The 116,684-nt window shown below is 39.7% G+C and overlaps 7 protein-coding genes, 2 non-coding genes and 1 pseudogene across 15 annotated transcripts; 2 read left to right on the top strand and 8 right to left on the bottom strand.

Annotated features, from left to right (window-relative positions):
* Nucleotides 1-31,417: 31,417 nt before the first annotated feature.
* On the top strand, nt 31,418-34,035 carry LOC137128215 (uncharacterized). Of its 4 annotated transcripts, none has more exons than XM_067506042.1 (5): nt 31,418-31,549; nt 31,669-31,763; nt 31,850-31,900; nt 32,464-32,658; nt 32,850-34,035. In XM_067506042.1, the coding sequence occupies exons 2-5, from the start codon at nt 31,700-31,702 to the stop codon at nt 33,275-33,277; spliced, it is 738 nt and encodes a 245-aa protein (XP_067362143.1). In that variant the 5' UTR covers nt 31,418-31,549; nt 31,669-31,699; the 3' UTR covers nt 33,278-34,035. The 4 variants fall into 4 exon arrangements, with proteins under 4 accessions (XP_067362143.1, XP_067362144.1, XP_067362145.1 ...); XM_067506043.1 differs by having other exon boundaries at nt 31,444-31,549; nt 31,672-31,763; XM_067506044.1 differs by having other exon boundaries at nt 31,452-31,549; nt 31,699-31,763.
* A 6,708-nt stretch (nt 34,036-40,743) lies between these two features.
* LOC137127979 (inter-alpha-trypsin inhibitor heavy chain H3-like) lies at nt 40,744-53,125 on the bottom strand. 2 transcript variants are annotated; one of them, XM_067505580.1, is made up of 18 exons: nt 52,940-53,123; nt 51,272-51,307; nt 51,162-51,185; nt 48,796-48,953; nt 48,608-48,712; nt 48,359-48,521; nt 47,644-47,748; nt 47,426-47,554; nt 47,224-47,340; nt 46,976-47,144; nt 46,607-46,732; nt 46,266-46,447; nt 45,945-46,127; nt 44,690-44,826; nt 44,384-44,541; nt 43,029-43,064; nt 42,906-42,941; nt 40,744-42,195 (listed from the first exon to the last, which is right to left on the bottom strand). In XM_067505580.1, the coding sequence occupies exons 1-18, from the start codon at nt 53,090-53,092 to the stop codon at nt 42,047-42,049; spliced, it is 2,166 nt and encodes a 721-aa protein (XP_067361681.1). In that variant the 5' UTR covers nt 53,093-53,123; the 3' UTR covers nt 40,744-42,046. The 2 variants fall into 2 exon arrangements, 1 of the variants encoding a protein (XP_067361681.1); XR_010914489.1 differs by lacking the exon at nt 44,690-44,826 and having other exon boundaries at nt 42,129-42,195; nt 52,940-53,125.
* A 514-nt stretch (nt 53,126-53,639) lies between these two features.
* LOC137126997 (inter-alpha-trypsin inhibitor heavy chain H3-like) lies at nt 53,640-58,996 on the bottom strand. Its single transcript, XM_067503243.1, is given in 13 exon segments — nt 53,640-55,555; nt 55,642-55,755; nt 56,009-56,065; nt 56,366-56,787; nt 56,888-57,027; nt 57,110-57,311; nt 57,463-57,553; nt 57,556-57,606; nt 57,698-57,823; nt 57,928-58,096; nt 58,200-58,316; nt 58,465-58,704; nt 58,835-58,996. Coding segments are annotated over 10 exon segments (1,464 nt in total). The 5' UTR covers nt 58,982-58,996; the 3' UTR covers nt 53,640-55,555; nt 55,642-55,755; nt 56,009-56,065; nt 56,366-56,606.
* Nucleotides 58,997-60,085: 1,089 nt separating this feature from the next.
* LOC137126994 (inter-alpha-trypsin inhibitor heavy chain H3-like) lies at nt 60,086-70,557 on the bottom strand (annotated as a pseudogene).
* Nucleotides 70,558-71,106: 549 nt separating this feature from the next.
* Nucleotides 71,107-78,383, bottom strand: LOC137126992 (inter-alpha-trypsin inhibitor heavy chain H3-like). 2 transcript variants are annotated; one of them, XM_067503237.1, is made up of 20 exons: nt 78,174-78,383; nt 77,901-77,927; nt 76,971-77,125; nt 76,408-76,512; nt 76,162-76,324; nt 75,806-76,045; nt 75,541-75,657; nt 75,269-75,437; nt 75,039-75,164; nt 74,766-74,947; nt 74,498-74,683; nt 74,276-74,415; nt 74,015-74,175; nt 73,754-73,780; nt 73,594-73,650; nt 73,227-73,340; nt 72,940-73,141; nt 72,654-72,826; nt 71,516-71,627; nt 71,107-71,366 (listed from the first exon to the last, which is right to left on the bottom strand). In XM_067503237.1, exons 1-20 carry the CDS (start codon nt 78,285-78,287, stop codon nt 71,228-71,230), a joined length of 2,709 nt encoding a protein of 902 aa, XP_067359338.1. In that variant the 5' UTR covers nt 78,288-78,383; the 3' UTR covers nt 71,107-71,227. The 2 variants fall into 2 exon arrangements, with proteins under 2 accessions (XP_067359338.1, XP_067359337.1); XM_067503236.1 differs by having other exon boundaries at nt 77,901-77,930.
* Nucleotides 78,384-80,095: 1,712 nt separating this feature from the next.
* Nucleotides 80,096-82,257, bottom strand: mustn1b (musculoskeletal, embryonic nuclear protein 1b). Its single transcript, XM_067503241.1, has 3 exons — nt 82,142-82,257; nt 81,902-82,025; nt 80,096-80,579 (listed from the first exon to the last, which is right to left on the bottom strand). The coding sequence occupies exons 1-3, from the start codon at nt 82,148-82,150 to the stop codon at nt 80,464-80,466; spliced, it is 249 nt and encodes an 82-aa protein (XP_067359342.1). The 5' UTR covers nt 82,151-82,257; the 3' UTR covers nt 80,096-80,463.
* On the top strand, nt 81,252-81,323 carry trnae-cuc (transfer RNA glutamic acid (anticodon CUC)). The gene has a single exon. It is a non-coding gene; the product is annotated as a tRNA-Glu (tRNA).
* A 1,455-nt stretch (nt 82,258-83,712) lies between the features above and the next one.
* On the bottom strand, nt 83,713-95,405 carry stimate (STIM activating enhance). The gene is made up of 8 exons (XM_067503240.1): nt 94,433-95,405; nt 92,524-92,572; nt 92,278-92,373; nt 91,969-92,090; nt 91,307-91,419; nt 90,279-90,356; nt 89,402-89,545; nt 83,713-85,626 (listed from the first exon to the last, which is right to left on the bottom strand). The coding sequence occupies exons 1-8, from the start codon at nt 94,632-94,634 to the stop codon at nt 85,513-85,515; spliced, it is 918 nt and encodes a 305-aa protein (XP_067359341.1). The 5' UTR covers nt 94,635-95,405; the 3' UTR covers nt 83,713-85,512.
* On the bottom strand, nt 87,666-87,738 carry trnar-acg (transfer RNA arginine (anticodon ACG)). Its single transcript has one exon. It is a non-coding gene; the product is annotated as a tRNA-Arg (tRNA).
* Nucleotides 95,406-95,495: 90 nt separating the features above from the next.
* sfmbt1 (Scm like with four mbt domains 1) lies at nt 95,496-115,060 on the bottom strand. 2 transcript variants are annotated; one of them, XM_067503239.1, is made up of 21 exons: nt 114,908-115,060; nt 111,136-111,192; nt 110,943-111,037; nt 110,287-110,530; nt 108,748-108,836; nt 107,714-107,966; nt 106,685-106,782; nt 106,396-106,497; nt 105,898-106,057; nt 105,660-105,742; nt 104,754-104,880; nt 101,728-101,841; nt 101,341-101,383; nt 101,158-101,225; nt 100,920-101,059; nt 100,595-100,704; nt 100,047-100,222; nt 98,091-98,269; nt 97,763-97,987; nt 97,379-97,507; nt 95,496-97,220 (listed from the first exon to the last, which is right to left on the bottom strand). In XM_067503239.1, the coding sequence occupies exons 2-21, from the start codon at nt 111,158-111,160 to the stop codon at nt 97,080-97,082; spliced, it is 2,601 nt and encodes an 866-aa protein (XP_067359340.1). In that variant the 5' UTR covers nt 111,161-111,192; nt 114,908-115,060; the 3' UTR covers nt 95,496-97,079. The 2 variants fall into 2 exon arrangements, with proteins under 2 accessions (XP_067359340.1, XP_067359339.1); XM_067503238.1 differs by having other exon boundaries at nt 101,158-101,222; nt 114,908-115,058.
* Nucleotides 115,061-116,684: the final 1,624 nt, after the last annotated feature.

The following is a 116,684-nucleotide window of genomic DNA, read 5'->3' on the forward strand; positions in this document are numbered from 1 at the left end:
CCCCAGTTGATCAGAGGTTTTTTCTTATAAGGGTGGGACTGTGGGAACCATACTGTCACTTCCTGTGCCTGCGGGCATCAGCCAATCGTCATCAGATAAGAGCCACTGTTCTGCCAATCAGAGCTGGTCTCCTGCTTCACATGGTGGGACAGGGGATGTGATAAGGACATAACTTGCCAGGGAAACGTCTTGATCTCGATTGTGCCCCTCTCAATCCAACCCTCTCCCCCCTTCCCACCAAAACAGTTGTTTGTAGACAAGGTTTCTTTTTGTCTTTCGCCCATAATTACGTTCCCTTTCATCTGCCCCCACTGTTCCCCTTGACCTCTACTCTGGGGTCAGTGGCCAGGATATCCCACTCTCTTTGGGCCAATAATGTGCCTTTTAGGGTGGATGAAGAGGGGCATTCATGCCAGGACAGACACGGGAGCAGCGAGGAGAGTAATCACTCCATCAAACTCTGCCCCCGTCTGTCCCAGCTCCTGCCCAAACACCCAAACAGCTCGCCTCGCTCCTTACATCAAAGACCTGGATGCGGACTGCACCCTCAGTGTCAGCACTGCCCTGCACAGAGAGGGACTGTGCAACCAGCCAGGGAAACGTTCACAGTGGTGCACCGAAGTACTGAAGCTGTGATCACTTTGGAAACCCCCCTGATAATTTTCACCATTACATTTGGTGATACGGAGAAGGAGACTACTGAGATTCATAGAAGCACACTGGGGAAGCACACTTATTGCACGCACATACTGAAAGACACACACACCCACCATGTCATCAAACAGACCTGCAAGCAGGGTCTGAACAGCACAATGACTCATAAAGGAAGTGTGTGAATATTTGGGAATTTTCCATTTGTTAGGCCTGGGGCAGGCACACAGACCTTAGATACATTAGCATTGTTCCTGAGCAGCTCTCACAGGTGGTGGTCTGGCTTATGATCCGTTCTCTGAACAATGTCTGAGCTACACTAATCGTAGTCAGGTTATGTCAACATTGTGAATGTATTTTAAAGTAGATTGTGGCAGAGGAGTGTCACAGCATATCTACAACACCTCTGTGTGTGTATCTGTCTGGTTTTACTTTACAGTAAAATGCTAGAGGGCCTCTCTTGACCCTGCATGCAAAGAACAATAATCAAAGTGTGGGGCAGTATCTTAAAACATTCCTCAAAAAAAGCTGAGGAATGACTGGAATTCGGCCAAAATCATCTACTCTGTCAAAAGCCCATGAGGACAAAAGGTACTGCAGTACAAACAACTCAAGACCTCAGATCTCAGCTTACTGCATGTAAGTGAAAGAAAATAATTCTTGATTTTCAGAATTACATAGAAAATGGACATTTTCAATTTAGGAGCTTTATTTTTAAACACTATCAAAAGCTTGGGGTGGCAATAATGGTTAAGAAAGACATTTCGGTTCATCAGCAGGCACCGGCCTCAATAGACTTCAACCAGTTTGCCTGCAGCCTCCCAGCCTTTAGAGTTTCACTGTGATCAATAGCTGGATTAATTGCTGAAAGCCAGTGGGTAGGAGGAGGAGGCCGAGGAGAGAGGAGGTCGCCAGAGCCTCAGGCAGGGGAGGGTTTCAGAAGGTGGGGGTTAAGATGGTGCTGACAGGCAAGGAACGCTGAAGGGATTTAAAAGGCGAATGGAGAGCTAGAGTTGGAAGGATAGGAGCTGGAGAGGGAGCTTCTATTCCTCCCTCCCTTTCCCCTATACCCCACCCCAGGTCACCTGGCAGTGCGCAGGGCGGCGGGCCGTCAGATTAAGATCTGAAAGGGGGAGATAACGAGTTTATTGCCCCCTGGACGGAGCTGTTGGAGCCAGGGAAGGAGGAGGGCAGGCCAAGATGGCTGGAATGGGAGGCTGAATGGTAATGGTGGGCGTTTGTGTTTGTTTTAACCTGGGGAGATAGCAGCATCCAGGCAGAGTCTTTACGAAAGAGCACCCCAGCATGGCAGTAAAACCAACAGGCATGGTTAGACAACCACTCAAATAACAGTTACTGCAGCTCATCCATCACAGCCACGACAAATATTCATACATTTGCATGTGCTAAGACACACACACACACACACACACACACACACACACCCTTATAATCTCTGTGCATGTGTCCTTGTTTTCTGTATGTTAGAAAGTAGCCGCTCAAATTGATTGTAGCACTCAGCGAATACCTGATACTGCGAATAACTATAACGGTTGCCACCTCCACCCTTCTCCTAATTTGTGTGGGCTGAATAAATTCATGTTGGGAAATCTACTTTCTCATTGATCAACAATGTGCACCTTCATGTTATCTAGTAAATTATTGGAAATGGGATAAGCCTCATGCTACTACAAGCATGTGCAAAATAACATAAAATCTATATGTACTTCACAGCGCTGTGATCGTTGCTCACTAAATTCTGTGCACGTATTGGGAGCCTGTATTAGCTTTGCGTGTCTGGCCCAGGCGCTAGTACAGAGATAAGGAGAGCGGATATGAGAAATATGAAAAATAGCACTGTGATAGGATGATCAGTGAGAATGAGCAATACAGGCTGCTGTGACAAATGGGACAGGGAGCCAAAGAGGAGAGCAATGCAAAGCGGCATTAGAGTCAAGGACAGAATGATTTTCCAAGAGAGGACATGTAACATACTTTCTATGAACAAACAGGTCAATAGTCACCTCCTGATAGCAGTCTTTTAGTCATCTTTTGTACTTCACATTTTTCAGTTTTGAGTCACCTATGAGGTGCTGATTAAGAGTGAAACAGTGAAATACGCCTGGTAGCATTTTTTTGGAATGGGTTACGCTGTAATACTTCAGATTTCATGAGTCCACATTGTAATGAAGATGTCAACTTTAAAAAGACAAATTGGCTAAAATGCTGGAAGTAACAGAAAAGCTGTAACTTTTGCTACTCACTCTACTTATACAGATAACTAAATTACTTAAAATGTTTGGGTTGTTTTAGTGAATAATCCAACTTGACAATTGACAATGTCTACGGACATCCGCACTTTCAGGAGAAATAGCATGAATAGCACAGATCCTCCTCAACCACACAAACCCCCACGTTCTCCTTAACACTCACACACTTGTACACACACTCAAAGGGATTTTGGGGCCCTGTGGAGTGGCACGTGAGCAGCCCTCTGTCAGCTGTGTTTGCAGTGAAGCAGGCGAGGGGCGCCCTGCACCTCTAAAAGAGAGTGGCGACCCAGGGAAACGGGAAGAAGGAGGGGTGCTGTGTGGAAAGGCCAAGGCCCAGAGAGGAGAGAATAGAGCAGCCACAAAACAGCTTTCCTCTGGTGAGAGAGAGAGAAAGAGAGAGAGAGAGACTGGCAGAGAGGGAGAGAGAGGAGGGACTGTTGGAACAATGCCCCTTCAGCTGCAGGTGCAATGGCTAAGGCCGTGTGTTCGTCCGACTGTGTGTGTGGAGCGAGCACTTTCTTTTTTGTGTTAATTGAGCTGATCTGTTGTCTTTTCTCTGCTGCAACTTTAACTCACAGCTGATTAACATGTGGCCTTTTGGAGCTTCTGTGTGTGCAGAGTGTGTGTATATATGTGTGTGCGCAGAATCACAGAATGAGCTCTGTTGCCAGAGTGAGCAGAGTAATGACATAGGGACAGAGAGTGTGTAGACACAGGCTAACAGAGAGTGTTAACTCGATTTGCACTTGTATGGAGCACAGAGCATGGTTAACACATCTGAAAAAAGCCTTTATGTGTTACATGTCGTACAATTGGAAGTGCACAGAGGCGTCACTCAGCCACTAGATTAAATGCCATACTCAGAGGATTAAAGGCTTTATACCTATGAACAGTAATGCAGTATAACAAGCAGACATTCGGCTCACCTAGACTGTATTACTACCGAAGAAAACTATATCCCCGAATCACCCTCTATACATCCATAATGATTTTTAACTTTTGTTTTTACACAACTTCACAAACATAACAACATATCAGGTGACAGTTATTATGTCCCCAGTAGGTTAAACAAAGAACGCTTTAATATCATTGAGTTTGACATGAAAACATCTTGGCGACTAAACTTAATGAGTTGTGGGGTCCTGACGCCGGCACACTGTCCCTGATAGCTGCCCCATGGTGAGAGATTCTGATATTCAGACCCCACCAGACTGGATGACCCTGTTTGGACAACTGGTTCTTATCCCGCACTAACATGAGGCATTGCAGGCACAGAATGACGGCCCCACTGCCTGAGGGCGCACCAGCGTCGGGCCTCAATGCTAACACACCGTTAGAAAGGTGCCCATGTACCACCCACCGGCTTCAGGAGGTGATCTTAACCTACACAGGAGCAGAGTTTGTGTGTTTAAACAGTGGATACATGCATATGGGCTTGCTCTTCCACACATAGGCACTTTAAGGACCTCAAAATAAGAGCCCCGGGGCCATCGGTGGGGTGCTCAAAAGCACCAGTGAGGCAGAAACACAGAAACATGTGTAAGGCCTTAAAGAAGACACTCGCTTCACATAGGAGTGTGTCCCTTGTTCCTACCCCATCCCACACCTCAGCCCAACCCTTTCATAGGAGATTATTGGGAGAGAGAGAGGAGCAGAGGGTAAAGATGGGGACCCGTGATATGGAAAAGGGTGAGCGAGGAAGATGAAGACAGAAACAGAGAGATTTTGCTCTCCACCCCTCTCTGCAGATATTACTGCTTAATTAAAAGGGCAGCATGTGCTAAGTATTATTCCAGCTGAGATCTCTATCTTCAGACTATGTAATAAGATCTTCAGCAGGCTTACAGCTAAATTTTCGAGCAAATTTCCTTCCTATTCTTTGCACTTATTTCCTTCTGGCCTCCGTCTGTTTTGTGCTGCCGCTGCAGTCTTTTTTTGTGCCTGCATTGTGAGTGTGCAAGTGTGTGCATGTGTCTGACTGTTTTGCATGTTAATTAATGTAATATTTTGTGCACCACTTGGGAGCACGTAAGTGTTCTCTTGAATATGTTCCAATTAAGAAACATCCCTCAGGCACAAATTGGTTTGGACACACTGACAATGTTGCCATATTTATATATATTTGGGGAACCACAAAGAACGTGAACAACATACCGAGTTTACACCATACAACTGTTGATAAGATGTTTAGTTTCTGTGAAGTCTTATGGAGTTACCCCCTTCTCCCTCTCTGTTAGTCCCTGTCTCCATCTGCTCTATATCCCGATGATGATTCACGTCTGCTGCTAATGCTGCAAATCCAGAGATGGCGGCTAGGATGGGTGTCAGCCTGCCTACTTTTAAATGAACGTCTCAGAAACCTTAACACTGCAACAGCATTTTGAAGTACTATTAAAAATATCTGCCCAACACTACAGAACCACAATTTGCTGGAGAATGCAAAGAATTGTACCTGTACAGAAATCACCTTTATATCATTCCATCTTATAAGTGAGGAGAAAGCTCAGATTTACATCACAACACACACCCAAATGTACACACATAGTAAGCATGATTGCCAAGCCATTCATGTATCATGGCTACTGGAGGGGTGGCCATGATCCCCCTTTGCATTTTTTCCAAAGAGTGGCTTTGACTCACATTCAATCATCTGGTAAATTAGTTTAATCCCGCAGCAAATCTGTCCCTCTCCTGGGACGTTTCCAGAGGTGTCAATCGGAGATAAGGCCAGTGTGACAATAAAGCCACTAAACCGCAGGAGGGATACGCTGTTCTTTAACTCTCCCATACATTTAAAGCTATTTGATTTATGGAGCAGAAAGACAGCCATTTGCTTTTCCTTTAAGCTATTAAAGAAAAGAGAGTGAGGAGAGTCAGTGTGCTGGACAGAAGTGTTTAACAAATTATATAAAGTTGTGTAACTTCCAAATGTAAGTTGTCAGAGAAAAATCAGTGCAGTACTACGGTAAACACTTTCATTAGAATTTAAGTAACACTGCACAAATTTGCCTAAAGATATTTTTTTAATAACGATTACGCATTAATTTCTTTGCACAGACGTTGTGGTAATTAAATCTTTGATGGTGTAGTATAGTATTCACTTTTCAGTGTGTTGCTGTTGTATTTGTAATGATGTCAGTGAGGGTTAATTTTTTTGGATGTTAAAACTTGGTGCGCAAACAACCACACCAGTGATAAACAGACATTAATCCGTGGCTAAAACAAGTATACATATAAAAAAACTAAACATGCAGGCAGCTGAGGTAATGCACACTGACATGGTTGCACATGCTCACATTTGTATACACACTATTTAAACAGTCTGCCTCTGTCTCCCTTCATATGCAGACAAGCCTTTACAGACCACTTCTGCCCTCTATTGAACATGTATATGATTGCAGCTGCAGAAACATGGAGTTACATGGTGGAATTAAGATAAAAGAAATCGAATTTCTGTTTAGTGTGGAAGAACATATCATATTCAGAAAGTCACAGTACAAAGTGGTTGGCTGTTTAATCAGCCATGAGAGACTGGTGGTGGGAGCATCGCAAAGGGGAACAGGAAGCGAAAATTAGAAACATTCTGAGTCACATCGACCACTTCCAGCATTTAATCTATTAAAAGAAATCATGCAAAATAATTTGTCATCGATATGATTTGAATTTCAAGATTTTCATATTATGACTAATATGACTTCACAGAAGTCAAGGGAGAAGATGAAATAACATACAAAGATAAAAACTATTATAAAATAACTGTAATGTTGTTCTAAAATTAAAATCACAAATTCTGTATTTAAACCTTTAAATCTAAAATCCACAAGGTACTACATTTGTTTTTATTTGTGGATTGGAATCACAAGACTTTTAAATAATATTTACACAAGAAACACAGCAAGATTCACATGTAGTATGAACAGAATGCTGGAAAACAGCCACAGCATTTTTGTCTGTTGTATTAAAAATACATTTTAATTAATGTGCTTATTTTTATTTTTGTTTTACTAGTGCTGACAAATAAAATGTGAATATCATTTCATGGCATAGTGTTGTTTTTTATACTTTACACAAACACGTCAAAACAATAAGATTTCTCTTATTCAGACACAATCTCTAAACCTTTAAAGAGAGCGAGCAAACAGTGAGCAGAGAGCTAATGCACTGCAGAATGGCATAACGGGGTGGGGGAGACCCGGGTGACTTAATGTAAGTCATTTTGACATTAAAAAAGTGGAGGACGGAGGAAACAAAAACAGCAAAAGAGGAAAGAAACTTCAAAATGTTCTTTGAGAGAAATGAGATCACAGGCTGCAATTATATAATTCCTGTCAAGTGATGGTAGCGATAAGAGGAGTGTATACACACACACACACACATACATAGAGACAAACTCCAATGGGAGAATAGCCTCATTGACTGCATTTTTTAAATGTTGGAAAGTTATGGGGGTCACACAGGGGTTACATACAGGACAAGTACATGTGTGCATGCGTCTGTGTGTACTTGTGTGTCAGGCCCTGATACACACTGGGCCCCTGATAAAAGCACTTCTTCTGATTTCCTACTTTGGTGTTTGTTATTGTCCATTTGGTTCCTCTCTTTCTAGTTATGATGAAAGTCAAAAGTCAAGCGTTCCCAAGTGTTCCCTGATGCCAAATGTAGATTTGAAGTGGGAGCATGACTTTCGAAGTGTTAGTGCTCTCCCTATGTGTGTGTGCATTTCTGCATGAGTGTGTTTTCGGCTCTCGGGGCTTTAAGAAAAGTCAGTCTCAACATGGCTTCCTCACATGGACTGCAAAACGACCCCAAGAATACAAACATGTATAATGAATCGTAAGTCAGAGTATGCTGTACTGCCTCCAAAGGAATACTCCAGAATAAACCAGGCATTCATGCTGTAGCCTGCATATTATAGATGCTACACATATCTGTGCGCACACACACACACACACACACACACACACACACACACACACACACACACACACACACACAGAGTGGTGGTGGGGCCAGGGGGTCTGCTGCTAAGTTCCCAGGGAGCCTCACAGTTCTGATGGAGGCACTTTGTCTGAAGCTGGGGCAGACTACAGAAGACTCCAGAGGAGATGCCTATCAGCTACTGGCTATGGCCTGGTAAAAAGAGGGAGGGAGAGAGAGGACTCCAACCCTAGATGCCGAATGAAAAAAAAACAGTCGGTATCAACAATGAAGCCAGAAAAAAGTAATTGCACACTAAAGACAAAAAGAAAAAGAAAAAAACTTTCTTTTTGAAGGCTGTTTCACAGAATAACTCACAGGAAATAAACATTTCATGCTACTTGTGTGTGCCAGATTCAGACAACAGTGTTTTACTGTGACGGTCAAAAGACAATAAATCCCTCAACAGGCGAATCAAGTTAAAGAGCCTAACTGCTCTCCAGTGACAAAAACTTTCCTTCTGTCATGTGACGTGTGGTTGATAACGGTAGCAGTGGAGACCATATGTGGGTGTTGACAGGGAGAGTGATGTGTAGTGAAACTGAAGGAAAGTCAGATCGGCAACACACTAAGGTCAACAAGGAGCGTGACCCCTCCAGGTGTGGCCTCCTCTCTCAGCTCTTAACAGCAGACACCGTTCCACACTTTCTCCATCCCCTTTATGTCTTTCTATATGATCTCAGACAGGTTTTAAATTATATGCAATAGAAAGTTCATCTTTCATTCAGAGACAACTATTGTAAGGTGCAGAGCAATGATAGCAACAGCAAAAAGTGGATACCGAGAAAACGGCAAGTCCTTTCTGTCGTGTCTTTCTCTAATCTGTCTCTCGGATTACTGAGGCAGTGCGTAGTTATGACTCAGGTGGGTTAGCAGGCACAGAGGTACACAGCTCTGACGTGTGCTGTCCTTCACATGGCGACTTTTTAGTTAGTGTGAGGGCGCAGGATAGGGCGAGGGGTGGCGCACCGTGACCCAAGGATATCCACGGCCTCCGTCAGCGGAAAATTAGATTACAACAGTCAGAACAGGGGGTGACTGAGGAGTGGGCGTCAAGAAGTCTAAATATGGAGGGCTCAGTATGTCCATAATCACTTTATACAAGTTAGATGAACAGAAAGACTTATCTCCTACTCGCTGTCCAGATTGCATATGCTGGTGTGAGATGTATGTGTGTGTGCTGCGCAACCTCTCTTGACACAAATCCGCTATAATCATTGTGCCTCTGTGGGGTCTTTGTCTGCGAAATGAACAAGGGAAAATGACCAGTAGAGCATAAATGTCATTTATATTTTCTAAAGGTCTGGATTTAACTCAGTTGTATCCAAAACAGCCAATTCCGATGGTGCCATTAAAAAAAAACAGCAAATCCGAGAAACAAGCACAAATACATGAAGCAGTATCTTTTAACATAAGGCGGGGAAAAAATTACCTCAGCCATCTGAAACACATCATAGGGTCATAACACAAGACACATACAATAATGTGGCTATTTATATTAAGAAAGATGATCAAGTTTGGATTGATATGAATGAGTTAGATGTGCAGTCAGTCTGGGCTTTTAAAGACACAGAGAGGGAAAAAAATGGTGGAAAGACACTGGGAGCGACTTTGGATGAATGGTGGCAGTAGACAGCCATGGTGACGAGAGGGGAAGGAAAAGAGTCCGGTGGGGGGGGGTGATAAACACAGACAGAGCAGAAAATTGAAGTACATGTAACATGACACAAATGGACAAAAAGTATTTAGCTAATGATTTATTATTAAACAGAGCAGGCAGCCTTCACCAGCCCAATCCCCCAGCCTAGCCCAGGCCCCGGCCCTATTGTAGGGAGATGGAGAGGGAGATAAGCTGGGCTGTAATGGTAGTCAGATGGCAGGTGGGCTGGCCGAATCCGGGGTTAATCACTGCTAAGTGCTGTGGAGAGGGGAGGACAGAGGGCCTGGCTGAAACACTGTACCCTGGGGGGCATTGGAAGAGCAGGTAAGTCAGTCCAGGTAACTCACCTCTGTGGCTCAGGGAGACAGCTGGACTCTTGCATTGGTTGGCTAATAGTGTTAACTCCGGAGAGTCGCCACAATGATAGGTTACATCAACACACTCCCCTCTGTCGCACTCTCTGTGTTGCTCTTTCAAATGATGTTAGGTTCTTTTGTACATGCTCCATCCTGCCTTATTGCTTGGAGCATTTCCGAGTAACACAAGTGATTTAATCTGTCTGAGAGGAAGGAGAAGACTGTGTAACAGAGTCTCAAAATGGAGAGGCCGGAAGACCTTTAAATAGAGCTCTTCTGTGGCAAGGTACAGTTATTTTTTTACTTCACATTAGATTAAACATCCATATAACAATTTTACAACATGATGATGATAAAGACCTACAAAAAAAAAAAAAAAAAACTACAGAGAGACCAAGCTTAACTATCATGTTTCTTTTTCAATTTATTTACGTCTCCACTTGGAGTGCCCCCTATTGGTGATTGTTTCCACGCTCTGCTGCGTTAGCCTCCAGCAGATATCATACTACATGAATAAAAACAACAAGCTGCCTCTGCTGCCACAGCATGAAATGCAGGCCGCCGTGCGTCTAAACAGAGGATGACAAACCCATAATGAAGGCGGTAATTGAAACAACATTTCAGTTCCACCGTGCACGTCTCGCTCTGGTATCCCCTGCCGCCATCAGGCTTTTCTCCCAAATCATTTCCAAACGTCAGGCAAATCAAAACAAAACACGGGGAAAGAAACCGAACTTTACAGAGCAGTGACTTCTGATGGGCCATTTCTGCTGGAGACTCCAGTCTACATGGAGGTGAGCCTTACTTAGCCCTAACATGAAACAGGCTGATTTTCTGGGGAACACTGAGGTGGAGCCACTGATGGCACTGTTACCCCAACACACATGAGCTATTTTTTTGAGAGAAGCTGCACAAAGGGAGTGTGGACTGCATGCAATCTGCCCTGCGATAACAAATCTGAAAAAAAAAAGAACACACCAATGGACCTCCTCCATTTCCACATAAAGACACTCAAAAACAGCTCCATCTTAAAACACATACACACTGTACACCATCAAGCATATAGCTATACTGTATTCTTCTGCCTGCTCCCATAAAATAGAGTTGTCGTAAACAACAGATGAAGTCATCTTCTGTTAGAAGAAGAGAAGAGGTCAAGTTGAGCAGAAAGCTTTAGTTAAATCATCTGCTTGTAGTAAACAGTTGAGAGGAACATCTATCAGCCAGGCACGTGCTGACAGTATAATAATAAGGTAGCGAGAACTGGAGCGTGCGCTGAAAACAGATGAAGAGAGCCACTACCATCCTGAAACAGAGGGAGTGAGAGAGCGAGCAAGGAAAGAGAGGACAAAATCGAAAGAGAGAAGTAGCTCATCACCTTCTCCATCAGCATGGCGGGTGATGCTGGTGTAACTGAACAGAGCAACACTGCGGACCCTGTTCATAATCACAAGGTTACTGTTCATTGTTCAATGTGACCCAGCGGACATGAGTGACAAGGTGGGCAGCTGGGCTCCTTGCTACTGTGCAGATAATTACCCCATGACGACAAAGTGAACTTTGATGTACAGTCGGCTGCTCTAAAGCTTTAATGACCTTATAGAGCTGGTATTCGTACACAGCTCTCTATACGTTTGTGTAGAAAATGCTTAACACACTCCTCGCATGTGCACTGACGATCATAAATGAGCTCTCACTCTCTGTCTCACTTATACACACACACACACACACACACACACACACACACACACACACACACACACACACACACACACACACACACGCGGCTTCAGCCAGCTAGTAGGCTTGATGTCAATCAAGTGGGTGTCTAATTAAAAGTAACAGGAGGAAGCTGCTGGGGACAGCAATCGCTATCTGACTCCAATTTTCATATGAATGGCCTTTTTTAATTAAACTCAACAGCTAATAAGCCTCAGTATCCAGACCATGTAGCAGTTTAACAGACAAAGAACCACAAAGAAAACACACACACACACGCGTAGAAGAGAATAGGGGATGAGAGGTAAAGACAGAAGGATGAATAATGAAGAGTCAGAAGCAGAGTGATGCATTGCCTTTGAACCTGTTGGCTCTCCTTTGTTTGTGGAGGCACTTTGCCAGTAGCTATTGTTTAACAAAAGTTTATTTAGCGTTGATGATATTAAAGAACACAGTCTGACAGAATTTGCCTTAGCCATGAGACAGGAAGGAATGAAAGAGAGGTAAAAGAAAGAGAAATGAAAAGGAGAGTCTACAAACCAGCTAAAGGCTAATTATACATTTACTTGAGTTGGGATGACTGGATCAAATGTAAAATAGCATTAAAACAAAACCAGCTGTCTTTGTTTAGGATAAGAAAAGCAAAGAGTATTAGAACTGTGTTTATCCTCGATCATTTGGGATATCATTAAATTAAATTATACAAAAAGAAAATGTCACTGTAAAACTGAATCTTATTTCCATTAGTGGGTTTAGCAACTACTGTAATAAAATGAAAAAGCATGACAGCATAATTTAGTGACACCAATTTAATGCTTCACAGCATGGTTATGTGATGTTCAGACTTGTAGCACCAAGCTCCAACTATGACATTTAGCAGCTAGTGCTTTGTTCTCGAGCCAGCTATAATTAATGTGCTGATCCTCTTTAATTTGAAATTAGCAAACCACTCAAATGCAGCATTTCTACAAAAAAAAAAATTCTACTTTTTCACTATCCCTCCTTTCTCAAACCAACAGCATGTCAATAAACATACATAATCACACCAGGCTGCCAAGGTGTGTATGGAGAGAGAATGGGGACAAAAAGCTAAATAAATTAGGCATATGATCCCCGTACTGCTAAGATTTCTTTGTGAAAGAGATTATGGTTTCGTTCTAACAAACACGACAAATCGCCATTTTCCCAACCTTTTACAACAGATAAAAGGTCCTTGGATTCATTTTCCACACTAAATCCCAGATCAACTTTTCCTTAGCTGTTCAAACCACCCAGCAGGTTGTTTCTCAAAGGCTTGGAAGCGAGCACAGAGATAGCCAGCTCCGGCATCTCAAATGTGCTCAGCGCACCGCCGTGACGTACCCTCGACTCGCCAATTCTCCGTCTTTCTTACTTCTTCAGAAACTTTTAACATCATGACCCCGAGAAACGTTTGCAAACTATAACAATAAAATTAACTTGTAATGAGCAAAATAATTGCACATCAAACACTGCTCGATGGTGGAGCACAAGCTTGGAAGAAAGGGCCCAATTTAATGATTACATGCCTCATGACAACCAAAGTTCAAAACACAGAGAAATTGGTTGTGAAGTGAGAAAAAAGGGCCCTTCCAAAACGACTCCGAAGCATTCTTTAAACTTGTGTAATGGATACGCTGCGGGCAACTGGGCGAATTTACCATGCAAAGAATCTCCATTCTGCACGCAGCACTTCAAAGGCAAAAGGAACTGAGTTTCAGGGAGCCAGTGGGCACAGGGAGAGGGGGGATTGAACTGAGTGCTGCACATTTGTCTCCCAGAGTGACAGAAATTGGTGGGGGGTGTTCAAAATGAGAGATGTAGCTGATCTAGGGCAGAGTAGTAGTTCAGTCAACACCACAGTGCTTCCTCAATCTTCAAAAACAGAGGAATATCATAATACAGAGAGGAGAATTGCTGAGAAAGTTAAAATGGAAGCCAAGGCGCACATCAAAACTCAGAGGGAACCAAAGACATTTTTCTCTCCAATGCTGAGAAATAAAAGAAAGTGAGCTGAAGAAAGATAGAGAGATAGAAGATATGGAGATAGATGGCTCGAGCAGCTAGGCCAAGTTGTTATGTTCTATTTTTTTCTATGGGGCAGCGGTCTTTTATGTTGTGTTGGTAGAGGAAGTAGGAGGGAGCTAGAGATTACATTAGCAATGATAAAGTGACCAGCGCCATGCTGTGTCTTACCATCAGATACACACACAGCACAGCAGATTACGCCAAAAAACACTAAAACCTAGATACACTCTGGACTGCAGTGGACAGCTGATATTACAGCTCCATGTGCAGGGAAAAGTCGGATTTTACCCAAATAAAAACAAGCATGAAGGGCTACAGTCAATGTTTTTTCCGTACAGGAACCAAAATTGGGTTCTTTGTGCTGACATGCTTTTATACGTGTAAAATGTCTCTAAAGTTGTTGCTAGAGTTGCATCAGCTGTAGCAAAAATACTAAACAAGCTCAGAGAAATTTTATTCTGAAATGTTACAAGGGCAAACAAAAAAGTTGCTCAAATGTGCTGCTATTTATTTAGCTGTCTGAAAATGTTCAAAAGAATTTTTTTTTCGTGGGGAAAAGGTTTTGTGCTCATTTCTCACATTGCCTTGGCTTTAACCCCCGTGCTCATTCTGTGTCTCCTCCACCCTTCTCCACCTCACAAGACTGTCTCCTTCTTCTGTTCTGGAGCCTTATCTGATGGGAGCTCTGCCACTGTTTGCATAAAACACTGTTTGTAAGGGGTTGTATATGTTAAAACATTAAAACACACATTAGAGCATATGCACACACTCACACACACAACTTGGGCTGTTTTGACCTTGCTAAAAAGCTCGAGATGCAAAGATGTTATTTTAATGAGGCTTCTTCTTCTTTAATATCATCATGAAACAAAACAGACTAAACGCATGTACACGTGTAACATTTAGGCTATTTAACTATGGTTTAATAACATGACATAGACATTTATAACATGATTTATTAAGCTTTCACTCTAATATTTTAATTGACTTACACATTTCTTATAAAAAGAATAATTACACCTCCTAATATTTAACTTTCCCTTAAATACAAAGGGTTGTTATTAAAGTAAACATGATATAATGTGCAATGACAAGGCATGGGAAAGAGCAAATTAACTGTTATTACAATTACAAAGAGACACCTAGTCAGGTCAGCTGAATACTGAGGATTATAATGAGGATTCATTATAATAATGTCTGTATAAACAATCATGTAGCAGTGGGGGACGGGCTGGAGACTAACAGTACCTGTCATAACTGATTGTAAAAAAGTGAAAAATGCTATTCCCTTGTTAACACATCCAAATTTTTATAATTTTAAAATTAGAAAAGTACATAAACATTTTTCTGATAAATTAACCATCAAATAATAAACATAAACCAAAATGTTACTTGATCTTCTGCTAATATACTGATCAATCACTTGACTTATTGTTTTAGTAATAAGTGGGATCAGCCTCAGAAATTATTAAATAGAATATAGAATATATAAGGTTCAAAAGATGGGGCTTGTGTTTGAGCTGAAAAGTTTAACTGATTTGTTTGTGCCAAACACAAAGACCCAAGTTTGGAAGTGGAATTCAATGTGGAAGGAGTTGACCAGGCCATCAACTGATAATAATCTTTGGTGGAGAATATCCTCCAATACCTCGTGAAAGTCCTTGGCAAAATCCACAGCATGAAATGATGATCTCGGACATGACAAAGTGACACTGATTGTTGATTAGCATCTGTCACTCAGAATTGGGCTTAAGGAGACCCTGTAAAAACCGTATCCAGCTGAGCAAAGACACATAGTGTAGTAGTGTCACATTGCATCATTTCAGATTGCTTTTGCGACTACAATTAAAAATATGTCAAATAAAAAAATCCCCCCGCCAAAGTGAGTGTGTTACCTGCTACTGCCAAAATCCTCTTGAAAGCTTTTCACTAGAAGTGTAAATTTAATAAAGTTTTTGTTTTTGTAAATATGAGTTAATCATTAATAATAATGAATAGCTAATTAATGATCAAATATACAGATCAGAGTTTCTTTTACAAAGTTCATCACAGCTTAAGAGTAAGGCGTTCTAACCGGTGTAGTTCTCTAACCAAAGTTCGTGTGCCATCATTCGGGCTTTTATTTGAGTACACAACCACAGATTTCATTGGAAATAAAAGAAAAAAATGGGGCACTGCATTCTTTTTCGTGATCCCCACTTCACAAGACCACTTTGCTGAGTTTACTCTGCCCTCTCTAACAAAGTAGAGGCCAGTGATAATTGCTGTGGCAGCAGCCTACACAAACCATTAGTCTTTCCATCAGTCTCACTTCATTTTCCCCCCATTCTGCCATGTGAGTTGACTGCTATTGTGCTCAATTAAAATTCCGCCATTTGTTTTCTCTGAAAATTAGGTTACTTCTGCAAATTTACACTAATTTACTTAACTTGTGCAAATCTCTGGCTCCAGCCATTCAAAAGTCCATGTTGTTTGTTTAACATGCAACTTGAACTCTGTGACTTTTACATCAACCCTTCCTCCACCCATTGCCCTCCCTTCTTTATCCCTCTCTATTCTTAAAACTTCAAACACTGATCAGTTGGCTCCATGTGGTCACAAAGCATGGACACCTTCCCCTGGTTGTGTTAAAATTGTAAATCCGGGTTTGATCAGTGACATACAGCAAGATTTGGTTTTGATTAGTCCACCACAGCACTTCTTGGGGGCATTTTCTCTCAGCTCTCACCTTTTGCCTGGCTCCTAACTGCCAACAATATCCCAACTGCCAACAATGGCTCTCTATGCTTTTGGTCAGTCATATCAACATGTCTCTTCCTGTGTGGACAGAGCGCATTAAACTGAGCAGCAAGGGAGTACAGTTCCCAGGAGGTTGAGGAGTGAGAGTTGTGTATAGATTGGAAAGGTTGCTGTCAACAGAGACGAGCCTTTTGCCCCAACACGTGACCTGACCACTTCCGGGTCAAGTCATGATACCCCTCCTGAACGTTAATCAGAGTGCCAGTGGTGGTTCACATGACCTCCAACACATCACATTCCTTAGCACTAATATCATGAAGCCCTTTTCCTTTGGCTCTTTTTCTTTCTTTAACACACGCACACACACACACACACACACACACACACACACACACACACACACACACACACACAGACAGACTTGCCTACTCACAGTCTGTTAATGTCACATCCGATCACGTCTGTCCAAGCTCACAGACTGAGAGTGTCGATTATGGCTGTTTGATGTGTGAACATTAGACTGGGGTGTGTTAGTGTCAACAGCTGACTCATGGGGGTTAATGGGACTATGGTAAGTGCAGGGGTCTCTTTATGTGGCCACGCATGACTAAAGATCATCATCATTTGAGTGAGGATACGCAGCTATGAGCTCATCATGAATAGACGATAGTGCTCATTTGTCAAGTCTATGAGTAGAGCTATGCCATTCACTTAAGAAAAGTGAGGTTGGTAAATTTTAAACTCTTAGCCTATTAAATTCTGTTTAAATTAAATTATTTTTTTTAAAAAACAATTTTTTACACATGAAAAAAAAAGGACATTATTAATAAATTATTCAACCATGTAATTTATGGCATAAGTTGTCTGTATCATAATCATATTATCAGTCGAGCATTTTGTGGAAAGTAAACCTAAAAAGTGTTTATACTGTAATTGGAATTAACATGTGGTACTTTACAGCTTTTGAATGCTTATGTTAAAACAATAAGACAAATACATTTCTCAACAAATTCATCTGCAGATTAACAGTTAATGAAAATAATTTTCCAACCACAACCTAACCAACCACAAATGATTCACAGGCATAGTGAATATACCAGAAAACAAGGAGCACTGTAGAATAAAAAAATAAATAAAACCAAGAAATATACAGTAGACTACAAAAAAATTGAATGATTTAGGAATTTGAAAAATGCACATAGAAATTTAAATGAAATGTCAGAGGCCTTCAGACAAATCTTTCCTTCTTTTCATTTTCTTTTAAGATAAATTGTTGTCACAAACAGTCACATGACATTCTGTTATATTACCCCACACACAATTATGGCATTTCATATACATCTGCAGAGCTGTTTCTGAAAACATGTAACCGCCATCAAGTCACAGATTTCCCATAATTTTAACCATTTTGTACTGAAGTCCTGTTCTAGACTCACTGAGTGCCTTTAAACCTCTGGATGAACCCAGACTCAGAGCTCAACTCTCAGCGGATACACGGGCAGTTGTTTCTGGGCCCATTAGGGCAGACTGGGGGTCTTCAAAGGGTGGACCAGGGTCACGTGACAGGTTCCTGCAGCTCAGAAACTCTACTTCCCTAAAGCTACAACAGGAAGCAGAGTTTAGGGACAGACTAATGGACAATCATTATGCTTTCTGGCTCTGTTCACTCTCATTTGTTCTACTAGTGTGAGAACATAGAGCCTCTAGCCCCCCGGCACAGAAAGACAGTGATATCTGCACTTTGTTCATTATGTTGCACAAGTGATAGCCAATTTTCCCATTTCTTGCCTTTTATTCATTTTAATTCTTCCTCTTTTTGAGCCATTTCCCGGCCATCGTATTCTGCCCAGTCTCCAGCTCTCTACTCTATTTCTTAATTCCTCTCTGATTGGTGGAACTGAATAAGGTAACAATGAAATTCAAAGTGCATTTACAGTTTTCTCTGCATCAAACCATCAGGAAATTGTCCCTGTCTTTGAAACTAAACGATGTCTTTCACTCTGTACTGCTATGCTGTATTTAAAGTGTGGCGAGTATGGAGAGTTGGTCCTGATAAAAGCAGCAAATCGAAGCACATTCTTCTTCAAACACGACAACTTTCACTTCCTCTGTTCTCTTTCTTTGAAAGTTAGATAACCCAATATTGTTTGTTACAATAGCTGACAGCATTCTGTCTTCCTGTCTCAGCACCTGTCCAGTCAGGCTCAAATGGCCCAGAATGGATAGAAGAAAGGATGAGGCGCAGGGAATATGGCTGCAATTGTTAAAGTATGCTTGAGAGACAGCCAAAAGAGACAGACCGAACAAACTGGGCCAAAACAGAGCTTGCTGAATGGTGTGCACATGGTGTGTGTGTATTTAGGGGGCAGCATGGATGGGAGATGTCAACATTTTTTCTTCAGTGGCCCATCTCCATTTGCATAATTTCCATTCCTTGCGAGCAACAAAGAAAGGAAGGAGATGCTCATACAAAACTGAAATTGATGAGGAAACAATAGTGGCCTGAAGGGTCATTTTGTGAGGGCTAAAATTTCCTAAATCACAGTTTAATATTTTGTCAGGCCAGGTTTGGGAAATGTTATTTTGCCAAAGCTCAGGCAGACCCCGGCTTTGTCTGATTTGACGAGTAAAACACATCAAACAAGAATAGTTCTCACATAATCAGGGACGAAAACAACAACAATGGCTTTCATTTCACGTGTCAGTGCTGGAAGCTAAAAGTGAGTAGCAGCAGTGGACATATCAGTGATTAATGCTCTTCTCTGAAAGTTGACTTTCTGATGCATAATTCACTAAAGAGCGCATCCCCCAATGTAACATCAGAAGAGTGGACAAAACAGTTCTCAGTCCAAAAAACTACAAATGGACAGTGACATTAAAAGCTCATGTGTTCACCACATTAACTGGAAGAGTTCACATACTGGGGAAAATTACAATGAGAAATAATAGAAACTAGAAGACCAAAGTTTTGTTGAAGGTCTGATGGTAACGGGGCACACACAGCTGGCAGAGGGGCAGGTGTGGGGAGGGAGATGGCTGATGTGCGGGCGGGCAGGCAGGCAAAGATGGATGATGGATGGTGTTGATACAGGAGGCAGCAGCCCTGCTTTATCTAGGCAGCACAAGGCAGACCTGCCGGGGTGATGGGTGGGCTGTCAGTCCTTTGTTTATGGACCACCACCCATCTCACATCTCCTTTACGCCCCAAAGGCCTACATCAGTCAAAAATAGCTACTACCTCACTGCTTTTTGTCTCTCCATCTCTGACTCGCTTCCTTTTTCATTTTCCTCTCCACCAGATAAAATTTTTTCTTCCCAAGTTTGTTTCAGATGTACAGTAGCAAAGGAAGAGCTCTGAAAGTGTCGGTCATTTTCTCTCTCTTAGTAGGAAAATGTGAAAAAATAAATGCCACATTAATTGTAATAATTTTAACTTCCAAGTCCACAGAGGAGGAAAGTGAAGAAAAAGAGCAGGGGAGGGAGAGACAAAGAGCAAAAGGGAGAAGTGAACCTAATCCAACCATATCCCCACAAGTTGCACGCTTCCAATTAACGAAGGGTTGGTTTATCAGTCTCCAACGGGTGATTGCGGTTTTTAATCATTTTCTTTCTCTACACGGTTTCTTACACTCTATCAGTTCTTCTCACTCTTATCATGTAACCCCCTCCTTGCTCTGTCTCACTTTCCACCCCATCTCTGTTTAGCACTGCCTCAGTTTCATCAGGTTTCTCATGGAGCTGCACTCTCATGTTGTGCCCGGCGTTAGAACCTGGTCTGTATATTAAATAAAAACTGACGAGGGCTCATTATCTGCCTCTTTGACCACTAGCACAGCAGATGACACGTTACAAAAAGTGAGGTCCCGACTCATCCACGCACACTGTATGCCTTGAATTGGTTGGCCCTTTCTCAACTCCACTTTTATTTTTTTATTTTTTTAAAAACATCCTCTGCATACGTACATGTGTACAATAAATGGAATGAACCATTATGTTCATTGTTCATCAATCACCTTCTTGTTGACGGTAGCTAAGGTTTAAACTGAGTTTGGTAAAACAGCTTATATGTATGCACCTCCCTTTACATAAAGCCTTCTGCAAAATGAGTTAAAATTACAGTCACTGGGCAGATTTAAAGCTTTGCTACAGGACCTCATTTATCTGTAAACTCTACATACAGGGTTTGATAGGAAGGTTTTAATGCATCACATACCTGCTGTTTTGTTATTGTTTTTTTTCTCTTTGTTTTGATGAGAGGTAATAGTAGAAATGTCTGTTGTACACTTTTGCAAAACTGTGTTTAATCAGGTTACGGTAAAATAAATGTAAAAAACAAATACTTATTTAGCTCTACATACTGCTCCATCATAATTAAAATATCAAACTAACAGTGTTATCAGAAACAATAACCGTAATAATCAAGGTCAAGTACTGTAATTGCACAGAGATCTCTGCCACATTTACCCACAACACTGAAAGTTAGATAAAGTTTGAGTCTTTGGTTCAGGACAGCGGACGGTATGTTCGCGGTTGTTCTCAGAAAAAGTCCTTTGGGAAAAAAAAAAAATCAACAAACATGTCTACTTTCACCTGCCTTTGTTAGTGTGATTGATTTTGAGACCTGAAATGTGCCTGTCACATTGATTGATCTTTCTGCTTGATGGGGGAGGGGGGGCTCTATCCCTCCGCCTGTTGGCATTGTAATAAATGGGGGGTGACGGGCGGCTGACGGAGCAGCAGTTATGGTTTCTTTAATTTACCCGACGCCTCACACTGACAGAGACTCATAACAAGGTGACACAGCGCTGTAATGGTTGCGCTCACTCACCTCTTGTCAGGGGGAGGAGAAGGGAGGGAGGCCCATGATGTGTGTGGAAGTTTTAAGAGTGTGTGTCTGTTTGTGCACAGGCTCACTGATTCGATATTGCCTTTCCTCCCTCTGGTCAAGGTGTTATTGAGAGTGGGGCTGTTATCTCTGTCCATGAGGTCGCTCACTGCCTGACTAACACAAGTACACCAACCCCACCAATCCCACAGAGCAGAGCGGCGTGTCCGGGTGGGTCCCTGCTAGCCACTTCCTCCTGGGTGGGCTATAATTCATCTCCAGACGGGGATGAGGCCTTATCTCAGTCCCCCTCCACAGGCCTGCCCCTCGCCTGCTCTGTCTTAGGGAAAAGATATTCTGGTGCCCCTGTGTGTGAGTTATAGTTGGGGTTAAGGTGACTGAATAGACCTGTCTGTTTCACTTGTCTTTGTGAATTTTTATCTGTGTGGGCAGAGGAATGTGAGGGTCCATGCATGTTCATTTATACAGTATGTGTATTTCTGTATAACTGAGATTTATTTATCATGCAAACAATCCCAAGTTGTGTAAGCTCATCTCAATGTATTCTCCCCTATTGGTGAAACACTGGTGTCATAAGTTATTTAATCATGTGAAAGGCATCATTACAGTCGCATCTGAGCGTTGCCCCCCTCCGTTCCCCTCCACCCACCTACCCCATCCACGCCGCCTCTCTCTGTCATCTCGGCCTATCAATCAAAAATGTATTAAGTCCAGAGTCGAAGCCGATCAAAGGCAGAATTCCTGGGAGGAGAGCAGATAAGGCCTATCTCATTAATAAGTGCTTTACCATCGTAGGGGCCCGCGCGCTTCGCCACACCCTGCCTGCCTCTCTTTGATATCTAATTATCCATCCATTTCATTCTGTCAGAGAAGGAGGAGAGGGACGACTCACGGTGTCATCACAACCAAATACTGCTGTGTTTGATTGTGTCTGTGTGCATCAGTATCTGGGCAAGGGGCTCCATCAAAACATCATGACATGCTGCAAATCCAAATGTGCAGAGAGTGGCACATGTAAACAAATGCAAATAAGATGTTCTTGCAAGGCAACTGGGCCCGTGTGTGTATGACACCCCTCCTGAAAAGCTGTCATGCATACATACTCTGCTAAGAGCCAACTGCAGCTGAGACTCTGAGGCAGCTTACAAATCTACCTTTTAAAATTGTGTTGGAGCCATGAGCTCCAAGAATGGCCCAAAAAGTAGAAGACTGATAAGACAGAGAGTGAGGAGAAAAAACAAGATATTAAAATATCAAGGTAAGATATTGAGGAGAGGGGACCATGGAAGAGGACAAAGGTTAAGAGGATTTTTCTGCTGGGTAGAGACTGATGGACAAAAGAAGAAGAAGAAATGAAGAAGGAAGGGAGAGGCAGACAGAAGAAATGAGAGAATGGGAAAAGGGAGGGAGCAAAAGAGCTAGGCATTCTTTAGCCTTCTCTCCTTGGTTTTCTGTAAGAGTAGCTCAGGAAGATAAGGCTAAAAGGTCCGTTGGTCTGTTGCGGAACAATCCGTTCTGTGTCTTTCCACTTTTTCTCTCTCTCAAGATACTGACTTTCTCTCTGTCTAATGGCACAACTCAGATTTCTAGTGATGCCTCTCGTGATACGGCTCATCTCTGGTGGCATGGTTTACTGACATCACTTGTCCAGTACAATATCCACACATGCCATAAAGAGCAAAGTAGCAGAAAATCTAATGTGATGGAAAAATTCTGCCCAAACTCTTTGCGCTTCTTCTCTCTGAAAAACCTCCAGTACAGCTAATATTCAAACCAGTGTCATTTATTGTTACAAAGGAAGACTATTCAAAGCTACAATAAAGGGCTGAAATTATGTCTTCATTTAACCGAGCTGTTTAAACTCTGGTCCCTAATCGCTCAAAGCAGAGCTCGGAGACAAACACAAACCAAGGAGGATTTAAAAGAACAAAACACCCCAAAAAACAGACCCACGTGCCTAACAAAGACTCCAAAGTCTGCCTTCCCATCCCATGTCGTCTTTTAAAAAGAGACCTTCATCTCTTGGCTGTTATGAAGCGACTTCTTCAAGAGCATAGAGGAGGCGTGTCAAAGACATGGGTCACAGTGTTTACAAAGACGACTTTTAATCCAATCACAGCACCCTCTGCTTTTATTTCCTGTTTCATGGGATTAAAATTAAATGAAACATAATAAAAAACAAAATTAATTTATGACTGAATAACATATTGTTCTATTTTAAAGGGATGGGTTTAACGACTGAGAGGGAATCTACAAAGGAAATAATTAAAGTCAAAGAAGAAAATTAGTTTCTTAGACTTTAAATATTATTGTGAGTTTTTAAAGACAGTTTTGATGCAAAACTAGCAAACAATGCCCAACAATCTGAGAAAATTTTACATTTTGCAAACATTATCAGATAAGAATTTACCAAGTCTCAATTCTTACCATTCAAAATTAGTAGTTCACATCATCTGCAGTTAAGACACCAATTAATCGGTAAATTATCAGTTGCTTTCTGTTCCTCTTTTTCACTACCTGTCTCTCCAGCTTTCTCTGTCTCTGACTCTGACCTGCTGTGAAGCTGCCTGAGGGTTTAAATAACTGTCTGGTGCCAGGCTGCCTCACCCCAAGGCCTTGTGGGAGATGAAGACGAGGTCAGTAGAGTGCGTGGTTGCGTGCGTGCGAGTATCCATGCATACACGTGAAGGTGCATAACCTTGGCTAATGCTGTTCATCGAGCCTGCACAGACAGATAGAGGAAAGTGCAGACAAATGGGAAAAGTGTCAACTGTAAGACATGGGAATGGCTGGAAAGAGAGACGAGCTTACTGCAGTAACAACAGTAGAAAAAGCAGCAAAAAATACCAAGAAAAAAGGTGCCAATGACAGACTTGCAATATCAAAACTTAATTGAATAAAATTTTGACTCAATTCATACTGGTTACCCATACATTTTTAGATCTATGAAAAATACATAAAAATATATAAAAACACAAAAGAACAAGACAAGATGAGAAAAGACAACACTTCTGACCCACAAACAGATCAAAGAGAGGTCAACCTGGTGGGATGAACAACTTCTAGGGCTAACAAGGAATTAGACGGGCTGCCTGCTTGGGTGGCGCAGCCAGGTCAGCCTACACCGCTCGTAAACATGTCTGGTTATGATTTCATTCAGTGGACACTAAGACACACCATACTCTTCCTTTGTTTTTTTTTTTCTTTGCAGGATGCCTTGGCTAACATGGGGTAGGAAGGGGTGACAGAGAGGTCAGAAGGTTTCCAGTCGACAGTGCCCTGGAGGGGAATCCTGAGGAGGGATAGCAGTGTGGTAGTTGAGAGAGAAAGAAAGAGAGGACAGAGGTGTCCCCTTAGGAGGCTGACCCCTCCCAAATCAAAACAAACAAACAGAGTGGTCCTCTGATCTAATCTGGCTGGACTAAAGCCCTCTTATCAGACTGCCTGGAGCAGCTACCACACTGGACAGTAGCTTCTCTTGTCCCTCACAAAAATTTAGAAGCACTGTGACTACAGCAACCTCATTTTACATCTTTCCAATGCGAGTAACTGGTAAAGTTACACAAATTAAAATAAATTAAAACACTGGACATATCCCCTCTTTGACCTGGATAAAGACATCAGGTATCTTCAACTTCTTTCCAATGTACTGTACTAGCATTGTAAGCGCTGTATTAAATACTTCAGGGTATATTACCTGATATCCGGCCATGTTTGTGCACGCTGAAAGAGAACAGTAGTAAGATAAATTCATAGACTACTGCCTGGGAAAGCTGACATGTTTGGCTGCTTCAATTCTCACCCTAAACATTCCTTCTGTTTGGGGGTTTTGAAGCTTTGCTATGGTTTAGACAGCAGACTAAACTTCTCACTGGCTAACTTACCACCAACACAATGCTCAACAAATTCTTCTTCTTCAGCACGGCACCCACCAATTGCAGGGGAGCCTTCTGTCAGCTGACCAGAAAGAGAAGATGAGGGTGAGATTAGACCAATCAGGGGTCAGGCTGAGGTTATCACAACTACTCTAAAACTAAAACAGATGGAGAACAGAGTGCAGCACGATTCAGCATCTACTGTCGGGATCATATCTTTAGGCCATGTATTCTCCTGCTCCACTGGACTGGAAGAATGTCAGACTTGGTTTTGGTTTGGAATTCTGAATCATGCTACTTTACCAAAATAGAGTGTGGGTCAATGAGTCTGAGGCATATGATACAACACATGATAAGATATGTAAACATAACAGAGTTGTTGAAGCTCTGTGTCCACTGAGCAGAACACAACAGAGAAATACAGAAGAAGCAGAAAACACAATTTTATGCTTGCACACATGCGTATACATGCTGTACATTTTCAAGTAATCTTAGTACAGTGTATAATCACCATACGTTTTAAATAAGTTCATTTTTCTTGTGAGCAGAGAACAAAGCCAAAATCCAACCTTTTAGGGATGACACCAATTTACAGGCCTAAACTAATAAATATCTGTAGACACAAACAGATGCACAGCAAGACAAGGTTTTATCAAGTAAAACACTTTTTTGAAAGCATTTGTCATGGTTGTTAGGCCCCATGATGATTACAGATATCCGTCATTGTACGTACCAATTAAATACAACCCTCAACTTTTATTCAATGCAGAGTTGTCAGACTCTTGAGAGAACAAAGAAAAACTAGTTTGCTCCAAACATCATTCCTGTCGTCTGTCAGTCTGTGCCTGCTTTTTCCCCCCACTTTGTCTATTTTTGTATAATTGTTTGCTTGTTTTCTTTATTATCTCTCCATCTGGAATTCAACTCCCTGCAGTGGTAAACATTAGGCCCTTCTCAGACATTTTCCCTCTTCAACTCCTTGCACCTAGATCAGATGTAAGTGTGATTAAGAGCGCCATGACAAGAGGACACAAGACTGTCGTCATGATGGAAACACAAACAAACAAAACCTATGAGATAAAATGATGGAAATGTGTACAGCATCTTATCACAGATGCTAATTGTTTCCGTGTGGGAGGGGAGGGTGGCCATGGAGAGAAGTGGTGCACATGAGGAAGGGAAATAGGAACTTGAGAATATCCTTCTCTGCCTTTGGCCTGCGTCTGACTTCAGAGCTAAGCTCTCTCTCAAGAGAAGGTCAACACCAGGTTCAACTTTTCACCTCGGCAGCACACACTAAATACCAAGGATAACGCCACAGTGCGCTGCCTAGCTTTCGCCGCATTTTAGCACAAAACTACACAGGTCCTTTCAAAATCACAAAATGTAATAATACACATACTCAATATGATGCAAATGCTGCAATGCAATGATCTGTTGTGATAAGATTGGACACACTTGGTATATATCCAGTGGAAAACATTCTTACCAATGATGCTGGTGGATGTACAACAGCTGTATTACATTTATATTTAACTTTATGTTACATTTTTACAGTCAGACTCATTTTGATTACAGTTTGGTGACACATTTCAACTCACGCTAAATCAGCAGAACAACAAAGACAATACCAAGGCCTCATGTCAAACACCTGCACCGAAAGGACACAAAGCAGTGATGTGTCTTAATTTCACTTTTACACACTGTCTCCTGGTCCACTGTACCTCTGCATGTGTGTGTGTGTGTGCGGGTAATCTCAGAGCCGGTCAGGTGTAGCTGAACAGAAAGACAGACAGACAGGCAGGCGGCTGGCTGGCGTCAGCGGCCACACGCCTATCACGACACACCACACGCCGAGGAGTCGCATACCGCGGCACCCACACTGCGTACACACAATGGGCGCTCAGTCCCTCGCATCACGCACCAGCGGCAGGAGTAATGTGAAATATTCACACAGGGACAAAAGGTAGAGAGACGGACGGGGGAGGGGAGAGTCGAGGACGTAGGAAAAGGTTCTAAAAAGTCAGATTGAAATTGAAGCAGTGACAGAACTTGTGAAAAACGGTGTTCGCACAGAAGTCTTGTTGCACAAATGAGAGCAGCCTTTTTTGCATTTTTGGTTTTGCGTACATTGAGAAAAGTTACTCTGGAACATTACTTTAGAAAACTATTTTGAAGAAAGCGACATATTCCACTAAAGACATTTGTACAACAATCAGATGGTATTAATGATGTGGGGGACAGGGATCAGCACTACACAACCACATACACAGCAAGCACTGACGCACTGTGTTCTGACACCTGTCGATCATGGTCAACATTAACGTTTTCCCACGATGACCCCTGTCCCACCACAACATTAATACCACGTCGTGGCTTATCTCTTCATATGTCATTGGCAACACGCAGCCTCCTCACTGAAAAAAACATGGTATCATAACTTAATCTGAAAATCAATTAACTGGTTGACATCAAATATAATATCACCACTTTTAATAACCGAGTATGTGTTGTTTATGTATAAAAATGGCCCCTTGAAAGCAAGGATGTGTTGCTCTCATTGTAAAATGAATTTGTTGACTCCTCTGTTGGACAAAATCTATTTCACTCTGTCACTCTGGACTTAGTTGACCTGTGATGGTGGTTTTATACATTTTCCGAACTAAACAGTTAATAGAGTCTTTTCAGTAATTGAGGGAAATAATCCTTTGATGCATCACCTGTTACAACTTTTAGTCCGTTTTTTTTTTTTTTGCATTATTAATTTGCATTATATAATTTGCATTATTTTCCATGCCAGTGTATATAGATATTTTTCTGTAATAAATTAAAAAGAAATGTTCTTGCTCTTTATTTAGGGCAAAACTGTTAAAATCTTTGGGAACAAACTATTAAGTTCCTACAGCTGTCAATCCTGACACTGGGAGCAGACGTTTTACAGCTCTCTCCCGCCCTCTGGTGGAACAGAAGAGCATCTACCTCAACCTCGTCGTTACACTTCCTTTAGCTCAGACTGACCCAGTGTTTCAAACCTTGGGGGAATGTGGGGATGAACACGAAAAATATTAATTTCATCCGTGTGTGAAGAAGTCACTTGAACATTCACTGCAACTAGGGCTGAATGGAGAGGGGCCCTCTGAAACTATTGCTGACACCCCTGAGCCCAGCACATCTGGTGTTAATCAGCAAAGCTTACACTAACACACATTTTACAAAGAGACAGACACACACAGACAAACACTTCAGCAAAGATCCCCTTAAGAAAATCCTTCTCAACTCCTGAACTTCCGACATGACTGGGGTCAACACACTTATACACACACCACAGACATGTAATATGAGCTGAAGAGTTGTTGCAGTACAGTCCTCGCTCACAATACACACACACAAAAAATATATATATGTGTGCTAAAAATACATCAATTCAATCAATAACAGAGCTGTGAATATTTTGACTACATATACTAATGACATTCATGGACAAAAATGACGTTATGTGAGGAAATGATTATGAATACCAAATGCTGTTGTAAAACAGATGAAACTGTGACCTTATAGGTGGAGCCTTTAATGCTTATAAAAACATGAACACGAATCAACAACAGTAAAATGTTTGACCCACGTCTTGATCTGTTGCTGCCATTTCTTTTGACCAGTTCTGGTCTGATGAGCCCGCATGGACACACTCACATGTGTTTTCATTTATTTTGACTAAACCTCTCATCAGATTGATGTTGTGAGGAGCCAGGCAGAGAATTCCGTAAGCTACCACACCGTCCTGCTAGAAGAATGACGCCCAACTGGTTAAACGTAGTTAATGAGAGGAATGAGGATGATTGCTAAGCATCACTGAGAAAATCTGAAGTTCCAGTCAACTGCTTCCTGTTTAGGTTCTTGGTGTGGGGCATACTGGCACATCCCCATTGGGACAAGTCAGAGAAAGGACATATTTAATGTCCTTTCTTTGACGTTAAATAGGTTTTATTTTATGGGAGCCCAGAGTTGAAGCACATAGTTGTCTCTATTTAACTTTGGCCATGTGAGATTACTGTGAGATTATGTAAAAGACAATAGAGTTTGTATGTTTTATGTAATGTACAGTATGGTATTGTGCATTTATTAGCGATGGAGCTCAAGGCAGTAAAAGCCTGTGGCGTATCTGTACTGACTCAGCATGGGGTCTATTTTCCAAGGTGATACTTCAGCCAATATGAGTTTACATTTCAAAGGTTTTGAAACCAGAGGAACATTTTAATGTCTGAGGAATCCGACAGATTTTGAGTTAATATAGTCTGTTCGTAGTACGAATAACTTTACATAATTCCTGAGATTCATTTGACAATTTATACATTATTAAACACCTGATCATGACAGGATTGTGAACTTCACTTCCTCCTTCAGGCTTTTATTTTGCAGTCACTTCCTATATGGCCCCTTCACGTTCATGCAGCTTCACTAATCATCAGCAAGCAGTTTCTTCTGCTCTCACTCTCTTGTTCATATACCTCCTCATTTCCCTTACCAAGCTGCCAGATCGTCTGCATTCTCATTGCGACTTGACTCTGCCTGCCGCCTTGGTTTTGTGAGTTTACTGCTGTCCCGTGATTCTCTCCGTTGCAAAATAAATGAATGACGTGAAGAATAATGAGTACTGCCGCCTGCCCATAAGAATTAAGATTACCACGTTGTATTAAGGAGGAGGTTTTACCACATCATAACCATGTAAATGTTTGATCACACCATGCTGATGTTTCACAAAGCCCGGTACGTGGCTCCCAACTTTTTCATGCGGAGCTCACATGAGCGTTGGTCATGTGCTCATGCATTTATTTGTTAAATCAATCTGCTCTTGTAAGGAATCAAGTTAAAGAATTTCCATGTCTGCTCAACTTGTGAACCAAGTTAATGTCATGGAGGGATTTTCACATATACCCATGTTTATGTCACCGCAGTATTTTATGGGAGCCCAGAGTTGAAGGACCAAGTTGTCTATAGTACCTTGTTTTGTTGGAGTTTTTTTTCTTCGGTGTCACTAAATGGATTTGGGAGTTTCTTCACGTCAGGGATCGGACACTCACCATTGATGTGATCCACGCACTCACTGCCAGGCCTGTTTGTGTACTGTGGATTCAGACCACTGCACCTTCCCAAGTAAATTCCCAAACCACTGTTTCTTATCCACATATCAGTCAGTCAGTCATCATCGCAGCATCATGGATCTATTTCTACTGCCAACACCACATCCTCTCTACCCCATAATCCCCTGCCTTGCTTCCACACTCTGCTCTTCTCCACAATCACTCTAGTAAGTATTGATCCTTCCATACTCCAAATCCCACAAGTCATTGCTGAGCTGCTCACTCATGTATTATCTTTCATAGACCAGAGCGCAGCACCATCTAGTGAGTCGGAGGTCCTACCACATCTCCATCCTGCTTTTGTCAACAATTTTCCTTTAATAAAACTTCTTATAACTGAGCTGTTGTGTCTGGCGCACTTCTGTTATAGTACGAGTCTGTCCTTCAAGATGTTCAGTGTTTGAACAACAAAGTGTGACGTAAATTCAAATAAGGCTAAGAAAGTGAACAGGGCTGTAACAGAGGACATATACATGGATCTGGTGTCTGTGTAACCTTGCAGATAAAAAATAAATACAAACCTAAAGCTTTAGACCATCATTTGTGTTTTCCCCTGGTATTGAAAATAGTATTTACTTTTTTTCTTACCAAGAAATATATAGAAGTTAGAAATTCTAGTTTTTCAAGATCCCTACACTGCAGCATAAAATGTCAAAGTCCTCCAGGGCACAGGAAAGAGAAGGAGCAATAAATGCATGTGTACTGTCATTTCCATGATTGTCTTTGTGAGAAATTGTGAATGATGGCCAGAAAACAGTAAGATAAATACAGTCTACTGTATTTATCACAAACCAGCAGAGGGAAGCACTGGACCATTGTCCCAAGCATTCCAACTAATTTTAGCTTTTTATTGCTTGATTTAACGGAACTTTACACATCAAGGCGAGTTAAATTATTACTACAAAAGTCCTACAATGCATGACTAAATGACCTTGCAGTACATAACTCCTAGTCAATGACCTTCGATCTCTCCTTAGTGGATGCTATGAGTGGTTGTTCACAGACAGCTGGTGTCCTGCCTGACTAAATTACTGCTTCATATATATCAACTGAGCTGCCCTGTAGCAATTGTTGTTGTAGCTCTAGAAATGTCAGTTTTGCTGTAATACAGAGAAACTGACTCAACGGAGGAAACCCCTTGGTTTCATGTTCCCTCCCGTGTTGCAATACTTCCAGTAGAGACACACTACAAAGTTAAGACATGTTAACTTGACCAACAACCCGAACTGAATCTCTAAAGTGTTTAACAGACCCAACAGAAGACAGAAGGTAAGCAATTTCTTCATTTGATCTCTGGACCACAATTATCAGTCAACTCGTCACTCTGTTGGGAAGTGTCAAGCAGTCTGTTTCACTGTGATGATGGAGCAGACCCTTCTCTTTCACAGCAGATCACTATAGCCTTCTCTGTGTCTCAGAATGGCAGGGAATTCACTGTGGAACTGTTTTTCTAACTTGCTTGATGCCAGTGTTTATATTGCTGGTAAGGAATAGAAAAAAATCAATCCAATTATACAAACCAATAGATTTATAAACTGCGAATTGAACTTTCTCTGTATCCTCTTTCAGGGTGCATCGCTTTCCTTGTAACAGCTTTCCCAGTTGCCCAGATCATTATCGGTAAGTCAGCCAATGACTTTTAAAATCCAAGCACCTTAGAATTTATTAGCGAATTAAATAAGGTGTATTGTGTTGAAATGTATTGTGTTTCACAACAAATCAAACTCTCTAGCATCTCCCATTTAAGTGCATATTACAGAACAAATAATTAAATCATCCACCGTTTAATTTGGGCTGTTGTAGTTGTAAACTTTTATTGAAATCACTGAATGTTTGACATTTTAATTAAAAACTTGTTCAGCTAACCTACGCCCACATACTGCAGCTTGTTTGTGCCTTCCCCCTTAAACAACCGACAGCCAGTGAGGCAAATAGGAAATCCTCTTTAGACAAAACCCTGTCATTTTATTTTTTATTTTTTGGCCTTCAAACGAGGTGGCCCTTGACACAATCATGACACGATATATTTATCAATTACTTACTCTTACTATGTTTACACAAAATGAAAAATTCCCAGTATTCAATTTGAATCTTTGCAGGCACAGACTTCTTTAGCCAGTTAATAACTGACTAACCTTAAAATAAATGTTTGGAAAACAAATGCCTCTGATCTCTGCAAACAGGTGCCTTGTACATGTATGAGTGTCCAGCAGCACCAGCTATCCCAGTGTATGTGGTGGTGTGTGGGATACTGGCCCTGGTGCTGATGGCCGCGTTTGCTTTGTCGAAGCTCCTCTGTCCAGCAGCACCAGACAACAACCTTCAGAATACGTGGATCCTCATTCTGGTCCTGTTTGCCATCATCTGGTTCCTTTATGGTAAAAGATACTGTGGATCATTGTATTAATGGGCTGTTTATGACTTTGTACTAAACTCTGATACAGTGAATAGCTGAAGCTATCAAAGTTAATCTGCAAGTTTTAGACATTTGGTCGTAGGGCCCAAATAATAACAGATGTGATCTACTGTGATTTAAATGATTATTGATTTTATCTCTTTCCACACACAGGTAGTTACCAGGTTTATTCTATATATCAACCCAATTATGACAAGAACCTCACCGACACAAACAGCATCAACAATAGTATGTACAGTACAACTCTGCCTCCTGACAACAGGCTCAGCCTCACTCTGGAGAACCAGAACCAGAGACTTTCAAATCTCAACCGCACCTCGGATTTCAACAACAACCAGACTTTAATTGAAGTCATTCAGGCTTTGGCCCTCAGCAACATCAACAGTAAGACAAAGGGAAAGCACCTGATGGCTCCACAGGTCCCGGCTACAGTACCTTACTGTGACAGAACTGTGTACCTGCTTGCTTTCTGGACCACCACGCTGGTCTATGTAGTTGCTGGAAACATTTTACTGACCATCATCTGTTTAGTGGTTTGCATGAAAATTTCAGTCAAGTTTGTCGAACTTGTCTGTAACTAAAAACCATCAAGATATGATTACATTGTGGAAATTTTAAATGGTTTTATGCAAACTTCCATAATCCTCTTGCAACACTGCCAGGTAGAGGTTTAAATCTCCTGCTCAAGGACTAGTTCTAGGAATAAAACACCAACAGTGACTAGTGGACTTGACCTGCTGACCTGCACAATTAATAATATTATACTGGGTAGATAGCACATTCAGGTAATTAAGTTAATTCATTACACTGAACTGAAAGACTGTATAAAATACTCATTTGAATTTATTTTTTATTGCTTTATATTTAATAATTCTATTTATTTTGGTTCTTTGTTCTGTTTCTTTTTCCTTTTATGCAAAAACAACAAAATTGTCTTGCAGGAATTGTTTTCTTTTTATCTTTATATTCTTTCCTAATACAATGTTTGACCAACTCTAAGATAAAAGGGGTCAAGAAATAGCAGAAATAGTTTGAAAAACCTCATCCGTGCAGGGGAGGTTTATGTTTATGAGTAAAAGAAGAACAGATGATTATGATACAAATAAATGCAGTTGATATAAGGAAAATGTAACATCAGCACTGTGTTCACTCGAGTGTATTAATCAACTTCTTTTTTTTTGTACATTTGTACCTTGATTATATGTCAATGTTTGAAGATTAGTAAAAGAACATAAAATCTCCTAATGATACAGCAAAGCGTGGCGGAACCGGGAGAGGAAGGCCTGGGCAGAGCCGAGTGGATTGATTTTGAGTTGAGTGCTACTGTTAACTTGTATATTATAGCTTTAAGTAAAACAAACATTAAGGCTTAAACTGCTTTAAGCTTTTTCTATGGAAAATTTATATCTCCAACCTTTATACTACAGTAAGACTTTTTTGACTCTTCAGTGAGTTAAGGACCATTCTTCTAATCATTTATTTAACATTTTATACATTCTGCCCCACGTGGCTTTGAAGATTGTGGGCGACTATCAGATTTTATTTTATTTTATGCCTCATTATTAGCCCTTGTGTGTCTATTTGAGGATATTGTAACGGGTTAGTTTTAGGGTTGGACCCAGTAATGTGCTTGACAACACTTCTCAGTTTGAAAGGAGTTTATTATAAAGTGTATTGTTGGGAAGGCAGGATGATGATGTGATCAGCCCTTCGACTCGCTAGGTGGCGCGGATCTACAGTTGGAGTGCGAAAGGAGAGGAGCTGAGTCTAGAGGGGAAATGGGGGTCTTACGGGGAACAGTGAAGTATTGTCTTGGCAGTCTGTACGTGGAACGTAGCCGTGGTGGGTCTCCAGTCCCTGACGAGAACAGAACATCAAATTCCTCTTAGAGACACAATGTTCAAAATTTGAAATCCCCTTGGTGACACAATATCAAATAATTCCAAAACCCCTTTCAGTGAACATATACACTTGGTATATTCTCTGTATTCTCTGGAGAATTCCGTGACGCTTGGCTTAGTAATCAGTGTTTCTCATGAGCACGTAGTCAAATACCAGTCTGAGTTTCACAGGTAGGAAATCACATGGAGTGACAAACATTTATGCATGGCATGAATTGAACATAGGCATGGAAAACATTCTCTTTGAGATGGCATGGTTACAGGGGTCCTTAATGAAAACGTGATTTCTTACGGGCAATTAGCAACACTCACAGCCCCTTAGCGCGATTTACAAAGTCAACAAATGCAGCGTGCTCCGAACCTTTGATAGAAATGAAGAATTTTCTCAGGAAGGCTGGAAAGTGACGAGGGGAAAAGCAGAAAATCTGGCACCTTGGTGAAGGAACTGAGTGTGTGTATAAACAAAGTGATGAGCGCAGGTGAAAGCGAATACCAGTGAAAGCGGAAACAAAGTGACGGGACCAGGAAACAGGAAGCGGCTGCAAAATAAGATTCCTGAGGGGGGAAGTGAGAAATGGGGATCCTGACAGATATTCTTATTCTAATAATCTCTCTGCATTAAGTATGTGGTTTTATCTGTGGGTTATGTGGGTTTATGTGTTTTCAACCATTTGGTCATTTTGTGTCTGTTTCTAGTCATAGTCTAGTCATTTTGGATTTTTTTCGTTTATTTTTGATCATTGTGCCTCTATTTAGGGATTTAGGGTCTTTTTGTCTATTTTGGTTCATTTTGTATCTTTTTGTGATTGTTGTTTATCCTTTGTGGTAATTTTGTGTCTTTTAACTGAACCCTTTCACAACAAGAATCTGTCCTTCTTCAAGAGCTTAACAGCCACTGTCGGTTTGGTAGTCAGGTTTTGGCACTTGGCCACTTTACCAGAACAGTCTTTGCCAATCAACTCCAGAACAAATTATTCAGAAGAGCAATACTATAACTACCTGGAGAAAAATGTGGGCCTACATACACGGTATATTATCTCACACTTTATTAGGTACCCCTAGATGTGCACACATGACGAATAAAAAAGGTTTTCAGTTATTTATTATGTCAGGGCCATATAATATATAATATTCTTTAGGACATGTGTTACATGAATACGGACAGAAACATAACCCAAGTTGCACCTACTACACTCACTGGGATTTACTAAGGTGGGGTTCACTGTTTTGGTAAAGGGCACTTTGACTTGTGACAGGAGGAGCCAGGGCTCAAACCAATGTGGGATTGGTGTTTGACCGCTCTACCTCACAGTTGCAGGAGGTAGAGGTATAAGAATGTCTTGGAAATTAACTAATAAATAGTAGTAAAGTTCTGGGAAATTAGAAGGAATGTGTCCAGGAAATTATCTGGAAAATACAGTACAATACAATAAATCTACAAAATAGGGGGCGGCTGTAGCTCAGTTGGTAAGGGCAGTCTTCCACAGACCACAAGGTGGTCCACAAGGTTTGATCCCCGGCCCTGGCTATATGTCGAAGTTTCTCTGGGCAAGATACTGAACCCCTAGCAGCCCATCCCCCTCCCCAGCTGTGCAGTGCCGGTCCAAGCCCGGTAGAACTTGGGGAGGGTGGCGTCAGGAAGGGCATGTATCTGTGTGTAAAATCCGTTGTAAAATCTGTGCCAAATCAACATGCGGACAATGATCCACTGTGGCGACCCTGAACTCACAGGATAAGCCAAAAGGACAAAAAAAACAAACAATAAATCTACAAAATGAGTTTGAGGTTTGCAGTTGTTCCATTTGAAATGCATTTGCTTGGTTTCTGCAGTTGTGAGTCATCAGTGGAACCACAGTGTAGCTCTGGCATATTTTGAATCACAAATCCTGCTTGTATGCATTGACAAAAGAACAGAAATGCATGTGGTTGCATCGAAACATCACATATAACTCACTTGTAAATGCTTTTAACTTTTGAACTACTCCATTAACCCCAGTGGTGAAATTCAGGACTCACTAATGACATGCAGCTGGCGTTCAGCGTCTTCTCTGAGGGAATGTTTGACATGTGAATTAAAAAAGCCTGGGAATCAAACCACAGAAATTCCTGGACAAGCCACTTTACCCATCCTTATTTTTAAAAATAAATAAAAAGTACAAGAAGAGCCATGCTAATCTTCTCTGTATTATCATCCAGTTTGTTCTACTTGCTGCTTGGACTCCCCAGGGCTTGTCATGTAGGGATGACAACTTAGTTTATATATGACAGTTAATAGTACATAGACAAGATATAGTTAAAAGATTTACGGCAGCTGGAGTTTAGCCCAACTCGGCCATATTCTCAACTACACAGGTTCAGCCTCAAACTTTCAGTCAAGAAATAAGGAAAAGTCAAACAATTAACAAAGTAATGGATGGAAACTGAAACTCTTCAGAGTGGGCTGTGTCTAAATACTAATGAATAACTTCAGGGTCCGATTAGTTTGCTCTAGGTAGTGTTACGTCACTAATCAATTGACCAAATATAACACCAGCTAAACAGGTGCACTTTAGTAAACCTCAATAAAAGTACAAAATAGATTTTTTTTTATAAACGTATTTGTTTTATCTTTGTTGTTTTGTTCATGTGTGTATTGCTTGATGTTATTTGCGCTGCTGGATGTAAAACAAATTGCCCCTCGGGGATAATGAAGTTACCTTGGACCTTGAACTCAACACTTTTAGGTCTAATGAAAGGTCTCTGGGTTTCTTAGTCTTCCAAAGTTTAACTTTAGCTTCACTTTAGTTTGATCTGCTGATCTCTGCCTCTGTAGGTCAGCGTTGACCGCTGAGGGTCTAACAATTACACACAGCTTTTTTGGTCTGACAATTGGTTCACAAGAACTGATCTAATTTTGGTATACCCTAATCAAAAGATGTGGAAAAGTGTGGAAATCACTGATCACACAAACTCATGTGTTGGTTTAAAGAAACTATAAATCAGAGCATGTTGACATGAATATCTACAACAAAACAACAAGACCAGCATTTTATTTACTGTATTATCATTTGCTGGATGGTAATCTTCCATCATACAACATTAACCGCATTGCTACTCTGAACTGAGCTGCATGTGAGAAAGGAAATGTCAGAGTCAGACGCCCCAGACTTTATCCTGCTAGCCCCTTAGAACAAAGTCCGGGATTCAAAGCCACCAAGTGGTCGTACTGACAGTGTTTCGATCAGTCAACTGGCACAACTTCTAGTTGAATTTTTCCACAATGTGCTGTAAACAAAACATTGATATCTGCAGGATATATTGTAAGCCATGTCCTGCCTCCTGCACCCTATAGGTGTTACCCTTTGCTGAAATCAAACTTCACTCTGGTCTTTCCCCATGTGAGAAGATATCTGACTCAAACAAACTCCCAATGTGTGTTACATGACAAAATCAGACCTGATTCCACCAACAGCGATGACTAACTCTTCTAAGGACACCTTTAATTAAAAATATGTTAACATTTAAAAACAAAAATAGTAACAGACATATTTTGACTTTTCCTGCATTATTAGTGTTTCTCATGTAACAACTTTAATTCACCAAAAAATTAATGAAAAGCAAACAAATGTGATTCCTGGAGTTGCTGCAGTATTTTGGCATAAAGTTCTGTTTAACTGCTAAACAATGTCAGTGAGGGATGATCTGCATACCTGTGAGTCTATATGAGTGTGTGTAGATTCGCTTCCCAGCTGTAGTTCCTCAGGTACCCCAGTCTGTGAGACTGGAACTTCTCCTGACAAAGGGGGCGCTCTGCCTGTGCGAAGTAAAAAGCACAACACACACCATGCAGTGTTACTTCTACAGGACAGGACAAGAGCAGAGAGTCTCCACAGACATGATCAGGCTGAATATGACAGATTTCTGATAGTATTCTGTTGTGCTATTGTGTGTAATTAATCATAACATGAGCCCGACCGTAGAGTTTTATATTCTGTGATCCATTCCCAGCAGAAATGTTTGACATTAGACTCAGGTCAGGTATTGCAATATTAGAAGGCTTAAATGACAAGAGATCAAGTATGTTGGTGGATTGTTGCCTGGATGTTCCTCAATATGGAAATGTTGATGGGCTAAGAAGAGCTTCTAAGAGTTTCTTAAGGGTTTATTTTAAGGGTGCTGGCAAACCAAAAGAAATGAGACAAACACTTTAAAATATCTGTTGTTAAAATTAAAACTTACTTGCCAGATTGTTAAAGATAAATTATTATTACTGACTACTGCTTACTTATTACTAAAAAAATTCTGTTATTTAATCCGTTGTTTTAATCTAAGTTCTGACCTTATATTAAGACCAAGTGAAGATGGGATCTAAGCAGGTAGAGTAGTCATTTCCAGAACTATATCTATGTGGCCCTATACTAGAGCTTCCATTCCAGCTTGGCTCTCGTTCTCAAAAGCTGTTTAGACATTTGATTCAGAGTCCCATCCTTCTGGTCCCATCCCCATCCTTTAAGCTTCCTCTCTGGCTCAGACTCTGCACCAGAGTCAAGTCGTAGCTAAGCTGGGACGGCTACTCCTCTGTAGTAAAATGACCATGGCAAAGAGGTGAGTATCTCCATCAAAAATAAAACCCTCATCCTCGCTGCTCAGCTGATCGATACACGTCAGGACAGACGTGCATAAAAGCGCAATTGCACATTTTGTGAGAGCGCTCAAAGCAGATGTGTGTCTGACATTTTAATGTTCCTGACAACTGTTAACACTTAAGACAAGAGCCATCTTTAAAGAATATTAACTTTATTTTTTGTGTGCCAAGACACACACACACACACATATTCCATTCACTCTGTGTGTTTCCTCCCGTAGTTTCCTTTCTCCTTCTCTGCCCCACTGTCTGTGTCCCTTTCTGCAGGTGTCCCCGGGTTTGAAGCTGTGTCATCCAGTGTGCAGCTACTGGTCCACACCAAACTGCCAAATGTTTTGTTGTTGCTTTTTGTTGCTCTTTTCTTTTCTCTCTCCACTTTCCACTCACCACAACCGGTCAAGGCAGATGGCCGCCCACCCTGAGCCTGGTTCTGCTGGAGGTTTCTTCCATTAAAGGGAGTTTTTCCTCTCCACTGTTGCCTATGGCTTGCTCCAGGGGGATTTGTTGGGTTCTCTCTATACATCTTTATAATCATGACTTTATTCTGTAAAGTGCCCTGAGATAACTTTGTTGTGAATTGGTGCTATATAAATAAAGTTGAATTGAATTGAATAGATATTAACCCAACCTGCTCAGCAGACTAAATGAGAAAGAAAGAAAGAATTATAATAACATCAAACTGAAAGTTTGTTCAGAAAAAGTCAAAATCAGTTAACGTCAAAACCAGAATGAACAACCTTTCCTCTGTTGATGTGAAGTGACCTGTTTCCTCTTATGTGTTGTTTGACTTTGATAAAGAGAAAAATAAAGGAAACTGGATGAGACAAGGGAAGGAGACAGCACCCACTCATTTACAAAAAGGTAACTGTACATTTGTATTGAACTTATGATCAGAACTTTCCCCACAGACTGATAGTTCTTCTGCTTGTAAGCAGATTTATTAACTCTGATCTTATGTGTCTGCTGTTTGTCTTTTAGACAAGAGGTGGAAACAGAGACCAGGGCTCACAAGGAGCGAGAAAAGCAGACACCATTTATTGTGAATCCTCTTATATCAAAATGACAATTTACCAGCAGTTTAACTTTTTAATTGTCATGCTGTTACATCATTACTGATGCTATGACTTTTTATTCCTCTTTTATCATGTATCTGTTGGGAAGAGGCACTAAGGTCTGTAAATGCTGATCTAAACAAAGCTAAGTTTACTATTATTCTGTGTCCGTATCAGAATTCCTAAAGAGAAGAAATGTTAACTCTGACTCCTGAAATTGATTAACTCATATCTTCTCTTGAAAACTGGTTTTTACTTTATCATTTACAGTGTGGTCAGAGTTATCAGCAAACGGAGAAAACTCATCACCTACAGTTTAACCACAGTGTAACTGTTAGGATCTGTCCATCTGATCCATCCAATAATGACATTTACCATAATAAGCCCACTCCATAGTACATGTCTAACACTGGCATCATTGAAATGTGTGATTGAGTGTGTGGAAACAGTTCAGGTTCATTCAGTGTTGGTTAGGTCCCAAACAAATTTAATGCTTTTATTATGTTTACAGCATGTTAGTAGAAATTCTTCCTAACATGTACAATGAATGACTTTTTTAGCTCAGGAAACACATGAAGCAAAACCGCCACCATCTAGTGCAATGAACAAGTCAGTCCGACACAAGTTACTCACTGCAAATCCAACTTTTCCATTCTTTTTATGTTTTTATGGTTTACTCTTATTGGTTAATCAATGATTAACTTACTTGTGAGGGATAGGTTTGTAACAGTATTTTACAATTATTTTCAAACGCACTCAGATACTGTTGAAATCTATTATAAATTCACTGAAACTTGTTACGGTGTTAAATCGGTGAACCTTCATATTTATATTGAATGGAAACAAAACTGAAACTTAGGCAAGAACAACATGACTGAATGTCTACTTCTGCCCACAATTTCCTATTTCTTTAGTAACAGTCATTAAAGGAAAGTTTAATCTAATCCTGTTATTTTATATTATTCTTTTACCAGCAAGACTGTTGATCTAATGATTCAGAGGAAAAAGTCATAACACATCACAAATACAGTGAGCAAGGATTTCAAAGTAAAAGCACATTTCAACTCTTGAACCCAATTATGGTTCCACAAAGAACACAAACCAATCTAATACATACTAATGCACGCTAAAGGAAATACTGATGATTATACTAGATGAAATAGATGAAATACTGAATATTACAGTAGTCCTGCAAGTACAAAATTATGAAATATCAACACAAAGAATTACTCATAGCCCGAAAATGAAAAATATTGGAATCATACTCAAATGACATTCACTAATAAAATAATACACAGTTCAACATATGAGTACATGTATACCATGTAATACCATTATATGTGAATTTGTTATTTTCTTCTTTGGACGGTCTTTATTACATGCAGGTGAGATTGAGTGAGTTTGAAGGATTAAAAGTTACAAAGTTCTGAGCATGAAATTTATAGAGCTGCTTATTGAAGGGCAGCATGTAGGAAGATCCCACTGTGGGTCTACTCGAGCTCTTGGAGGGTTGTACTGTTTTATCTCTTAGTTATTTCATTTGGATAAGACTTTTATGTATTTGGCACCCTTTGCAAAGTAAATTTAGGTCTTGACTGCAATCCTGACCCCTTTTAAATGGAGACTGCAAATTCATGAGTCTGAACTAGTATATAAAAGTTTAAAAACCATTTATCCTTTGTTGATGGTGCTTAAACAAAAAGCAAAAACAGACAGGTAGTCTTTCAAAAGCAATGGGGAAAAAGGAAAATCTCAAGTTAGTCCAGCTAAACTCTAAACACTATGGGAAAACAAAATGATGAACACTGGAAATAATCCAGTGTACAAGAAGAGGTGAGTAATGGGCTTAGGAGCAGCAGTGGACCTAACGGAGACAGAGGTGGAAGGGGTAGTCTTTGCATCGATCGCGAAGAAGGTCAAACCTGGAAGGACAGAGAGCATAAGTGAATGGTGAAATAAATAAGAAAATAATAAACTGAGAGAGTTAGACATAACATCCATAAAGTGTTGCTTACACACTGAAGCATGACCATAAGAAGAAGAATAAGCCAATAATGTAATATGAATAGTCAGGAAGGAACTTCTTCAAATTTGACACAACTGTCAAAACAGACTCTAAGTTGCCTGATTAGATTTTGGTGTTTAAAGGTCACCGTCACTGTGATCTTACATTTCTCCTGAATGTGATATCACAACGATGCCTTTATTGATTTCTTGAAATTTGTCACAAATGTCCAACAGAGCCTAAGAATAACCTGATTAGATTTGGACGGTCAGAGTTCAAGGCCACTGTGACCTCACTGACGTCACTGATCTTATGTTCATCCCATTTGCATCAACGCTATATGTCAGAAACACCTATGCAATAATTTTTGTAATATTTAGCACTAATTGCCGTCTTCTACCTGACTTTTTTCTTGAGAATAATTAATTTAGCTTTTTAAAGGAAATGCACAGCTTCACAGGAGAAGTGCACCTGTTCTTTCTGAATGCACTGTTATGTTTTGGATTGAAAAAGGATACTTTGGTTTGATATTCTTGTATATTCTTCTTCTTCTATGCACATGAAAAATGTTTTTGAGTAAAAGTAGCAGTAATACTTTATATAAGTATAAATATATATAATTTTTACCATCTGCTGAATCATCGGTGACATCAGTCATTGTATCTGTCAAAACCAAACATTACTGAAATTTAGAGCAAAATTACATTTATTGTTTATGTCATGTAATTAAATTAAAGGAGATTTTCTTACCAAGGCCGCTTTCTTTCTCAGCTTTCTGTCGCTGGTCTGTGAAACAGGGCAATCAAATGGATGTCACATGTCATATAACTGTATACGGCTGTGTGTGTGTGTGTGTGTGTGTGTGTGTGTGTATGTATATATATATATATATATATATATATATATAATATTCAAAGTTTTGCTCATTTACTTTGATGTTTGTTTGATGTATGCAATATACAATGTATAAAAGATTCGTTTTTTGTAGGTTGACAGTGTTATTATTCACAATTAAGAGCTCACTTCTCTAATCTCTCTCTCTCTCTCTCTCTCTCTCTCTCTCTCTCTCTCTCTCTCTCTCTCTCTCTATATATATATATATATATATATATATATATATATATATATATATATATATATATATATATATATATATATATATAACTACAGATAAAACTGCACAGACATGTATTCAGTCAGTGACTGGGAAGAACCCAGTAATTGCACAGGGTAAAAACCAATTCGAATGCATGTGGCATCTCATCTCATAGTTCTCTATCGCCCGATTAGAACACTTCGATCCCAGAATGCAGGCCTTCTTGTGGTTCCTAGAGTTTGCAAAAGTAGAATGGAAGGCAGAGCCTTTAGCTATCAAGCTCCTCTCCTGTGGAACCAGCTTCCAATCCAAATTCGGGGGCAGACACCATCTCTACTGTTAAAACTAGGCTTAAAACCTTCCTTTTTGATAAAGCTTATAGTTCAAACTGCTCAGTCAACCTGAACTAGCTCCTACTTAAGATGCTATAGGTTTAGAGTGTTAGGGGACTCCCACAAGTGCAATGAGCTCCCTTCCTTTTCTCTATACGTCTGTCACCACTGTATGCTATTAATTTTGTGTCCTGCCAACATGTATAATGTTTTGTTGTTGCTTTTTGTTGCTCTTTTCTTTTGTCCCTTCACTTTCAACTCACCCCAACCGGTCAAGGCAGATGGCCGCCCACCCTGAGCCTGGTTCTGCTGGAGGTTTCTTCCGTTAAAGGGAGTTTTTCCTCTCAACTGTTGCCTAGGGCTTGCTCAAGGGGGATTTGTTGGGTTGCTTCTACATACTTGTGTAGTCTGGACTTTATTCTGTAAAGTGCCTTGAGATGACTTTGTTGTAAATTGGCCCAATATAAATAAATTTAAATTGAATTGAATTGAATTTATGAGTTGTTTTAAGACTTCAGTAACTAAGACAAAAGAGGTGGTAGAGGATTGCATGCCAGAAGTAATGGATGAGGAAGGAAAGGAGGACAAGTAAGACAAAGGTAGATCATATCAGATGAAATGATCATAAATCAAACTGGTGGTTAACTAATAAACATGAATGGTTAGCTTTTTCTTACCCTCAGTCAGTTTATCAGCAATGAAAAGCCTCTGGACTCCTCCACTTTCAGGTTTGGTGACTAACATGGATGTGAGAGGGGTGAGAAAGCCGTACTGCATGGACAAGCCCAGAGCCTTGGCTGCTGTGCTGCTCTTCTCCTCCTGAGTTCCAATGTCCCTGAGAGATAAAATGGAAAGAGAATAATAAATAAATGTTTATGATGTATGTACATGATGTGTAATGCAAAGTATCCATCATAAAACCATGTTACATTTTACAAGAAAAACTGCTTCAAAGCTTGATGGAGGTATTCAGGTGAACTGACCCCTTGTCCATTAGCTGTTGGATGGTAAGGTAGGCCCACAGCCGCTCTATGAAATTCCCCAAAATCTTCTTTACTGGGTCGAGCTTATCCCAGTTTACCACATTGGCATTTCCCTGCACCTTGAAGTCATTATCATTCTGAAGAAAATGAGATTAAATGTCAGATATTATTGACAGAAAAGTATAGCAGCAGTATTCCTTACAGAGCTGGTATTATGTGTTTCAACAACCAAAACTCATTAAGTTGTGACTAAATCTATCTTTAAAAACACCATAGACTCCTGTGTCTTCTGAAACAGCCTGATTCAGAAGTTATTATCCTAACATTTGCATTATTCATAAGCCTGAACTCTGATCAGTAGACTGGAGTTTTACCATGAATGTGAAGAGAAAGAACACTGCTGCTGCACTTTCAGAAAAGTAGGGTCTACATGTTCTAACCAGTAAGAGGTTTTTTTGTTTGTTTTAATTCAAACATAGCTAGTTTAGCTTTAGCACAGACATACTGCATTTCTTCAGCAACAGAAAGAAAGAATGTCACTGGCTAGGCTTGGTTTTAAACTTCATATGGCAGTTTTTTAAGCAAATGTCCAACAACCTGCTTTGCTCTTCACCTAGATGCAGAGCAAACCCTGTTTAAATATGATATAAATGCCTTCAGCGTAGCTCTGGACACTGGGAGTTCTTGTGTTTTTGATTTCACGTGCTCCAGGTGGAAAATACCAAATTGGATTTAACATTAAAAAGACAGCGAAGACTTTAGTACACAGGGCTAAAAACATTGCCATGACAATTGTCTACAACTTTCCGGGGGACACTAAAAAGTGACGGACATTTAGATTTGTAAATGTAATTTATTTGCTTCCAGAGCTGTGCTGTAGCTTTTTGCACCTCGTCTCCTAATGCTGCACCCGCGTTGTCAAATTGATGAAGTTTGCTTGTGTTTTGTGTATTTGCGTGTGTTTTCTCGATTTGCAGTGCTGTGAGCCCTCAGGGCCACTGTACTTAAAAGCCTTAAGCGCAAAACAGGAACATCAGGGTCTGACCCCGTTAAGGCCCTGATACATTCTGAAAACAACTAAAATACAGAGTCTTTGAAGATTTGTCTGAATCCAGTTGACTCAGAATGACTTGATCTTACATTTTTGCTCAGAGGAGCTGTCTCATATGAATATATGTGTATAAGTTGTTATTCACAACAATGAAAACATAGTCTCACTCTTGTAGTAACTGACTTATTATAGTCTATTTCTCACCCCATGGGCAAAAACCTCCACCAAGAACTTATCCATGTCCTTGTTTCTCAGCTGACCAGCCACCACAATCTCTGAACCATTAAACAATTGATTGTAGTGGTTGTTGGTCAAGTTGACTGCATTGTCAGAGTAACGCAGGTCCACCTCCAAGAGCAGAGGGTCAGACACTTCTTTATAGAAACCCTGGAAAAAAGACCGAAAAGAAAAAACACAGGCTCTGAATCAAGGAATATTTTTGCCTAATGAACTTTGCGGGTTGAAACAAATACTCACACATTTACATGGATATTTTTTTTTTCATATAAATCAGTCATAGCCTACCTTGAGTTGTGAAGCTGCATCTGAACCTAAAAATATCCTTCGGGCCAGTCCCTTGTTTTTCTTGCACAGCATGTCCAGAAATGAGTAATCCGCATCATTTCCAAATCCAAGACAGAACATGGTCATGTTTCCTCCAATGGCAGAATGCACATTCTCCTGAATCTTTTGGAGGTTGGTCTCTCCTACATGCATTTATACAGCCACAAATGTATAACACATGAATGAACATAATTACACATAGAAAACCCCCATTTCCTCTTTTTTTCCTTCTTCTGAGCTGCTGTTCTAATATTACATGTAGTGTAGAATGAAATATAGTCTTCAGGTTTAGGACAGCTCACCTCGGTTTGGCACCCCATCAGTAAGTAGAAAGATAATATCCAAACTCCTTTCTGGTAGTCTCATATTGTTTCTTTCGCTCACCAGCATGCTCACTGCTTTCAGTACAGCATCATTGATGTTTGTGGCTGAGAGGAAACACAATGAGCAGATTTACTTTTATCTTTTCTATCTTTCTTTTGAAATAACATCATCATGAAAAACATTGCAGTTTCTTAATATTAAAAGCTAATACACCTAATAAATAAATACATGAATTACACATCTGTCAAGATATATTAGCAGGTCGTTAAATTTAAACCACATTTGAAAAAGAAACTGAACTAAACATTTGGCATAAAAGTTGATGTAAAGAGGTGCAAATTGTTTACATCCTTGTTGTCTTAGTTCCTGTACGTAGGCAATGGCTTCATTGACATTTTCTTTTGTTGCTTTGGTAAGAGAGTCCTTCCAGGTGATGATTATTTCATCAAACATGATTAGAGCAAAGTGGTCTTCTTCATGAAGTTCTTTCAGTATTGCACCCAATGCATCTCGGGTCTGCAAAGATTCACATTTTCACATTTAAAGATGTACATATGATATTGTGAGAAGGTTACCTGCACACAAAGTCTTTCACCTGTGCAATCTTAGTCCCCCTCATTGATGCACTCCTGTCAATCACAAATACCACATTCTCTTTGACTCTTGGCAAGTTAGAGGGGGCAAAGAAGTGGACGAAGTATCCATTAGCAACCTGAATTAAAATCAAAGAATTTGAATAGGATTAATATGTGCTTTTCATGTGCTGCTGTGCTTTTAACCAGCTGTAACCAACTGACCTGAACCTCACCCAGAACCTCTTCTCGATATACATCATACTTGATGATTAAATCTCCGTCCATTATGGTGCCATTACATCCTGGACATTTCTTCTGTTGCTCCAGTGTTGGTGAGAAAGAGATCTGTACCTGATACACAGAGAGACACATCCTTTAGGCTTAGAAATCATGCAGCTTACATAAAAATATAATCAGAAGGACCAAAGTTATCTCTTCACCTTCTCTTTACTTCTTTTTACCGAGGGGAACAGCTCATCTTTGAAGAAAGGCGCTCTGGCTCCAACAAAAGAGATGCCCTGAGGCTCAAAAATGTCTGCTATAATCTGCCTCCGCAACACAAACACAGTTACAGAGTCAGTGTGGAATCAGATGTGGAGCAAGTACTCAGATATTTTACTCTAAAGCCTCTTTCACACATGCACTGGAATCCTGAAATTCTCCTCACTTTGTCTAAAGGGTGTGTGTGTGTGTGTGAGAACGCAAATCTCCCATTAAGATGCTTCCACATTATCCAGGCATCAACTGGTGAGCCCCCAGTACAAACAAACATTTCTAGCACTCTACTGTCATTGTAGTGCAATGATAGAAACCTTTTGTTTTAGATGCACGGCTTCAATGTGCTGTAAACAAAACAATGTTTCCCTCAACCTAAGTTTTCTATCATGTTGTGCCTTCTGTGTCTGCTGGCCACACACTGAAATCAAGCAGTGTTTTGCTTGTAAGGACACTTTTTGACTCGGACAATCTCTACTGTTCGTTACATTTGTGAATAGGACTGGTTTCTCCTGACATTGTCTGGTGTTCATATGTGGAAAAGCCTTATGTTACAGTAAGTGTTGTAGTAGCAAGATATGCAGACGACAATGGTCACAACACACAAACCTGAAAACAGTGACTGTGAATAAAGATAAATAAAAGAGAAATGTGTTGAACCTGAAAATCCTGCACTGGTTGTTTAGGTTTAACTCGAGTCAAAATCTCATATTGGCCCAGTTTCCTCTGAAGGAGCTCCTCATAGATGAGAACGAAGGTTACGCTTCTTTTGGCTGCAATGTTGACAGACATTGAAAATTTCTCCACCTTTCTTCCAGAAGGCCTGTAACAATGGGCATGAAACCATTGTGTCATTATACCCACAGTACTGCATAAGTAACAGTTTTTGCATATTGCATAGTAACATACTTGACCAGTCCAGCAGTCGCTCCAGAGGAAACAGCCTTATCATACTGTTTCTTGGCTTCATCTTTCCCCTTCACCTCTCCACTATAAACCTGACTATCAATTTCCCTGTAAGGTACAGAGACATTTGTTAAAAGTCGAATAAGACATCCTCCATGTTCACTGTCAAATGTATTTAATTTTTGACTAACATGCTGAACTTGGTGATAAAGGCTGTCTTGGGCAGCTCCACTTCAAAGAAGGTTTCCTGGGAAAATGTTTCGTTGTTCACAGCTTTGGAAGTTATGACCGTGTGGGAAAACCGAGACTTCACTGTGCAGGCAACTTTTAGACTGTGGACTTCCACCATCTGAGAGGATGGACACAGGAAAATATAGCATGTTTTTTAATAACATGTATAGGCATTAATAAATAATAACCACACAGAGTCAAAAACTTTTGGTTAATTTATAATGTACAGGTAAGACCAGTGGTTAAGAGAAAAGACCATCTATCCAAATAATTTTGTAAATAGTTAACAGTGCCTAGAGTGCCATCACCCCAACACACACACACACACACACACACACACACACATACACACACACCCCACCCACATTCCATATTGTTGTTTACTATGTTTTCATGTCTTTAACGCCACTATTAGACAGCAAGGAAATGACTTTATGTACACATGCAACTACATAACAGAAAAATGTCCATGGAATGTTAGGTTAAACAGGATAAAACACAGAAAAACATACAGTGATAATATTACTTCCTTACTGTAATAACTATGTGCTGAACAATTAAAGCGCACAATGTCCTGCACTAGAGACAAACCCTGATCTTGAATGTCCTGTATCTTTTTTACCATCTACCACCAACCAACTCCCTATGAGGACTCCACTCCCCTGTCTGTACAACGATCTGTTAGTCCATTCATCCCATTCTTGTGAACACAAAGTGTCAGTAAAGTGTCAAAGTGCCTTTAAGGAAATTCTTCAAATTGGGCAGAAAAATCCAACAGAACTCAGGAAAAAACTGATTTTGGGGATCAAAGGTCAAGGTCACTCTGACCTCATCTCCATTCGTTCTTGTAAATCTGATATTTCCAGATCGGCTTGAAGAAATTTTTTAGAATTTGCCACAAATGTCCACTTGGATTAACTTATTACATTTTCTTGCTCCTTTAAATTCATTGAATGCAATCTTTCTTTGATACCATTGTAATGAGATCAGGCTGTATATGGAATATGGAAGGTTCAACTACTGTGTATAAGTATACTAGCCAACACACTGAAAAAATGCATCTCTTTTAAATTAGTATTTGCTTGGATTTAACTAAATTTCCAAGTCACTGAATATGTCTTATTGTACAGTTAAATTCATTATTTCAAAATGAAATATAATTATGAAGAAGAATAGAATACGGCACAAGTACTGTATAAATCTGCCTAGAGCAGCCCTTCCTTAAACATCAAGTGACTGTGGAAGACGGAGACTAGTTAGGGAGGACAACAAGTCTCCTATGACTCCTCTGTGTTAAAGTCCTGTCCCCATGTTTTCTTGTCTGGCTTTATTTCCTGTTTTTGGCTTTTATTTTGTTGCTCCTCCTGTGTCTCTTCCTGTTAGTCTGTTTGTCTTTACCTTCCTGGTTTTGTCCTCATTTGTTTCACCTGTTCTCCAGTCCTTTTATACCCTGCTCTCCCAACTGTTCTCTGCCAGTTTGTAGTATGTGTGTGTGTGTACATAGTCTGGGTGCATTCTGCACAAGTTTGCTTCCTGCCTGATCCCTGTCTGGACTCTGTTAAGGTTTTTGGTCTACTGTTTTGGTCACTCGTTACGTGGTTTTGTTATTCCTAGTTATGTGGTTTGGTTATTTCTTGTTATAGTACTTTGGTTCTCGTTTGTTAGGTTTGCATTACTTTATCCTCTGTCTGGTTGCTTTACCCAGCTCCCTGTATTAGTTACCCCTGTTAATTTCCCATTGCCTCTATTTTAGTTTGTTTATGTTTTATTCCCATCTGTCTATTTCTGTTTAGTTCAGTTTAGTCCCTGTTAATTTACCCTTGTGTGCATGTGTTCTTTATTAATAAATACCCTTTTCTTTATACCTCCTCTTGCTGTCTCCTTACTTGGGTCCTTGTAAATTACTTATACAAACCGTAACACATGAGTTACAACATACAATAACTGTGTAACATCTGAAAACATTTGACACCAATGATAATTAAAGAGACTTACTGACGCTCTCTTCTACCTGCTTTATATTGTTAAATAATCTGGATTAATTTGTAGAGATATGTTTTTACTTTAATTCAAAATCTTTTTTTTTTTTGTTAATTTGTCTGAAAAGTTAAATTAAAATTATTATTTTTTATAAACAAAAACTGAAAACTTCCAAGCCATGGGATTGGGTTTATAGGATCTCTCATTTGGAAACAGTAGCACTACTGTGAGTAAAAATACCACTACTGTGAGATTTCATCAGTTAAAGATAAGGTTGTGTTTTCTCGAAAGGTGAAATGCCTGTTTTTATTTTCCAACATTATCAGTATCAAAATGTGTTCCTTACTTTCATAGAGGTTGTGCTTCTTTTCTGTGGAGGTAAAATTGAGAAAATATTAAGTTTATTTTCAAATGTAACATTAATTTTGTAGTTTGTACATTTGTTAGTATCAGTACCTTAACTGACTTTGTGTCCATAGCTTCTTTGGTCTCCTGGAACACAACACAAAAATGAATGGAATTAGAAAGAGCTGGCACTGAAATTGTCACTATTTGGTATCACCCAGAGTGAGGTTTTCTTAAATATGTGCACACTGAATGATATTAAGCAAGCATTGCTGAAAAAAGTCCAACAAGACACAAAATCAGACCCACATACTGTAGTAGATGTGAAGAAAAACTCTTCTGTGTGAATTACATTTAGCATGAAAGACCACTGATTAGAATATGAGACATGTAAAGTGTAACAACTGGTTTGCAGAGGTATCTGATCATGGTCCAGTAGAACTCACTATACAGGTGCTGGTCATATAATTAGAATATCTTCACAAAGTTGATTTATTTCACTAATTCTATTCAAGAAGTGAAATTTGTATAATGTATATATTCATTCCACACGGACTGATATATGTTAATTCTTATTTCTTTTAATTTTGATGATTATAACTGACAACTAATGAAAACCCCAAATTCAGTATCTCAGAAAATTAGAATATTACTTAAGACCAGTACAAAGAAATGATTTTTCGATAATCTTGGCCAAGTGAAAAGTACGAACATGAAAAGTATGAGCATATACTGCACTCAGTACTTAGTTGGGGCTCCTTTTGCCTGAAGTACTGCAGCAATGCGGCGTGGCATGGAGTCGATCAGTCTGTGGCAATGCGAGAGCCCATGAGAGCCCAGGTTGCTCTGATAGTGACCTTCAGCTCTTCTGCATTGTTGTGTCTGGCATATCGCATCTTCATTTTCACAATGCCCCATAGATTTTCTATGGGGTTAAGCTCAGGCGAGTTTGCTGGCCAATCAAGAACAGGGATACCATGGTCCTTAAACCAGGTAGTGGTAGATTTGGCACTGTATGCAGGTGCCAAGTCCTGTTGGAAAATGAAATCTGCATCTCCATAAAGTTGGTCAGCAGCAGAAAGCATGAACTGCTCTAAAATGTCCTGGTGTACAGCTGCGACCTTGGACCTCAGAAAACACAGTGGAGCAACACCAGCAGATGACATCGCACCCAAACCATTACGTACTGTGGAAACTTTACACGGGACCTCAAGCAACATGGAATCTGTGCCTCACCTCTCTTCCTCCAGACTGTGGGACCCTGATTTCCAAAATAAATGCAAAATTGACTTTCATCAGAGAACACAACTTTGGACCACTCAGCAGCAGTCCAGTACTTTTTGTCTTTAGCCCAAGCGAGACGCTGTCTGTTGTTCAAGAGTGGCCTGACACAAGGAATTCGACAGCTGAAAGCCACGCCCACTGTGGGGCAAATAAACTTTTAATTTTATCTTCTCCTTTCTTACCTTAATTCCAGTTCGTCTTTAAAATGTCTTTGCTCTTCTCTATTCTGGAATTAATTGTTTTAAAAGTTGTTTTCAATTGGTTTCCTTCAGTGCCCTTGTGTTTTTCTGCACAGCTCACAACATAAATTCTTTCTCATGTTTTTTTTTTTATGAAAAAATATGTCTGGCAGCACATTACACTGTGGTTTTACAATAGCAGATTAGGAGTAGTATTAACAAAAGGCACATTACTAATGAGTTATTAGCTGATATAGAAAATAAGAAAACATTTTTATAAGAAGATAGAACTTTAGTAAGATTTTTTAAAATGTACCTGTGTTAGAGTTTCTCTCCTGGAAATGATCAGAGCTTCCTGGGCCTGGACTTGAAGACAGATGCAGGCAGCAACCCACAGAAGAAGAACTCTCCACAATACAGGCATGTCTGGGAAACAATAGTGTCTCTGCCTTGGAATGGCTGAAAACATGTGTGTTGAAAATTTCAGAGATGTGAGGACAAAAACTTTTATGTGCCCCCACCATTCTGTATTGGGAGGGACTTCACTCTTGGTTTCCTGTTAACTGGTTTGTTCGAAGGAATTTGGGATGGATTTAATAAAGTAAAAAATAAATAAATCGGTAATCAGTTTCACTTTTAGTGATGGGAAGTTCGGCTCTTTTGGCTCAGCTCCCAAAGCTCCCATATCCTCACATCTGATTGGCCGCGATACCACTGCTGACCAATCAAAACAAAGTTCTGCCTTAACCAGAGCTCAGGCTGAGCACTGAGGTAAGCAACGAAAGGAAAAAAAACTGGAACTCTTCTGATTCACTACAAAGTATCGGCTCTCAGAGCCGCATCTTTTGCTCATGACACATCACTAGCTCTTAATTTAGGATTTTTTTATAGGCCTTTATTTTACCTAACTTTGCAAAAACCCATGGTTTGTTTGTTGAAAACCCTTTCATTTGCAGTGTTTTTATGAGAATCCTTATAATTGCCTGATTTTGTGCATTTATTCTGTTACAAAACCATTCTTTTGTTTAATATTTTAATCAAACATTTTATTGCACAAATTAACAACAAAACAGCAAATGAATACACAGAGCACAGTTGCTCACACAGCAAACCACTCTTTTCCCACTCTTACTAGCTCCTCTGCCAGGTTTTCTGCAGTGTGTCTGTCTGTGAACTCAAAGCAGTCCAGAAGGCAAGATGTCATCTTGTAATTATCAATGAAATGGGAAGTGAGAGCCATGAAAGAGCATGTGGTTCTGGAGGTCCAGCAGTCAGTTGTCAGGCAAACTGATGGAGCTTTTTTCAACCTTTCTTGCCATAATGCCCGTTCTGTGTCATATAGTTTAGGTATTGTTGTTTGGAACAATGTTCTTCTACTGGATAGATTGTATGTGGGATTTAAAGTTTTGACAAAACTTTTAAAATCTCTGTCCTCCACAATGGAAAAGGGTTGGAAATCAGTAGCTATCATTTTAGCCAACTCTTCATCAATGCTGTGCTGTTTGGATGGGGTCATCACTTTGGGTATAAACTGGCTTATTTTGCTTTGAGTTGCAGTAGGAAAGGTTATACCTGTATGTGTGGGGAAGCCAGTAGATGCTGCTGCGTTTGCTGTTTTTTTGGGGTGAGACACACCAGGATCTGTAGATGTGTGCTAGCTTGCCCTCTCTCCTCTAACTGCACTATAGGATGGACAGTTTTCATAAGTCTATGCAGGTTTGTGGTGGACCTGCTCTTAAAGTAATTTTCATCTTGCAGTGAACACTTTGCTTTGCTGTTTCCATTATGTTTAAACTGGAGCAGGATGCTGCTTCTCGTTTGGGTGTCACTCATAGTTTTAATTACGCCAGCACTACACACTCTCCTCACCACTATCTAACATACAGTTAACTTGCAGTGGAGCGCCGGTCCACTTCTCGGAACCCGACTCTCTGTTTTTACATAATGGTATGATCCCATATCCTCACATCTGATTGGCTGCGATACCACTGCTGACCAATCAAAACAAAGTTCTGCCTTAACCAGAGCTCAGGCTGAGCACTGAGGTAAGCAACGAAAGGAAAAAAAACTGGAACTCTTCTGATTTACTACAAAGCATCGGCTCTCAGAGCCGCATCTTTTGCTCATGACACATCAATAGCTCCCATCACTTTGTATATAAACCTCCTCAGTTCCTTCGCCAAGCTGCCACATTGTCTGCTAATCACCGCAACTTTCCAGCCTTCATGAAAACTCTTCATTGCCTTCCACGGTTCAGACCACGCTACGTTTATCGACCTGCCTCTGCCTGCCGCTCTGTATTTGTGAGTACCAGCCCCTATTGATTTTCTCTGTTATCGGCTTCGAGACATTACGCCATGGGCCTTGAATGTGGCTACATTCCCGTAGGGAACAAAGCTATCACCACGGACCTCCGTTACCGTGCCATCACGAGTGAAAACATTTTCCTTGCAATACTCATGTCTAGTTCCATGCCTCGCTCATGTCGCTTGCCCTCTGGCTGTGGCTTAATGAACCAATCCCTGCGCGCTTGCCCCATCTGAAGCAGCATAGTCCACGCCCACTGGTGAGTGAGCCAAAAGTTGCTACTTGATCGCTCTCATGGTGCGTTCAATTACGTCCATAAACACACCATTGGAGAGCAGGGACTGTAGCACTTCTTCCCTCTTTTCCACGTTTTCCAGCGCCATCCTCGCCATATGTGCCCCGATAGCAATCGCAGCCACTCAGTTGGGTCTTTTGAGGGAAGCTGTATCTGACCACAGCAGCTTGACACGTTTGCCACCCTGGATAACTGAGATGTCCTGAGTGCTCACCATGAGTCTCACCCCCAGAGTCTGGTGGACAATGCCAAAGCGCCAAAAGTAGGTGTTGATTTTACCATTAGGTGGAGTTTTCTTATCTCCTATTATTTGGCCATTTCACAAAATACCTGAGAACACAATGTAGTATTATTCAAATCATACATGAAAACATTTAAAAGTAAGAATTTATAATATACATAACATCCGGTCTTACCTGATTCAGGGTCTCTGACCAGGTTAAAAATGGTTCCCAGTCTGTCATTAATATTGAAGCAGAGAGCATCATTTTTGTCAGGGAGCTCTATAATGAAATGAGGATCTCCATCCACTGCAGATTACAACACAGCACAGTATCAATAACAAACAAGATCAATATAGGTTTGAGATATAATAGTAGCTCTACATGCTGATGACAACATCTCAGCTGGACTATACAGAGTTAGAAGCAAGTCTTCAGCCATGTTGTGATTGCAGCTCTCTGAGGCTTTGGGATCACCAGCGTCCTCCAAGGATGAGTCTTAATAAACCAAAGTGACTGGCAGACTGACACAGTTCTAATGATCACAGTGGTATAAACTTACCCAAATAAGTGGGTTGTGACTGATGCATGTAACTTGATGGGCTGCTATATCTGTGTGCTAGATAGAGGAACAATAATAACAATAATAAAAAATAAATTAAAAAAACCTTTTTGCTCTCTTGCACTTGTATCTCGTGAACTGTGAACACTTTTCTGATAGGACTTTGCTTTGATGTTTTCTCCTTGACTTAGATTTTTGCTGCCTTGTACCTCACTTGTAAGTCGCTTTGGATAAAAGCGTCTGCTAAATGACTAAATGTAAATGTAACAATAAACCTTAAGTTGAAACTAAAACAGTGGATCAAATTAATCCTATCATTGTTTTTACTGTAAGAAAAATAGAGGTGTACTGTCTTACCCACTCTTTCTGAATGTTGTCTTTCCTCTGTCAAATACAGATGGAAAAAAACAACTTGGTACAGTCCACACATCAAATTAAAGCACCAGCTTCGGCTGGAGCAGTTGAGAAAAAAGAACTGATATATTCAAATGCTGAATTGAGTCAGTGCTGCTCATTAATGTATCACATTGAGATTTTGCTGTGCAGTAGAAAATCTCTAGCCATGTCAAAAGAAACCTGCCTAACATATTTTTTGTAATTATCCCTTTCTTCCCTTACCCTCAGTCAGCTTATCTGCAATGAGTGGACTGTCTGTTCCATCCTCAGTTTCAGGCTTGGTGACCACCATGGAGGTGAGAGGTGTGACAAAGTTGTACTGCAGAGACATTTCCAGAGCCTTGGCTGTGGCATTAGCTTTTTCATTCGGTTCACCACTTCGGCTGCAAGAAAAAGAAAAAAAAACATACTAAATATGCAACATATGACAGTGACATCCTGACATTTACAATATTGTGTTTGAGTGAAATGACTCAAACCGACCTCGTGTCCAGAAGCTGCTGGATGGTAAGGTAGGCCCACAGACGCTCTGTGAAATCCCCAAAGATGTAGTCCTCATCTGGGTACAACACACCCCAGTCTACAGCACTGGCCTGACCCTGTACTTTGAAATCCTCCTCAAACTACAAACAGCAGGAGGAAACACAAGCTTGTTGACAAGCAGATCAATAATAGAAGCACATAAGTCATTTTCCTTCTTCTCACCCCTTGGCCCATGACTTCCACCATGAAGTTGTCCATATGGTCGTCCCTCAGCCGGCCAGCCACCACAATCTCGGAGCCATTAAACAACTGGTTGAAGTGGTTTGTGGTCAGAACGTCCACTGCATTGTCAGGATAATGCAGATCCACCTCAGAAAGTAGCGGGTTGGCCACCTCCTCATAGAAACCCTGGATAAATATATATTAAATATATATTTACATAAATAAATATTTTAAATAAATATTAATAATATTAAATAATATTTACATAAATAAATCTTTAAATAAATATTAATAATAATAAATAATATATTAAATAAATATTTTATATAAAATATTTTAATAAAAAAGTTTAAATGTTAAACTAAAGTCCCTTGTTCTGTTTGCTCATCACATCCAGGAAGGAGTAATCCACATCATTTCCAAATCCAAGACAGAACAAAGACATCCTCCAGTAGCAGCACGTACATTCTCCTGGATCCGCATGGTATTATGTTCCCCTTCAAATCCACAACATGCACATGCATGAATCAAATGTGCACCCACAGAAATTTACAGTTATTTCAGTATGTGCACACTCTAGATGCTTACCAGAATTTGGCATTCCGTCAGTCAGTAAAATAATCATATCAATGCTCCTCTCAGGAAGCCTGTTCTCCTGTCTGTCTTTGGCCAACATGTTCACAGCTCTCAACAAAGCAGCATTGATATCCGTGGCTAGAAGGAAATGTAATGTGTTTTGTACAGTGCTGTATATCTATCATTTAAGAAGAAAAGTATTATTTGGCATTAAAACTAGTGTGACTTGTTTTTCTTTTTACCTCCTTGATCTCTTATGTTTTTGACATAATTCATGGCTTCAGCCAAGTTGTCCATGGTTGCTCTGGTAAGTGACTCCTTCCATGCAGAGATTTGATGATCAAACTCGATGAGGGCAAAGTAGTCCTCCTTGTGGAGGTCTTTGAGGATGGCCAGCAAGGCCTCTCCTGTCTACAAAGAGTTACGTGGTCACAGGACAATATTTGTGGATGTGATATTTGACAGTATACAGCTCAGTATTGTAACCAAATCAACAGTCTGAACAGTCGCTAACCTGCTCAATCTTTCTTCCAGACATTGATCCGCTCCTATCTATCACAAAGACCACATTCTTTGGGACTCTGGGCAGGTCAGGGGGAGCAAAGAAGTGGACAAAGTATCCATTCACAATCTGGAGAGAGGAAAATTGCATCATTGACATAAGGATCCTCCCAGCTCATGTTAGACAACCTATTCACAGATCCGTCAATTTTTCTTGTCAGATCTTTCAGACATCAAATGATGAAAGATACTCAGTATATTATTTGTTTGAAGCTGACCTGAATGTCCCCGAGGGTCCCTGCTCGGTTCACGTCATACCTGACGAAAAAATCTCCATCAATGATTGTGCCATCGCAACCTGGACATGTCCTCTGCTGCTCTATAGTAGGTGAGAAGGAGATGTGTGCCTTTTTGTCTGTGACAGTTTTCTCCATCAGGAGGAGCAGATCATTAGAGAGGAAGGTTGCGGTGGCATCCACAAAGGCGAGGCCCTGAGGCTCATAGATGTTTGTCACAATCTTTGAAACCACACACACAAACACGCACACACACACACACACACACACACACACACACATATTAGGTACAAGTTATTCAGAATGACTGAAATCACCCTAAAGCAGGAATGAACCAAGAACATGCATTTACTTTAAACTCCTGGACCAGTGATTTGGGTTTAACTCGAGTCAGGATCTCATACTGCCCCTTTTTCCTCTGAAGGAGCTCCTCGTAGGTCAGAATGAAAGTGACCTCACTTTTGGATGCAATGTTTACAGACACTGAAAACTTCTCCATCGTTCTTCCCGAGGCTCTGTAGTAAATCATATGCACAACAGACAGTTTTTTCCAACTACTGTATCATTAATAGAAAGACAGTATTGATAAACATGCTACAGGTCAACATGCACGTAGAGAGTGAAAATAGGATCGAAGGCATACTGACATGCTGAAGTTGCTGATAAAAGCAGACACACACACACACACACACACACAGGTTAGTAGAAGCAGACTAAATGAGAAAGAAAGAAAGAAAGAAAGAAAGAATTATAATAACGTCAAACTGAAAGTTTGTTCAGAAAAAGTCAAAATCAGTTAACGTCAAAACCAGAATGAACAGCCTTTCTTCTGTTGATTTGAAATGACCTGTTTCCTCCCACCTGTCGTTTGACTTTGAGAAAGAGAAAAAGAAAGGAACCTTGATGAGACAAGGGAAGGAGACAGCACCCACTCATTTACAAAAAGGTAACTGTACATTTGTATTGAACTTATGATCAGAACTTTCCCCACAGACTGATAGTTCTTCTGCTTGTAAGCAGATTTATTAACTCTGATCTTATGTGTCTGCTGTTTGTCTTTTAGACAAGAGGTGGAAACAGAGACCAGGGCTCACAAGGAGCGAGAAAAGCAGACACCATTTATTGTGAACCCACTTATATCAAAATGACAATTTACCAGCAGTTTAACTTTTTAATTGTCATGCTGTTACATCATTACTGATGCTATGACTTTTTATTCCTCTTTTATCATGTATCTGTTGGGAAGAGGCACTAAGGTCTGTAAATGCTGATCTAAACAAATCTAAGTTTACTATTATTCTGTGTCCGTATCAGAATTCCTAAAGAGAAGAAATGTTTCCTCTGACTCCTGAAATTGATTAACTCATATCTTCTCTTGAAAACTGGTTTTCACTGTATCATTTACAGTGTGGTCAGAGTTATCAGCAAACGGAGAAAACTCATCACCTACATTTTAACCACAGTGTAACTGTTATGATCTGTCCATCTGATCCATCCAATAATGACATTTACCATAATAAGCCCACTCCATAGTACATGTCTAACACTGACATCATTGAAATGTGTGATTGAGTGTGTGGAAACAGTTCAGGTTCATTCAGTGTTGGTTAGGTCCCAAACAAATTTAATGTTTTTATTATGTTTGCAGCATGTTAGTAGAAATTCTTCCTAACATGTACAATGAATGACTTTTTTAGCTCAGGATACACATGAAGCAAAACCACCACCATCTAGTGCAATGAACAAGTCAGTTCATTCAATGATTTCAGTTACACAAAGTAAAAGCACATTTCAACTCTTGATCCCTATTATGATTCCATAACGAACACAAACCAATCTAATACATACTAATGTACTAGATTGGTTCTATGCAATTAGATGCTAAAGGAAATGCTGATGATTATACTAGATGATATAGACGAAATACTGAATATTACAGTAGTCCTGCAAGTACAAAATTATGAGATATCAACATAAAGAACTACCCATTGCCCGAAAATGAAAAATATTGGAATCATACTTCATACATACATTCACTAATGAAATAAAAGACAGCTCAACATATGATTACACGTATACCATGTAATACCATTATATGGTAATTTGTGGTTTTCTTCCTTGCATGGTCTTTATTACATGCAGGTGAGATTGAGCGAGTTCGAAGGATTAAAAGTTACAAACTTCTGAGCATGAAATTTATAGAGCTGCTTATTGAAGGGCAGCATGTAGGAAGATCCCACTGTGGTTCTACTCAACCTCTTGGAGGGTCGTACTGTTTTATCTCTTAGTTATTTCATTTGGATAAGACTTTTATGTATTTGGCACCCTTTGCAAAGTAAATTTAGGTCATGACCTGCAATCCTGACCCCTTTTAAATGGAGACTGCAAATTCATGAGTCTGAATTAGTATATAAAAGTTTAAAAACCGTTTATCCTTTGTTGATGGTGCTTAAACAAAAAGCAAAAACAGACAGGTAGTCTTTCAAAATCAATGGGGGAAAAGGAAAATCTCAAGTTAGTCCAGCTAAACTCTAAACACTATGGGAAAACAAAAATGATAAACACTGGAAATAATCCAGTGTACAAAAAAAGGTGAGTAATGGGCTTAGGAGCAGCAGTGGACCTAACGGAGACAGAGGTGGAAGCGGTAGTCGTTGCATCAAACGCGAAGAAGGTCAAGCCTGGAAAGACTGAGAGCATAAGTAAATGGTGAAATAAATAACCAAATAATAAACTGAGATAGTTAGACATAACATCCATAAAGTGTTGCTTACACACTGAAACATGAACATAAGAAGAAGAATAAGCCAATAATGTAATATAAATATCAGGAGGGAATTTCTTCAAACACAACTGTCAAAACAGACTCTAAGTTGCCTGATTAGATTTTGGTGGTTAAAGGTCACCGTCACTGTGATCTTACATCTCTCCTGAATGTGATATCACAGCGATGCCTTTATGGAATTTCTTGAAATCTGTCACAAATGTCCAACAGAGCCTAAGAATTACCTGATTAGATTTGGACGGTCAGAGTTCAAGGCCACTGTGACCTCACTGACGTCACTGATCTTATGTTCATCCCATTTGCATCAACGCTATATGTCAGAAACACCTATGCAATAATTTTTGTAATATTTAGCACTAATTGCCGTCTTCTACCTGACTTTTTTCTTGAGAATAATGAATTTAGCTTTTTAAAGGAAATGCACAGCTTCACAGGAGAAGTGCACCTGTTCTTTCTGAATGCACTGTTATGTTTTGGATTGAAAAAGGATACTTTGGTTTGATATTCTTGTATATATTCTTCTATTCTTCTTCTTCTATGCAGCATGAAAAAACTTTTTGAGTAAAAGTAGCAGTAATACTTTATATAAGTATAAATATATATAATTTTTACCATCTGCTGAATCATCGGTGGCATCAGTCATTGTATCTGTCAAAACCAAACATTAAAGAAATTTAGAGCAAAATTACATTTATTGTTTATGTCATGTAATTAAATTAAAGGAGATTTACTTACCAAGGCCGCTTTCTTTCTCAGCTTTCTGTCGCTGGTCTATGAAACAGGGCAATCAAATGGATGTCACATGTCATATAACTGTATACTGCTGTATATTCACAATCAAACAAACATCAAAGTAAATTAGTGAAACTCAGAATTTTATATTCTGTGCACAGTGGTGCACATTGACGCAAAATAGCAACACACAGGTAGCAAAGGTTACACACACCAAACACACTGCTGTCATTATTAACTAATAAACATGAATGGTTAGCTTTTTCCTACCCTCAGTCAGTTTATCAGCAATGAAAAGCCTCTGGACTCCTCCACTTTCAGGTTTGGTGACTAACATGGATGTGAGAGGGGTGAGAAAGCCATACTGCATGGACAAGCCCAGAGCCTTGGCTGCTGTGCTGCTCTTCTCCTCCTGAGTTCCAATGTCCCTGAGAGATAAAAGGGAAAGAGGATAATAAATAAATGTTTATGATGTATGTACATGATGTGTAATGCAAAGTATCCATCATAAAACCATGTTACATTTTACAAGAAAAACTGCTTCAAAGCTTGATGGAGGTATTCAGGTGAACTGACCCCTTGTCCATTAGCTGTTGGATGGTAAGGTAGGCCCACAGCCGCTCTATGAAATGCCCCAAAATCTTCTTTACTGGGTCGAGCTTATCCCAGTTTACCACATTGGCATTTCCCTGCACCTTGAAGTCATTATCATTCTGAAGAAAATGAGTATAAGTATAACAGCAGTATTCATTACAGAGCTGGTATTATGTGTTTCAACAACCAAAACTCTTTAAGTTGTGTCTAAATCTATCTTTAAAAACACCATAGACTCTTGTCTCTTCAGAAGCAGCCTGATTCAGAAGTTATTATCCTAACATTTGCATTATTCATAAGCCTGAACTCTGATCAGTAGACTGGATTTTTACCATGAATGTGAAGAGAAAGAACACTGCTGCTGCACTTTGAGAAAAGTAGGGTCTACATGTTCTAACCAGTAAGAGGTTTTTTTGTTTGTTTTAATTCAAACATAGCTAGTTTAGCTTTAGCACACACATACTGCATTTCTTCAGCAACAGAAAGAAAGAATGTCACTGGCTAGGCTTGGTTTTAAACTTCATATGGCAGTTTTTTAAGCAAATGTCCAACGACCTGCTTTTCTCTTCACGTAGATGCAGAGCAAACCTTATTTAAATACAATATAAATGCCTTCAGCGAAGCTCTGGACACTGGGAGTTCTTGTGTTTTTGATTTCACGTGCTCCAGGTGGAAAATACCAAATTGGATTTAACATTAAAAAGACAGCGAAGACTTCAGTACACAGGGCTAAAAACATTGCCATGACAATTGTCATGACTTTCCGGGGGACACTAAAAAGTGACGGACATTTAGATTTATAAATGTAATTTATTTGCTTCCAGAGCTGTGCTGTAGCTTTTTGCACCTCGTCTCCTAATGCTGCACCCGCGTTGTCAAATTGATGAAGTTTGCTTGTGTTTTGTGTATTTGCGTGTGTTTTCTCGATTTGCAGTGCTGTGAGCCCTCAGGGCCACTGTACTTAAAAGCCTTAAGCGCAAAACAGGAACATCAGGGTCTGACCCTGTTAAGGCCCTGATACATTCTGAAAACAACTAAAATACAGAGTCTTTGAAGATTTGTCTGAATCCAGTTGACTCAGAATGACTTGATCTTAGATTTTTGCTCAGAGGAGCTGTCTCATATGAATATATGTGTATAAGTTGTTATTCACAACAATGAAAACATAGTCTCACTCTTGTAGTAACTGACTTATTATAGTCTATTTCTCACCCCATGAGCAAAAACCTCCACCAAGAACTTATCCATGTCCTTGTTTCTCAGCTGACCAGCCACCACAATCTCTGAACCATTAAACAATTGATTGTAGTGGTTGTTGGTCAAGTTGACTGCATTGTCAGAGTAACGCAGGTCCACCTCCAAGAGCAGAGGGTCAGACACTTCTTTATAGAAACCCTGGAAAAAAGAACAAAAAGGAAAAAACACAGGCTCTGGATCAAGGAATATTTTTGCCTAATGAACTTTGCGGGTTGAAACAAATACTCACACATTGACATGGATATTTTTTTTTTCATATAAATCAGTCATAGCCTACCTTGAGTTGTGAAGCTGCATCTGAACCTAAAAATATCCTTCGGGGCAGTCCCTTGTTTTTCTTGCACAGCATGTCCAGAAATGAGTAATCCGCATCATTTCCAAATCCAAGACAGAACATGGTCATGTTTCCTCCAATGGCAGAATGCACATTCTCCTGAATCTTTTGGAGGTTGGTCTCTCCTACATGCATTTATACAGCCACATATGTATAACACATGAATGAACATAATTACACATAGAAAACCCCCATTTCCTCTTTTTTTCCTTCTTCTGAGCTGCTGTTCTAATATTACATGTAGTGTAGAATGAAATATAGTCTTCAGGTTTAGGACAGCTCACCTCGGTTTGGCACCCCATCAGTAAGTAGAAAGATAATATCCAAACTCCTTAAAAGTTGATGTAAAGAGGTGCAAATTGTTTACATCCTTGTTGTCTTAGTTCCTGTACGTAGGCAATGGCTTCATTGACATTTTCTTTTGTTGCTTTGGTAAGAGAGTCCTTCCAGGTGATGATTATTTCATCAAACATGATTAGAGCAAAGTGGTCTTCTTCATGAAGTTCTTTCAGTATTGCACCCAATGCATCTCGGGTCTGCAAAGATTCACATTTTCACATTTAAAGATGTACATATGATGTTGTGAGAAGGTTACCTGCACACAAAGTCTTTCACCTGTGCAATCTTAGTCCCCCTCATTGATGCACTCCTGTCAATCACAAATACCACATTCTCTGTGACTCTTGGCAAGTCAGAGGGGGCAAAGAAGTGGACGAAGTATCCATTAGCAACCTGAATTAAAATCAAAGAATTTGAATAGGATTAATATGTGCTTTTCATGTGCCGCTCCGGTCTTAACCAGCTGTAACCAACTGACCTGAACTTCACCCAGAACCTCTTCTCGATATACATCATACTTGATGATTAAATCTCCGTCCATTATGGTGCCATTACATCCTGGACATTTCTTCTGTTGCTCCAGTGTTGGTGAGAAAGAGATCTGTACCTGATACACAGAGAGACACATCCTTTAGGCTTAGAAATCATGCAGATTACATACAAATATTATCAGAAGGACCAAAGTTATCTCTTCACCTTCTCTTTACTTCTTTTTACCAAGGGGAGCAGCTTATCTTTGAAGAAAGGTGCTCTGGCTCCAACAAAAGAGATGCCCTGAGGCTCAAAAATGTCTGCTATAATCTGCCTCCGCAACACAAACACAGTCACAGAGTCAGTGTGGAATCAGATGTGGAGCAAGTACTCAGATATTTTACTCTAAAGCCTCTTTCACACATGCACAGGAATCCTGAAATTCTCCTGATTTTGTCTAAAGGGTGTGTGTGTGTGTGTGAAGGGAATGCAAATCTCCCATTGAGATGCTTCCACATTATCCAGGCATCAACTGGTGAGCCCCCAGTACAAACAAACATTTCTAGCACTCTACTGTCATTGTAGTGCAATGATAGAAACCTTTTGTTTTGGAGGCACGGCTTCAATGTGCTGTAAACAAAACAATGTTTCCCTCAACCTAAGTTTTCTATCATGTTGTGCCTTCTGTGTCTGCTGGCCACACACTGAAATCAAGCAGTGTTTTGCTTGTAAGGACACTTTTTGACTCGGCAATCTCTACTGTTCGTTACATTTGTGAATAGGACTGGTTTCTCCTGACATTGTCTGGTGTTCATACGTGGAAAAGCCTTATGTTACAGTAAGCGTTGTAGTAGCAAGATTTGCAGACCACAATGGTCACAACACACAAACCTGAAAACAGTGACTGTGAATAAAGATAAATAAAAGAGAAATGTGTTGAACCTGAAAATCCTGCACTGGTTGTTTAGGTTTAACTCGAGTCAAAATCTCATATTGGCCCAGTTTCCTCTGAAGGAGCTCCTCATAGATGAGAACGAAGGTTACGCTTCTTTTGGCTGCAATGTTGACAGACATTGAAAATTTCTCCACCTTTCTTCCAGAAGGCCTGTAACAATGGGCATGAAACCATTGTGTCATTATACCCACAGTACTGCATAAGTAACAGTTTTTGCATATTGCATAGTAACATACTTGACCAGTCCAGCAGTCGCTCCAGAGGAAACAGCCTTATCATACTGTTTCTTGGCTTCATCTTTCCCCTTCACCTCTCCACCATAAACCAGACTATCAATTTCCCTGTAAGGTACAGAGACATTTGTTAAAAGTCGAATAAGACATCCTCCATGTTCACTGTCAAATGTATTTAATTTTTGACTAACATGCTGAACTTGGTGATAAAGGCTGTCTTGGGCAGCTCCACTTCAAAGAAGGTTTCCTGGGAAAATGTTTCGTTGTTCACAGCTTTGGAAGTTATGACCGTGTGGGAAAACCGAGACTTCACTGTGCAGGCAACTTTTAGACTGTGGACTTCCACCATCTGAGAGGATGGACACAGGAAAATATAGCATGTTTTTTAATAACATGTATAGGCATTAATAAATAATAACCACACAGAGTCAAAAACTTTTGGTTAATTTATAATGAACAGGTAAGACCAGTGGTTAAGAGAAAAGACCATCTATCGAAATTATTTTGTAAATAGTTAACAGTGCCTAGAGTGCCATCAACCCAACACACACACACACGCACACACACATACACACACCCCACCCACATTACATATTGTTGTTTACTATGTTTTCATGTCTTTATCATCACTGTTAGACACCTTGGAAATGACTTTCTGTACACATGTACACTGTAACACGTGTATCTTTTTTACCATCTACCACCAACCAACTCCCTATGAGGACTCCACTCCCCTGTCTGTACAACGATCTGTTAGTCCATTCATCCCATTCTTGTGAACACAAAGTGTCAGTAATGCCTTAAAGGAAATTCTTCAAATCGGGCAGAAAAATCCATCAGAACTCAGGAAAAAAACTGATTAGATTTTGGGGTCAAAGGTCAAGGTCACTCTGACCTCATCTCCATTCATTCTTGTAAGTCTGATATCTCAGGATCGGCTTGAGGAAATTTCTTCGAATTTGCCACAAATGTCCACTTGGAGCCTACGATGAACTAATTACATTTTCTTGCTCCTTTAAATTCATTGAATGCAATCTTTCTTTGATACCATTGTAATGAGATCAGGCTGTATATGGAATATGGAAGGTCAAACTACCTTGAATAAGTATCCTAACCAACGCACTGAAAAAATGCATCTCCTTTAAATAGTTTTCGAAAGCAGAAGTAATAGCTTGGATTTAACTAAATTTCCAAGTCACTGAATATGTCTTATTGTACAGTTAAATTCATTATTTAAAAATAAGATATGAATATGAAGAAGAAGAGAATACGGCACAAGTACTGTATAAATCTGCCTAGAGCAGCCCTTCCTTAAACATCAAGTGGCTGTGGAAGAAGGAGACTAGTGAGGGAGGACAACAAGTCTCCTATGACTCCTCTGAAAGAGTTACAAACTTCAGCTGCTGAGATAGGAGAAACTCTACATACAATAACTGTTGTCTGGATCCTTTACCAACTGTGTAACATCTGAAAACTATTGACACCAATGATAATTAAAGAGACTTACTGACACTGTCACTTTTTGCTTTATATTGTTAAATAATCTGAATTAATTTGTAGAGATATGTTTTTATTTTGATTCAATATAATATTTTTGGTTAATTTTGGTCTGAAAAGTTAAATTAAATAACCATGAATCAATGTTTTTTTTAAACAAAAACTGAAAACTTCCAATAGGGCTGAATACTTTTTAAAGGTACTGTAGGTCACTTTTCTGTAAACACAATAAAATATCAAAAGCATCATCATTTTTACCAGAAAACCAACGAGAGAAAAAAATACATCAACAGGGACTGGCCAAGTGGCCTCTGGAAGCCAGGGGAAGGTTTATGGGATCTCTCATTTGGAAACAGTAAAAATACCACTACTGTGAGAGTTTGGCAGTTACAGATAAGGTTGTGTTTTCAGGAAAGGTGAAAAGCCTGTTTTTATTTTCCAACTTTATCAGTATCAAAATGTGTTCCTTACTTTCATAGAGGTTGTGCTTCTTTTCTGTGGAGGTAAAATTGAGAAAATATGAAGTATTTTCAAATGTAACATTAATTTTGTAGTTTGTACATTTGTTAGTATCAGTACCTTAACTGACTTTGTGTCCATAGCTTCTTTGGTCTCCTAGAACACAACACAAAAATGAATGGAAATTAGAAAGAGCTGCACTGAATGTGTCACTATTTGGTATCACCAAGAGTGAGGTTTTCTTAAATATGTGCACACTGAAAGATATTAAGCAAGCATTGCTGAAAAATGTCCAACAAGACACAAAATCAGACCCATATACTGTAGTAGGTGTTAAGAAAAACTCTTCTGTGTGAATTTAGTAAGGGTTAAACAAAGAGACAAGATCTGGTAAGTTGGAGTAATGACCCTGGTGCGCTGGCATGTTCGAATGTGTTCAAATCATAGTCTTTCGAGGATAGTAATTATTCCCTCAGAAGTTCAAGTCATTTATTTTATCTCAACGTCAGTGTTTCACAATCCTGACTAAAATGTGGAAATCTTTATCAAGAAGGACTCACATGAACTATACATATGAACCAGCAGGTTAGGACCTGCTGGAAGATTCCTATTGTGAATATTACACAATATTAAATTGCAAAAGAAAACTCAAAACAAACAAAAAAAAAAATAGAAAATGATGTTGACTTTTTAATGATTTAAACAACTTTCAAACAAAACATATGCAGATAACCCATTTAAACCCCTGTAGCTGGAGTCATTAAACATCTACATTTACATTTAGTCATATAACAACTGCTTTTATCTAAAGCAAAATACAAGTGAGGTAAAAAGCAAACAACTCAGTCCAAATTAAGGCCATATTATTAAAGCACAGAGCTATGTTTTGGTTTGTATCATATTCTCACAGCCAGTTTATTGTTGGCACTGCATAACACTGCTGTTTATTGTTCTCTTCATTTTATCACACCCCAGGCTGGTGATGACTGGAAGGATCATGTTTTCAGCTTACACACATCCCCTGTCTGTGCATGTCTATCAGTTGGTCAATCCCATTGTTGTGAACACGAAATCTATGGAATGCCTTGAAGAAAATACTTCAAATTTGGCACAAACAGAACTCAAAAATGAACTGATTGTGAGCCTTTAAGGTCAAGGTCACTGGGACTTTGCATCTGTCTTGTAAATATAATATCTCAGGATCGGCTTGAGGGAATGTCTTTAAATTTGCATCCCTTTGGTCGCTAGGATGAACTAATTGTCTTGGTCCTTTACATTCTTTTGAATGCAATCTGAAAGCAGTGTCTTGATTATGAATTGATTAGACTTTTTAGACAAGATCTCAAATCCCTTCAATTCTTATTAATGCTATATTTCAGAACCTTCTAGAGGGAATATGTCTGGCAGCACATTACACTATGGTTTTACAATAGCAGATTAGGAGTAGTATTAACCAAAGGGACATTACTAATGAGTTATTAGCTGATATAGAAAATAAGAAAACATTTTTATAAGAAGATGGAACTTGAGTAAGATTTTTTAAAATGTACCTGTGTTAGAGTTTCTCTCCTGGAAATGATCAGAGCTTCCTGGGCCTGGACTTGAAGGCGGATGCAGGCAGCAACCCACAGAAGAAGAACTCTCCACAATACAGGCATGTCTGGGAAACAATAGTGTCTCTGCCTTGGAATGGCTGAAAACAAGTGTGTTGAAAATTTCAGAGATGTGAGGACAAAAACTTTTATGTGCCCCCACCATTCTGTATTGGGAGGACTTCACTCTTGGTTTCCTGTTAACTAGTTCAGTTGGAGGAAATTGGGATGGATTTAATAAAGTAACAGTATATGCAGTTCTGATTTGTCTATCAGGACTGAATGAGCAATACTTGTCCCTGTGTGTCAGTCCACTGCATATGGCAATAGAGCAGCTATGAGTTTGTGTAAATCTTTGGATTTGCCCATCAACGATTGCTCCTGCTTCTCCACGAAGATGGTTGATCATATAATCTACACAAATATTCTCACATACATAGTAGATGGTCGAATGATCAAAAGTTAATGTTTATGGACGACTAAAATCTTCAGATTATGTGTCTAGTCTGATATATTTGATTTACTGAGAATTACTGATTAGGAGGTTAAAATATTCTTCCCATTATTTCTGGTCTTTTCCTTTTATCTACTGTATTATTGCCCCCATGTAATTTTCCAAAAGACAGTCTAAACAAAAAACATATATACATCTTCATTCCACTCTTGACTGCTGCTTTCTTAAGTCAATTTACTTGATCAGCTATTCAGTGACAGATTTTTCTTCATCTCATTTGTCCTTGTCAGTATAATCATTTTCATGCTGTTTCTTATTTTTCATCTGTCTCTATAGAACCATAACCATACTCAGACTCATGTGTTCATCTGTCCATTATCCCTGACCAAGTCAATAATAAAGTGGACATAAACAATCAAACTAAGTCTCAAGTCTTGGGTCCTGACTGATACTTAGTGCAAATAACAAATATCTAGCAGCTTACAGGAGAACTCATTTGTGTTCAGTTGATGGTTTCTGTTGTAAAAAAAAAATAGACTTTATTTTTTTACACAGAGGACATTTTCTGTTTGATCATGATTTCACAAATGTGTTACCACCAAGACAACATTTTATTAGGTATTGCGATAGGATTTAGGACTGATTGGAGTGTCCTAGGATTTCCCATCAACTATAGCAGAGCTTTTACTCATCGTTACACTGCTTGGAAATAATTTGGATCCCACTTCACATGTTGTCATCACGAAGTCAAACATGTATTTAGGAAAAATAAAGAAACAACAACTAAAAAGACTTGTTTAACACTAAACACATTATTTACTGTCATACATGAACAATGTTAGAAACTAGAAAAATTAAATAAATGAGTAAATTAAGCTGAGTCTGTCTTAATACCTGCCTCCATTTCAAAACAAATGATCACTCATGTTAGAAACCAATTTTTATGATTCCAACAGATACACTTACAATCAAGCCTGCCCTAAACAATATATGGGGCTTTAACAGTTCTGTAAGTACGAGCAGATTTGATGTTCAACTTTATTTTAAACAGATTTAAAAAGTCCTGACACAATGTAATCTGTTGCATCTCCATCAATGAGGCCATTTCCATTACTGTGAATGAACCAGCAGGGAACATCTTCTCCATTCTTCACATCCCTCCTGAAGTCTCTCTGCAAGCCCCTGTGGACAGAGAAAGAAACGAAATGTAGACCAGAAAGGGTGTTTCAAGGGCACATGTACAAAGAAACAGCCTTTTATTTTCATTGAAGACACATGTCCATGCAAACTCTTCCCCAGTGAGAAGTAGGACACTTATCTGTGACATGTACCTGGTCACATTGAGCTCATGTCCTCTCACATACATGGTGGCATCTGGTTTTTCTGGGGTTGCTCCTGGACGCAGGTCTGTCACCTCATATTCAATCCCATTGTAGAACTGACCTAGATGATTTAAAAACATTAATGTGAATGTCCTTTTTAAAATCTAGTAGTTCTGGACATGTATTTTTAACCACTTGTGATTTCTGGCCACTGAAATACAATTTGTGCCTTTTCACACATTATATTGTAAATATGTATAGCGCTCTTTTCACTGTATGATATGAGAAGGTACACTGTGCTTTTTTAGAAGGACATTTATAACTGAGCTGACTTACACACACACACGCACACACACACAACTACATCCAACTCCATTCCGCTGTGGGACTATTTGCACTACCTCTGAAGCTGCTCGTGTTTGCATACAATAATTCCACATTCATTTCAACAAAACTGTATTTATTTCTAAAATTAGTACTACTAAATGACCTAATATTACTGCACACTATTAGTCTTTTTGTCTTTGTCCTATGTCTTCCACTGTTAGCACATGCACCTGTGCACTCTATGTAGTTAGGGCTCTTCTGTCTTTGATAGTTATAGTTATATTTTTTTGTACAAATTAGATTGTGTTGTCTTGTGTTCGATGTCTTGTGATTCGTAGTAGCACTGTGATCCCAGAGGAACGTTGTTTTGTTTTACTTTCTGTACGACTAGATTGAAATGACAATAAAGAACCTTGAACTTTGAATCATTGGATCTTCTTGTGACGTTGTATGAAGTTGGAGCTGAACAGAAAAACATGTTGAAACTACAAAAAGATGAGGAGATTTAGGTTATAATCCCCTGTGGGTCAGGGCCTGATCGATGCTTTGGGGGTGCAATAGAAATTATTATTTATTATATAGTATCAAATATTTCTTAAATATATATTTAATTATATATTATTTATTTAATTATATTAATTTTATTTGACAGTTGCATACTGTGCTTTCCTTTGTGTCTTTATAGTTTAATTTGTTTACATACGTTCATAGGTTTCTTACCTAATTCACTCCTGTCTCCTCTGAAGACCATTCTTACTGCCACATATTATCCCCTAACAATTCATGGATTTTCCTTTCTAAAAAGTGTATCATGTTGTACCTAGCAGGCCATGAACAGAGGAGGAGAAGAGGTGGGTATCCAGGGTGTAGAAACCCAAGTAGTCCCGGTGGTACGGATGCTTCTGCCACACTTTGTGTAGCAGGATCACAAACTTGACGGAATCTTTTAGAGTTACTGTCAGGCTGCGATCTTTCTGCACAAGAAGATCCATACTGGAAGAGACAAAAAACGCTGAACTGGACCTAACAGTGTCTAGTAATTTTATAGTAGAGGGCTGCATCTTTTTAACCAAAAGAGAGAACGATATGACGGTGCACCCACTCACTTGGGTCTTTTGAGGGAAGCTGTATCTGACCACAGCAGCTTGACACGTTTGCCACCCTGGAACACTGAGATGTCCTGAGTGCTCACCATGAGTCTCACCCCCAGAGTCTGGTGGACAATGCCAAAGCGCCAAAAGTAGGTGTTGATTTTACCATTAGGTGGAGTTTTCTTATCTCCAATTATTTGGCCATTAACCGAAATACCTGAGAACACAATGTAGGATTATTCAAATCATACATGAAAACATTTAAAAGTAAGAATTTATAATATACATAACTCTGGTCTTACCTGATTCAGGGTCTCTGACCAGATTAAAAATGGTTCCCGGTCTGTCATTGATATTGAAGCAGAGAGCATCATTTTTGTCAGGGAGCTCTATAATGAAATGAGGATCTCCATCCACTGCAGATTACAACACAGCACAGTGACAATAACAAACAAGATCAATATCGTGTTGAGATATAATAGTAGCTTTACATGCTGATGACAACATCTCAGCTGGACTCTACAGAGTTAGAAGCAAGTCTTCAGCCATGTTGTGATAGCAGCTCTCTGAGGCTTTGGGATCACCAGTGTCCTCCAAGGATGAGTCTTAATAAAACAAGGTGACTGACAGACTGACACAGCTCTAATGATCACAGTGGTATAAACTTACCCAAATAAGTGGGTTGTAACTGAGGCATGTAACTTGATGGGCTGCTATATCTGTGTGCTAGATAGAGGAACAATAAACCTTAAGTTGAAACTAAAACAGTGGATCAAATTAATCCTATAATTGTTTTTACTGTAAGAAAAATAGAGGTGTACTGTCTTACCCACTCTTTCTGACTGTTGTCTTTGCTCTGTCAAAAACAGATGGAAAAAAACAACTCAGTACAGTCCACACATCAAATTAAAGCACCAGCTTCGGCTGGAGCAGTTGAGAAAAGAGAACTGATATATTCAAATGTTGTAATGAGTCAGTGCTGCTCATTAATGTATAACATTGAGATTTTGCTGTGCAGTAGAAAATCTCTTGCCATGTCAAAAGAAACCTGCCTAACATATTTTTTGTAATTATCCCTTTCTTCCCTTACCCTCAGTCAGCTTATCTGCAATGAGTGGACTGTCTGTTCCATCCTCAGTTTCAGGCTTGGTGACCACCATGGAGGTGAGAGGTGTGACAAAGTTGTACTGCAGAGACATTTCCAGAGCCTTGGCTGTGGCATTAGCTTTTTCATTCGGTTCACCACTTCGGCTGCAAGAAAAAGAAAAAAAAACATACTAAATATGCAACATATGACAGTGACATCCTGACATTTACAATATTGTGTTTGAGTGAAATGACTCAAACCGACCTCGTGTCCAGAAGCTGCTGGATGGTAAGGTAGGCCCACAGACGCTCTGTGAAATCCCCAAAGATGTAGTCCTCATCTGGGTACAACACACCCCAGTCTACAGCACTGGCCTGACCCTGTACTTTGAAATCCTCCTCAAACTACAAACAGCAGGAGGAAACACAAGCTTGTTGACAAGCAGATCAATAATAGAAGCACATAAGTCATTTTCCTTCTTCTCACCCCTTGGCCCATGACTTCCACCATGAAGTTGTCCATATGGTCGTCCCTCAGCCGGCCAGCCACCACAATCTCGGAGCCATTAAACAACTGGTTGAAGTGGTTTGTGGTCAGAACGTCCACTGCATTGTCAGGATAATGCAGATCCACCTCAGAAAGTAGCGGGTTGGCCACCTCCTCATAGAAACCCTGGATAAATATATATTAAATATATATTTACATAAATAAATATTTTAAATAAATATTAATAATATAAGCCTAAAGCCTTCACCTGCAGTTGAAGTGTTGCATCTGCAGCTTCAAATATTCTGCGTGCCAGTCCCTTGTTCTGTTTGCTCATCACATCCAGGAAGGAGTAATCCACATCATTTCCAAATCCAAGACAGAACAAAGACATGTTTCCTCCAGTAGCAGCACGTACATTCTCCTGGATCCGCATGGTATTATGTTCCCCTTCAAATCCACAACATGCACATGCATGAATCAAATGTGCACCCACAGAAATTTACAGTTATTTCAGTATGTGCACACTCTAGATGCTTACCAGAATTTGGCATTCCGTCAGTCAGTAAAATAATCATATCAATGCTCCTCTCAGGAAGCCTGTTCTCCTGTCTGTCTTTGGCCAACATGTTCACAGCTCTCAACAAAGCAGCATTGATATCCGTGGCTAGAAGGAAATGTAATGTGTTTTGTATAGTGCTGTATATCTATCATTTAAGAAGAAAAGTATTATTTGGCATTAAAACTAGTGTGACTTGTTTTTCTTTTTACCTCCTTGATCTCTTATGTTTTTGACATAATTCATGGCTTCAGCCAAGTTGTCCATGGTTGCTCTGGTAAGTGACTCCTTCCATGCAGAGATTTGATGATCAAACTCGATGAGGGCAAAGTAGTCCTCCTTGTGGAGGTCTTTGAGGATGGCCAGCAAGGCCTCTCGTGTCTACAAAGAGTAACGTGGTCACAGGACAATATTTGTGGATGTGATATTTGACAGTATACAGCTCAGTATTGTAACCAAATCAACAGTCTGAACAGTCGCTAACCTGCTCAATCTTTCTTCCAAACATTGATCCGCTCTTATCTATCACAAACACCGCATTCTTTGGGACTCTGGGCAGGTCAGGGGGAGCAAAGAAGTGGACAAAGTATCCATTCACAATCTGGAGAGAGGAAAATTGCATCATTGACATAAGGATCCTCCCAGCTCATGTTAGACAACCTATTCACAGATCCGTCAATTTTTCTTGTCAGATCTTTCAGACATCAAATGATGAAAGATACTCAGTATATTATTTGTTTGAAGCTGACCTGAATGTCCCCGAGGGTCCCTGCTCGGTTCACGTCATACCTGACGAAAAAATCTCCATCAATGACTGTGCCATCGCAACCTGGACATGTCCTCTGCTGCTCTATAGTAGGTGAGAAGGAGATGTGTGCCTTTTTGTCTGTGACAGTTTTCTCCACCAGGGGGAGCAGATCATTAGAGAGGAAGGTTGCGGTGGCATCCACAAAGGCGAGGCCCTGAGGCTCATAGATGTTTGTCACAATCTTTGAAACCACACACACAAACACGCACACACACACACACACACATATTAGGTACAAGTTATTCAGAATGACTGAAATCACCCTAAAGCAGGAATGAACCAAGAACATGCATTTACTTTAAACTCCTGGACCAGTGATTTGGGTTTAACTCGAGTCAGGATCTCATACTGCCCCTTTTTCCTCTGAAGGAGCTCCTCGTAGGTCAGAACGAAAGTGACCTCACTTTTGGATGCAATGTTTACAGACACTGAAAACTTCTCCATCGTTCTTCCCGAGGCTCTGTAGTAAATCATATGCACAACAGACAGTTTTTTCCAACTACTGTATATAAATATCAAGAATTGCATTAAAGTGACACTCACTTGACCAGTCCAGCTGTCTGTCCAGAGGAAACAGCCTTCTCATACTGTTTCTTAGCTTTCTCTTTCTCCTTCACCTCCCCAACATAAACCTGACCTTCAATTTCCCTGCGAAGCACAAATATGGAGAACAACATCATGCATCTTAAAGGACGCCTTCACTGATATTAAACTTGCTTCTTTTGGTTCTAGTTTGGGTCGTACATGTACTTAAATGCCATTAAACTCTCCTCTGACTTCCCTAAATCACAGTATCTCTCAAACTTCTAGCTGAAAAACGCCTCCAGATGACATCACTTGAACGAAACCTTCAGTTTAGATAATGTTATCTTGTTGTTCTTCTTAGTAGCTAGAAGCAGAGAAATATTTGAATATAGGGAAGTTTAAAAGCGTAAATGTGCATTTAAACCCGTAACTAAAGCCATAGAGAGCAAGTTGAAAATTGGCGAAGTCGCCCTTTAAGGAAAAGAAAATGACTGTATCATTAATAGAAAGACAGTGTTGATAAACATGCTACAGGTCAACATGCACGTAGAGAGTGAAAATAGGATCGAAGGCATACTGACATGCTGAAGTTGCTGATAAAAGCAGTCTTCGGCAACTCCACCTCAAAAAAGATTTCTTGGGAGGAGTTTGCTTTGTTAAGAGCCTTGGAGGTCATTACGGTGTGGGCAAAACGAGATGTCACTGTGCAGTCCATTGTCACACTTTGCACCTCCACCTGAGACAGAATGAGAGTGAGAGAATATGGAAAGTACTTCTTCTGGAACATTGTTATAGACTGAAGTAGAACTACAATATTTATTTATCCTTTTTAATTGAATGCAGGTTTTCTGGGTCCAGCCCACAGTGTGCCACCCTGACTGCTGCCAAAGAAAACTGTAATAGCCTGAAAAGGGTTTGAAAAAACAGTCCATCACTGACTTCACTATATGAGTTTAGTGATGAGTCAGTCGGGGAATTTTTAGAGGCATAACTAAATCAGTTTCAATTATTTTCATTATACATAATTCATTTTCATTTAAATCAACATTTTATTGCTCACTTATTGATATTTTCTTTTACCTGATACCAGGTATCTATTTATATGGCAGACAAACAACTGCATACTGCTGACCTTACATGCTAAATACACTACTATTTAATCAAATTTAATTTTTTCTTTTTTTTTAGTTTTTCATGGCAGCAATCATAAACAAAGTGCCAAAAGTGGCACCGTTTTACCTTGGCCTCATCTGTGCTTCCTGCCTGTGACAAAACTTTTTAATCAGTGAAACTAAATTTGGCTTTGTGCAATTTAACAATTTCATTTTTCAATGTACATTACCAGTTTAAGAGAATGTGATTTACATTATATTAGGTTTAGGGAATATGATTATGATTTAGTACATATACAGTACAGATACTTAAAAAGGGGCGTATGTGTAGTAAACATGTTTAATATAAGCCATATTCATGAATAGACTGTCTTTTTGTGAATAGTTTCTGCCAAATACCTGCAGCGATGTGGTAGCTCCTCTTGTCTGCTGAAATACAAATACAGCAGGGTGAATCAATACGCTACATAATTCAAGAAAACTTTAACATGAAACAGCTTTTAAGGGTGTTGTCACATTGACTGTCGTACACTAGTAGTGAAGGATTCAGGTTGTGTTAATGAAATTTCTCCTAGGAAAACAGACATGTGACCAATTCAGGAACCATCTGATAAAACAAATGGTGGCAAAACTAAACTCAAAGAGTACAAAATGTTCTCTGTGTGAAGTTACCCGCCGAGGTCCATGGTCTCCAGAGATGATCAGAGCTGCCCGGGCCAGGCTGGACAGCCAGACGCAGGCACAGCCCAATAGCAGCACCAGTCGAACACCCAGCAGTCCAGACATGACTGAAGTTCCACTGAACACTGGCTGACTTCACTGCTGAGAAAAACCCTCTCTGTCCAGGGGGAGGTTCAAAAAGTGTGTGTTGTCCTGAAGCACTGACCAACAAAGCTGAGCTCAGTGACCATGATGTGTTGAGGCATAAACACAGAAAGCTCAAAGAAAAAAACAGCCTGTTCTCCTGATGTAACTAACATGAGATACCTGATTACATGTTGGCAACTTGACGAAGTCTGAGCTTTAACACTGTTATAAAATATCATAAAGCACCTATTAGTGACACCAAGATTGTTGTTTAGCGTAGAAGACAGCTCCTAATCCATCTACAGTTCAATGTGTCACACCAGTCAGCCAGTAATTAGTGTTGTTCGGCAGTATTTAAAATAGAAACTGATTATATCTTGACTATATAATCTATATCACCAGATATGAGGCCAATATGTGTATTTACAAACTTGTGTACAGCAGCATTTGCCCCGTATGTATGAAAATGTCTTTTGCTGTAGTCTGTTTCTGAATACTGGTCAGACATGATATGAAAACTTTTAATTTGTAATTTATTCATCAACATTTTACATGTTGGCTTTCTTCTTTATATACTGGACTGTTCAACTGAACAGCTCATGCAGCTTCACTCAGTGTGTGAACCAACAGTACACCACTGTAAGAAAATCAGAAGGACTCACTTGTGTGTTTTTTTAGGTAAATGAATCCAATAAAAACCTTAAAGTTAATGCTAGTTTTGGCTACTGAGCAGGTAGATGAATTCAGTAACTGGCGCAGGATATGTGCTACACTAATAAACTTTACTACAAGGTGTCTTTACAAAGCAGCCTGTACATTTTTTTACACATAAAATCAAACAAAAACTATTTTTCCTATTTGACAAGCTAAAAGTAAAAGGGGATTAAAGTGAGTGTTGTGCTTTTACTTTTGCTTTGTAGCTTAAGGGTCTGTAGCATGAATAATCTACTGCTAGTGAAATTATTCATTTGCATTTTAAAAGCTAAGCTCATGGCAGAGCCGAGGAAGCTTTCTGAAGCTTTGTCATTAACCAGGTTGGTTGTTTTGCATAGTAGTTTAAATACTTATTTGTCTTAGGCAAGGACAGATCCACTCACTGGAGGTCCCAGGGAAAAACTGTGCTGTGAGTAACTCTCCGTGTGTTTTGCATGTTTTGGTTTGTCATCAGTAGTAAGGGATATTTTATTTTAATGTGATTGTAAAGGTTCCTTTAATTTTAGATATTAAATATTTTGCATCCATCATTTGTTTAACCTAAGCAGCCAATGTACTGCAGGCAGCGATAACACACTAACAACGTCTGAGAGATGTCTGTGTGCATGTTTGTGCTCTGAACTCACAACTTACCAGAAACTGTGACATCTCTCTTCAGTTTGTTTCCTTTTTTCAACTTGTGTCATTACTGTATATCAATGACTTTTTATCCATTGTTAATATAAAATATTGATTACAGCAGCTTTATATAACCAGAAAAACATTAATTTGCAGTTTTGCAACCGTTAAAAATCAGAAGGCCCATCAGCAGTTGTCTGCTTTGCCTTAAGAGTAATGCAGTTTTTGTCTGATTTCTTACTTTCGCTATTTTTTAAATGTATGGTCAATGTTAATGGTCTTTTTTTTTACACTTAAATTAGTTTAAAATCCACTTTGGGATTCAAACTTGCTTCCACTACCAAAGTTGACATGTTTACTTGAATAGATTACCTGCCACTTGTTGCCTAATCATTATTTAACTACGCTTTTCGTGCCACTACTGACAGTAAAAAAAATAAAACATTAGATTTCCATATAGGAGAAAGTTGTTTATTTAGGAACTTTTAGTTAAAAAATTAAGAAATAAGCAATCGTTTATCTTTTTTTTTTTACTAAAACTGATAAATACATGTCACAACTTATTCACAGCTCCTCGCCACATGCTTCCAAATGCCATACTCCAAATGTAATGCACTGTACAAACCACGAGAGCTGCTTACACAAGAGTAATGTCAACACACACTTCACGTTCAACCCTTACTCAGTCATCTCTTATAAATTCCATTAAGTTTGGATGTATACAAAAAAAAACACACAATTACTATTAGAATCATTACTTTGCACTAATGCTTCCAAATCAGAAAATCAAAGCACATGTTCTTGTGAGTGCGCTCGTTGCTGCCTATTTGCTGAACACACTGGCTCCCGGAGCTTTGGCAGCAGCTGACTTTTCCAGGGCCGTCTCTGTCCCTCTCCTCACACCGCTGAACACAGATGGAGCCACTTTGCCCATACGTTCTGAAAACAGTGACAGGCACACAAACAATACCTTAAACCAGGTGAGTAATCATACCAAACAAGTAGTAACTACTCCAACAGCCTATGCCTTATTTATCTCTAGTCAAATGAGCAGGGTTTAATGTTTTGTGAAATATGTCTGAGGTAGTAAAATGTAATTAAACTGTAATAAAACACGTAGGATCAAATTCTCCCAAGTATAATTAAAAATGAGCTTTCGACTCACAGGCAATAAATGTTTTAAATGTTTTTTCCTTGAGCAAGACACTGAAAAACTGTGTTTCCCACTGAAATTGCAACAGCATGAACTCTGAATCTGGACTGAACTTAGTTCACTGTACTTTATACTGTGAGCAAAACCCTAATGATATCAAAGTTGGACAGGCCCCTCACCAGTCTGTGTGCAAAGTCGTAACAATTTACATGTTTGTTTGATCAAGCCATTAATCAGTTACCACACTGACCCTGAATCTGGGGGATCGGAAAGTTTCCACTAAAGCAAGTATGATCATAGGTCAATTGGTAAACGGGGAATTTGAACCATTCCTTGGTTGGGCCACAATGGTTAAACACTTTATTAGTACCACCCAACTTCACTGATATATCGGAGTGGAGTAGTTGTCAGAAACTGTAACTTTTATGTAGCGACCACATGCTCTACAGCATTCAGTTTCCCTGGTGGTCTAGTGGTTAGGATTCGGCGCTCTCACCGCCGCGGCCCGGGTTCGATTCCCGGTCAGGGAACTGATTTTTTGTTTACCTGCAAGAACGTTAGCGATTACATATTGGTTAAGTTGTATAAGACGTCTTATTCATTAAATAGATGACATACAAAAATGCAGTTATATTGACATAAATAGAGGCTCACTAAAATTATTACATTAAAAGCAAAAACATACAGTAATTACATGGATAAACATATGATAAATTGAAACCACATTGGTAATATTTGGGAATGAAATAAATACTTTCCATTTATAGGTTGTATCAACATTTCCTAATTTCTGTATTGACTTTTACCTTTGTGTTTTTGGATCATTCCAGCAGTATTTATTAATTCAAACACGCATTCAATTATTTACCTTTGTCATTATTGCCGCTTTTTTGTTAATCTTTTAATAAATTAAAATAAGAAAATATAGAAGAGGTCAAACAACTGTCAGATACTTCAGGCCTAATAAAGTGTTTAGAAGGAACACATTTGAGGAGATGGATTAAATTTATATTAGGAAAATAAGATAAATGTCTTTACAGAGGTTAATAGATGCTTTCTTCGTGTTTCAGTTTAAGAAGGAACAAGGTTAACGAAAGGCTTTGCTCACCACACTCCACCATGACCTCATAGGTTTTACTTTTCACCTCGCCCTTCAGTCCCAGTTTATTGCGCGCTCCTTTCAAGTCCTCCTCCTTCATCGGAGGACGCTTCTTCTTCTTCACTTCCCCTGGCTGAGGTGAGGCAGAGAAAGAAGGAAAGAACATGGTTGTTAATGGTAAGAATTGACAAGTCAAGTTTCAAGTCCTATGAATAATCAACATAACACATTCAAGAGAAAACAACTTACTTGTGACATGGTGGTTAAAGATGGTGTCTTGGCTCCACAGACACACTGTCCACTGTGACAGGTACACTGTTTGCTATTCCAGTGTGTGTGTGTGTGTGTGTGTGTGTGTGTCTCCCCAGTATGCCTGACATTATATATAGTCCTGGTCAAAACCCAGTGAGTCATTCAGACCCCCCTACCCTCTGTCCCACTCTGGCTGTTGTCAGTGAGTATTATTAGGTGTGACATGAGGGATTGAACAGCTGGAATGGGTCTCCCATCATTTTACGATAAGCTTACAGGCCAACAGCTGATAATTCAGGACACAACACAAGTGGCTCCGCTCCTTTTCCTCTGCTGACCCTCAGTTACTCTCTTTCCATAAAGGTGATGTGGGACTTGACACTTAATGCAGCACTGAGACTCTTCAGCAGCTGCTAACACTGACTTGGGATTTACTTGTTTACTGTGTTCATCTTCATTTAAACCTGAGAAAAGGGTTTTTTTTTGTGTGTCTTGTGAAAAACATGTCTAGACAGTTAAACACAATCAGGACTAAACAAAGCACAGATAGAGAAAGGGTCTAGGCAGGTCTACATTTAGATAAAAAAAATCTAAGATTTGACTTTATTTTGTTTATTACATTTATTTGTGTGATTGTGCGATTTGCATTTAAGATGTTCTTCCTTTTGCTCATATTTCGTAGTTTTATTTATTTATGTATTGGATTCTCTTTATCACAGGGAAGCTATTGTATTATGTAGTCATGAAAAGAAAATCATAATAATCATAGCCGCCTTAACAGTTAAAATCTCAAGAACGCAGACAGATTCCAGATCTGAAGGCAGTTCAGTTACTGAAGCATCTCTCCTACACTGGACATAACAAATTAATCTTACACATCTTATCACATTTATACACACTATAATGAAAAAGGGCAGATGCTAATTTAATGACCATCTTTTCGTTTAAGCTATGGTATTACAAACTGTACTTGGAGCTCCTCGGGTGCCTTTTGAAAACAAACAAATCTAATGTTACTGCATGGAGGGAGGGAAGAAACAAGGGATGGGAGGGATGAAATCACGACACGCACGATGAACAGTGATGAATAGGAAACTGACGCGAGTGTGGATGTAATGCGTTTTAAAGAGCTTATGAAAGCTGGTCATGACACCCGACGCTAAATGTGTATGCGAGTATTTTCAAGAAGCTGTAAGTAGCAGCTGGGTTATTTCTGGAAGCTAAATCATTCCTGACCTTAGCACAAGCACATCTTCATGTATCTGTATAAAACCAACCAATGGCCATAATACTTTTTTCTACTTCTCCGGGCTGGTCTGGTATATATAGTACTTCAGCTCCTTGGTGATCTAGTAGTTGGTTAACTCTCACCAATGCAGGCGAGGTTCGATTACCGGTCAGGAACAGATATTTTAGTTTGCAGCCCTGTAAAGTAGAATAACACAATTTTTAAAGATTGGCACTTCGGGAAAAACGCTTATCTCATCAAAAGTTCATAAATAGAAGTTCGTATACACCAAACTATTGAGTTCCTGAAGCTGCAAAAAACAAACATGGTTGACTCAACATAACATATCGAATCCTTTATTGGAAATGCATTAATAATCTTAATTTATTATCATAACTTGCCTTTTGGCTCATCTAGTAGAGTTACCTTAACTGCTTCAAGATTCTGCACTTTACTCCTTTGAAATGGAGTTATTTATCCCTTGCTAAAATGGCAAAAACATCATGATGAAGTCATGGCCAGCATCGTAGTCATCACAGTCTCTGTAACGCTTCACTTTGAAGAGAACAGTCACACAAACGCTCCACACCAGCATTCAGCACAAGCCCTTACACACACACACACACACACACACACACACACACACACACACACACACAGGTATACTGCATATACAGTATAAAGTAGGACACACACAAACACACACACCCTCTCTCTCTCTCTCTCGATTGGTGCACAGTCAGATAACAGTTTAGAGGTCTATGCATGTCACATTCTTAACATCAGAGCCTGCTGGATGCTTTTTCATGCCTGAAGATCTAGAGATCTGGATACAATGGTCAAAAAATAAACAACAAAAACCACCTGCCAGTAATTTCATGGTAATTGCACTCAGGCACGTTATTGTAACAAAAAACAAAACAAACAAAATAAATCACACAAAACGCAAAAGGAAAGATTAAAGATCTGGCAAATGGGAATTTGTGCAAGAAATAGTTCCCATATCTACTCTCCCTGCTGGAGTGAATGAACAAACACTTTTTGGAACAAGCACAGGCACCATTTTGGTCAGAAAACAACTCTCAAAATATTTAACTTACAGTTAAAAAAAAAAAAAAAATCTTAAGACGGACAACAGACATTCTAATATAAATAACACACAGAGACCATTAGGAAAACAGTCCAAACTACAGTGATGTGCCTGTAGACAACACTGGCTGAGCTGATATTTCAAGGTTGGTGTAGTGCTGTACTTTCACTTCTATGAGTTTACAGTTGTAAGGACTTGGCCAAAGATAAAAAAGGAAGGCTGTGCAAGCAATAATGTGCTTCTTCAGACACGAGTAACATTACATACATAAAATTTGCAGTAGTAAAGTGTGTAACTGTGCTGGGAAGTGTTAGTCAGATATTCAAACCATGAAAAATTCTCTTAGTCTGAGGTGTGTCCAGCTGTAACACACAGTCACAAATATACAAAGAGACACACACACCACAAGCCATGGTGGTACGTCTACACGAGAAACCAAAAGGACAGAGTTTACATGGAATATACATCAGGAATAAGATCACATTCAAAGACATGTTATAACCAAATGTTTGTTTGCATGAAGTTTGTTTCTGTGGTGGTCTCTTAGAATTGTCCAACCAAAACTGATCGTGGACCATAACATCACTATAAACACACACAGCCACCGAAGTTAAACAGAACAGTATTAAACCAGTGTTAGCTTCTTCCCATTACACCACCGTACAGGATTTAACAATATAACGTTCGTTATAACATAATATAATGTTCGTGGTAGCATTCCTTTTCCCAGAGTCTTCAGTACAGTGCAGACCCTTCTCAAAAATGCCCCTTCAAAATGCAACTGTGACCCAAAAACCTAGTTACCAAAAAAAAAAAAAAAAAGCTCCCAGTGTTTTGAATTAAAACACAGGTTAGCTTACGCAGAAGTCCTCCAGGAGGCTACAATAAAAAGAAGTCAATAATAGTATACGTCTGTCACCAAAGGGCATCTTACATTTGAAAATATTGTTTCGACTCCTAAGGTTGATCTGAGGAGAAAAGTATGTGGGCTTGTGTGGTGAAGAGCTGCTGGACGAATTGTGATGGCAGCAGTTCAGCTTAACACACGGATCAAACAGGAATCCCCATGCGAAGCTTTTTCTTCTTCACCGGCTTCAGGCCCGTGAGCCGACGAACATCATCCTCATCTGACTCATCCATTTCATCATCTGCTGAGAAAAGGATCTAAGAAACAGGAGACAGAGAAAAATGACTAAATTGCATATGTGGGACACGGGTTCATGGTGACATAACTTTCTGAAAGTTAACTGCAGTTTTTCCACATTGATGAACAAAACTGTCCTAACTTTCTAATACTCTGCTTGGCTGAAACACAGGCACTTTCTTCTTTCTGAGACTAATATTTTGAAAGATGTTACAGAAAGACAGATTTTGATTCAGATCCTGTGATGATGTTACTCTAAAACTCCAGGGCCTTCATTTATCAAGTCATTTATCTTCATTTTCTGTGGACAGTGTCAGGCTTATCGTTTTCTTCTTTTGAATGAATGAATTATAAATCATCATTATCATCATCCTTATTATTACCAGCAGCTGCCAACCTACTCACATTCTATACATTTTAATAAAACTTTTAGGTACCTTATGTTACCTTAAATATGCTACAAAGCAGAGTAAAATATTCAACTTTATGCACTGGTACCTTTATTTGAAAGTTTTAGTTACTATGCGGTTAAAGATTTTTAACATAAAATATTATTAAGTAAAATGTGATGATGCATTATCGTGGACTAAATATCTGGTCAGATATATTGGTTAGAATTAAAATCAATTACATAAACCACAACTCTGCTGTCAAGCATATGGGTAATAATGGCTACATTATAAACTAGTCTTTCTGCATTTCTGTTTTTATTTGTAATTTGAGATAAACCTCTCAGAATTCGTTATGCCATTAATGGCTTTATTTCCTCTTTTCTTGTAAGTGCACCAGTGTGCTGATGCGGAGGATCTCTGAATAAATTACTAATATAATCTGTTATTAAACCATAATCAAAAATGAATAATGAACTGTGATGTAGGAGTTGTTTTAAATGGCAGGTTGGCTAATATTTATCATGTTTTGGTCGTAGTGTAAAACACTACAGAGATGGTAACAACAATGCAGAAACACATAGGTTATACCGGTAACTATTAACACATCACTTAGCCAGTTTCATGTAAAAGCTGTGATGCACCACATTCTTGTAACTCTTGTGGTGCTGCTCCTTTATGTGCGTGTATAAATTTTAATTCTAAGGGCATATGTATATACTGGCTGTATTTATGACTTTTATATATTAAGGCAAACCTATTTTGGATCCTGGTTCTATTGCTGCATTTCAGTCAAAAATACATAATTTCAGCCAGTTAAATGTGTATGAGCCAGTCAGGAAACAAACCTGTAACATTCTCATCTGTAGCATTTTGCATTACCCACTGTATCACTTAGCCACCGCACATTTATCTCTGCTGAAACCAATTCATGTATTTTACCAGAGCTCAGCCCATCCCCCACAGCCTAATGCACTGCTAAAAGCATGCTGTCTGTGGGCACCTGAACCGTACAGCCGGAAGTGAAACAACTACAAAGCTAGCTTTAGCAAAAATCTGTGGCACACTGAAAAGAAATATGTTCTATTTATAAGAAAAAGAACACTATACTATATCGGAGTGTGTGTGTGTGTATACATATACATATATATACGACAGAGAGAGAGAGAGAGAGAGAGAGAGAGAGAGAGAGAGAGAGAGAGAGAGAGAGAGAGAGAGAGAGAGAGAGAGAGAGAGAGAGAGAGACAAGTACATATTGTCTGTTACCGCAATGCGGTACAAAATTGTGAGTTTTTTTGCTTTAAAAAAACAAAAAAAACAAATCTTTCTAAATAAAGAAATGACAGTGTAAAAAATTATTTAAGGTGACTTTATGTTGAACTTTGGTTCCCTCTGGGACAGGAAATCAAACCACTTTGTTGTTTGAGTCTAAAGCTTTGAGCTCAAGGTGATCAAAAAAGGAGATATAACATCATTATTTGAGGACAGACATCAGAAGCAGAACAGTTTGATACAAGCTATCGCTTGACCACTCTCAACTCTGCCAAGTAAAGCAATGTTACACAGATCTGGTCTTGGGCAATGTTTAACTTGGGTTTGCTAGAGCCAGGTTTAGGTCAACACACTGATGCAAGCTAATACACTGCCTTCGAAGGAACAAAACAAAATCACGAGCCAGCCAGGAGTCGAACCTAGAATCTTCTGATCCGTAGTCAGACGCGTTATCCATTGCGCCACTGGCCCATTGTGTTACAATAACACAGCTCACCAGTCATGTTCTCATCTTCGCTTCATTATCCAACCACAGGGAGAATAAATGATATCACATGTTTAACAGCCTGTTCGACAGCAGTTAAAGGGAAGTGAAACATGTTGGAAACATAAATCAACATCATTTGTAAAAAATGAGGATGTTGATTTGTCACCAGCAACTGCCAACTTTGAAAGCTGGGCAGAGGCAAAAATTTCTCGCCACTGGGAGCTAAGTAGGTGCTGTACTGGTAAACCAAAAACTATCTACAAATGTCCAGTAGTAGAAAGTACATTTACTCACATTCTGTATATTTTAGTACAAATTTTAGGTGCCTTCAAATCCGGGCAAAATATAAACCTTTATGCTCTGGTGCTGGTAAGATTTTTTTAACATGAAATATCATTAACAAAAATGTGATGATGCATTATTATGAACTAAATAACTGCCCACATATACTGGTTAGAATTAGCTCCACTTTTACAACATCAGTTATAAGCACATATTAATGCATTAAACAGCTTTATTCCAATAATATAATACATATCATATATAGGGCAATAAGTACTTCTACCTTTGGTACTTAAAGCGCATTTTCATTTTAGTTTGTTTGTACAACACAAATGTAAAATGTGTTCACAATTGATATTTTCCCCTTTTAAATTGTTTGGTTTCACTGATGTGCATCACCCAACCCTTGAATTGTTATTGCCAATAACTCAAGGGAACTTTTCTCAATAGAAGAAATTAGATAAGTGTTGCATGATTTAGTAATGTAATGAAATGATATACTTTCTCTCTCTTTCTGTCACTACCACTACAAGAGACGGGCTGTCACAATTTGTCCTTCGAAGACAAGACACAGATTCCATTTACCAGTGTCCACTTGATTGAAAGTAGCCTCTGGTGGGCTAGTGGTTAAGATTCAAGGTTTGGTTTTGATTCCGGGTCAGGGAACATACTTATGTCAAAAACATGATTTTTCCCTTGAAGCATATCTTGTATTTGGTAAACATTCAAAAAGCTCTTGAATCATTATCAGAGTGAAAAGAAAACGATAAACAGTATCTAAAACACATATTATATTGCAGTTTATCCATTTATGTCCTTTCAAATCAACTTTGCTTTTTTGTAATGACTTTAAGAGTTTGCTCAATTAGCACCAAGTAAATATGTCCATATTTAAGGTTTAATACTATTGGAGCTAGAGCATGGGTTGGATCAAATTAAAAGTTTTAACCATGTCATGTTGATAGTACTGATTGATACTCAGAAGAAAGAACAGGAGAGGGGAGGAGTTGGATGCAGATTTGGAGGCAATGGGCGTTTGTGCATTTTATATACACATAACATTATGGACCAGATTTAAAATAAAGGAGGTGGCCAAAACATCAGAACCACCTCTTCTTATAATGCGCTCCAGTACAACTTCACTACCCATTTTGGACTCAAAAGTAAACAGAAAGTGGAATTATCACCTTTCTGAGAGTTTCAACCTAAAAACTGAGAAATTATAACCTTGAAAAATAGTATTCATGACAGAGCCACTGTATTGGATTGTATTAAATTGCACAGGTGGTCATAATGTTATGCCTGATCGGTGTGTGTATATGTATGTTAAAATATATAAAAATATATTACTACAATGAGAATTACCTCTGACTCTGAGTCGTCATGGGACAGAGCTCGTCTGTATCGCACCTTGCTGGTCCCCCGTGAGTCATCCTCTCTCTCTTCCAGCTTTGCTTTAGTCCTGTGCTTCTTCATTAGGAAATTATCTACCACCCAGAACATGAAAGCCTAGAGGGAACATATAGAATATTGTAGTGAAAGATGTCTCTTTACATGGAATAGATACAAGTGATAATTCATAAAAACAGGGAGCTAAAATTTATTTCAGTAATTCAATGTAGTGGATTTTTTTTTAGTCCTTTCAGCTTATCCCATGAGTTCAGGGTCGCCACAGCGGCTCATTTGTCTGCATGTTGATTTGGCACAGTTTTTACGCCGGATGCCCTTCCTGACGCAACCCTCCCCCATTTCTACCCGGCTTGGGACCGGCACTGCACGGCTGGGGATGGGGATGAGCTGTTGGGGGTTGCGACTTATTTAAACATTACAGAGAAGCAGAACTAATGTTAAGACACTCTTTCCCTGTGCCCTACACACAGAGCACATGGGAAGACTCAGCAGCAGACTCAGCAAAACGAAGCAAAGTGTGGCGTTATTTTACTCAATTGGACATCAAATTGAAATTTAACTTGGAAACTATCTTTCCATGGATCTACCAACAGAATTTCTGTCAAAATTATTCAAGTAATTGGTGTCAATTGCCTTGACTATTCAAGCTTAAATTATCATTTACATTCATTTTCATGCTCATCCCTACTGGGAACATTTACTTACAATTATATACACAAAAGACAGTGACCACGGCATGATTTAAGTAACCACAAGATGTGTAGTACTAGCAGAAGTTAGTACTACACAGAGTCCAGAGTCCACAGAAAACACATAGGTACGGCACACTTACATTGATGAAGAACGGGACGATGAGCATGACGATGGCCAGTTCCAGTTCGGGATTCTCTATAAAGTTGAGAAGAGCCAGCTGCAACACCAATAAACACAAACAGACATACACACACACAAAACAAACATATAAAGACATAAGCATACTAAGATACACAGACAGCAGAACAGTATAGTGTTTTTTTAGCAAATTATCCTCTGAAATAGAATTTGTTATAAAAGATGAGCCACTATCAGTATTTGACCATAAACACCTATTATTTATTTAAAAATGAAAACTGTAATACAACACGGTTTCTGTAGTTTACTGGTACAGTTCCTCCTACTACTACTGGTGGGCCGTGGCACTTCAATATCTATCTGCTGTCAAAAGTCAGACATTCCTGTTCACTACTTACTAATTGTAATCCCTGGTGGTCTAGTGTTTATGATTTATTGCTCTCACTGCCATTGCACAGGTTTGATTCCTTGTCAGAGAAGGCTTTTTTTCTTTTAATGGATAGCAAACACGACAGTAGCTTCTGCTATAAAGAATATGATATATCCCTGTTCTATTTCTCCTTCTGTAATGATTAAATCAATAAGGAATCTTTACAGTATTAAAAAGGCAGTCCTTTGTTTATCCAAGCTGTCACAATACTTTAGCAAATTAACAAAAAAAATCTATGAAATATTCTGAAGTGATCCAAACAAAGGCAAAGACATGTGACAAGAGCTGACAGAGCAGCATGGTGCTTGAGAGGCAGGGCTACTCTGTGTAAATATTAGCCCGCATACTGTATATGGGCCATTTGCTGTCATGATAAGAAAAATAAACCCTACATATGTTTCCTATTATGTGCCACCTGCTTAGGTCAAAGTGCATGTTAAAAGTAGCACTGGAGAGGGCTGCTAAACTTCAGTTATTTTGCTAAGTTTTATTAAAGAAATAAATGTCACGAGATCAAGAGCAATTCTCCAAATCAAGGACAGATTACAGTAAAATACTGACTCGTATTAAATTTCAATTCCTTATTCTTTTTATCTGACCTTTTTCCACTGGGGGATGAGTAGAACCAACATGATAAGGACCTTCTCAAACATCATGATGAGGATGTAGAGGATACACTGCCCCAACCACGCTGTGCACTGCACTGGCTGTCCTACACACACACACACGCAGACACATACATGCACACGTACAGAGGTGCACGTGTACATACACACACACACACACACACACACACACACACACACACACACACAGACACAGGCGCGCATACACACACACAAAGACAGAATGGATCACTTTTAAAAAAGTTCTGCTGAGGTATTCAATTATGTACCACAGTTCACTATTGTATTTCACTTTCTTCTGTGACAGACAAGCTCTTTATGAAGCAAAATAACACTACTAGTAATGTGAGAGATGATACTGCGGCATTGCAGTAAAGAGTGCAGCTACTGCCCTCCATTGGGCATTACAGGTCTTCCAGGAATGTGCTGGGTCTCTCATTGTACATTCCTATTGTATTATCTGATCGTTCCTCACACAACCTGGAAATCATTGTTGTAGCTCATCTTGAAGACCAAAGTTCTATTTCTACACTGAAAAATGAAGGGTCTTTGAGAATCGAGGAGCAACAATACAAAAGACCATATTTAACTGTCATTGTCATTTCCATTCAGTCGTGCGGAGTGTATATCCTCACCATATTCTCCAAAGCGTAGAGAGTCCCACTGCCTCCACTCCACAATAGCACTGACAGCTCTCACCCCAGTGTAGATCAGCAACATGCCCAGTGAAGCATCTAACAGGAAGTTAATGAGGTATCTGGGAAAGAAAGAAATTAATACATTAATATGTAATTTTAATCTAAGTCCCAACTGGAAAGTTCTAGGGTTAGGATTCAACACTCCTTGTATACAAAGCTAAATAATGTTAAGTTAACACTTTGGCAATGTGTCTGTGACATGCACAATCACTTGACTCAGAGAAGTCATATAAAGCACTGACTCACAGTGAGCAGGGATCCTCCTCTTTGAGATCTGACAAGTAGACATTAGCAAAGTGGATGAACAACATCCCTATGGCCTGTTTGGAGGTGTCCAGGAACCTGAAGAGACACAGGACAGTCAATTTGCTTCCGAGACACTTAAGCAGAATTTATATGATTTTTTTACAGAGATATAAAGTCTGTAAAAACATACAACATAAACATATAACAGACACACACACACTTATAAAGATGGCTCGGCTGCCTTACCAGATCTTCCAGGGTCTTCTCTCATGTTTGGGCTCCCTGAAGTGTTTTACTGTTGTCAAAAGAGGGTGCCAGAGAGCAGGATGTTACAACAAATCACTCACATAAAAAAGACGTACACAGAATCAAACTGAAGCTCTTTTGTCAATGTTACAATTCTCCAAGTGGCTAATAAACATTTTATTAGTTTTATAGTAGATTATTGTTTGGTCTGACTGAAAATCCTTTTTTGCACAACATTATATGTGGGTGGCTTGTTGCTTAGTAAGAAGCCTTAAGTGAAGGCAGTATATGGTCACAGAGGAAGCAGAACAAGTGGCACAGACCATAACCTAAAAACTGACCTAATTTTATGTGCAACAGTTGAGAAATTATTATTCCTGTTATTATCAGCTCACTGCTAAAGTAACATGAAGTTGTTTCTTTCAAGATGACTAAAAGGCAGAAGTGGATCAACTGCCATGCAACATTTGCCTGACCCCATAAAAAAACCAGAGTAGCAGAAAGGTGATGAACAGCTGTTTGTTGAACTGAAAACTCAACCAGGCCGGTTTGTTACATTGCATGAACTTGATATACAGTATGCTAGTATGCAACTGATGAATATAGCTGGATCTGCATTCAGTGTGTCAAAGTTTTGGGCTGTTTAGAAGTCCCTGTGTTAATGACTCTGAGGGTTTTTTTTTTTTTTGCAAGAAGGCTCATCTCTGAATCAAGTGAAATGTCCAGCACAAATAAAGCTCTTGCTCATCTTATAGGATGCTCAACAATAATGGATTGTTTTCCATGACACCACCATTCTACTGTTTTTTTTTAAATTCATGACAGAGGAACATTAATGTTTTAACGCAATCAGACGCAAACTCTTAAAGTAAATGCATTTATGGAAGCTGTGATACCTCAACAAAAGCTACTGCTCCTCGTTAAACTTGTAGTAAATACTGTAGCATTGCGCAAACACTTACTGAGGGCCTTTTGTATTTTCAAGTTACGCTGCAAGCTATGACCTCAGTTTCTGCTCTGACTGTGACTTCAGACTGAACGATCATACCCTGTATCCATCTGAGTGGGATGTTAACACAGGCAGCAGCCTTGGCCCTCTCCTTGTGCTCAGGGAGCTGCCTTGAGCAAAAGAAATAAACTGAATCAAAAATGCTAAACATTTCTCACTGCTGCCAGGCCACTGGGACACCGAACAGAGGTCACACAGCTGTGAGTGCAGTAGCATACACTGCCTAAAAAGAACTATGGATTTGAGTGTGTTTTTTCTTTTGATGCCCTTCCGTAACTTTCTAAATGTGTGTTGGGCTACCCTCTAACAAGTGGGACAAATCTGCATGGAATGTAGTATTTTTATAAAAGGCAATGAAGGCAAAATGATACAGAGCAGCCTTTAATGAGTAACAACCACTTGAGGTAGTACACTTCTCTAAGCAGAAGTTATTCTTGATTTAGGCAGAGGGGATTTGCATCAAAAAGTGAAATGAACTGGAATTTCACAGGATAAGAAATGCTCTTTTAACCTATCACTACAATCTCAACTTCATGAATTGGATTTTACAAAATCTGACTATGTCTTGCAAAAGACAAGAGAAATCACTTACTCACTTAAATCTACTTACGTGAGCAGATATTATAACCACATCAATTGTTATTATTTTGAACAACAGAGGCAGTAAGTTGTGGTGTCACATTGAATTAAAACCAGTGCATTTAGCTTTACAAGTGGCAAAGCCTTTCCACCTCACTGTGGTTTGTCCATCACCGCTCTACTGCTGGACGTGATCCTATCAGCTGTGCAATAAGCAATATTGCTTTTTATTAAGCAAGAGGTGATATTGGGTAATTGCAGAGTTACATCAGCAGCTGCTGACAGATACTTGACATACAGCAGACTTATGGCCATACTCACACATCAGCGTGCTGAAAGCCATCACGGCTAAAAGTCCTTGCAGGAAAATCCCAAACGAGTCCATTAAGGCGCCTTTCTTGCACCCACGGTTATCAGTACCTGGTGTGGGGCTGGAAGAAACAGACGTGTTGGTTAAGGTCACGGCGGGCAGCACTGCTCCTCCCGGACCTGGAAGTACCGCGTCCCCGAGCTGGGACAACATGCTGACCCCGCAGCAATGGGACAGAAGAGATGGACAAGAATAGCTGATGGGTCGAGGCAGTAGATTCTCGAACAGAGACTCTGTGAGCTTCTCAGTCCTGTCCAGCGGGTGTTGGTCAGCTAATCGATAATTGAAGCAGTACAGTCTTCAGTGAAAGATGATGGCATCCTCTGCCTAATGGACGCGCACTCATTCTCCACTTTCAGACATCCACGAAGCCATATCTGTATTATCCTTGGGAAATAAGTAAAACCGTCGCTCAGAAGGCTTACTAGAAGTTGTAATAATTTACTACGTAGCTTCAAGTTGAACGAGCTGCAACATTAAAAATGTTCATAAGGTTCGTGCAGCTCAAGAAACCTTTCCCGGCTCGACCTGTGATCTTCGTATGTTTGAGCTAACATCAGTAACAGACCATCCACCTAAACCTATATCATGTAGGCTAGCTATTCAGACAGTCCAGTATAACTCCTTTTATTGAATGCTAGGTTGTTCAGTGCATGTCACCGGTCCTAAATTAGTTTTTACAGCTCATATTATTACTAACCCTAACGTTAAAGGTAGCTAGCCTCCAAGCTAACTACTCAGTACCGTTAAGCTAACGCCAGGATGGCAAACTTATATTTTTCAAACATAAGAAACAACGCGTAGGTCGTTTAACGCCTGTAAGACAATTAGTATAAAGTTACATTAAATAACCAAAACTGAATATCAATAATTACAGGACACGGTTCCTTAAATCCGGCTGCTTCCCTCTTTAGCAGTGACCACTCATGTTGACAAGGCATGATATCATGTGACCTGCGTATCAAAAAACTGCACGCTGGGATATGTAGTAACAACGACAAACGAGTAACAACAACTTGTTCACCGTTTTTATTGCATTGTTTTCTTTAAATAACTGTTATAATCTTTGAACATTAGATAAAAATCAGTTCCACTGCTCTGAGTAAAGCTGTACTGACAAGCAAATGAGTAAACGATTAACCGACAGGTTTGTCTCAAATGAAGCACATCACAGTAAACCACACTTAAGGAAAAGGTCCAAAGAGGAAAAACCCATTTACAAAAGCATTTTCAGCATATACAACTTTTTAAAATTGCCAAATTAAGTTAACTGTTAAAAGTAACATATGATATAAAATGGCTCAAATAATCCACAATAACTGCCTAATCTGTGCAAACATACTGTATATTTAGGACATTTGATCCTTGCTTATGCAGAAAGTTAATTGCTCAATAGATTCATTCTAATGACCCTGTTGCACTAGAAGATATTTGACTATATACACTATATACAAACATGCACTGTCTTATTTGCATACCACTACACAGTACAATGTTTCATTTGTGCTTGTAATACAGAATCCTTGCATTGTAAACTGCTTATACAAATTTTACTGAAGAAGCTTGAACAAAAAGCAATTTGATCTTTTGAGATGAAGGCTCTTTGTACATCAGTTGTTAACCAGAATGCATCTTCATTCAGCTGGATAACATTTGCAGATGGTGTTAGCATTTGAAGTGGTGTTCACACTAAAATAATTATTTTATAATTACACAATATTATTTTGTAACTACTCAGTTTGTCATCAATATCTTCAGTCTGTGTGTCTTGCAAGCTGTAACTGTATTTTTATCCAGTCACTTTTTTGTATTTGAATTACTATTTAAAAAAAAAACATAAGACAAAGCTCCAAATACTGCAAGGTAGAGTATGCGTTATAAGTGTCAGTGGGCTATCACAAGTGTGCACCCATATCTCCACCAAAAAATGCTGAACTTATTTTTTTCAGTGTAATTAAACTTCACTGTGAAATCACCACATTAATAGGCCACCTCTTGTCTGAATCCAGCAGGCAGCCAAACAGCAAATGTTGACCAGCAGATAAGAAATATTCTATATCTTAAAATGAAAAGAAAAAGCTGTGAATAGGTTTCCAAAAGAAACAAGTCAGGCTGGAAACCATGAATGCACACAATAATCTTCTTCAGTTAGAGAAGAGAAACGGAGGCAATCAGAAGATACAAAGGAGGAAAAAGGCCTTACAGAACATATCTAGTAACAATTTGTTTTAAATTAACAGCAAATCTTTGTTGTTGGATTGCTTTGAAGTAAAAACATGGTGAACTCAATAAAAGTTTATTAATTTTTTTTCTTCTATAAAATGCCTTGAATTATTCTCTCTTAGTCCTGCCCATGCCTTTCATATTAGAGCACCTGAAATGTATTTGACCCTATGTAGCTCCTCCTTCTTCACCGCCAACAACGATCAGGAAATGCTTCTTCATCCATCATATGTCAGATATGTCAGATATGTGGTATATGCAGGATTCTAAAGGATGTCCAGTGCTAGAAAAGTCAAAACAGGAAAATACAGTGTTTTGTACAGGAATAATACACAAAACTGGATGTGGTCATGTCTCATGTTCATTCCCCATCAGCTACGTAGCAAACTGCTGATAAAATGCCAGCTTGACCCTCTCAATGTGGTGGCACAGCTTGATCGCAGGCCCCAGCTTCAGGTCCATGCACTCCTGGACTGTCGGGAGGTTCAGTAGAAGCAGTGCCTGTCCATCAATTTCCTGCAAACACAAAAGTTTCTATCAGATACAGTTTCTACATAATGTTAAAATGCTTTGATGTGACCATGACTATAGTTTGAGTGTACAATAGACTTACAGCAGCAGAGTGGAGTGAGCTCTCATCCTGAGTGGTCACTAAGTGTGTGAGTATTTCTTACCTGATCCAAGAAAATCCTTGCAAGAGGTGCACAGTCAGTGGTCCTGATGAAGCGAACCACATCAGTAACGCTCCACTCCAGGGGGCTTGTGTCCAAACACAACTTCTGAGGTGGGTCAGTCTTTGAGGTCTTTAAACACACAAACAGCTCATTTTAACCCTATTTACAATTAATGCTGAGAAGAAGGGTTTTAGACATAAAAAGTTTAACAAAATAAATACTGAATCATTTTTTCCTAACATGTTCGTTCACGTTACAGTGAAACTGCAATTAGAAAACATTTTGTTACTAAGTATAATCGGAGATAAAGAGTATTTATTAAACATATATCATTGCGTGACTAATATAATACATTTTTCAAATGTTTCCTTCTTCTTTCATTACCTTAGGTGAAGGTGGACGGTTCTCATCATCAGAGAAAGAGGGTGAGCAGGGCTTCCGGCGTCTGCGTGTTGGCCTGGGTGTTGCTGGAGGGGAGGGTGATGGTGTGGTGGGCTGTGACTTCCCAACTGATAGCTCAGAATCGTCCTGGAGATCATCCTGGAGCTCTGAACCAGAGTCTTCACTCAAAGAGTCATCTTCATCCAGGTCTTCTTCCTCTCCACTTCCCTGTGTGACAAGGACAGCACACAGATTCAAATTAGGTATGAGGATGAAGAAGAAGTTTATATGTCCTTTAATGTAAATCCTATAGAAGAAAATGTGTGTTAACCTGTGGAGAGCCAGCAGGTGTGTTGTCCACTGAGGCTGAAGACCTTCTCTTCTTATGGACAAAGAGCTGCTTTCTCCTCTTTCTTCTCCTTCCTCTTCTCTTCACTCCTCCCTCTAGGTTGGAGTGGCCCCCAGGTGGACGACCAACACGTTTGCTCTTCTTCTTTCCATAATAATATGCTGTAGACAAGACAACAACATGTGTCCTGTGAATTTTGCATTTGGTAGGTCTGAAGGGTTTTATTTGAAATAAATGGGGATTTAGAGATAGGTTAAAAATAACTAATCAAATATGCATATCTCAGTGAAGATTCTCAATGAGCCTGTTTGGTTTTTGCAAAGATTGAATTATGTAAACTGGACTTCTTTGTTCTTGGTTAGAAATGTCTCACTACTCATCCTAGCAGCTTCTTCAGTCTGAGGGAAACTTGGCTTTTGAACCCAGTTACAGTATATTGTCCAGAGTAGGCTTTGTCCCACCCTGGCCTAAATAGCCTCGTTTAGGAGGGAGAAAAGAACAGGGTGCAGTCATCAAGATGTAACGATTATGAACCTAACACCCCTAATCCCTGGGACTCATAGCAACCTAGAAATAGAAATCTACAGGAAACTCAGAACATCTCTCAAGGCTTGCGGTTATCCTAAGTGGGCCTTACACAAGAAGGCGCCCAGAGACAACACAAGGATGACGGACCGATAAGAGACTGAGACAAAAGATAAACCTGGTTAAACCTTATATGGCTGGAGTGTCAGAGAAGCTGAAAAATGATCTTAAAAACACCACATACTGGTTCACTTCAAACCTACTAACGCACTAAGACAAAGACTCGTAAACCGGGAAGGCCAAAATCCTAAACACAAGAAAAGCGACATTGTGTGTGTCGAGTGCGGTTGAATAGTGCTCAGAGCTCTACATTGGAGAAACCAAACAGCCTCTACACAAGAGGATGGCTTAGCGCAGGAGAAGCAACACCTCAGGACCAGTTCAGTAGTGTACCTACACCTGAAGGACAAAGGACACATTTTGGACAGAGAAGAAAGAAATGTTTATGTTCACATGGAGAAGCCTGCTCTCAACACAGGAGGAGGCCTCAGGCACATCCTGTCTCCCATTTCCCATGCTGCCCTTTCATCCATCCCCAGGAAGATTAAGACCAATTCACATATCAGCCAAGAGGGCCACACCTAAAAACCCCCATGTTCAGGGATTAGGGGTGTTAGGGTTGTAATCGTTACAGCTTGATGACTTCACGCTGTTCTCGCCTTCCACCAAACGAGCCTATTCAGGCCAGGGTGGAACAAAGGTCTGCTCTAAATCATATAACTGGCTTCCCTAGTCAACTTTTCCTCAGACTGAAGAAACTGCTTGGATGAGTAGTAAAAACCCCTCTAACCAAGAAGAAATAAGTCCAGTCGACACGACTGGACAATTCTCAAACAAACTAATCATTTCTCAAACTGCATCTGTTTCTTAATGGAAACGCTGTGGTGCAGCTGCATTAAACACAGTAACAAATCTGTGACTTTATGGTGACAAAAAATAGTTCATCAGGAGATGAAAGAGGTCAATTCAGACACAATATTTCTTCAAAACACCTTCTTATTCAATGTATGCACTAGGTTAATGCAATTGCTAAATTACAAGTTCTATCCCTCTGCCTCACAGATTTTCTGTATTCATTAAGGGAGCATTTATGTACTCGTTGATCATGTCTATTTATGAGCAACACAAATTAAAAAATTGGAGGCCTCTGGAAAGAGGAGAAATTAATGAGTGTTTTAATACTGTAAATGGGAGGTGAATAATGTTTAGAATTAAGGTCATCACTGACAAGCAAGGAGATTTCAAAACCACTTATAATCATTACTATTAGCAATTCTGTTCACTGTCTTCACTCATAACCTGAAAAATAATTTAAAAGCTCCCAATTTATCTGTAGTTCTGTAAGTCACTTACTGTATTTGGTTTTGGTGAGGACAGAGCAGTTCTCTGAGCAGCGCTCCAAAACCATTCGAGGTCCGAACAGGTTAGGACAGCACTCTAACTTGATACAGGTTTTCCTGCAGAAGTCTGCTACACGGTCTGCAGTGCGGACAATTTCCACAGTGGCTCGGTAACTCTTTCCTTTGTATCTGTGTTAGAGGTAAAGTTGAAAAGCAACAAATACATTTTTAATTTGCTACATAATGATAAAGGTAAAACAAAGAGGTAGGCCTTGAAAAACTATTTCATTCTTTCCACTCACGTAAATTCCTTAAAATTATAATAATGTCTACTCTAATAGGTTTCAAAAACTGGCAATGTCTTTCTTAAAAGTAACCAACTTGCTGCAATGTGGTATCATGAGTTTGTACTGAATTTGGTGGACAGATATTTATTTCCACTTGTGAAGTATATTTTAAATCGTATTAATGTGTCCTTAAAAGAGGCCAGCTTTTTAACGTTTGTAGTATTCGAAAGAGCAGAGAATGTTGAGCTGGGGATTAAATGGTGTTTCCCCTCACTTGGCTTTTAGTGTCTCTCCATGGCCTTGCCAGCGGCTCTCCTGGTCCAGCTGCAACTCTCGAAGCACCCGGCTGGGCTTGTATGCCGAGTTTATCAGCAGAGTCAATACCTGGAAACAAGATATGTATAACAATCCAACACTTACAGGTTATCTGCTGTTTGGGTCAGGTCTGAGACAAGATTTTCATTACAGGAGACAAATGACTGTCAAGTCACACTAACACAGCTACAAAATACATCACCATCAACCATCATGTTTGTTTTAAAATGATTGCGGTGAAGTATTTTTTGTGGTTTCTTATAGAAAACCGCTAGCCTTCTCACCTCTTTCAGCACAAGGACACAGTTTCCCGGGCCGATGAACTGAGGCAACTCTGCAATGCGTCCCTTGTTAAGGTAAGGCCCTGAGAAACAGCGGTGGTTGAAGTAGATCTTAGGACAGCAGTATTTGCCATTCCCCTGCCCTGCAAAATGACATTCAAACAATAAAACAACACCACGGTACATGGACAGTCTCCTGCTCACATCTTGGGAGCCTGCAATGAGATAGGAAACCACTTACCTGTCTCTGACTGGTTGGCCGACTGCTGCTTAATAGTGTCAGGTGATGAAGACTTTGGTGAACTTCTGCTGTTAAAAGATGGGAAAGGTAGGAATTTAATTGGATGTTGAAAGGCTACTTTGGGATTAGATCTATTTAAACCAACCAAATGAATTAACACACCACCCCTCCTCTAATACTCACTGTTTCTCTGGCTGAACCACAGCAATCTTCCTCTCTTTCTCAACTGAAAAACAAAGTAAACCAATGTGAGTCCAGTCACAATTTATTTACATTATGTCAATAATATGAAGGCCAGGGTAAAAATAATAGTGTTATTTTTATCAGAGTTTTTCTAACAGAGAATGAAAAGTTATGCCACACTGTGTTAACTGCTGGTGATGTGGGCGTCTTCTTTTTTAAAGGTATAAAGTCTCTTTACATGTGCGTGCAACAGTGATTTAAATGGGTTACCTACATATGTGATGTGGGGCTAAAACGTTGTTTGATTCATTCAAATTTGATGGATGGGAAGAGGCACAGGTGAACTAAGGCAGATGTGTAAGGTCCATGAGTGTGAGTGCTGTTTACCTGAGGGCTTAATGGGGTAGACAAGTGGATAGCCATTTGTCTCACACCAGCTGACAGGGAAGATGTCAAGGGAGTCCACATGAACTATCAGCTCTGGCATGGGCTGCTTCAATCCTGGATAAACACACATTCAGTACATAGTTTTTTCCATTTACTTTTTGCATATTTAGGGATTTAGCGAAAGTCGATTTAGGGATATTCGACTTTCGGGTGAAATTTATGGAAAATGTAAAAAGTGATATTATATCATTAAAGCAGGGCATTTAAGTAAAGGCATCCAATGGTAATTTCTTCATCTCAAACAATTTACAGAAACAAAAGTTACCACAACAAAAAATGTCAGTGTCTCAATAACTTTTCACGTGTCCTTGAGCATCAATTACAGCTTGACACGTCTCATGCTGTTCATAAGTCGACTTATTGTCTGCTGAGCCATGGCATTCCACTCTTCTTGAAAGGCTGGCCTCATTAAGGTTCTGGGGTGCAGGGTTACGACAATCTAAATGGCGATTTAGCTGATCACATATGTTTTGTTGTGGATTCAGACCTGCAGAAAGTGCAGGCCACTCCATTTGAGATGACCCAGCATCTAGCAGCCGCTCCCTGATGATGCGACCTCGATGAGCTGGGGCATTGTCATCCATGAAGATGACCATTTACAAGATGTAGGGCCTTTCTGTATTGACTAGACACACTTGCCCAGACTGTAACTCCCTCCAAGGGTTCATCTGGTCACATCAGTCGCTGATGCATAGCTTTCTCCTTGACGTCTGGCGGCCATCATTTTTTCTCAATGTTCATAGACTTTTGTCCAAAAACAGCACTGAGGCCCAATGGTTCCTCATCCAGCGCAAATGCTTCCTGGCCCATGCAAGACGATGACACCTGTGCCTGGTGCTATGGTCAGGTTCCCTTGCAGGTCGTCTAGCACTCACACCATGCTCGGTTGCCTCTCACCTTCCTTAAATGTGCCTGGAGTTGAATGGCATTAATCATCTGGTTCTTTGGGGCACTGTTCACAATGAGGTTGTCAACAGCATGGGATGTGGCCAAAGGGCTTCACATTCTATGCCTTTCAGTGGCTCTTCCAGTCTCTCTGTGTCTCTGTTGCAACCTGCTGATGACACTAAGTGGCAACTTCCGTCTGAGAACATCCCGTTTAAACCCTCGCAATGGCGAAGTACTGCTGATCAGTTGTTAGGTGTTGTCTTGGTCCAATGATGTCAAAATGTGAACAACATGATGAAGAGGACTGTTTGAATACAAATTGTCATTGAACCAGAACCATTATTGGTTGATTCATGAGGAGAGTTAATAACCTTGTTAACAGTATTTTTTACTTTTTTGTCCTTTCGGCTTATCATGTGAGTTCAGGGTCACCACAGCGGGTCATGAAATTTCCAAAAGTCGAATATCGCTAACTTTTTGTGAGTACTACATATTATATAATGCACTTATATAGTGCTTTTCTACCTATTGGCACTTAAAGCGCTTTACACCGCTTCTTATTCACCCATTCACACTCACAATCACACATACACCGATGGGGGAGCCACCCCACTCCCGGTGAGTGTTGGCCACTCACCGGGAGCAACTAAGTTGGGGTTCAGTGTCTTGCTCAAGGACACTTCAACATGTGATCAGAAGAACCAGGGATTGAACCAACAACTGAGATTGGTGGACAACCGATCTACCTTCCTGCGCCACAGTCGCCCCTAATAATGTATTCACAGATCACAAAATTTTAATTGTGCAGGGACAACATTGACCCTTGCATTTTATAATGAATGTAGTGGCCAGCTGGGCTAATGGCACTTGACTGCGAACCACAGTGGCCAGTTTCTACTTTAGCATTTCCACTGGGCTTAGCACTGAAATACCTCATATTATGCTCATTGCTTGCTTCTTCACACTGTACAATAATAGCATTGGTAACAGCAGTAACAGGCATGTTATCCCTTTGACTTGTTGTCTGTATCTGAATTGATTTCAAATTGTCCTTGCTGCTCTTTGAGCCACTTGACACCACAGAGCCTTCAAAGATCTCAAGTTGAGCCTTACAAGCAGCCACAGCAGCATTCACTTCTATTCTAGCTTTGCTCTAATTTTCTCCTGTTCTAGGTCTCCATCCTACTGATGCTTTTCTCCTTGCTAATTTTTTTCCTGTTCTGCCTTAAGCTTAGCTTCTTGTTCCTTCTTCTTGTTCAGCCTTAGCTGCTCTTCCTAGTTCAATCTTAAGGAATACGTTTAAAGCTGAAGATGTTACAGAAAGCACAGAACTTGTTTTGGATTTCCTGCATCTTTTAGAGGATTCAACAGACACACTGTATTCAGGAATTACATCCTCACTTGCCTTATTTGCTTCCTCTATGCCCTGATGTACCTCTTTAATCCCACAAGCAACATGGTCACAACATTTTCTGAAACAATTTGCTCTTGGCTCAAAGCAGCATTGCTGATCATTATTCTTTTCCTCTTTTGATTTAAGCTTGTGGAGTACTTCTTTAACTGAGACAATGTAGAGGCAGGCTTACTCATGTCCGGTGGTCTAAAAATGATCCACTCCAGAGATCGTTGTATGACAAACACTGAACATTTATCGAGTTCCATGTTCCAACTGAGTGGATAACAAAGTAATTCCACAGAAAACATTTTTCAAAATAATTCTACAGAACAAGTTTGACAAATCCATTCCACCGAAAACGGAAAGAAACCATGTACCTCCACAGCTACACTTTCCACTACTACCATGTAGTCCATTAGCTCCAATAGCTGTAAACAAACCTAATTTCCTTGACAACTGGTTAGGCAAACTTTAAACGCAAACGTCAAAGGCAAACACTTCAATGGCAAACACTGATGAAAAAAAAAACAGAAGTATAACAGACACAGAAAAAAAACCCATGACGATAATATATGATAATACTGTATATGTAATATCTTGTTGCTTAAATAGATAAAACTATGTACCAGCTATGTATGTTACGAGTAACATTGTCCTTTAAAGAAAAAATATCCCATCTCACCTTCCAGGCTGAGCCAAATGTATTGCTCTTTGACCCTGGTGACTGTTGCCACGTGAATGTTCTCAGGCGACAGCAGGTTGACAGCCTCCAGTTTCATGCCCTCTTTAAAACTGTGGTCACAATGCTCCTGGCGGATACAAACAGAGAGGGAAAGTCTCTTGTGAGAATGATTTCACAGCAGACGATGTCTGCATGCCCTGTGTTTTTTGTCCTTTATAAAATTACCACAGGAAGGATTTAAAATATTTTTGTCGCAGCATAAAGCTACAAAGTTGAAAACAGAACAATGAGCCATGCTTGATGAAGTGTTGTTGTCTCCTAAACTCTAGTTATTAAAATGTCCAATAGTTGCCAGGGGCCTCAGCTAGCTGGAGGAAGATAAAAGGTGAAACATGGTGAAAACAAACTGTATAATAATTATAATTATATAGTTAATAATAATTTTTTTATTGAGGGGTGGCTGTAGCTCAGTTGGTAAGGCAGTCGTCCAGGGACCACAGGGTCAGTTAGCCAATCCCCGGTCCCAGCTATATGTCTAAGTGTTTCTGGGCAAGACACTGAACCCCCAACAGCCCATTCCCATCCCCAGCTGTCCTTTGCCGGTCCAAGCCCAGTAGTAATTGTGGAGGGTTGCTTATAATTATATTTATATAAAATATAGTTTATAATAAGATATATCGGAATCATATTTGCCATGCCATCCTAGCTGAGCTAAGACATCTAATCCTACCTTCACACAACAACATGATAATGCTTGTAATAGACATTTTAGCTTGTTCTGCATTACATTTTTTTTACTGCCCGCTACATGTTCTATGTATGCGTATATCCAGATCATATGGTGGGTTTCAGCAGGCATTGCTGAGATGGGACTACGCATTCCACTAATGGGTAAAACAGACTTACAGTTGGAAAGCAATGCTGAGGAGCGGCCTCTGTCTCATATTGTTTCAGGTAATCTGCCCAGTCAAAATCTGGGCCCTGGTATCCTGTACATATTTAAATAAAAGAAGAAAGAAAAAATAAACGTAGAGTGAGTGAATGAAGTGAAATATACATCGCCAGGGATAGAGCATGAGTCACTGTCATTCTTTATTTTTGTTTTATTTATCAGGGATAAATGATAACAAGTGACAGAGCAGACCTGGTGGGGGGCTGAGAGGGAGCCCATTTTTGAGGCTCCACTGAGCAGGAAATATTCCTGGACTATCTCTGTGGCATAGGAAAGATCGCCCAGCACCCTCTGACTCCTCAATACCACAAAGGTCATCCATCGTCACAAGGAAGTACTGCTCATTGAAAACCTGAAGATGAAAGGTCATAATTGTGGAACACTTCTTTGTGGGATCTGTTTTTTGTTACTTTTGTTACTGTGTGTCCCACTTAAGACTTTGACAAGCTGATTGTTAAGACAGAAGGATCTGCTAAAAGGCTCACAGGCTAAACGGAAACATTTTGAATTCAAAAGAATAGTTTCAGCCATGTTGAGAAATTTTGGAGGATAATTTCCTAGCTAGAGCTCAACCAAGTAAACACAGTTGGCAGTGAAATCTGAAAGCATAAACAACTAAGGCCATTAAACAACCATCTGGAAAAAACATTTCAGCATGGCAGAAACAGCATAAATACGAAAGTCTGTTACCTTGGTGACAGTGGCAGGCCTGATAGAAATAGGAGCAGCAGGGTCAACAGCCTCCAGTTTCATCCCTTCCTTGAAACAATGAGCAGCGATGGTAGGCTGATCCTAAAAACCCAACACACACATAGATAAAGTCTTTTTAAAAAGCTTACCGCTTAGAAATGTTTCAGCTTCCAGTACGGAGGACAAAATCACAACTCACTCGTTAATCCATACTTATCAAATCTTACGTTCTGAATACACAGAAAATGTTTGCATCAGAAATGATAATTAAGAGCACAGCTGGCAGTACCTTACTGAACTCAGCAATCAGAGCTTGATCTTGAGGCAAGTCACTGATCCTCTGCCTCACCTCCTCCCATTCTTCCTCAGTCCGCAGGGCCAACAGATCTGAAACAAAAAAATACACACGTCAGGAGCTAAAAAGCGAAGATGAAAAATCATGTTGCTATCAAAGAAACTGATCTAAAACGGGTCAAGCCATAAATGTGATACATTTCATAAATTCCACTCTTCTTACATTGTTATTAAAATAAACTTGTATGCCTATTTTTAAATTTTCTTGTTAGCTTATTTTATCATTTACTGCTTAAACGACACTTGAAAATTAAACAAGCAAAAGAAGAAAATTCAATGTGCATCCTAATTTTGAAACCATAAAACATCTTATCAAAGTGAACTAGTTTCCAAATGTCCCAATAAACAGCCAGCCCAATAAACAACACATAACAAAATTATGTGGAGAAATAATAAGGCTAAGTTCAGTTTTTATCTTTCATAACATATAAAAATATATTATCTTCCTCATTATTTTAATATATGAAACAAAGCATTACAAATAATATAAAACGAATACATTTTCTTATTGACTTGAAGAGAACTCACAATTTAAGCAATAAAAGTCGGTTACTAAATATCAATAAGGCTTTAGCTTTACTGGTACCAGAAGCGGGATCAGGTGTGTCAGGAGACAGATACAGCCTCTAGTGCTGCTTACATCTTGCATACTAAACTTAATTCACTTGAAGAGTATCAGAGTAACAAATTGTGGCCCTGAAAGCAACGATCTATCTAGGCCTGCATGGAAAATCAATTTTGAGGTCTAGTGGGACAATATCACAGGTGTAGTGTTCTGAATTTTGAGATTGTGCACTTGTCAAAGCCTTTGAAAATGTTAACATAACTCATGTAATGTAGAAAAACATGGAAGATCTTCAGTCTGAAACTTTTACTTCGACTTGTTTTGCTAGTAAACCTGAAGATTTAGACATATTTTTCTTTCTTTCTTTTGTTTGTACATATAAACGTCAGTACCACTGACCTGAGGGGGGCTTGAGGGTGCAGCCGTGCTCTTTGGCCCAGCCTGGTGGGTGAAGGCGTGGGTGGAGGTAAAAGAGCCAGAGGGTTGCTGGTATGTCTGGGAGGCCCTCGGTACCTACCAAGCGCAGCTTTAGCCTTCCTCCAACATTCTCCTCCACCTCAGCAGCCCAGGCCAGCCCTGAGTCGACACTGTCTTGGAGCTCCACATAGCAGCCTGCACACAGGAGCTCCACTGGGTCCCTTCCTCGCTCAGGCTGCCGGGGGAGTGGTAAATGGAAAGCTGATGAGAAGTGCACATGCTTACACAAACACAAATGAACACACGCCTAGGCAAGGTGAGGAATTTATACGGGAAGAGAATGTGCTGCATGACTAAGTGGCAGAACTGAAGCACAGCTACTGAGTGCAAACCAATGGCTCTAAAGAATTTCACAGGCTGCTCCTACAGTGAATTTGTTTTCAACAACACAGCCTTGGTGTTATAAACAAAAGCTTAAAACTTTTATAGACTTGGGACTTCACACTAGCTATGCATGCAAAATTGAAGATAAACAATCTTCTTTACCTTCACATTTATGCCACTGGCTATACATTTATAAATTTATTTAGATTTACACACTCAATGCAAATATGGTTTTTGCCTTTTTTAAAGGGGCACTATAAACAATATTAATATTCAGAGATATAAGTTGAGAAAAAGTCATGTCTGTAAAACAAAGCAAAACATAATAGGTGTACGGTGACTTTGTGTTTCAAGTCTGCAGAATTGCTCTTCACAATTCTGGTCACCTGAGAGTAAAAACTCTCAACCTTGTTTATTTCTGTATAAGTTGTATTTTATAACAAGCTTGCATCATTGCTTAAAATGGGGAAAGTCTGACTTGATTATGACAGCCTTAACTACTTCATTAGGTCAGCACTGCTAGAGTAGACTGTTCTTGGCACAGACACAGACAGGGGAAGAAAAAAAAAGAAAGAAAGCCAATACCCCACCCTGGGTGTGAGCAGGACAGCTGCTGTGTTCCCCTGTCTTACCAATTCCAGCAGGTTGGCAGGCGCACTGCACTCCTCAGCCAAGGCCTTTTCCAACAGGGCTTCCCAGTCCTGGTGCTTTTCACGCACACCTGACGTAACATAGACATACACCGTTTAGTTCAGGTAGGCTCAAAACCCCAGACACCTCAATCTGAATAACAGAATCAGCTATAGGATCAGCTATGGGAGGAGAAAACTACAGTAACTCATCATAATCTATTTAACAAATGTTTGTAACACGGGACTTAAATACTGTGAACAACTTGCATCTGTGTTATCTAATGTCATATATGGATAGCAAATTCTGAAAAATGGGAAGTTCAGCTCCATTTCATGACATTTAATTGTTTTAACAATTAACATACTTTATCTAGTTGTCAAGTGCTTATATGGGCAGCAATTACTGAAACTATACAAAAGAAAAACTATGAAATTGCTTCAGCACTTCAAAAACAGTGAAGGGCTTGCCCACCTTCCAGACAATACTACTTCTGATAAATCTGGAAAATCAAAGAGAAACCCAAGCAGCACATCAAGGGAGAAATATTCATAAATCCTTGTTATTCTGAACAAAATTGGGCTAAGTTGGATTGTGCTGTGGTGTTTTAACATAACGTCCACAAAAACACTGTCTCTGCAGAACCCATTCATCCACTGCTCAATTTTGGTCAGAAAAGGAGAAAAAAACTTGAAATGGATGGACCAAGCTACAGAAAGATAGGTAGAGAAATATTTCTATGTATGAATTTAACATCCGTAATTTGCCGTTTATTTATAATTTTTTTTTTTTGGTCCTTTCGGCTTATCCCGTGAGTTCAGGGTCGCCACAGCAGATCAATGTCCGCATGTTGATTTGACAGTTTTTACACCGGATGCCCTTCCTGATGCAACCCTCCCCAATTTCTACCGGGCTTGGACCGGCACTGCACAGCTGGGGAAGGGAATGGGCTGTTAGGGGTTCAGTGTCTTGCCCAGAGACACTTCAACATATAGACGGGACCGGGGATCTAACCATCGACTTAATTTGCCAGAAAGTGTACAAAATAAAATTAATGTCTGGTAGGAGACTAACTTTCGGCTGATTAAAAAAATAAATCTTTATTTTTATTATTGTATAATTCTACAGGACACAAATCATAAAATATTTCTAGTGTCAGAAAGTGGATTCCAACAGAATGTAACTTTTTGAATATGTCTTAGCTCCACAACGTATCCCAAAGTGGCAGGTTACAGTTGAGTCCTCTGATTAGCCAGATTTGCTTAACAGCACTGCAAAGACATTTGCTTCTATAAGTTTTTGAGTGAGCCTGTCTGCTCGATTAGTACCTTTTAATTTTATAACAAAGACTACCTGAAGAACTGGGCATTGTGAGAGTATGCGTGTCAGACAAATAGCAGAAGACAGCAGAGCACACTGGGAGGACGGTGGATTGAGTTCAAGTCTTATGCTAGCTTTAGCCTAAATTGCACATTGTAGCTTTAAACAGTATCTCTAGCAACTTAAAACCAAAGACTAGGACAACCCCAGCCATGCCTCACCCTCAGGGGCTCTCATTGTCTTGCCATGCTGCCGGCTCCAGCCCAGGGGGTGGAGGTCAGCCGTCATGATGTCACACCAGAAGTCAGCCCGCCTGTCATCCTGGTACCCCTCATAACGCAGCAACAGTAGCTGGCCACACGTGGTGATAATGTTAGCCACCCAGTAAGGACTGTCGTCTTCTGAGCGCACACATACCTCCAGCTTCATGCCTGGAGTCAGTCCCGTCTGAAGGCCCTGGTCTACCTAGGGTACAGGGATAGACGACCAGAGATACTTCAATTGCACAGTTATTGCATATTTTAATCAGTGTTCTGCAGATCGTAACAAAAGAAAATGTTAAAAAAAGAAAGAAAAAAAAGACCAGGTTTGAAGGTGCATATTGTATATAAATTGTTATTTATAGAACTTTTGTTACAGCTAAAGTTGCTACAGTGGCCTTTGCTTTATGACTATACGCTGCCATAGCTGCTTCTTTGGAATCAAATTAATCATTGTTACAGGCTTTACTCTAAGTTTTGCTTTCAGATGTGACACGTAGTTTCCAACTAAGGTCCAGTTACATGAAAACTAGTTAGCACTTTACACAGAAGCTTAGTAACTGATAATGAATAACTAAGATTCCATCTCAGCTATGAAGGTTGCCATCAGTACGCACATGTTTAAAGGCATGATGGGGCACAGACACAGTTCCAGTCTCCTCCAGGTAGTCATCCCAGTTGAAGTCACACATATCCTGAGCTGAGTCTCCGTCTGGAACACACATACACATAGACACATCTCTCTTTTTCAACCTTGTTTTCTAACATTTTATCTTACTCATTTCAGGCAACCGTTTACTAAGTACTTACCAGACTCAAGTGACTCCTGATTCATGCTTGTGCCCCCCTCAAGGCCAAAACAAGGAGCTGTGAGGAGGAACAGAGGAGAAGGATTATTATCCACTAAGAGTAAATGGCTGAGCATTGGTCCAAACTCTCAAGACACAGAGGAAAAAACATAGAAATGAAAATATTTCACTGAAGCACATTTCTCACAGTCAGAGCTTAATGTTAATATGTTAATAACCTGAGCTCACTACTGTCTTCACTGATTGCATCAGTAAAAATTATGGAACCATGATCATGAATTACTCAGCAAAGATAAAGATAATTAAAACATTACAAATCATGCAAATACCAGTAGTCATGACACTAACTAGCAAGAAAAATAACAGCTTCAGATTAAGACCAAACTCAGACACCTTATTTTAAAAACCCTGCTTCAAGACCAAAATGACATGAATTATCATTTGTTTGAATTCCTCAGCCGTTCTTAACTCAAGGTCTGCTGGGGGCTGGCAGTAGAGAAGTTAAGATACCAATTGTCTGATTAAGTTGCTACATCAAATACAAGGAGCATCAATCTCGTCCTGAACTCAAAGCAAAACAGGAGAAACAGTGAATCACAAATTAAATGCTGCATATTTGTCATTCGATGGGGCAGCACAGGCTACCACCTGAGTAATACACCAGATGGTATGTTATCACCAAGAAATATTAAACTATGCTAATCTCATCCAGCCTCACCTCTACTTGTGAAACTCATTTGGGTTCATCTTTTATCATCTTATATGTGACTCGCAGTCACATATATTTTCTTTCTACAATTTCAAACAGTATTGTGACATGAATGTGGACACACATCAGGCTTTGACACATCAAACTGACCTACACAGCATTGTAAAAAAGGCAGATTAAATAAGTTAATACAACAAGAAGGAGGACATGAATAAGAAAGACGAAAGTGCTGGGCGTGACTATCGTGGAGAAAGCGGTGTATGGGATGCTGTGGATAGCTGCTCTGTCACTGGAGAGCCATTCAGCCGACCTGTCAAGCTCGTCTTTGTCATGTCTGACGTCTCTATTAATACTAGGCCCGTCATCAGAAACCACCCCCTCCCGACCATCGGACTGCCACTGTGACCCCCATGCTCCACCAGGATCACCATCGTCTTTCACCCCACGACCCTGCACCAGACACCCTCTGTCTTTCACACACACACACACACACACACACACACACACACACACACACACACACACACACACACACACACACACACACACATGCGAGGGCCTTATTGTCCCTGGAGGTCATGCTCCTCACAAGAGTGAAAAAGAGAAGCAGTGACAGAAACTCAGTTATAACCTAAAGTTAAGGGATTGTATTCTAACACCTGATGCTGACATTTTTGCATATCACATCTTATTTATGATTTCCTAATAAATTTTTAATTTTATTCTGTTTCTACTGGTTGTATTACTAGCTCATGGAACCTTTTTCCTACAATCAATTTCATGTTTTTGTGTTTGTGAATGTTTTTGATGCAATTTATACAAGATGAAGCTAAATCAATACTTCTCAAAAGCATAAAACAGTGTCTGTGTCTGAGTAATATCTCTAAGTGCTATGACTAACATTGCTGACAAGCATTTTTAGAAATTTCTAAAGAAATGCTTTCAAAATGTGCTCTGACTTATTCATCTGCCTAAACTCTAGGTTTCTGGAGCATTCACTTAGCAGAACAGCACAGGAAGAAAATTAGCTTCCCCTTTTTATATAGTGAGTGGTCTGTGTGGAGCACAACTAACAACATTCTGCTTAATTCTTCTGTACCACCCAACACTCTGACTGAACCTGAAAGAGAAAGGACCAAATGTGTGCACACCCACGCAAACGCACAGTCTCACACACAGACACGCACACAAAGTCAAGCACTCACAAACAACAGAAATCCACACTGCAGCCTCTTTCCAAGCACTTACTAAACCATATTCTCATCAGCACTTAGCATGTGGTTGAGTATTTCTAAACAAGCCTTCCTGAACCTCTGTGGTCCCTGGGCAGGAAATACAATCTGACAAAATAGTCATCCACATGGCTTCTGTAGTATATAAAATCAAAGTCAGCTTTCAATAAAATGAAATTAGCTGCTGAACCATTTCCCTTTCCACTATTTAAAGGCATCTGCTGATCACTAGTAGATGACTTTACATTATAGGCTGTAATGCAGCGGAAAATTAGTTTTTCCTTCTGTTAGTGTCCATACTCTAATATAAACAAAAACCTATTTACAGAAAAACACATATTTTTTTCCTGATATCATTTAAACTCTTTTGATTTCGCAAAGTGTGAGGTTCCTCACTGCAAACGGGTTTTATATGAGCTGCTTCTTTTGTAGAAAACAGTTTTTAATTTGAATTATTAGAAACCTTATTTCTAGAAATAAATGCTACAGCTAATTTTTTAATTATATTTTTTTCTGTGCTGCAAGAACCACAAATTAAACTTCACTGACCTCCACTGTACTGGGATGGAGGTAGAAATCAACAGAAATATAAAACTAACTTGCTGAAGAGGTAAAAGCTGGCACTATGGGTACATTAGAGAATATAATTTTCTTTTGGGGGGGACGTATCTTAAAAAATATAATAAATAATGTTTAAAAATAGGTTAAGTGCATGTCACTGCTGAAAATGGTGCAGTAAAAAAGAGAAATAGACTACTGGGCTGTGCAGTGAATGTTGCTATCAGGTTTCTAGAATAGTGGTAACTTTCAATAACCTAAAGGCATTATTGTCTACATTATTTTTGCCAACAAAGGTCTGCACTAACGCCCAACAACTAGGGCTTGATTCTGCTTAGTGAATAGTAATCCTCTACCCACCCTGCTACAACTTGAGATCAGCCGGGACGCTGGAAATGCAAAATCCACACATCAGGCTTAAATAACAATGCTATTTCATTCAGTTGGTTAGTTGCAATAATGCTGCTCGTTGCCATTTGCATAGCGGCACGTCAACGGGAGCAGCGCTGCCATCGGATCACTCAAGTTGCACAATAGGGAAGTTAAAAGCCAAAAAGAAAAATATAGGCTGCTGTAAGGCAAGCTGTAATATGACAACAAAATGACAAGCTTGTGAGTACAAGTAAAGAGAATATCTTTCAGAAATAAATTAGTTTATGCAGCCTGTTTGTGGAGAGCTACCCAGAAACATAAATCGACTGAGGTCGTGCAACCTTCATTATGTAAGGCTACTACATTATAGCCTAAATACACTGACTTATTCAAGGGCAAATCTCTGGAAATTTCCACACAATACTTGAACTGCAACTACCTTGAGATTGCACTGCTTGTACGGACTAACCGCAGCCTTCAGAAACAGCGATGGGCCATAAACGCAATGGCTTCGCGGAGAGAGAGAGAGAGAGGGAGAGAGACTACAGCGCCGATGGTCTAACTTTCACACTGTGGAGAAAATGACAAATACCGATAAGGAAAATTGTCTAATTGCGGTCTAATAGAGAAGCATGCGTTCCTGATTGCACAGCGGCCGCTTAGGAGTCATTGGACGCATGGTAAAACCGCCTGTGTCCGAGTCAAGTTACTGAACGTCACGGCTTGAGCAATAAGAGCAGGCTGCCGAGCAATAAGGGCGCTTACACTCGACCGAACCCGACTCATCTTTTTGAGAGACGGGAAAAAAGACGAACGCGCCGCCACAGTACAAAACACCGCTGGTAGTTAGTAACAAACAACACAGTGTATGTGAATATTTAGTCGCAAAATTCGCCTCTTACCGCTAAGTAGTTTTTCCAAGTCGGTTTTTAGATGCCGTTCCTCTCCGCCTGCTCGCTCGCAGCTGTGGTAAACTAACGGGAATGAAAAGAGCGAGTTCCGGTTGGCCGTTTCACAATAAAAATGGTCACGCGAGCTGCCGTTACAGCTGTCGTCCCAGCAACAGCGCGGCTTTTTCTGTTGATGCAAAAATCGCGATACTTCTGGAATTGCTCTAGCAGCGTCTCGCTAGCTTGATGCGGTTCTCGTTCACGACCTCATTCCAATATGGCACAAGTGGCCACTGCGCATGTTCTGCCGCCTATATGCCTCTGAGCCCGGCTACATCACACTGACTTCCATCTTCACACACACACAATAAAATATCACACTACCACAATCAAGATTAATAAATGCAACACACTAAAAATAAAAAAGAATGCTCTGTTTGTATTAATTCTTATAAACAGTGAGGATGAACCGGATCAGTCATGGGAGGCTTTTATCCCCAGCGGAAACAACACTTAGTTAATGGTTGAGCTGGGATTAATTGCACATATAATCGACCCACTTTCGATAAGTGGAGTGATTTCTGTCACAAAAAATTAGTTCGTTATATGCGGAAGTGGCATATACACCGTGATATTGAAGATGACCTCGAGTTGCTTTATTTCTCGTAATATTAGTTGAGTAAATTAAATACCCCTCGATGTGCTAAAAGGCGGAGTGGGTCAATTCTTTATAACAAACCGCACGATCGTCCTGTCACAATGACTGTTTAAAAATGACATGTCACTGCTGGCTCGGAAGGACTTCTGCTGCACATGGATCTCAAGTCAGGGTTTTGGATGAGGGCGGGAGAAACTGCTAGAAATATGCGTTGACACTGTGAGTGCAATGCTTAAAGTCCTTTTGATTTGTAGTATGAATTTGCTTTATCTATAAACTAAGTATATATCTCGTTTTGGAAACCCTTTATATGAACCGTCATCCTAATCCACGGCCAGAAAAGAGGGTTTGCCGCGTACTTGGACCATATATAGGCTTCTGCCTCTGAGAATCCTCCACAATAGACCATCCCGTTGGTTGCCTATTATAACAAAAGGGGAACAAAATCCCGTTTAGCATTGGTTAAAGTGGAAGCATTAGCTGCGCTAAAGAAAAGCGATCGGATCCTGCACGAACTGCCGAAGAGCGCCATGAATAAATGAAAAGGGGGCAGGCATTCACTTCCAAATTCATTCAGTCATTCTACTAAAGTGGAAAGGTGCTCCCTCCATAAAGCTTTGACACAGAAGACTTATTTAAAAAACTAACTCCGGGAACATATTGAGTATTTTTAAATGCAGTCGTTGGCTTTCAGGAACATGCTATTTCATTTGTTATTTAAGTGATTTGATTTAAAAAAAAATGTACAACTTTATTGCTACATTGGGTTTCATTATATGTTTCCATATAATGAGCAGTTTTATCTCTGAGTGCACGTTGCTGTTTTTGCTTCATGATTGGTATTTGGTTTGTGTCCACATCCTGCAGCAGACGGTAAGTTATTAATGATGACTGAGGAAGAGGACAGTGTAATTATAGCACCTGACTGCTAGATGGCAGTAAAGCATGGCAGGTCTTTGTGTCGTTCTCGTATTGAAGTCCCGTGGCACTTGAAAATACTTTGGTGCTCTCGTATAGAGCTTTCCATATTCTCTCACGATAGTGTTCATTATAGGCACAATAAAATATCAAATATAAAATCCAATTACTGGTGACCAGAGAACCACACCACAAATGCAGGGATGTCGTGAA

This window comes from Channa argus, chromosome 5 (assembly GCF_033026475.1).
Source record: "Channa argus isolate prfri chromosome 5, Channa argus male v1.0, whole genome shotgun sequence".
NCBI lineage: Eukaryota > Metazoa > Chordata > Actinopteri > Anabantiformes > Channidae > Channa > Channa argus.

Bases quoted from the DNA above. Each gene is read 5' to 3' on its own strand.
- stimate (XM_067503240.1), bottom strand. From the start codon at position 94,634: ATGTTGTCCCAGCTCGGGGACGCGGTACTTCCAGGTCCGGGAGGAGCA. The intron at 91,420-91,968 runs GTGAGGATATAC...GTGTGTGTGTAG, and splicing joins TCTACGCTTTGGAGAATATG to GACAGCCAGTGCAGTGCACA. The intron at 90,357-91,306 runs GTCAGATAAAAA...TTGGTGTTGCAG, and splicing joins TCATCCCCCAGTGGAAAAAG to CTGGCTCTTCTCAACTTTAT.
- mustn1b (XM_067503241.1), bottom strand. The intron at 80,580-81,901 runs GTGAGCAAAGCC...CACTGTTTTCAG, and splicing joins TGAGGTCATGGTGGAGTGTG to AACGTATGGGCAAAGTGGCT.
- LOC137127979 (XM_067505580.1), bottom strand. From the start codon at position 53,092: ATGTTTTCAGCCATTCCAAGGCAGAGACACTATTGTTTCCCAGACATG. The intron at 48,954-51,161 runs GTAAGGAACACA...CCATCCTCTCAG, and splicing joins GAAGCACAACCTCTATGAAA to ATGGTGGAAGTCCACAGTCT. The intron at 46,733-46,975 runs GTAAACAATTTG...GTTTCCTCTCAG, and splicing joins GGAACTAAGACAACAAGGAT to CCACAAACATCAATGATGCT.
- sfmbt1 (XM_067503239.1), bottom strand. From the start codon at position 111,160: ATGAATCAGGAGTCACTTGAGTCTG. The intron at 100,705-100,919 runs GTGAGAAGGCTA...TCTTGTTTCCAG, and splicing joins GTGTCCTTGTGCTGAAAGAG to GTATTGACTCTGCTGATAAA. The intron at 97,221-97,378 runs GTAAGAAATACT...TTGTGTTTGCAG, and splicing joins CAAGGATTTTCTTGGATCAG to GAAATTGATGGACAGGCACT.
- LOC137126992 (XM_067503236.1), bottom strand. From the start codon at position 78,287: ATGTCTGGACTGCTGGGTGTTCGACTGGTGCTGCTATTGGGCTGTGCC. The intron at 74,948-75,038 runs GTAAGCATCTAG...GTGGATTTGAAG, and splicing joins TGACGGAATGCCAAATTCTG to GGGAACATAATACCATGCGG. The intron at 74,416-74,497 runs GTGAGAAGAAGG...TGCTGTTTGTAG, and splicing joins TGGAAGTCATGGGCCAAGGG to TTTGAGGAGGATTTCAAAGT.
- LOC137128215 (XM_067506042.1), top strand. From the start codon at position 31,700: ATGGCAGGGAATTCACTGTGGAACTGTTTTTCTAACTTGCTTGATGCC. The intron at 31,901-32,463 runs GTAAGTCAGCCA...CTCTGCAAACAG, and splicing joins AGTTGCCCAGATCATTATCG to GTGCCTTGTACATGTATGAG. The intron at 32,659-32,849 runs GTAAAAGATACT...TTCCACACACAG, and splicing joins CATCATCTGGTTCCTTTATG to GTAGTTACCAGGTTTATTCT.